General features: G+C 34.3%; 14 protein-coding genes, 2 long non-coding RNA genes and 1 pseudogene across 27 annotated transcripts in view; 6 read left to right on the top strand and 11 right to left on the bottom strand.

Annotated features, from left to right (window-relative positions):
• The window catches only part of LOC125216670 (uncharacterized), a 6,630-nt gene extending 5,021 nt beyond the window's left edge, over positions 1–1,609 (top strand). The window contains exons 10-16 of the mRNA XM_048118428.2: positions 7–112; positions 207–317; positions 436–507; positions 581–682; positions 777–823; positions 974–1,001; positions 1,195–1,609. Coding sequence (XP_047974385.1) covers positions 7–112; positions 207–317; positions 436–507; positions 581–682; positions 777–823; positions 974–1,001; positions 1,195–1,365 — 637 coding nt within the window. The 3' untranslated portion in view covers positions 1,366–1,609. The remainder of the gene's footprint in view (positions 1–6; positions 113–206; positions 318–435; positions 508–580; positions 683–776; positions 824–973; positions 1,002–1,194) is intronic.
• Positions 1,534–4,242, bottom strand: LOC125216669 (tricyclene synthase 0e23, chloroplastic-like). Its single transcript, XM_048118427.2, has 7 exons — positions 3,980–4,242; positions 3,540–3,816; positions 3,041–3,398; positions 2,733–2,954; positions 2,525–2,663; positions 2,197–2,430; positions 1,534–2,104 (listed from the first exon to the last, which is right to left on the bottom strand). The coding sequence occupies exons 1-7, from the start codon at positions 4,175–4,177 to the stop codon at positions 1,766–1,768; spliced, it is 1,767 nt and encodes a 588-aa protein (XP_047974384.1). The 5' UTR covers positions 4,178–4,242; the 3' UTR covers positions 1,534–1,765.
• Positions 4,243–7,291: 3,049 nt separating this feature from the next.
• Positions 7,292–9,839, bottom strand: LOC125217049 (tricyclene synthase 0e23, chloroplastic-like). The gene is made up of 7 exons (XM_048118877.2): positions 9,617–9,839; positions 9,162–9,438; positions 8,665–9,025; positions 8,371–8,592; positions 8,162–8,300; positions 7,852–8,085; positions 7,292–7,757 (listed from the first exon to the last, which is right to left on the bottom strand). Exons 1-7 carry the CDS (start codon positions 9,812–9,814, stop codon positions 7,467–7,469), a joined length of 1,722 nt encoding a protein of 573 aa, XP_047974834.2. The 5' UTR covers positions 9,815–9,839; the 3' UTR covers positions 7,292–7,466.
• Positions 9,840–26,180: 16,341 nt separating this feature from the next.
• On the bottom strand, positions 26,181–29,262 carry LOC125212871 (tricyclene synthase Oc15, chloroplastic-like). Of its 2 annotated transcripts, none has more exons than XM_048113153.2 (7): positions 29,006–29,262; positions 28,008–28,284; positions 27,495–27,852; positions 27,166–27,387; positions 26,931–27,069; positions 26,587–26,820; positions 26,181–26,498 (listed from the first exon to the last, which is right to left on the bottom strand). In XM_048113153.2, the coding sequence occupies exons 1-7, from the start codon at positions 29,204–29,206 to the stop codon at positions 26,208–26,210; spliced, it is 1,722 nt and encodes a 573-aa protein (XP_047969110.1). In that variant the 5' UTR covers positions 29,207–29,262; the 3' UTR covers positions 26,181–26,207. The 2 variants fall into 2 exon arrangements, with proteins under 2 accessions (XP_047969110.1, XP_047969112.1); XM_048113155.2 differs by having other exon boundaries at positions 26,181–26,437.
• A 12,076-nt stretch (positions 29,263–41,338) lies between these two features.
• On the bottom strand, positions 41,339–49,602 carry LOC125209432 (tricyclene synthase Oc15, chloroplastic-like; annotated as a pseudogene). The gene is made up of 7 exons (XR_016136220.1): positions 49,426–49,602; positions 46,847–47,115; positions 46,321–46,681; positions 46,025–46,248; positions 42,035–42,173; positions 41,726–41,959; positions 41,339–41,632 (listed from the first exon to the last, which is right to left on the bottom strand). The product of XR_016136220.1 is annotated as a tricyclene synthase Oc15, chloroplastic-like (transcript).
• A 25,981-nt stretch (positions 49,603–75,583) lies between these two features.
• LOC125209431 (uncharacterized) lies at positions 75,584–76,102 on the bottom strand. The gene has a single exon (XM_048109029.2). The coding sequence runs from the start codon at positions 76,100–76,102 to the stop codon at positions 75,602–75,604; it is 501 nt and encodes a 166-aa protein (XP_047964986.1). The 3' UTR covers positions 75,584–75,601.
• A 1,840-nt stretch (positions 76,103–77,942) lies between these two features.
• Positions 77,943–82,138, bottom strand: LOC125215239 (sulfite exporter TauE/SafE family protein 5-like). 2 transcript variants are annotated; one of them, XM_048116601.2, is made up of 4 exons: positions 81,262–82,130; positions 78,768–78,902; positions 78,549–78,698; positions 77,943–78,462 (listed from the first exon to the last, which is right to left on the bottom strand). In XM_048116601.2, the coding sequence occupies exons 1-4, from the start codon at positions 82,015–82,017 to the stop codon at positions 78,154–78,156; spliced, it is 1,350 nt and encodes a 449-aa protein (XP_047972558.1). In that variant the 5' UTR covers positions 82,018–82,130; the 3' UTR covers positions 77,943–78,153. The 2 variants fall into 2 exon arrangements, with proteins under 2 accessions (XP_047972558.1, XP_047972559.1); XM_048116602.2 differs by lacking the exon at positions 78,768–78,902 and having other exon boundaries at positions 81,262–82,138.
• A 2,359-nt stretch (positions 82,139–84,497) lies between these two features.
• LOC125216184 (protein NDR1-like) lies at positions 84,498–85,488 on the bottom strand. The gene has a single exon (XM_048117838.2). The coding sequence runs from the start codon at positions 85,340–85,342 to the stop codon at positions 84,710–84,712; it is 633 nt and encodes a 210-aa protein (XP_047973795.1). The 5' UTR covers positions 85,343–85,488; the 3' UTR covers positions 84,498–84,709.
• An 888-nt stretch (positions 85,489–86,376) lies between these two features.
• On the bottom strand, positions 86,377–90,437 carry LOC125212571 (gibberellin 2-beta-dioxygenase 8-like). Its single transcript, XM_048112776.2, has 5 exons — positions 90,323–90,437; positions 90,138–90,180; positions 88,572–89,017; positions 87,360–87,681; positions 86,377–86,935 (listed from the first exon to the last, which is right to left on the bottom strand). Exons 2-5 carry the CDS (start codon positions 90,174–90,176, stop codon positions 86,708–86,710), a joined length of 1,035 nt encoding a protein of 344 aa, XP_047968733.1. The 5' UTR covers positions 90,177–90,180; positions 90,323–90,437; the 3' UTR covers positions 86,377–86,707.
• A 3,597-nt stretch (positions 90,438–94,034) lies between these two features.
• Positions 94,035–96,307, bottom strand: LOC125212103 (uncharacterized). Its single transcript, XM_048112158.2, has 4 exons — positions 96,161–96,307; positions 95,924–96,041; positions 94,539–94,630; positions 94,035–94,437 (listed from the first exon to the last, which is right to left on the bottom strand). Exons 1-4 carry the CDS (start codon positions 96,174–96,176, stop codon positions 94,373–94,375), a joined length of 291 nt encoding a protein of 96 aa, XP_047968115.1. The 5' UTR covers positions 96,177–96,307; the 3' UTR covers positions 94,035–94,372.
• Positions 96,308–110,889: 14,582 nt separating this feature from the next.
• LOC125198927 (putative dolichyl-diphosphooligosaccharide--protein glycosyltransferase subunit 3B) lies at positions 110,890–113,884 on the top strand. 2 transcript variants are annotated; one of them, XM_089069230.1, is made up of 2 exons: positions 110,890–112,008; positions 113,723–113,884. In XM_089069230.1, the coding sequence occupies exon 1, from the start codon at positions 110,975–110,977 to the stop codon at positions 111,998–112,000; it is 1,026 nt and encodes a 341-aa protein (XP_088925356.1). In that variant the 5' UTR covers positions 110,890–110,974; the 3' UTR covers positions 112,001–112,008; positions 113,723–113,884. The 2 variants fall into 2 exon arrangements, with proteins under 2 accessions (XP_088925356.1, XP_088925355.1); XM_089069229.1 differs by lacking the exon at positions 113,723–113,884 and adding an exon at positions 112,588–113,038.
• Positions 111,883–113,884, top strand: NTL (NTF2-like protein). Of its 2 annotated transcripts, none has more exons than XM_048116657.2 (3): positions 111,883–112,008; positions 113,282–113,601; positions 113,723–113,884. In XM_048116657.2, the coding sequence occupies exons 1-3, from the start codon at positions 111,972–111,974 to the stop codon at positions 113,795–113,797; spliced, it is 432 nt and encodes a 143-aa protein (XP_047972614.2). In that variant the 5' UTR covers positions 111,883–111,971; the 3' UTR covers positions 113,798–113,884. The 2 variants fall into 2 exon arrangements, with proteins under 2 accessions (XP_047972614.2, XP_088925357.1); XM_089069231.1 differs by having other exon boundaries at positions 111,886–112,008; positions 113,219–113,621.
• Positions 113,885–114,846: 962 nt separating this feature from the next.
• LOC125208883 (CRIB domain-containing protein RIC5-like) lies at positions 114,847–116,689 on the top strand. Of its 3 annotated transcripts, none has more exons than XM_089069342.1 (5): positions 114,847–115,188; positions 115,344–115,482; positions 115,567–115,661; positions 115,775–115,874; positions 116,280–116,689. In XM_089069342.1, exons 2-5 carry the CDS (start codon positions 115,422–115,424, stop codon positions 116,486–116,488), a joined length of 465 nt encoding a protein of 154 aa, XP_088925468.1. In that variant the 5' UTR covers positions 114,847–115,188; positions 115,344–115,421; the 3' UTR covers positions 116,489–116,689. The 3 variants fall into 3 exon arrangements, with proteins under 3 accessions (XP_088925468.1, XP_047964344.1, XP_047964345.1); XM_048108387.2 differs by having other exon boundaries at positions 114,848–115,188; positions 115,347–115,482; positions 115,564–115,661; XM_048108388.2 differs by having other exon boundaries at positions 114,848–115,188; positions 115,564–115,661.
• A 546-nt stretch (positions 116,690–117,235) lies between these two features.
• On the top strand, positions 117,236–119,991 carry EMB1793 (LYR family of Fe/S cluster biogenesis protein). Of its 3 annotated transcripts, none has more exons than XM_048109350.2 (2): positions 117,236–117,929; positions 119,701–119,991. In XM_048109350.2, exon 1 carries the CDS (start codon positions 117,442–117,444, stop codon positions 117,916–117,918), a length of 477 nt encoding a protein of 158 aa, XP_047965307.1. In that variant the 5' UTR covers positions 117,236–117,441; the 3' UTR covers positions 117,919–117,929; positions 119,701–119,991. The 3 variants fall into 3 exon arrangements, with proteins under 3 accessions (XP_047965307.1, XP_047965306.1, XP_047965305.1); XM_048109349.2 differs by having other exon boundaries at positions 119,698–119,991; XM_048109348.2 differs by lacking the exon at positions 119,701–119,991 and adding an exon at positions 118,604–118,827.
• Positions 119,992–127,714: 7,723 nt separating this feature from the next.
• Positions 127,715–132,056, bottom strand: LOC125216291 (homeobox-leucine zipper protein MERISTEM L1-like). Of its 3 annotated transcripts, none has more exons than XM_048117965.2 (12): positions 131,868–132,056; positions 130,990–131,253; positions 130,788–130,905; positions 130,509–130,697; positions 129,764–130,204; positions 129,576–129,677; positions 129,284–129,484; positions 129,036–129,210; positions 128,676–128,947; positions 128,488–128,583; positions 128,039–128,410; positions 127,715–127,953 (listed from the first exon to the last, which is right to left on the bottom strand). In XM_048117965.2, the coding sequence occupies exons 2-11, from the start codon at positions 131,211–131,213 to the stop codon at positions 128,054–128,056; spliced, it is 2,175 nt and encodes a 724-aa protein (XP_047973922.1). In that variant the 5' UTR covers positions 131,214–131,253; positions 131,868–132,056; the 3' UTR covers positions 127,715–127,953; positions 128,039–128,053. The 3 variants fall into 3 exon arrangements, with proteins under 3 accessions (XP_047973922.1, XP_047973921.1, XP_088924667.1); XM_048117964.2 differs by having other exon boundaries at positions 131,560–132,055; XM_089068541.1 differs by lacking the exon at positions 131,868–132,056 and having other exon boundaries at positions 130,990–131,379.
• LOC148930308 (uncharacterized) lies at positions 127,788–130,289 on the top strand. Its single transcript, XR_016137147.1, has 3 exons — positions 127,788–127,926; positions 128,062–128,959; positions 129,051–130,289. It is a non-coding gene; the product is annotated as an uncharacterized LOC148930308 (long non-coding RNA).
• An 8,639-nt stretch (positions 132,057–140,695) lies between the features above and the next one.
• Positions 140,696–142,130, bottom strand: LOC148930307 (uncharacterized). The gene is made up of 2 exons (XR_016136183.1): positions 141,948–142,130; positions 140,696–141,436 (listed from the first exon to the last, which is right to left on the bottom strand). It is a non-coding gene; the product is annotated as an uncharacterized LOC148930307 (long non-coding RNA).
• Between the last annotated feature and the right edge of the window lie 1,686 nt (positions 142,131–143,816).

The following is a 143,816-nucleotide window of genomic DNA, read 5'->3' as shown; positions in this document are numbered from 1 at the left end:
TGGCAGCTATGCGATTGGCGGTCTTGCTGGAGGCGAAGATAAAGATTCATTTTGGCGTGTTGTAGCCCAATGTACAGCTGCATTGCCTGAGGATAAACCGCGCTATGTTATGGTACATCTTTGATAAAGTATAGAATCATTCTCAAGATTTATAATTTGTCGTCCAATTTCTGAGACTTAACGCTTCTTTGCTGATAATATTCCAGGGTGTTGGCTATCCTCTAGACATCGTAGTTTGCAGTGCATTAGGTGCTGACATGTATGATTGCGTCTACCCCACACGTACTGCTCGATTTGGGACAGCTCTTGTGCCCGAGGTATTTATTCTTGATTTTGCTCATCCATTTTGATTCATTATAACCAGAGACAGTGAAGCTGAATATCTGATATTAAACAAAAAACACATTTGATGGTGAATATTGTATCCTTTTGCAGGGGGTTTTAAAACTTAAACACCAAGCAATGGCTGATGACACTCAACCGATTGATCCAACATGTGAATGCATGGTATGGTTTACTTTTTTCCTAGATTATGATCTGAATGCTTATTACCTTAATCTATTTCTTGATACTGTGGCAGGTATGTAAAACTTACTCGAGAGCATACATTCACTGCCTTGTCACTAAAGATGCAATGGGATCTCAGCTTCTTTCGTACCACAATTTATTTTACATGTTGAAGGTCTGTTCTACATCATTATACTTTTGTCGTATGATTTGTTGCTTATATCTCTTCTGGCTAAGGAGTTAAACGAGTTTATATTATATATTCGCAGCTTAGCAGGGATTTGCACACATCAATTGTCAATGGCCAGTTTCCAGAGTATGCTTTTGTGCACCTCAGTAACTTTGCTTTTATCTTTTCTGGGGTGGTGGTTTTATACTTTTATATATGATTTCAAATGTGTTTAGCCTATGTTGTTTGCCTTTTGGATTAGTACACATTACTTACCATTTTTTTTTGTCTTACCAGGTTTGTTTGCAAATTCCTCCAGAAAATGGTATTTCTCTCAAATTATCTCACACATCCTATGTTCTTGGTGTAATATGGGAAATATGACTCCTGTTAATTTATTTCATTAACATTGTTTTAATGGCGTTCTTTTATTTCAACTGCTTTTACTCCTTCGAACTTTCCGTCATTTATATATCCTGTTCCTGATTGCTGATAAATTTGAACTGCTGAATTTGTAGTTTCCAAAAGGAGACGTTCCTCAGTGGGTTTGCAATGCTATGGAGGTAGCTGGTATTGACATAACATCCTGCTGTAGCCCCTTTCCATTGTCGCTGATCGACTCTCAAGTGGGAACTGTCAAGTATTCTAGGAAAAACTCAATTAAAGTGGTACATACCAATGATCAATGAGGAGGCAAAAAGATAGAGAGATATATACACAGCTCCATATAATTTGTAGTCAATATGGTGCAATTTTGTCTAGGGTTATTATTTATTAACATTTGAGGTCCAAGTGCATTGTTGTAAACTGTTTTAGATAAATTTTGATCATTAATCTCATTTTATGAAGCTAATATGTTCAACATATATACTTGTATGCTTTCTTTTTTTATATATGTTTGATCATGCTTTATACATAAAGCATGATTTACAATGGAGAGTCTGGTGTTACAGTTGTAGCAAAAGTGATGTGAATTATTTGAAGACTCAAGCAATTCGTTGATTACTATGCCCCTTTCTCGTCTCTTGGTGCCTTGATATCCACCGTAAGCAAGCCATATTGTAGACGTCATAGATAATGAGAAGTATACTAAACAGAGAACTCAAATGAGTTGATCTTATTTTGTCTGTCAGGCTCCAATGAAGCTGGACTTAGCAACATGAGATTTATGTATTCTGCAAGCACTGGAAGCTGTTGATTGTCATCATAGCTATACATGAGAGGCACCATTCTTGCAAGATTAAGAGCAGCTTCTTGAAAGGGCCCTGTTGAGTGATTGTTCAGATTGAAGCACTCCTTGTTGAGCCGTTTCCATTCTCTTTCTATCACATGTGCAACGTGCTCTCGTGTTTGCTGATATGATATGCCCGGTTGATCATTCATATAGCATTGTATATATGATCCATCAGCACCATTTTGATGCTCATCCTGTTCAGGAATGATATCCGCAAAATTAGCTATCCAGTGTGATCCCAAAGAATCTCTTTAAACGTAGTCGAAAAGATTCAAAAGTTCACTACCTGGGCAGTCCCCATGTCGTCCCAAAGGCGAAGAATTGCAGCAACGGATGAAATGAGATTGGATATGTCATCCAAATTGGTTGCATTGTGACCTAAAAGAAAGAATAAGTGGACTAGCACCACATGCACCCCTGAGCTCACCTTTCCATTGGCTAAATACTCATTTGCATTTGGCAATTTATCTGAGGCAAAATATTTTGCTTCCACTAGAAATGCATTACACAAACTTGCCCACTGCATTGAGAAATGGTATAAGCAATATGAAATAAAGTAAACTATCTTCTTGAATTTGAGAGTAAATGACATAACATAATTTCAAAAATCATACAGTTTGTTTCAGAGAGTTGATAGGATTATATCCATGCTTTTCACAAATAGTCCATCCAGTTTCGTTTGTGGTATCAAGTAATGACTTGTAACACAACTTCATGTAGTCCGGCAGCATATTCATCGCATCATAGTCCCATCTGTAAAAAACATTCATCAATAATTTTTCATAGGAAATTATATACTTATGTGTGTGTAAATTGTCTTACTTTTGAACAGCTTCTGTAAAGAGTGTCAATTCATCTAAGGTGCCATAAAGATCAAAAATATCATCAATCAAATAAATAAAAGCAATGGATTTGGAGAGGTGCAGCCTCTGTGAAGATAGGCTTATATCATCAATCAGCATTGCCATGGACCATGTGTACCATTTACTTGGCTCATCTCTTGCCAACTTTAGCTCTCTTATCAACCCCAAATCTTTCCACCACCTATAGCAACGACAACCTTAAATTATTAAACTATCCTTCAAAATTAAAATAACTGTCAAAATAGGTATATAGTTCCATTTGCTTACTTGGAGAGTTGGCGCAGTTCTTCTCTATGAACATATTTTCCCATGAGAAAATCCATTTCTGACAGCTCTGTTAACGTTGTTATCGATTTACCGATGCCTCTAACATCTCTTTGGAAGTTCAATCTTGCAATGCTTTTGTGGAAAGGGTGCTTGAATCTCATCTTCACAACATCAGAATTTGTGTTTTCAGCTAAGTACTTATGCAGTAGTTGGCTGCTAAAATGTTGTGCTTCGTTGAGTATGTTTTCTCCTTCGAAACTCAAATGTGTAGCTTCGTATAATTCCATTAATCCCCAAACATCTTGCTTTAGTTCATCCCTGAATTTCCCATCCTGGCCCTTGAAATTGTTGAACACATCTGTATATATATTATGGCTACATATATTATTATATTCACAACTAAAATAAATAAATATCTCGACCAGAATAAGTATTATAACTTGTAAATTTTCCTATAAATAATTGTGACATTTGCATAAACTTTGGAGAAGGAATTAACCTGCGGACACATGGTATCCTCTTTGTCTCAACATTCGAAATGAAAGGGAAACTTTAAGGAGAGATGATTGGTATCCACAAAAATCGACATCTCCTAATCTCAAATAATGCTTCTGCATAATTGTGTCAATCTCCTTCCGGTAATGACCGGCCATGCCTAGCCGTTGGATCGTGTCCACAAATATCAAGCTCTCAATTGGATCATCTTCTTCTCCCCTCGACTTCACTAAATCCCTAATCTTCTCCAATTTCTCTTCATACTCACTTGCAGAATAACCCTACCCAACAAAGTTGTAACAAAAAGTATAAATATATGCATGTGACTGTTATAGGTATCTAAGTTTTTTAACATATAAAGATGTAACAAACTTTACTATACATATTTTGCCATCACAAAAATATGACACTAGTGAAAGAATATTGATTGAGTTGAAAATTCACCTTGAAAATGTTGTTTTTGTTGGGATCTTCCAAGTGGTAGTTTTGAAGCGTAGAAGCTCCTCTCGGGTTAGCGAAAAATTTAGTGGTGCATTGCACGGGAGTTCTCCTCCGGGTAGTGGCGGCTGCCAACGGCCGCTGCATCGGAGATCTGCAAGAATAGTGTTTAGGAAGAGGTGTGTTCATCACTAAACTAGACATTTTGATAATCCTTATTAAGGACTATTATTCCCTCTTTCTTTCAATGCGTTATATTCTTATGGAATGTATACTATATACATAGTGTTGGAGCTTGGGTCCTGTCCTCTCACATATAGCACACTAACATACTAACAAATCATGAAATCAACCAACAGTGACAATCAACCACATTTTTAATAAATTAGTGAATTAATTATCATTCCAGTTAACCAAATTTGTGAGTTAATGAAAGTGAATTTCTTTTTAATAAAATAAAAAATTGTTGTAAGCAATTAAAATATTTTATAATTTTAAATATGAAATTATAGAGGTTAAATGGTTAATTAGTATGATAAATAACTCACTAATCTGGTTAAAATGCGATTGATATATAGTCAATTTTCGATGTAATTGTTAATTATGGACCAAAACATATTGACCATAAACTAACATAATTAATGTGTAGAGCCAAAATACTTTTTGAACAAAGTTAGAAGACTAATTCTAGACTTTAATCTTATTTTTAATAAAAATTCATTAAAGAAAAAATCATTTATTCATAAAGTTGATTAAATTCATAAAGGAGTATATTTTTATTTATTATGCCCCTAGGATTTTGATTCCATAATTTTTTTTTTAATATGAGAACTTGAAACCAATATGGATTATTGGATTAGAAAATAGATAAACTAGATCTATTTATAAGGATATTAGTTTGCTATTTTCGAATATATCAGTTTGAAGATAAGGTTGGAAAATTTGGTGGCAAATAACCTAACGACTTACTCTATTTTATTAATGTGAGTTGGTTAAGCGTTAGAAAGGTTAATGCCTAAACCCAAAGATCTCGGATTTGAGTTTTTCGTGGTTTGGCTTTTAATTTTTTTTTAAATTAGTCATCCATAAAAACTAGTATCTCTAAATTTTGAATTTCACATAATTCTCTTAGTTTAATTTATTTTTAATTATAAGTATTCTGACTAAAATAAAAAATAACATGACCGAAAAAATAAATTATACTCCTAAATACAGCTGATTTGAAGTCACTGTTGAAAATGCCCACCGCGAATTAACAGTAATATAACTCCTACCACGTGCTCTATTCTTTCAATTCATAATACTTTCAATTCTTCACTCATAAGACTGATCAGGAGACATGATTTTAACCAAACCCACCATGTGCACTACCCTACGCACTCAACATCAACATCACAATAATGAGTCATATCCGGACAATATACATTGAATCCATAGCTTAGATTTACTCCTTGTTTATCATGATTTTTTTTTCATTTCATCTTCCCCAATCATATAGCTCTTGCTATTATAAAAATTGAAGTGTTTAATTTTATAAATTTTTATACAACTATAATATCTTTATTATTTGATTATCATAAGAACAATTTAGTTAGTTAATGTATATATGAAGTCATTTTTATTAATAATACTGAAAGTAATAAAAATATTAACCTGAATAGATAAAGTCACTTTATTCATAATGAAATTAACTACATTAAAAAAAATTGAATTTAATAGAAATTTTAAAATTAGTTTTGTAAAATTAAACGAGTTCTAAACTTGACAGAATATATAGTTTTGTAAATTAAATAATATTCTCTTTGTTAAAAAATGAGATACTTTGATAAAGACACATGTTTTAATGTGAAATTGGTAAAGTAGGAAAAAAAATCTTGCTGAAAATAGAAGTGTAATAATTTTATGGGACAGACTAAAATGGAAAAATAAGACTATTGCTTGGGATGGAGGGAGTATATACTCAATCTATGTGTTGAGTAGATAATCGTGGTATATTTATTTTTCTAAACCGATTTCTGGTGAATAACGAAATACTCCCTCCGTCCGCCAGAAGGAGTCTCATTTCTTGGCGGTGCGAGTTTTAAGAAATGTTAAGAAAAGCGAGTTGAAAAAAGTTAGTGGAATAAAGGTCCCACTTGTATATATTAGTTTTAAATGAAATGTGAGTCGAATGAGTTAGTTGAAGTTGAGAGCCTATTACCATTTATGGTAAAAGTGAACCGGGACTTCTATTCGCGGACGGACTAAAATGGCAAAACGGAACTCCTATTTGCGGATGGAGGGAATATGGACTAAAGTTGGTCGTAATAATAGGTAGTTATGAGATTAATTAATGTGCTAATTAATCCATAGTGAAAAAAGAGCATTCATCAAACTTGTATTTAAGAGATTAAATTATTACGTGTAATAATTGGGGCTGGGGAAAAATATCGAAAAAATGATATATCGCTCGTATCGTATTGAAAAATATCGAAAAATTATCGAATTTTCGATACGATACGATATCGTATCGTAAGTTTTTGATACGACAACGATATGAATTTCCTTATATCGTGATATATCGTTTTATATCGAAAATACGATGTATATCGAAAATTTTCGATATATCGATATATATCGAAATTTTCAATATATATCGATATTTAACGATATATCGAATTTCGGTACGATATATCGAAATATCGATACGATAACGATATGAAATTTTTTATATCGAAAGTTCGATATATCGAATCTTTCGATACGATAACGATATGAAATTCTTTCATATCGATATTTTCGATACGATACACGATACAACGTTTTCGATACGATATATCGTATCGACCCACCCCTAGTAATAATTAATGTGAATTTTTTTTGTAAAGCCCACACAGGTGCACTGCCTGCTTGCCTTGCCGGGGTCCGATCCTTGGATCTAAATTATTGGTCGTTGGACTGGTCTTTGAGCTTGATGCTTAGGCTTATCCAAGACCAAATTAATCTTTATGGATCACTCAAATGGACTAATTAAAATAGTCCAATTTTACGTTGGACATGTAGCCCAACACAACGTGGCTAATAAACATATGTGGCGCGACACATAGCTATCCATGTTTGCTAATTGATCGGGTCATCTAGATACGTCACTCGAACGAACAACGACATGCGATATGTGAACACAATTGTATCCATATGGACTTTACGCTTATTATATTTTTATTTATTATTTATTTTATATTAGATCATGTTTTATATTAATTACCAAAACTAAAGCAAAATAATTATCAGACGTTGGTTGAATTATATGTATCATTCCTTGTAATCTAGATCTAACTGTGCTCTACAATGTAATCTAGATCTTGATGTGAATTATTTGAAGACTGAAGCTTTGTTCGATTACTATGCCCCTTCTTGTCTCTGGGTGCCTTATATATTCACTGCAAGCAATCCTTATTCTAGACATAATATATAATGAGAAGTACACTGAAGAGAGATCTCAAATGAGTTGATCTTATTTTGCTGGACTTAGCAACATGAGATTTATGTATTCTGCAAGCACCGGAAGCCGTTGATTGTCGTCATAACTATACATGAGAGGCACCATTCTTGCAAGATTAAGAGAAGCTTCTTGAATGGGCCGTATCGAGTGATTGTTCAGATTGAAGCACTCCTTGTTGAGCCGTTTCCATTCTCTTTCTATCATATCTGCAACGTGCTCTCGTGTCTGCTGATATGATACCTCCGGTCGATCATTCATATAGCATTGTATATATGATCCATCAGAACCATTTTGATGCTCATCCTGTTCATGAATGAAATCCGCAAAATTAGCTATCCAGTGTGATCCCATGAGTCACTTTAGAGTCAGTTGAACGAAAGATTCAAAAGTTCACTACCTCAGCAGTCCCTAAGTCATCCCAAAGACGAAGAATTGCAGCAACGGATGAAATGAGATTGGATATATCATCCAAATTGGTAGCATTGTGACCTAAAAGAAAGAACAAGTGGACAAGCACCACATGCGCTCCTGAGCTCACCTTTCCATTGGCTAAATACTCATTTGCATTTGGCAAATCTTCTGAGGCGAACCATTTTGCTTCCATTAGAAATGCATCGCACAAACTTGCCCACTACATTGAGATATTGTATAAGAAAACATGGAATAGAGCATGTTTCAAACTATCTTGTTGAGTTAGAGAAACGTACCGTTTGTTTTAGAGAGTTGATAGGATTGTATCCATGCTTTTCACAAATAGTCCATCCAATCTCGTTTGTAGTATCAAGCAGTGCCTTGTAGCACAACTTCATGTAGTCCGGCAGCGTATTCATTGCATCATAGTCCCATCTATATAAACATTCATCAATAATTTTTCATAGGAAATTATGTACTTTATTATGTGTGTAAATTGTCTTACTTTTGAACTGCTTTTGTAAAGACTGTCAATTCATCTATGGTCCCATAAAGATCAAAAATATCATCAATCAAATAAATAAAAGCAATGGATTTGGAGAGGTGCAGCCTCTGTGAAGATAGGCTGATATCATCAATCAGCATTGCCATGGACCATGTGTACCATTTACTTGGCTCATTTCTTGCCAGCTTTAGCTCTCTTGTCAACCCCAAATCTTTCCACCACCTGTAATTCATTTTAAAAATTATATATACAAATCCATTCTTACCATGGAGCATAATGAATCCATTTGCTTACATGGAAAGTTGTTGTAGTTCATCTCTATGGACATATTTTCCCCAGAGAAAATCCATTTCCGACAGCTGTGTTAACGTTGTTATCCATTTATCGTTGCCTATAACATCTCTTTGGAAGTTCAATCTTGCAATGCTTTTGTGGAAAGGGTGCCTAAATCTCATCTTCACAACATTAGAACTGGTGTAATTAGCAGCTAAGTATATATGCAGTAGTTGGCTGCTAAAATGTTGTGCTTCGTTGAGTATGTTTTCTCCTTCAAAACTCAAATGTGTAGTTTCGAACAATTCAAGCAATCCCCATACATCTTGCTTTAGTTCATCCCTGAATTTCCCATCTTGGCCCTTGAAATTGATGAAGACATCTGCATATATATTACCTTCACAAATCACAATGCATATCTTGATATAAATAGATATTTCGAGCAATATAAGTATTATAAGTTGTAAATTTTCCTATACATAATTGTGACATTCCTAAACTTTGGAGAGGGAATTAACCTGCCGACACATGGTATCCTCTTTGTCTCAACAGTCGAAATGAAAGAGAAACTTGATGGAGCGATGAATGGAATCCACAAAAATCAACATCTCCTAATTTCAAATAATGCTTCTGCATAATTGTTTCAATCTCCTTCTGGTAATGACCGGCCACGCCTAGCCGTTGGATCGTGTCCACAAATATCATGTTTTCCATTAAATCATCTTCATCTTCCTTAGACTTCACTAAATCCCTAATCTTCTCCAATTTCTCTTCGTACTCACTTGCAAAATAACCCTTCACATCAAAGTTGTAACAAAAAGTATAAATAGATGCATATGATTTTCTAACATATAAAGATGTAACAAACTTTAGTACACATATTTTGGTATCACAAAACATGACACTATTGGAGTAACTAGGATATATATATATAGGTTGTAGTGAAAGAATAGAGATTGAGTTGAAGCTTCACCTTGAAAATGTTGTCATTAATGGGATCATCGAAGTGGTAGTCTTGAAGTGTAGAAGCTCCTCTCGGGTCAGCGAAAAATTTGGTGGTGCATTGCACGGGGGTTCTCCTCCGGGTAGTGGTGGCTGCCAACGGCTGCTGCGTCAGAGATCTGCAAGAATAGTGTTTAGGAAGAGGTGTGTTCATCACTAAACTAGACATTTTGATCAACCTTATTATGGACTATTATTCCCTCTTTTTCTCAATGCGTTTCATTCTTATGGAGTGTATACTGTATATATAGTGTTGGGTCCTATTACAGTGTTGGTTAAAATGCGATTGATAGTCAAATTTTGATGTAATTGTTAGTCATAGACCAAAACATATTGTTTAAGATCAGAAACTAATAATATATTTAATGTGTAGAGCTAAAATACTTTTTGAACATAAGGTAGAAGACTAATTTTGGACTTTAATCTTATTTGTATTAAAAATTCATTAAGGAAAAAATCGTTTATTCATAAAATTGATTAAAATTCATAAAGGAGTATATTTTTATTTATCATGCCCTAGGATTGTGATTCCATAATAATTTTTTTTAATATGAGAACATAAAACCAACATATATCATTGGATTAGAAAATAGAGAACCTAGATCGATTCATAAGGAATGAGTTTGTTATTTAAAATTGCATGTATATCAGTTTGAAGGTAAAGTTGGAAAATTTGATGGCAATTAATGTAATGACCGTCTCTATTCTAGCGATGTGAGTTGGTCAAGCGATAGATATTAATGCTTAAATTATCCGAGTCCTCGTGGTGCAGCCTTTTAAATTTATTCATCCATAAAAGAAATATCTTTAAGTTTGAATTACACAATCCTCTTAGTTTAAATTACTTTTTACAAAAAATATTAAATTAAAATTAATTTCATAAGAAATCTAATGATTTTCTAATTGCATATGTTCTGATAAAAAAAATTGATAATGTTTTTTATATCGTATTTATTTAATTTTCAAAAGCAGTCAAATATCAACATATCTATTACTCTTTCCGTCTCTTAAAAATAGAACTTTTTCTTTTTGATTCGTCCCCTAAAAATAAAAACTTTCTATTTGAAAAAAATTCTTTCTTTTCTAACGTGGCTCTATTTTTATTAATTTTGTATTAAAACTCGTCATTTTAAAAATTTATATTTTAAGTGAACGAAAGAGTATTAATTTATTAGTACTAGAATTTAGACATGTATAATGGAGTATCAGTTACGAAACCCATAATATTAGTTTTTTTCACACGCAATATCAATATATATTTTCAAAGTTTTGTTCCACATCTAACTTAGCTCTAATTAATAATTGTACTAAGCTTTAAAAATTATACTCCTTTGAGGTCTGTACAAATTTTAATGCAAAATTGGTAAAATAAAGTATTGGTAGTGGAGAACAGGTCCCACCTTAGTAGAGAGAAAAAAGTTTCCAAAATTGAAAAGTGCATATTCTTGTGAAATGGACTAAAAAGAAAGAGTGTATATTCTTGTGGGACGGAAGGAGTAGTATTCACCGTCTCTATATCCATTTTCAATCTATATTCTCTTTATTCCACTATCATTTAATTTTTGACTTGACATTTTCTTCCTAAATTTCGGACTGAGATCCTTTGCTGTTGCTTAAAAAAAATAAAATAAAAATAAATATATAGTACATTATTTAATTGTTGTATTAGAAACAACGGCTCTTGTTTTGAATGATTTTCATATACATAATTTTCAATTGTTGCGTTCTTAATTTATGTAATTTTTATTTTAATAAATTCAGTCTGTGTTATTTTTTTTTTTGTAATTTGCAATTTCATTAGTATCATAATTTAAATTAAAAATAATAATATGAAAAATGATAAAAACAAATGAAATAAGTTAGACTATAATGAAACTGGTATAATTATAAGTATTCTGGCTAAAATAAAAAATAACATGACCAAAAAAATAAATTATACTCCTATATCTATATAGGCTGCTTTTGAAGCACTGTTGATACTGGATATTATAATGACCTTAAAAATAATAATGCCCACCTTCTTGTCAATTGTATCTAATTAGAGTCGTTAACAGAAATATATCTCCTGCCATGTTCACTATTCTTGCACCATTCATACTTGATACTAATAATGATTAATGAGTATTTGTTTTAAACGTGGGGTATATAAGTTAAATGGGTCTCAATAATGCGTTAGCAACCAAATCCTCCATGCACCCTTAATTCAGATTTACTCCTTGTTTATTTCGGAGGTGTTCGGTTTGCAAGATTGTATCCTGGATTAAATATATAATATGTTTGGTTTATGGGATTCCATCCCACAATTCAATTCTAGATGGATAATCATGGGATAATTAATCATAGCTAACCCTTATGACTAAAATAATCTAACAACTCAATCATAGATTGTACCTGTAAATACACAAGCTAAAATTTTTTGGTTTAATTGTTCCTGAACTTTAATTAGGCTTTATGTGATAATGATTGGGTCCTCGATCTCATATCCAATATATCTTTCCTGATTTTATTTGATTTAGCATATCTCTTACTTTAGTTAGTTATCTTTAGTTATTTTCCATATTTTTTGTAATTTTTTATTTTAATTATCTTGGTTAAGGATTTAATAGAATTCTATAATATTTTGATTCATTGAAAAAATAAAGTATAAACTTATTCTCATTGTTAGTAAAACATCAGTTGATGGACCCTTGATCAATCGGACTAGAGCATCAACGATTTGCAATAAGACAAAAAACAAGATAAACCCTAATTGAGATGCTAGAGGGCGATTGCCACCGGAACCAATAATTAGAATAAGTTTATACTTCCCAATAATGATTATGCTAAACAAGTGAGCAATCTAAAATGACTTAATAATATAAAACTAACAAGATACGAATAAGGATGTGTGATCCTAAATGATACACCAAATCATTGAATTTAGATGAGCAATAATTTGTGATTTGGCTGATGTGATACTGGGGCCGCTTCGTCACTTGTTGGGCTGGGCTGGGTTCTGATAGGGTGAGCTTGGTTAGATATACTCGAGCTGTTGGCTGGGTCCGAGTCCCTATCAGATAACTATCACCAAACTACACCCAATTAATTATTTTTCCGTGATTCTTATGATATGAACATAGTATGTCATCACATTTGTATTATATTGACACGTGAATAATAATGTATGGACTTTATGCTTTTCTTGCAAGTGTATTATATCGACACGTGAATATCAATGTATGGACTTTATGTTTTTTGTTTTGTTTTTTATTTATTTATTTTATTTTATTTTATTTTAGGTTTGATCATGTTTTATACACCAAATAAAGCAAAATACTTATCAGACGTTGGTTAAATCATAGGTACCATTCGTTGCAATCTAGATCTAACTATCTCTATGTAGCAAAATAATGTGAATTTATCATAACACTGAGGCTTTTGTTCGATTATTATGCCCGTTCTCGTCTCTGGATGTCTTGTATAATATCACTGTAAGCAAGCCTTATTCTAGACGTAATGTATAATGAGAAGTACACTAAAAAGAGAAATCGGATGAGATGATCTTATTTTGTGGCTCCATGATGATGGACTTAGCAACATAAGATTCATGTATTCTGCAAGTACGGGAAGCCGTTGATTGTCATCATAGCTACATGAGAGGCACCATTCTTGCAAGATTAAGAGAGGCTTCTTGAATTGGCCGTGTTGAGTGAATGGGCCCTAAAACAATAGGCATGTTTTTTATCATACACATTAAGTACGTCCTAAACAGTGACAATCAACGGCATTTTTAATAAGTTAGTGAATTAATTATCATTACAGTTAACCAAATTAGTGAGTTAATGAAAGTGAATTAATAAAATCAAGTTTTGTTATAAGTAATTAAAATATTTTAGTATAATTTTAAATATGAAATTATTTAGGTTAAATGGTTAATTAATATGATAATTAACTCACTAATTTGGTTAAAATGCGATTGATAGTCAATTTTTGATTTAATTATAAAACATGTACTGCTATTGTTTAAGACCATAAACTATGTGTAGAGCCAAAATACTTTTTGAATTAAGGCAGAAGACTAATTTTAAATACTTTTTGAACAAAGGCAGAGGACTAATTTTAGACTCTAATCTTATTTCTAATAAAAATTCATTAAAGGAAAAGATCGTGTATTCATAAAGTTGATTAAATTCATAAAGGAGTATATTTTTATTTATCATGCCCCTAGGATTTTGATTCCATAATAATTTTTTTAATATGAGAACTTAAAACCAATATGGATTATTGGATTAGAAAATAGATAACCTCTATTTATAAGGATATTAGTTTGCTATTTACGAATATATCGGTTTGAAGATAAAGTTGGAAAATTTGGTGGCAATTAGCGTAACTGACTTACTCTATTTTATTAATGTAAGTTTGTTAAGCGTTAGAGAGGTTAATGCCTGAACACAAAGATCTCGAATTTGAATTCCTTCCTAACGTGACTTTTAATTTTTTTAAAAAAATTAATCATCCATAAAAAATATCTCTAAATTTTGAATTTCACATAATTCTCTTAGTTTAAATTATTTTTAATTATAAGTATTCTGGCTAAAATAAAAAATAACATGACCGAAAAAATAAATTCTACTCCGAAATATAGGCTGATTTGAAGGCACTGTTGAAAATGCCCACCGGCCACTGCGTTAACAGTAATATATCTCCTGCCATGTGCTCTATTCTTTCAATTCATAACAATGTACTCCCTCCGTCCCAAATATGAAACATTTGGTTTTCGGCATAGGATTTTATGCAAGTGTTATTTTGTGAGTTAATAAAGAGAGAGTAAAGTAAGAGAGAGGGAAAAGTAGAGAGAGTGATGTTTCCATTTTAGGAAACGTTTCATTTTTAGTGGGACAGCCCAAAAAGGAAAACGTTGCATTTCTAATGGGACAGAGGGAGTAGTAATTAATGCATGATAAAACATGTTTTAAATAACCAAATCCACCATATGCACTAAAAACCGGGAGGAGATCATCTATTGTGCTGAAAAACACAGTAATTGATGTTGTGCATTAAACGCACCAACAAGACCATCCTCAGCTTATGAACAATATGATTGAAGAAGTTTGGAAGCGTAACCAATATTAAAAATTTGTAGTTTTTTTTCATACTGTAGTTTGAACTTTCAATGAAATAAAGTTGTTTTTTCCAATTTTTGTAGTGTTTTAAATATTCAAATAAATAAAATGCTTAGGGCGAACTATAGGGAGAACTTTAGGGCGCCCCACTACAGGTGGAAGGGTAGCAGGATAAAATGCTGACATGGCGAAGCATAGAGAGCCCTTAGGGCGCCCCATTGTGGATGCCCTGAATGACATTTACTAACACACACTGGTTCTAACTATCATATTATATGTTTTTGTTTAAATTTTTTTAATTTTATTTAAAAAAACATTATATTTGACTAGATAAAATATTACTCTTTCGTCCATAAAAAATAGTCTCGTTTATTGACAGCACGAGTTTTAATGAGAAATCTATACTCCCTCCGTCCCGCTTAAGATGACACGTTTTCCTTTTTACTTTGTCCCAATTAAGATGACACATTTCCTTTTTTGGTAACTCTCTCTCTCCAATTAATACACTCAACCACTTTTTCTCACTCCTATTAAAATATTCATCTTTCTTTATCTCTCTACTTTAATACTTACACACACATTCTCTCTCTCCAATTAAACATTTTAACCAATAACTCCTAAAATCTCGTGCCGGCTAAGCAATGTGTCATCTTAGCCGGGACGGAGGGAGTACTATTTAAAAGTGGCAGTCGGATGAAAAGACATTTTTACCTTTTCTTTAAGAGAAAGTGGAAAGCTGATTGTGTAATTCTTTTTTCTCTCTCTTTATTTGCATCTTCTAAAATAAAATTCAATATTGGACCAAATAAAAATTAATATTTTGAAGGGAATAAAATAGTATCAATTTATTAGTACTATTAGAATTTACACTTGTATAATGTAGTATCTTACGCAACCCATAATATTAGTTTTTTTATACGCAATATCAATATATGTATTCAAAGTTTTCTTCCACATCTAACTTGGCTCTAATTAATAATTGTACTAAGCAGTTAAAAATTATAGTATTCACCATTTCTGTATTCCAATTTCACTCTATATTCTCTTTATTGCAATCTCATTTAATTTGTGACTTGACATGTTCTTTCTAATTTCGGACTGGAATCCTATGCGGTTACTCACAAAAAAGTAAAAATAAAATAAAATAAAATAACAAATAAATATATATTATTTAATTGTTGTATTAAACACATTAGCTCCTGCAGTGCAAAATTGTACAGCACAGGATCCCATTCCGTATCATTTCATATGTAATTTCATTGTTGCGTTCTTAATTTATACTATAATTTTTATTTTAGTAAATTCAGTCTGTGTTATTTTTTTTGTTAATTTGCAATTACATTAGTTTCATAATTTAAAATAAAAATAATTATACAAAAAATGATAACAAAAAATGAAATAAGTTAGACTAAAATGAAACTGATTTGATTATAAATATTCTGGCTAAAGTAAAAAATAACATGACCGAAAAAATAAATTATATATACTCCTATATATATAGGCTGCTTTTGAAGGCACTATTGATACTACAGTAGTTGATAATGACCTTATAAATTAGAGTGAACATACATAAATGATACCTGATTTTTCACTTTCACATGTAAATGGTATATGATATTTATTTTATATCATTTTTGGTATTTATAAATTACATTTTTGGTACATGATGTAATTTTATTCCCAAAAAACCCTTTAAACAAATATATTTTTTTATTTCATTGAGTGAATTACATATTTAGGACCTATACTTATCACGAAGCACGTTTTCGGTTCCTATACTTGCAAAATATCATTTGCGGTCCCTATACTTGTATTTGTGCACGTTTTAAGATTCTTTTCTTTTTTTTGACATTTTATAGGACAAAAATACCCCAAATAAATGAAGGGCAAATTTATATACTACTCCCTATTTTCTCTCCTTTTTCTTTCTTCTTCATTTTTTCTCTTTCTTCTTTCTGTAAATGACTTGTATAATTACAAGAAAAATTGAGATGAGACATATTTGGAGAAGGAAATTAGACAAGTCAAATTTTCAGCTAAGAAGTTTATTTTACATTATTTTGTTAGAATTGCGAAGAGAAATTTCTGATGTGAGAACCCACATAAGTCGCGGGCGCCCACTTGCTAAATACACACAACCAAAATTACCATAATTTCATCCATTCCATTTATCGCTTGTTTTTCCTCACTTTACGATTGATTAGATTCAAATATTCACTTGTTGAAATTCGTCGTTCAAATTTTTAATCTTTTATTTACGGGCATTAATTATAATACTCCACATTTGAAGCATAATCACAAATACTCTAGTGTGATGAAGGAAAATGACGTGAAAATTGTAAAATTTATCATCATATGATTAAATTTATCAAAACATTTAATAGAACACAAGGAAATAAGATTAACAAACCCATAATTTTAGTTCTAATTTTATTATAGACAAAGGAAAAAGAAAAAAGGAGGATGAAAGAGAGAAAATAGTGCACAAATTTTTCCTTTGAGGGTATTTTCGTCCAAAAAAAGATAAAAAAGTGAAAAAACCTTAAAACGTGCATAAGTACAAGTATAAGGACCGCAAATGATATTTTGCAAGCATAGGGACCGCAAACGTGCGTCGTGATAAGTATAGGTCCTAAATATGTAATTCACTCTTTTCCATTTATGTCATAGAGGGTATTTTAAGCTTACATAAAATTAGTACCAGTATTATAATATCTTATCTCATTCTCCTCACTCTTTATACTATTATTAATAGTCAATATTAATATTATTATTTTGATGTTATAAATTAATAACTAATTTATTTTTAAATCATTCAGATTTACTTAAATATAATTATAGTTATAATTATATTTAATTATTATAATAATATTATTGTTATAATACTAAAAACTGATAGTAATTAATAAATAATTGTAGTATAATTATATAAATTATGAATCACAAAATATTATGTAATTATTATTATTATTATTATTATTATTATTATTATTATTATTATTATTATTATTATTATTATTATTATTATTATACTACATTAAATTAGTAACCAATCAATATAGCCTTAATAAAAATTTACATTGTTAATTGTATTCATAATGATATAAAAAGTTGAATATTTTTAGTTAGGTGTTTCAACCTTAAAATGAGTATAAAATAATTTAATAAAAAATATTCAATTAATTTAATAACTTTAAATAATTAATTTAATTAGGTATTTTGTTTTTTATTTATATTATGAATGCAATTAGATATTGTATAAAACTAAAAAGAAAGAAGAAAAAGAAGAGAAAAGAAAAAAGAAGGATGAAGAAACATAAACTAAGGAGAAAAAAAGAAAAAAGAAAGGGAGATAAATACTAAAAAAATGAAGAGAAAAGAAAGAAGAAGAAACTAAAGAAGAAAAAATAATCACATATTTGGTACTCCCTCCGTTCCATAGTAATAGAAGTGTTTTTCCATTTCCGTCTGTTCCATAGTAATAGAGTCATTTCCCTTTTTAGTAAAAGTCAACACATTTTTCCACACCTACTTTACTCTCTCTTACTTTTTTCTCTCTTCATCTCTCTACCTTTTTCATTTTCCACTTTATTCTCTCTTTACTTAACTCACCTAATACAATTTTTCTTAATCTCCGCGCTGAAAAGTTTTGCCTCCATTACTATGGAACAGAGGGAACACTATTTAATTGAAATTTCCAAAAATATCCTCCATTAAAAAAAATCACATGTTTGGTACTTAGGGTTATTTTTGTCACATGGTACCAAAAATGATATAAAATAAAGATCAGGTATCATTTTTGTGCAAAAGTGAAAGATCATGTACCATTTATGTAGTTCACTCTATAAATTAATAAGAGTGAACTACACAATTAATCCCTGATCTTGTCATAAAATATACCAATGGTCCCTGTAAAAATTTTATAGCATTTTTGGTCCCTAAAAATTACATTTTTGGTACCTGTCGGTCTATTATACCCCTCTGCATTTGAAAAATCTCCTAAATGCCATGGAGGGCATTTTCGGTACCTAGAAATTACAATTTTGGTTCCTCTTCAATCATGTAATTATTTTAGACATACATAAAAGCACCTTTTACAACAAAAATATTTTCTTTTAAATTAATTCACTTAAATTTTTTAAATAATTACTTGAATAATGTATAGATTAAGTTTTATAATGAAAAAATTACTATAGTTCATTTTTTTTAGTAAAAAAATGTTACTTGCAAGAGTTCGCTATACTATATTTTAACTAACGTAAATAAAATATTTATTATATAGTTCATTTTATTATATTTTTTTTACTAAATTTCAATTATTATATTTAACAAATATTCTTCACTATATTGTATTTTTTAATTAACGTAATTAAAATATTTATTTTTCACTTAAGTATAGTAACATTTAAATATTTAAGTAATATTTTTTAAATAAAAATTACTATTATGCACTATAATATTTTTTCTTCTCAAAGATTTTTCTATAATTTACTTTAATATTTATATTTAAAAATATTACTACTAAATATAATATTTTCTTCGCAAATATATAGATTAATTTGTATAAAAAAATAATATTTAATTTTAAAAATAAATAAAGCATAATTAAAACATATGGTTTCTTATTTAAAATTTTGAAATCATAAAGCATCAAATATTATTTAAATGAAAGTATAATTGAGTTTATAAAAGAAAATAGTGTTGGAAGAAAAAAAAAAAAGGATAAAGAGGTCCAAAATGCATTAGAACTTTAAATATTCACACTAGTGGTACCTAGGGTTAGTTTTGTCTTATCGTACCAAAAATGATATAAAATTCTTTTAGGGACCATTAATATATTTTTAGACAAGATCAGAGACTATTAGTGTAGTTCACTCAATTAATAATACCCATCTTCTTGTCAATTGCATCTAAATTAGGACACGTTAACAGAAATATATCTCCTGCCACGTGCACTATTCTTGCACCATTCACACTAGTAATGATTAACGAGTATTGTTTTAAATGTGGAGTATATTAGTTAAATGAGTCTCAAGCCATCTCCAACTATTTACAACACACTCAAATCCATTTTTGGGCGGGGATCATATTAAAAACTAATTTTACTCTAATTATTTATTTCAAACTCAAACTTAAAAGAATATTCCATATTTACATACTTTTTATACTTTTCCAATTATACCTACATATTTATTTAAATTACATATTAGTCCCGCAATATTTTATCAATAATTTATGTAAATTAAATAAATTTTCTTATTAATGCATTTATGTATTAAATATATTTTATATTAAAAAAATTACACTATTTTTAAAATTAAAATACACTAAACTTACTATAATAAAATTCAAATATAAATTGAAACACACTTAAATATATCGCAATTACATAAAACATATCACAGTAAACATAATTTATTATAATATGGTCAGCTTGCTAATTTCTATTTAATTAATTTTTAATGAAAAAATATATGCAAATTCCATAAAAAAATTGTGTAAACAGATTCCTAGACCCTAATCCAACGCTAACATATCTCTTCTCAATATGTGCATATTATGCCGGCTGCTTCAACTATCAAGTACTAGTACACAAATTACGGCCGGCTGATTCAACTAGCTCAAAATAACAATAAGGACTATTATGCAGTATTTAGAACTTCTTTGCAGTAGATACTCAAATTTGGTAATTAATTTAAATTTAGTGTTGTTTCATAAGACCATCTCCAACCATTTACACTAAACTCAAACCCATTTTTGGGCATGCATCACATCAAAAAGTAGTTTTACTCCAATAATTTACACCAAATTCAAAATTTACACCATCTTTTAGTTTTTGTCTCACAAATTTTTTGCAGTACCATCATATTGGTATTGTTTCACAAAAAATACTAAAAATGGATTTGAGTTTAGGGTATGGTCGAAGAATATTTCTGCCAAGACTCATTTATTAGACTAACCATTTTGCAACCGAGCACATAGGTGAATAAAGCTTGAGGACCTAGCTATTACAGCTGTTATCTTTAGTTAGTTACTTGGGTTTTCATATTGTACTCTTGTGGTAGGTACACCAAGGCACCTAAGAGCACCTGCAGCTGTGACGTCCGTCCGTGCCGCTGAGCACGAGCTCGTCTGTCCGCCGCTGTGAGCTGTCCGTCCGTGCCAGCGGCACGGCGCTGCTCTTAGCTAAGAGCACGTCCGTGCCGCTGAGCAGCCCTACGTAGCACGTCCTGATTGGCCAACGGCTTAGTCGTTGGCAAATTCAAATTTTCATTTTTTTTTAAAAAAAAATTATAAATAATTCGAAATAATATCAAAAATTAAAAAAAAAATAGAGCCGTTTTTGGACTTTTTTTTTGGATTTTTGTGATTTTTTTTTAATCCCAAAATCATCTATAAATACACACATTCATCATCCACTTTTCACATCAAATTATCTCTCATTCAAACTAAATCAAATACATCTTCCTTTCTCACTCAAACCCTCTCTAAAATATTCAAAAATGGATTTCACCAATCTCATTGCGGAAGCAGAGCGCGGAGAACAAGAATATTATGAACAATATCGTGCCGCCTACGAAGCCTATGTCGCCGCCAATACCCCCGCCCCTCAACCAACTAGATCAAAACGTCGCTACATCCCTCGTGATCGAGAGGGATCCCACGAAAGGCTCGTTGCCGACTATTTTTCCGACCAGCCGCGGTATCCAGAAGATTACTTTTGGCGCCGTTTTCGCATGTCAAAACGGTTGTTTATGCGTATTGTCAACACATTGTCCACCTGTGTCGAATACTTTGAATCAGGTGTAGACACAACCGGTCGGCAAAGTCTCTCGGCGTTGCAAAAGTGTACTTGTTGAAGGGGTTTTGGCAGCGGAAGCGCTCACATAAATCAATTACAAACAATTCAGATCTATTTAGCGGATTATTTAGACAAATTCTATTCGCGTAATTATCACATGTGTCATGCTCATAACTCAAATAATAACATGCTTTAAATCAATTGAAACCTAAAACATTCTTTTCTAAGGTTCGGCCATTATACCTTGATGATTCTCCAAAAAATCGATGATGGCTAGCGCCTTCTCCACGTGAAGATCTTTTAGTACAAAACCACGGATCTTCTGACTAGTTCCCGAACTGTGAAATGATATCAGGGTGGGCTGATCTCACCAGCGCACTAGGACTTAAATAGAGAAGACAGAAATCCTTTCCCACGGAGGAGAAGAATTCGACCACTCCTAGGAATAGGGGGGGCCGAAAATTTTGAGAGAAAAACAAGTGTATTTTCTGTCTCCTTTATTTTCCTATTTATAATAAGTCACATATTGGGCCCAGTCAGAGATCTATGGAAGGCTTTGGATATGGGCTCCTCCAATTAGCTTTTTACTAATTAAATTAAACCCAATTTAATATAAGCTTAAAATTGGAATATTACGAGCAGCCACTACAGAAGTAATACTGCACTCCCCATGCAAATCCGAAATTACAAGTACTTCGGGTTTCCAATACTTTATATTTATTTCCCGCGCTTAAGATAGAAACATCCATTAATTAATTATTGTCTGCTATGGACTTAATTAATTAATATCTTATTTATTCCAAGAGAGGACTCAGCAAGAAAATCTTATTTATTATTCATAGAGTAATTAAACTCCAACTAGCTAGGTTCCGAATGATAAAACCTTATTTCAAGCTTCTCTTGAGGATGTTATCAAACGAGACTCACCTCGCGCACGATTCAACATAATAGCAATCCTAGCACCGCTAGATATTAATCACAACTACCCAATATACCAGGCTTATTGGGTTGCGAAAAACCCGCACCATTTGGTAAGTCAAAGTAGTGCATAATCAATACCGTATGCTCAATGCTAACGTACATTGATTGAGAAATAATTTACGAGACCTCGTCTTTCAGTAGATAGCATAAAGACTGTCTCGCTGTTAGATCCATTCAGTGCTATACCACACCAACGTCATCTTATTTCAGTAAGGCTTAGAAATAATCGGACTGACATTGCAACCTTTCACGATAGGTAATCTAAGCCTATCTAGGTTGTGAGATTATTCTTTTTCTTTGTTTAGAACTGACCATGTTACCTTAAAGTGGACGACGCCCACAACCGGACTACTAAAACAAAGACTTAGACTTTGTTAAGTTACTTATACATTTAAATATGCAATAAACATCCATTAAATGTAAAACATAACAACATTATGACAAAAATAATCTGTTTATTCATTTGGAAAATAAAATAAGAGTTTTAACAGTATTCAATCACTCGAAAGGTGATTTCTAGTATACAAACTCTAACACTTGTGCCATCCGACAACTTGCTACTGGGCAAACGGCTGACCTCTTCGACGAGTATTTGCATGTCGGTGAGTCAACTGGAATCCTATGCCTCAAGAATTTTTGCGACGGCGTTCGTTCTGCTTTCGGCGCGGAATTCCTTCGGGCACCCACCATTGATGATTGCCAACGGTTGCTTTGTCTTCACGAAACAGTCCACGGTTTTCCCGGTATGCTAAGCAGCATTGACTGCATGCATTGGAAGTGGAAGAATTGCCCAACTGCTTGGAGGGGGCAATTCTTAAGCGGCCACAAAGGCGGCGGCCCAACGCTTATCCTTGAAGCGGTCGCCGACTACCGCCTATGGATTTGGCATGCATATTTCGGTGTTGCCGGATCCAACAATGACTTGAATGTGCTATATTCTTCACCACTCTTCGATGATGTTTTGAATGGTGTAGCACCGGCAATCGACTTCACCGTCAACGGAAATGCATACCACATGGGTTACTATCTCGCCGATGGTATCTACCCAAGGTGGTCGACTTTCGTGAAGTCGTTCAGCAATCCACAAGAGCCAAGACGGATTCTTTTTGCGCAGCGTCAAGAGTCTGCTTGGAAAGACGTCGAAAGAGCTTTTGGGGTCCTTCAAGCCGATTCAACATTGTGAAGTCTCCTTCTCGGCTTTGGTACGTTAAGAATATCGCCGACATCATGTACACGTGCATTATCTTGCACAACATGATTATAGCCGACGAAGGACCGGGGGTGGTTAACTTTTACGATGAGGATGAAGCCGGAAGCTCAACCGCGAGGTCTCCCCCACGCTGAGGTGTGCATACGACGGTGAACGAGAGGATCGAAAGAAGACACACAATGCGCGATACAAGAGCCCACACTGAGCTACAAAAAGATCTAATCAATCACATTTGGGCGAAATTCGGCAACAAGTAGTGGGTCTTTTTAATTTTATGGATTTTAATTATGTAATTTTTAATTTTTAGGATTTTAATTATGTAATTTTTAATTTTTTGTATTTTAATTATGTATTTTTTAATTTTTAGAATTTTAATTATGTAATTTTTAATTATTTTATAATTTGTAATATTATTCCAGGTATTTTTAATGCATTTTAATATTGTGGAAATGTTTTTATTTAAATTGAATAATAGAATGGTGGGACCCTTGAGCTTGTCCTTAGCTAAGAGCACGGATGTGGGTGTTGTGCTCTTAGCTAAGGACAAGGAGTAAAAGTGGGTCCGGGTCCACCTCCGTGCTCTTAGCTAAGAGCACGGATGGGGATGCTCTAACTATATAAAGGTGTGGGTATTTTTGTATGCACAATTAATCGTGGAATTACAGATCTCAATTTCTCTTTCAATCGATCTCACTCCTTCTCTGTATATCCATGGATCTCTATTCATAAATCTGTTATCATTTATGGAGTATGACTGGAGATGGTTAATAAAACTTAAAATGGGTTTGGGTATGGAGTATGGTTGGAGAACTTTTTTACACCAAAAATGAGATTTGGTGTATGATTGGAGGTGGTTCAATAATGCGTTAGCTACCAAATCCTCCATGCGCACTGTACCCTGATCACTCACCCGACATCCACAATAATGAATGTAGACTGCACTCGTAATTCAGATTTACTCCTTGTTTATTTCATGCATTGTTGACCCCATATAGTATAAGATCTCTCTTTGAATTCTTCATTTGTCGAAGTTCTATCCTCGCCTCATTCAGTTTGCCGGAGTTCAATTACCAGCAGTGCTACTACATATGAAACAAAGTTATTTTACTTTAGGAAAAGACACGTCAAATTCGAGAGCACTATCGTAACGTATCTTGTGTTACCGAAAGAAAATTTCCTCAAATCTGATAATGTATGGTTTAAAGTTTTGTTTCCGTATTTTCAATTAGTTTCAATTTTATTTGTGTACAATCTTCTTCCTCGATTACTTATTTTTTCCTTTTCAATTTTATTTGTGTACAATCTTCTTCCTCGATTACTTATTTTTTCCTTTGTTTGCAGTATTTCGCATTTATCTTTACTCAGTTTCGCACTTCATTTTTACTATAAATGGTAAGTAGGTCCTACATTCTACTAACTAATTTCACTCACATTTTATTATAAAACCAATATAAAAAAGTGGGTCTCATATTCCACTAACTTTTTCAACAAACTTTTCTTTACATTTCTTAAAATCCATGCCTGGTCACAGTGTTACTCCTAATGGGGGACGGAGGGAGTACTATAAGGGGGTGTTCGGTTGCCATGACTAATTATCACGAGACTATCCATCTAGGATTAAGTTGTGGGATTATTTTAGTTGGAGGAGGAAGCTATGACTAATTATCATGAGACTATCCATCTAGGATTAAGTTGTGAGGGTCAATCTTATGAACCAAACATGATACATATTTAATCATGAGATTTAGTCTTGCCAACCGAACACCTCCCTAAGCGTACCGTGTTTAAATTTTTAGTAATTATTTAATATTATAATGTTTTCATAAAAATCTAAACGGAACAACAGTTCCACTAGTGAGACTATATTAATTCCCAAACTCAAAAAATAAATACCGACAAAGAATTCTGAATCTCTCAATTATAGTGTGCTAATCTTGAGAATTAGTCCCAAAACCATTTAAGCTAAAATTAAAAATCTTATAAATTAGAACAAATAATTCAATGATGTTTGAAGTGTATGTGAATTAATTAGAATTTAATTACTCCCAGTTAATCAATTTTTCTTGATTCTTATGATGTGAACATAGTATGTCATGGTACGCATATTATATTGACATGTAAATATCAATGTACGGACTTTAAGCTTTTTTTTTTTTTAATTTTTTCAATTTTATGTTTGATCATGTTTTATATACCAAACAAAAGCAAAATACTTATTAGACGTTGGTTGAATATATGTACCATTTGTTGTAATCTAGATCTAACTATACATGCTCTACAATGGATTGGTGTTACAGTTGTAGCAAAATTGATGTGAATTATTTGAAGACGGAAGCTTTTGTTCGATTACTATGCCCTTTCTCGTCTCTGTGTGCCTTATATATCTACTATAAGCAAATCTTATTCTATAGACTATGATTATAGATAATGAGAAGTACACTAAAGAGAGAACTCAAAATAGTTGATCTTATTTTGCTGGACTTAGCAACATGAGATTCATGTATTCTGCAAGCACCGGAAGCCGTTGATTGTCATCATAACTATACATGAGCGGTACCATTCTTGCAAGATTAAGAGAAACTTCTTGAATGGGCCGTATTGAGTAATTGTTCAGATTGAAGCACTCCTTGTTGAGCCGTTTCCATTCTCTTTCTATCATATGTGAGACATGCTCTCGTGCTTGCTCATATGATACGCCTGGTTGATCATTCATGTAACATTGTATGTATGATCCATCAGTACCATTTTGATGCTCATCCTGTTCAGTTATCCAATTATGTGATTCTAGTGTTTTATTTAGAGTTAGTCAGACAAAGTTAAGATGTCTAGGATTAAAATTTCACTACCTCGGCAGTCCCTAAGTCGTCCCAAAGGCGAAGAATTGCAGCAACGGAGGAAATGAGATTGGATATATCATCCAAATTGGTAGCATTGTGACCTAAAAGAAAGAATAAGTGGACTAGCACAACATGCACCCCTGAGCTCACCTTTCCATTGGCTAAATACTCATTTGCATCTGGCAAATTCTCTGATGCAAACCATTTTGCTTCCACTAGAAATGCATTACACAAACTTGCCCACTGCATTAAGATACTATTGTATAAGCAACCATGGAATAGAGAATGTTCAAACCATCTTGTTGAATTTGAGAGTAATTAATTGGCATAACATAACAGCAAAACGTAAGTACCGTTTGGTTTAGAGAGTTGATAGGATTGTATCCATGATTTTTACAAATAGTCCATCCAATCTCGTTTGTGGTATCAAGCAATGACTTGTAACAAGGCTTCATATAGTCTGGCAACATATTCATTGCATCATAGTCCCATCTGTATAAAATTCATCAATATATTTTGTCATTTTAATCAAATCATATGAAATTCACATTTTTCCATATACTTAATTATGTGTGTAAATTGTCTTACTTTTGAACTGCTTCTGTAAAGAGAATCAATTCATCTATGGTCCCATAAAGATCAAAAATATCATCAATCAAATAAATAAAAGCAATGGATTTGGAGAGGTGCAGCCTCTGTGAAGATAGGCTGATATCATCAATCAGCATTGCCATGGACCATGTGTACCATTTACTTGGCTCATTTCTTGCTAGATTTAGCTCTCTTGTCAGTCCTAAATCTTTCCACCACCTGTAATAACGACAACCTCTTATCATTTTATTAAGAATTACTATATAGTAAAACCATGCTAAATTATTAAACTATCCTTCAAAAACTGTCAAAATCCATATGCTTACTTGGAAAGTTGGCGCAGTTCTTCTCTATGAACACATTTTCCCCGGAGAAAATCCATTTCCGACAGCTCTGTTAACGTTTTCGTCCATTTATCGATGCCTCTAACATCTCTTTGGAAGTTCAATCTTGCAATGCTTCTGTGGAAAGGGTGCTTAAATCTCATTTCCACAACGTTAGAATTGGTGTTTGCAGATATGTTCTTATCCAGTAGTTGGCTGCTAAAATGTTGTGCTTCGTTGAGTATGTTTTCTTGTTCAAAACTCAAATGTGTAGCTTCGAACAATTCAAGCAATCCCCATACATCTTGCTTTAGTTCATCTCTGAATTTCCCATCTCGTCCCTTGAAATTGTTGAACACATCTGTATATATATTATGGCTACATATATTATTATCTTCACAACTAAAATAAATATCTTGATATAGATTGAATTCTCGACCAGAATAAGTATTATAACTTGTAAATTTTCCTATAAATAATTGTGACATTTGCATAAACTTTGGAGAGGGAATTAACCTGCCGACACATGGTATCCTCTTTGTCTCAACATTCGAAATGAAAGGGAAACCTTAAGGAGAGATGATTGGTATCCACAAAAATCAACATCTCCTAATCTCAAATAATGCTTCTGCATAATTGTGTCAATCTCCTTCCGGTAATGACCGGCCATGCCTAGCCGTTGGATCGTGTCCACAAATATCAAGCTCTCAATTGGATCATCTTCTTCTCCCCTCGACTTCACTAAATCCCCAATCTTCTCCAATTTCTCTTCATATTCACTTGCAAAATAACCCTACACATAAAAGTTGTAACAAAAAGTATAAATAGATGCATGTGATTATTTAACATATAAAGATGTAACAAATTAACTTTAGTATACATATTTTGGCATCACAAAACATTACACTACTGGAGTAACTAGGCATATATACGTATTGGTTGTAGTCAGTGGCGTATCCAGGATTTTTAATCCGGGGGTGCAAAAATTAATTACTGACTTAAATTTCAAATTTTGACTAATTTTTTTGTTTTCTTTGTTATATTTTTTCAATTGTTCTATTTTTTTAACAATAAAATCTTTTTTTTTTTATTTTTATCTTTTTATCAAAAAACTTAATTTTAATTAAAAAACAAATAAATTTATAGTATCACATAAATTACACATTTGGAATGTATATTATATATTTGCAATACAAGTATTCATATTTTGTTAGTACCTAGCAATATATATACATGTGGGTGTGAATATAATGATTAAAGCAAAGTTGAATTGTAGTACTTAGTATAGATTAAAGCAAAGTCAAGTTTGGAGAAGAAAAAGTCAAAAGTAAAACTATCCCCAAGAGTATTCGAACAGGAGCGAATTTACCACTAGGCTACCGATGGATTTTATCAATATGTGACTACATATAGTATTAAACAACAAACTTTTGGGGGTACAGTTGTACCCCCTGTTCCAGTGTGCATACGCCACTGGTTGTAGTGAAAGAATATAGATTGAGTTGAAAATTCACCTTGAAAATGTTGTTATTGCTGGGATCGACATCAAGGTGGTAGTCTTGAAGTGTAGAAGCTACTCTCGGGTTAGCGAAAAATTTGGTGGTGCATTGCACGGGGTTTCTCCTCCAGGCGGTGGCGGCTTCCGACGGCCGCAGCATCAGAGGTCTGCAAGAATAGTGTTTAGGAAGAGGTGTGTTCATCACTAAACTAGACATTATGATCAACCTTATTAAGGACTAAATTCCCTCTTTCTCTCAATGCGTTTCATTCTTATTGAATGTATAATGTATATATAGTGTTGGATCCTACCCTCTCACATAGCACACTAATTTACTAACAATCACTCAACCAAACATATGGAAACATGTGTCCTAGAACAATAGGCATATTTTTAAAACTTGTGCATGATTTTGACATTAGGTAGGTCGTAAACGGTGCTACTTCCTCCGTCCCACTATACTTTTATTATAAAAGTAATGTATAAAAATATGATTCACATTTTACTAACTTTCAACACACTTTCTATTACTATTCCTGTCTCTCAAATTTTGACACACTTTGACCCAGCACGGGTTTTAAGAAATGTAATGAAAAGTGAGTTGAAAAAGTTGGTGGGATGTGCGTCCTACTTTTAAAGTATTAGTTTTATAATAAAATCTGAGTATGAATGAGTTAGTGGAATATGGGGTCCACTACAAAAAATGATAAAAAGTGAAGTGTGTCAAATATTCAGAGACGGACCGAAATAGTAAATTGTGTCAAAATTTGGGGGACGGAGGTAGTATATATTTTAACACCCATGCCGAATTAAAATGTGATATCTAATGGCTGATAGAGTATGGAATAAATAGAATATAGACTGAAAGTGAAATAAAGGAGTTAGTGGAATGCGGGTCCATACCGTAAAAGGTAAGCGTGACAAGTATAGGCGACGGACCAAATAGGAAACTAGTGAGATTTAATGACAGATGGAGGGAGAATATAATTCTCATTGTTGCATATTTAATTCTATGTAATTTTTATTTTAGTAAATTCAGTCTGTGTTAATTTTTTTCATAATTTGCAATTTCATTAGTATCATACTCCATCTGTCCCACAAAATGACACGTTTTCCTTTTTAGTTTGTCCTAAATAAGATGACACATTTATTTTTTTGATAATTTTTTAATATACCCAACTATTTTTTGTCACTCCTATTAACATATTCATCTTTCTTTCTTTCTCTATTTAAATATTTACACCCACCTTTTCTCTCTTCCATTAAACACATTAATCAATAACTCTCAAAATCCCGTGACGGCTAAGAAATGTATCATCTTTGCCGGACGGAGGGAGTAATTTGGAAATAAGAAGTAATAATATGAAAAATGATAAAAAAAAAATGAAATAAGTTTGACTAATAAAACGAAACTAGTTTATTTATAAATACTACCTCCGTCCACCAAAATTTGTCCATTTTTTCATTTCCGTCCGTCCCTTAAAATTTGTCCCATTTCACTTTTATCATTTTTGGTAGTGGACCACGTATGCCACCAACTCATCCCTACTAACATTTTATTATAAAACTAATGTATAAAAGTAGGACCCACAATCCACTAACTTTTTCAACTCACATATATTACATTTCTTAAAACTCGTACCGGATCAAAGTAGGACAAATTTTGGTGAACGGAGGTAGTATTATAAATTATACTCCTATATATATAAAGGCTGATTTTGAAGGCACTGTTGATAATGCCCACCTTCTTGTCAATTGCATATAAATTAGCCACGTTAGCAGAAATATATCTCCAGACGTGCACTATTTTTGCACCATTCATAAAGCATATTCTAGTAATGAGTATTGTTTTAAATATGGAGTATATTAGTTAAATGAATCTAAATAATACATTAGCAACCAAATCCTCCATGTGCACTGTATCCTCACTCACCAAACTTCCACAATAATGAATCATGTAAATTTTTTTAACTCTGTCCCTCTGAAACTAATTATAATATCCCTGCAGACTAAATGACTCATGTCCTTATAATATAGACTGCACCTGTAATTCAGATTTACTCCTAGTTTATCAAGATTTTTTTTAATGTCATGTATTGTTGATCCCATATAGTGTAGGATCTCTTTTTGCATTCTTCATATGTCGAAGCTTTAATTTGTTCTCATCTCATCCAGTTTGCCGGAGTTCAGTTGTCAACGTTACCGCTACATATGAAACAAAGCAGGGACAGATCCATATTAGACTCACTAAGGGGCAAATGTTCCACCTCAAAAATATTATTTATACTATTTTGATTATAAATTTAAAATTTTTAAAAATATCTCATATATATGCCCCTTCTCTAATCCCTATATATGCCCCTTCTCTAATCTTTAAAATATCTTCATGTGTATTTTTGCTTCATCTATATAGAATTTCTGGCTCCGTCCCTGAAACAAAGCTATTTTTATCTTTGGAAAAGGACACGTCAAATTCGAGAGCACTACTGTGACTTATCTTGTCTTGCCAAAAGGAAATTTCCTCAAATCCTATAACGTATGGTTTAGAGTTTTTTTTTTATTATTATTTTCAATTAGTTTCAGATTAATTATTTCTGTACAATTTTTTCCTTGATTACTTTTATTTCCATTGTTTGTAGTATTACGTATTTATCTTGTACCTAGTTTCATAACATATAGTACTACAAGTTGTTCGATTTGCAAGATTGTATCTTATATTAAATACGTAGTGTGTTTGATTCATAAGAATGAATCTCATAACTCAATCCAAGATGGATACTCGTGAGATAATTAGTTATGGCCAACCTCCCCCAACTAAAATATTTCTCAAAACTTGATCCTAGATTATATTTTAGTATTATTTTATTTAGCAAACCGAACCCCACTTAAGCCTAATATCTTTAAATTTATAGTAACTATTCAATATTATAATGTTTTCACAAAAGTTTAAACGGGACAACGTTCCACTAGTGAGACTATATTCCAGAACTAAAAAAATATATATATATCGACAAAGAATTAGTCCGAATCTCTCAATTATAGTGTGCTAATCTTGAGAATTAGTCCCACAACCATTTTTACTAAAAATTCTAAATCTTATAAATTAGAACAAATAATTCAACGATGTAAAGAATTAATCCATACTAGACATATAAATATATAGAAATGTGTTGGGATCAGTGGCACATATCCGAACTCCACATTAATATGATATTGTCCGCTCTGAGTAAAGAGCTCGTGGTTTTGCTCTTGGGATACTCCCCAAAAAGCCTCATACTAATGGAGTTGGGGTAGTCCATTTATATGCTTGCAACTCTTGTTCATTCTCCTATGTGGGATATTGCTTGCCCTCACATAATGTAATCAAATACAAACTCTAAATATTGTACAATCTCCAAACTATGATCTGACAGTTAAAAAATGTCAACAGATTATAAAATAACAACAACATAAAATATCAACACAGTGTCAACAGTTGACACCGTATTGACATTGTGTTGACATCAAAATCTTGATAATTTACACTGTGTTGACATTGTGTTGACGTTGTATTGACACTGTGTTTAAAAATTTAAAGTTTGTACAATATATATGAGAGCTAGGCATAATGGGTATAATTAATTTATTATCCTTCAGCAAGAGACTGGCCCTTCACCGAGAGGTCCCTCTCTCCCATACGGAGGACCTTTTGGTGGTCCCTCATCATCACTAAGAGGTCCGCTTCTGGAGATGGACCGGAGCAGTATTGGGTAAATATCCTATAGGGTAATACCCTACAAAGTACCCTCTAGATACGTATTCTATAGGGTATTTACCGGTAAATACACAAGCTAAAATTATTTGGTTTTATTCCTGAACTATAATTAGGCTTTATTTGATAACTACCACCAAACATACACTATTGGATCCAAAGATATAATGGGGTCTCTAATAGTGTCATGTGTTAATTAATTCTCCGCCCGTCTGCAAAATATTGTCCAAGCTTGATTAGACACAAGTTTTAAGAAATGTGTAGAAAAGTGAGTTGAAAAAATTAGTAGAATTAGAGCCCCACATTTATATATTAGTTTTATAATAAAAATGTGAGTGTAAAGAGTTAGTGAAAAGTGCAGACCATTTACTAAAAATAAAAAATAAGCAAAGTGGTGAACTTTTCACGGAAGGACCAAAATGGTAAAATTGGACAATATTTCACCGCAGGAGTAGGAGGGAGTAGAATTTAACTACTCCCAGTTAATCAATTTTCTTGATTCTTATGATGGTATGTCAACACAATTGTGTTGACATTGTACATATATTATATTGACATGTAAATATCAATGTATGGACTTTCTGTTATTTATTTATTAATTTTTTTATTTTATGTTTGATCATGTTTTATATACCAAACTAAAACAAAATACTTATCAGACGTTGGTTGAATGATATGTACCATTTGTTGTAATCTAGATCTAACTATATTTGCTCTACAATGGAAGTCTGGTGTTACAGTTGTAGCAAAATTGAGTACACTAATATGATGAGTTGATCTTATTTTGTGGCTCCAATGATGCTGGACTTAGCAACATAAGATGGGTTAATTCTTCTTTTGTTCTAGCTTGGTAATAGCATTTCATTTTAATGAAGAAGAATAAATTTGTTCCCAGTTAGGGAGTGACGCATAAAGGTTATGCGTCTTTATAAGTAAAACGCATATCTGTTATGCGTCTTTACTTAATGGCGCATAAGGGTTATGCGTCGTCAAGTAAAAACGCACATAAAATTAGCGTTTTGGAGTGACGCACAACAGTTATGCGTCTTTATTTAGTGACGCATAAGCATTATGCGTCTTTCATTAGTGACGCATAACCGTTATGCGTCTTTCATTAGTGACGCATAAGGGTTATGCGTCTTCCAGTCGCGATTTAAACCCAGCAGAACAGAGGCAGAAACACATTTCGACAGAGACAGCGAGCAGACAGCGAGGAAAGTCGCGATTTTCCATCTTCTCCGGCGCAATTGTCCATGTTTTCCGACGAATTTCAAACATATTCGGTATTTGTTCTTCAATTTGGCTACATTTATCATTATTCGTGTTTATTTTGCTCTACTTTGTTAGTTTTACCCAATTTATTAAAAATTAGGGCTTATAGAAAAAATGTCCCTCATTGTTGTTTTTGGAAAATGTTTGTGATGCAGAAATCATGCAAGTATTTGTGAGTTTGTATTGGGGTGGTAGAGTAGTTCAACTACCACATATGGGTATTGGTTATGATCCACCTCGTGCGAGGAGCTCCATCGTATTAAATTCGTGTGTTTTCTATTCTGAATTGGTAGCAATGATATGTGATGCGATGAGAGTAGATGTGAACCAACACACTATAGAATTATTGTGGAGACAATGTATAGTGTTTGCTTCCGGGATGAGTTATACATGTTCTGTGATTTGCAATGATGAAAGTGTAATGTTTATGTTCAACAATGCTCAAAATTCAAGTGGGTGTATTGAATTATTTGTTGAGTATTCACCTGTTAGAAGTTCAGAAATCCCACGAGTTGTTGATTTTGGTAGTGGATCATCTGCGAGGGTTGAACTTTTGAGCTCTGAATGTGGTATTGGATCATCTGCGAAGGGTGAACATATGAACTTTGATCATAGTATGAATGAGCAGAGAGATGATGTAGATGCTGTTGATGTTAGTGGTGGATTGAATGATGAGGTAGATGTAGCAGATGTTCTTAATGAGCCAACAACACTATCTGATACTGAGCCAGAACCCGATCTCTGTGATGGTGATGGTTCTTCTGATGATGGTGATGGTTCTTCTGATGATGAGCTAATACCATGTAAACCTGTTGTACAAGGTGAACAACCACTTCCGGAATACAACACTAGAGGGTTGAAATTCTTTCACGAATTACCAAGTCGTCCTTCTGGAGTATCTGATGATGGTGTTGATAATGAACACAACAATTTGTATTGGGATGAGAATGAGCCGCATCGGATTGTGTTGGGAACAAAATTTGATTCGAAGCTACATGTGAAGACTGCTATAACTATGTGGAGTTTGTGGCAGGAAAAACAGTTTAAGGTCGTCGAGAGCAAATTAAGAAGGTGGCATGCCGTATGCAAATTTCCTGCAGGAACGACAGCAACAGGTATTGGCATCATCAGCACCACCGACGCTGAAAAAGCAAGGGAATGTAAGTGGGAGGTTTCAGTTACTCAAAGGGCGCATGACGATATGTGGGAAGTTAGAAAGTGGGTGGGGCGACATGACGATATGTGTAGGCCATCGTGCTAACAGAGATCATGCTAACTTCTCATCGACAATGATTGCTCTGTGTATTCGACATCATGTGCGACAATGTGCCGATTTCAAGGTCTTCTCAATAATAGCTGATGTTCAAGACATATTTGGTGTGTCAATCAGTTATAAGAAGGCATGGTATGCAAAGAGAAAGGCTATAGAGTTTGTATATGGTGGATGGGAGGAATCATTTAGGCAGTTGTCAAGCTACATGTTTGAACTCCAGTCACAGAATCCGGGCACAATTGTTGAGTGGAAGCACAATGAGCTATTGAGTCAGAGACGTACAAATGTGTTCAACTATGTTTTTTGGGCATTTGAGCCTGCAATACATGCTTTCCAGAAGGCTGCACCGGTGTTAACAATAGACGGGACTCACCTCCGAGGAAGATTTAAAGGTAAGTTGCTTGTTGCTTGTGGTTTTGATGCTAACAAGACATGCTTGCCTATTGCATATGTTGTGGTGGATGAAGAAATCAATGACAGTTGGTCGTGGTTTTTGGATCATGTAAGAACTCATGTGGTGAAATACGAGAGGAATGTGTGCATTATATCAGATAGGCATAAAGGAATCTTCAAAGCAATGGAGTCTGTAATCATGACAAGAGCCCCGCAGATACACCACAAATTTTGTTTGGTCCATGTGAGGGCAAATGTGTTGAAGAAGCACAAGGGCCCCAGTTTGAAGGCCATGATCTGGAAGTTGGGGGTCAGTACTCAGGTACGTAAATTTGACAGAAGAAGTCGAGCACTATCTGATGTCAGCAGTGGTGCGATGCGAATGCTTGATAGGATTACAAAAGAATGTTGGTCACTATGCTACGATGACACACTTCGATGGGGGGTGGCCACAACAAACATGTCGGAGTGCTACAACTAGGGCTGGCAAAATATACCGTCATACCGAAATACCGCACTTACCGTACCGAAAAAAATACCGAAATACCGAATTTTCGGTATACCGTACTTTTCGGTACGGTATGATACCGTACCGACAAATTAAGGTACGACAAAGGTATGGATTTTGCATATACCGAGGTATACCGCACCATACCGCATCATACCGCAGTTACGGTATATACCGCAAAATTACGGTATATACCGTAATTTTGCGGTATAAACCGTTAATAATTATATATATTTAATATATTTATTATTTATAAAATTATACTAATATTTATATTATCAAAATTACACCAGCCATCGACCATCAATGATTCAATATTCATTATCCCTAATTCTAAATCACAATTCTCCAATCCGCCGCCGCACCACTCCGTCACCACCACTCCGCCGCACCACTCCGTCACCACCACTCACCCGCACCACTCCACCACCGCAGTCCGCCGCAACTAATTCACTCCACCACCGCCGTTCACCGCAGCTGATTCACTCCACCACCGTCGTCCGCCGCAGCACTCCACCACCGCCGTCTGCTGCCGCAGATTCACAGAATCTCTCTCTTTCTTGTATAATATTGGTAAGTATTATAGATAATTGGTTGTGAATTTAATTTTTATCTCTTTTCCCAATTTTGTCTAATTCATTGGGTATTTGGGTTGTTTGTTCGGATTTAGGAATGAATTAATGGGTGTGAAGTGGGTATGTGTTGTTGGCTGTTGTTGCTATAATATTGTGCAAAATTTCTCCTTTTGTACTTGATTTAATGATTCTTCAGTTTGTAGACAAGGTTTATTGAATGGAAGAGCAAAAAAACTTTATTTTTTGTGTGATATTCCAACATGGTCTAAGACCGTGCTTACATACATCTTCCAAACCAAAAAATGTACAGTAAGAAATTAAAAAGTAAAGGTTATTTTCAATATTTTATACATCAAACCGGTATCATTTGCGGTATACCGCGGTATATCGCAACACGGTACGGTATACCGAAATGTCGGTAAGGTAAAGGTTTTCAAAGATTGATATACCGAATTTTCGGTATACCGCATTGCGGTATACCGAAGAATTTGGTAAGGTATAGGTATGACATTTTCTCATACCGCAGTTTGCGGTACGGTATGCGGTATGAGATTTTCGGTGCGGTATACCGTACCGTGACAACCCTAGCTACAACAACGTGTTGCGGGGTGTTAGAGAGTTGCCAATTAGAGCTTTGGTTGATTTGACATTTTGGAGTACGGTGAAATGGTGGGTGCAGAAGAAGACAACAATTGAACACACTGAAGGTGAGTTAACCCCGTGGGCGAGGGACATGCTTGCTAGGAATGACTCAAAGGGGCGAAAACATTACATTACTGTAGTTGACCGAGATACAGGGAAGTATCATGTCCGAACTCGAGGAAGAATAGAAAATGGATTGTCAAAGGGCAACAATGTACAAAAAGTCAGGTATCTGGAGTCGACGTATAGTTGTGGTAAGTGGCAGACGTGGAGAATTCCTTGTTCACATGGTTGTGCAGTTGCTAGAGACAGAGGTCACGTCATGATTGACCTTATAGATAAGTCCTACTACCTAAGTACATGGAGATCACAGTACTATGGTGAAAATTCATTTGATGCACCAAGACACGAAGATTATTGGGTTGAACCTCCATGGAAATTGCGCATCACCCCCCAGCAGTTGATTCCTAGAAGGCATGGCCGAATTAGAAGAAGGAGGATACGTAATCAAATGGATGTCTGCGAGGAAGATGAACCGAGGGCTCCCCGCCGTTGCAGAAATTGCGGGAAAGAGGGGCATGACCGAAGAAATTGCACAGACGGTGCTGTTCAGTAATTTCGTGGTATATATTTCCTTGTTTTTGGCATTGATTGAGTTGTGCATTTGAGAGCTATTAGTTTTTTTATTGACTATTTTTGTTGATTTGCAGGAACAGCTGACAAGAGAAGGCATGGCTTCGAAGCTGAATATCGTTGATGTTTGTTTTTTGCTGCAGAAACTGATGGTGGATCTTATTGGACAGTTACTATGTTTATTTATCAAAATTTTGTGGTAGATGTTGTTGACACTTATTATATTGACTTTTGTTGACAGTTATTATGTCAGATGAATATTGTTGTCATTTTTTTTTATCCAGGTGGAATGATTATTTGACAATCGATACTTTGTATTGTCAATTTTGTAAAAAATTTCCAAGAATTTACCTGAAAATTGCAAGAATTAAAACATATAAGTTCACACTAAAGATACAAATGAAGCCCCTATCAAACACCTATTTCCCCGAAGGCGTGAATTTTGTTGGAGCTTTCCCTTTGTTCTTCCTTGTTGAAAACCCCCTCAATACATTATGCATAGCCTTCCCAATCTTACTTGATGAACTCTTCACTGTTGGTCGTGACGATCCCTCGGTGGGTGGTCGAGATATTACTACTACATCATCTTCCTCACTCCCTGATTCCCCACCCTCTTCTTCCTCGCCCTCACCCTCTTCGTCCTCGCCTTCTTCTTCCCCAACCGAATCCACGAATTGATAATTCTGGAAGTATGGATCACGTCCTGCTAGCGCTGCATTCCAATCAGACCCACCGCCAAAGAATGAGTCACATGATGATCGTGATCCCTATTGCGAGTGCTCGTGGCTTGCGACTGTGACCCTTGGTAGACAGTCCAACCTGGGGGATCGTATTCTGGATGCAGTGGCGATGGTACCGTATACTCGGGCTGCGACTGCGACAACCTATGCTGTCGTGTCCACCCGTGTCCACTCGTCCGAACACCCGGCAATCCATGACGAAGAGAAGTTGGTGGGCGTGGCGGCATGGCCACATTTCGCCGTTGCGAAGCTGGATACTCCATCACATCAGTGTGGTTCGTCGCACGAAGGGCCTCAGTAGCAATTTCTCGGATCTGCCGTAACCGAGGGTCGTTGTCGTGTTCAGAGGTCAAATGTCATATCCCCTAAAGGGCCTCAACCTAGATAATACAAATATAGAATCATTATTATCAATCTATACAATCAATCTATACAAACATCAAACTAAATACATTTTTATATACAAAAACATAACATACTGTCAACTTCAACGAAGAGGCTGACTCGTTCATCCCAACTGTTGACTGCGTCCCAGGTTGAACTAGGTACGACACTGTGATCCTATTGTACCAAGCCATATAGCCCGGATGACAGGAACCTTCCATGGACGCCGTTGCATGGTGAAAAGTTGATTGGGACCTGTCGTGTCTCAAATCCCATTCATCTATGTAGAATTTATGTATCTTTGCCCAATCAGCACCCTTCCTCCCACGGCGGTGACTTTTAGACAAATGTCCCGCATCACCTAGCATCCTATCACGATACTCAGGAATACCTTGGTAGCGGTTAAATTGTCGGCAACTCGTCCAGCCTCGTGTGCCTCGACAAATGACCAACACACCAAGTAAGTGTCGCACAAGAAGGATGCAGTCGAATCAATGCAGTAATCAGGCAGGATACAATCTGTATACGGTGTCCACACAAACTACAAAAAAATAATATAAATATCAAAATTAATTTCATAGTTCAGAAAATAGTAAATTCATTAACTAACCCAACAAAAATAAATTTCACCTGACCGGGACGAATCAGTGATAACTGATCACGATAATGAGCTACTGAATATCGGGGAGCATTTCCAATTTCAGTAACTCCGTGCCACCTATACAAAACATTTATGTCAAAAGTTAACAGAGAAACATAGTTAAGTGAGTTAATGTAAAAAATACATTACTTGGCTCCAGATGGGGTATACGGCGTGTGCATAGGCGATATCAAAAAGGATGACCTCAATGTGGGCATTCTTTCCCACGCCCATAGCTACAAAAGAACCATAGGTCCACCCACATCTCTTTTCTGTCTGCCTATAGATGCCTCGCATAAATAATGATACAGAAACGCTAAGGCAGCGCTACCCCAACTGATACTAAACACGTCAAAGGCATCGTCAAAGGCATTCAACCACATAAAGGGGACCTTGCACCCTGTGGTGTCCGGTATAATAAGACCCCCTAACAAGATCAGCGCATGAATACGTGCCATTTGCATGTATACATAATCATACAGCCCATCTTCCAAAGGTATCGTCGTTTGGTGGATAAGAGATGTCATTAACAAACCGCCCTGCTTCGTTTCATTTTCTACGTCAGGTATCCATCCTAACATATCTCGACACTTGCTGGGCCAATCGTCATATCCGATAGGGTAGTCACGGTCAGTGAAAACACGACCGTCGGCTCTCAAGCCCCACAAGCTTTGCACATCCTGTAAGGTTACAGTAACCTCTCCAGCTGGTAGGTGGAAACAGTGTGTCTCAGGCCTCCAGCGCTCGATCAAGGCAGTGATAAGCTCGTTGTCTATCCTCAGCGGCCTTCCACATTCCAACAAGCCTTTGAAACCCCATACATCAAGCCAATGTTTCACAGTTGGATGTATTTGCACTGTCCAGACCTTACTTTCCGTCCGACGAACTCTAAACACATTTGATGTGCCATTCGCCAACAAGGAGGCTGAAATGTGTTCGGTTTGATGAAAGAGTAATGATGGATCCTCAGGTCCATAACATAACTGTTCTTCAGAACTTGAAGATGCCATCTGCTTCAAAATAATAGCCCAAATTGAATCAACATTCCAACATAATCATAAACTCTAAACTCAAATTGAATCAACATTCCAACATTCTTAAGTTCAAAATAATCACCCAACTTAATCAACATTCAATTTTAATCACAACAATCCAACTTAAATTGCAACTACAACTGAAAAACACACTTCAATTCAATTTAATCATAAACTTCAACTTCAACAATCCAACTTCATCAAAAATTGAATCACTTCCTAATTATATACATGTGAAACACACAAATAGGCAACAAAACAACAAAAATCTTCCGAAATTTCATCAATTTCATCCTAAACCCTAACTTTGTTAAATTAGGGAAAACATACAGAAATTAAGCAATAAGGGATAAATGTAGCCAAATTGAAGAACAAATACCGAATATGTTTGAAATTCGTCGGAAAAGATGGACAATTGCGCCGGAGAAGATGGAAAATCGCGACTTTGCCGCTGCCTGCTCGCTGCCTCTGTCGAAATGTGTTTCTGCCTCTGTTTTGTCGGGTTTAAATCGCGACTGGAAGACGCAACATAAGATTCATGTATCCTGCAAGCACCGGAAGCCGTTGATTGTCATCATAACTATACATGAGAGGCACCACTCTTGCAAGATTAAGAGAAGCTTCTTGAAGGGGTCGTGTTGAGTGATTGTTCAGATTGAAGCACCCCTTGTTGAGCTGTTTCCATTCTCTTTCTATCATATCTGAGACATGCTCTAGTGCTTGGTCATATGATATGCCCGGTTGATCATTCATGTAGCATTGTATATATGATCCATCAGCACCATTTTGATGCTCATCCTGTTCACGAATGATATCCGCAAAATTAGCTATCATGTGTGATCCCAAAGAATCTCTTTAAACGCAGTCGAAAAAAATTCAAAAGTTCACTACCTGGGCAGTCCCCATGTCGTCCCAAAGGCGAAGAATTGCAGCAACGGATGAAATTAGATTGGATATATCATCCAAATTGGTAGCATTGTGACCTAAAAGAAGGAATAAGTGGACTAACACCACATGCACCCCTGAGCTCACCTTTCCATCGGCTAAATACTCATTTGCATTTGGAAAATTATCTGAGGCAAACCATTTTGCTTCCACTAGAAATGCATCACACAAACTTGCCCACTACATTGAGAAATTGTATAAGAAAACATAGAATAAAGCATGTTCACACCATCTCGTTGAGTTAGAGAAACGTACCGTTTGTTTAAGAGAGTTTATAGGATTGTATCCATGCTCTTCACAAATGGTGCATCCAATCTGGTTTTTGGTATCAAGCAGTGCCTTGTAACACAGCTTCATGTAGCCCGGCAGCATATTCATCGCATCATAGTCCCATCTGCATAAATTTGAATTAAATCATAGGGAAATTTACATTTTCCAATTTACTTATGTGTATAAATTGTTGTCTTACATATTAATAAGAAAGCAGGGGATACATGAATAAAGCACAAAGAGAAGCTAAGCTTAGAATATCAATATTTGATTTCATTGAATTGACTGATCATTCGTGAAGTTACAGGTGCAATACACCTCAATCCTACATATATAGTGAAGCTTAGAACATACTAGAATATGGACACATATGCCCGACAATGTTCTGCAAGCAACAAACAAGAGAGAGAACAAAGATCTGAGCAGCTGATGAGCTGTCTCTTGAGTTAGCTCTTATCCAAATTGGTTCTTTCTTTCATCAGAATATCTTTCCATTTGGGAATGATTTTGCCACGTTTCATACTAGAATCAGACGTGGCTTCCACATGGTTTGCATCCTCCTCAGCAAGATTATCATTTAGCATACACAGGTTAACACCTCCCCTCAATTCAAGGGAGGCTAGGGAACAAACGCGGAGCTTGTTGCGGAGCCTCGCGAAGAATTGGTGACTCAGAGGTTTTGTTAGAATATCTGCAACTTGGTCGAGGGATGGAACATGTCGAAGGTCTAGTTGATTAGCTGCAACCTTATCTCGAACAAAATGAAGATCAAGTTCAATGTGTTTGGTCCGAGAATGAAGGACTGGATTTGATGCCAATGCTATGGTGCTTAAATTATCAATCCAAACAACAGGGGAAGCCTTAGGATGTCGACCCAATTCGGATAGCAATGACTGAATCCAAGTGATTTCAGAAACAAGAAGAGCCAAGCTGCGATATTCCGCCTCGGTGCTGGACCTCGATACTACTTTCTGCTTTTTAGCACACCAAGAAATTAGGTTGTCACCATAGTACACACAGTAACCTGAGGTTGAGCGGCGATCATCAACGTCGGAGGCCCAATCAGAATCAGAAAAACCAGAAAGAGTGGATGAAGAAGCAGTTATATGAATCCCTAAATCAGTTGAGCCAACTAGATAGCGAAGGATCCGCTTGACAGCTTTCCAATGGTGGTCCAAAGGACAAGACATGAACTGACTAACTTTGTTGACGGAGTAACTCAATTCTGGCCTCGTAATGGTAGCGTATTGAAGAGCCCCAACAACACTACGATATAGTTTTCCATCAACTGTTGGTTCACCTTCAAATTTGCTCAGCTTAAGATCAGAAACCATAGGAGTAGGGGAAGTATTGGCAGCCTCCATCTTCACCTTCTTTAGAATCTCCTTGATATAGGAAGCTTGAGATAAGTGAAGGCCCTGAGAGGCTTTAGATACTTCAATACCCAGAAAATGTTTAACCTCTCCAAGATCTTTGAGAGCAAATTGGTTATGAAGTTGGTTGATCGCACGCTGAATGCCAGAGGGGGAATTTCCAGTAATAAGCATATCGTCCACATACAACAACAAATAGATAGTTTCAGATTTTGAGTTGTGGAAGAACAATGAGTTATCTGCCTTGGACTGAATAAAACCAAGATTCAAGAGTGCTGAACGAATGGTGATAAACCAAGCTCGCGATGCCTGCTTGAGACCATATATGGCTTTAGAAAGTTTGCAAACCATACCTGGAGCACCCTGCTCAAATCCAGGAGGCTGATGCATATATATTTCCTCTTTCAGATCCCTATTCAAGAATGCGTTGTTAACATCAAGATGGCGTATAGACCAGCCAGATGAAACAGCCATGCTCAACATGATTCGTATAGTGATAGGCTTCACTACAGGGCTAAAAGTTTCAGTAAAATCAAAGCCAGCTTCTTGAGAAAATCCTTGGGCAACCAACCTAGCTTTGTGCCTAGCCACTGATCCGTCAGCATGTTTCTTAATCCGAAAAATCCATGTACAGCTAATGAGATTCTTTCCGGGAGGAAGAAAAGTGAGTGTCCAAGTCTTATTTCTCAATAAAGCAAGAAACTCATCAGTCATAGCACATCTCTACACGGGAATAGCAATTGCAAACTTAGGTGAATGAGGGATGATTAGATGGAGCTCATCAGGCTTGATGGAGGAATGAGAATGGGTTTTGGCAGTGAGTGCTTTAGGTTTGTAGATGTCTCGCTGAGCCCTGGTTACCATATGGTGTTGTCTGACTGGGGCAGGAGGGGGGGAATGAGTAGGTGAATGAGAGAGAATAGGAATGGCAGGAGAAGATGAAGTATCAACAGGAGAGGATGAAGTATCAGCAGAGGAAGCAGGTTCTGTGATCAAAGGTAAAATGGGAGTGTTGATGATTAGAGTGGAATTGGTAGAATTTTGATTATTGTAAGCATCATCAGTGGAAATAGGAAGAGAAGAGGGATAAGAAACTGATTGAGGAATGCTAGGAGCATGATCAGTGGGTGTAGGAGTGGAAGTGAGAGGAACTTGGTGGATATGTGAAAAGACCTGAGATTGAAAGGCAGGGATAGATTTATGAGGAAAAATGGATTCATCAAAAACTAAATCCCTTGTAATTATGACTTTTCCATTACCTAAAAGTGCTTTGTAACCTTTATGAGATGAGCTATAACCTATGAAGGTGGCAGAAGCAGACCTAAACTCAAGTTTGGACTTGTTGAGAGGTCTAAGGTGTGGATAACATAAACAGCCAAATGTTTTCAGATCATGATAGTTAGGCAATGATTTGTAGAGCTTTTCATATGGTGAGGAGTCATTGATGATGGGAGAGGGAAGCCTATTGATGAGATAAACAGCAGTTGCAAAAGAATCATCCCAGAAATAGGAAGGAAGACCAGACTGATCGAGGAGAGCAAAACCCATCTCAACAATGTGTCTGTGCTTCCTTTCAGCCATGCCGTTCTGTTGCGGTGTGTAGGGACAAGAAACACGATGATGAATACCTTCTTGAGTGAGAAATGAAGTAAGGCCCCTATATTCTCCACCCCAATCACTTTGAAGTGATTTTATTTTTGAACCAAACTGAGTTTCAACAAATGATTTGAAATGTTTGAATACAGCAGTAAGCTCGTCCTTAGTTTTGAGGAGATAGAACCAAGTGAAACGACTAAATTGATCAACAAAATTGACATAATATCTAAAGCCATAATATCAAAATTGACAAAATTGATCTTGCCTGCACCAAGCGAGGAGATAGGCTGGATTCGGTCTGGACGAGCCTCCTGCTCCTTCAATCATTTTAGGAGGTATGACTTGATCCTCCATAAGATATGACTCAAGCTCATAACCCCTAATGGTGGTCATGATTTATTGTTTCCAGACAAGAAAATTGGTGCCATTGAGCTTAATAGCTATAGGATGGCTTTGAGATAAGAAAGGGAAAGTGGTGTAGGCTGAATCAGCACCACTTCCATTAGTGTTTGAAGAGTTCTCTGCTTCAGCCATTTTTGTAGAAAGAAACGATCAAAGAAAAGAAAAGCAAGAGGCTACAGAGAACCTAGGATTAACCTAGGCTCTGATACCATAATAGGAAAGCAGGGGATACATGAATAAAGTACAAAGAGAAGCTAAGCTTAGAATATCAATATTTGATTTCATTGAATTGACTGATTATTTATGAAGTTACAGGTGCAATACACCTCAATCATACATATATAGTGAAGCTTAGAACATACTAGAATATGGACACATATGCCCGACAATGTTCTGCAAGCAACAAACAAGAGAGAACAAAGATCTGAGCAGCTGATGAGCTGTCTCTTGAGTTAGCTCTTATCCAAATTGGTTCTTTCTTTCATCAGAATGTCTTTCCAGCTGGGAATGATTTTGCCACGTTTCATACTAGAATCAGACGTGGCTTCCACATGGTTTGCATCCTCCTCAGCAAGATTATCATTTAGCATACACAGGTTAACACATATGAACTGCTTCTGTAAAGAGAATCAATTCATCTAAGGTGCCATAAAGATCAAAAAAATATCATCAATCAAATAAATAAAAGCAATGGATTTGGAGAGGTGCAGCCTCTGTGAAGATAGGCTGATATCATCAATCAGCATTGCCATGGACCATGTGTACCATTTACTTGGCTCATTTCTTGCCAGCTTTAGCTCTCTTGTCAACCCCAAATCTTTCCACCACCTGTAATTCATTTTAAAAATTATATATACAAATCCATTCTTACCATGGAGCATAATGAATCCATTTGCTTACATGGAAAGTTGTTGTAGTTCATCTCTATGGACATATTTTCCCCAGAGAAAATCCATTTCCGACAGCTGTGTTAACGTTGTTATCCATTTATCGTTGCCTATAACATCTCTTTGGAAGTTCAATCTTGCAATGCTTTTGTGGAAAGGGTGCCTAAATCTCATCTTCACAACATTAGAACTGGTGTAATTAGCAGCTAAGTATATATGCAGTAGTTGGCTGCTAAAATGTTGTGCTTCGTTGAGTATGTTTTCTCCTTCAAAACTCAAATGTGTAGCTTCGCATAATTCATGCAATCCCCAAACATCTTGCTTTAGTTCATCTCTGAACTTCCCATCCTGACCCTTGAAATTGTTGAACACATCTGTAAAAAAATGTTGAATGTAATGAAGTACAATTATTGGTTTTTAATGAGGTGGTGGGCATGTTTGTTTGTTCTGTTGGTTTTCTATAGCTTTCGGTGGTTGCGTTTGTTAGGTGTTTGTCTGTATCAAATAAAAATAGCATCAACATTGGAGAGGGAATAAACCTGCAGATACATGGTGTCCTCTTTGTCTCAACAGTCGAAATGAAAGAGAAACTTGATGAAGCGATGAATGAAATCCACAAAAATTAACATCTCCTAATTTCAAATAATGCTTCTGCACAATTGCATCAATCTCCTTCCGGTAATGACCGGCCACGCCTAGCCTTTGGATCGTGTATCATGTTCTCCGTCGGATCATCTCCGTCGCCCTTAAGCTTTACTAAATCTCTCATCTTCTCCAATTTCTCTTCGTATTCACCTACAAAATAGCCCTACACAATAAAGTTGTAATACTACATGTCCACATGTTGAGACCAAATGGGCTTAAAGAAAGTAAGAAACAAATTTGTGTTAGTTAACAACAGTATAACAGATGCATGTGATTAATCAATCACTAATGTTAGATGTATCTTAAATTTTTTAACATATAAAAATGTAACAAACTTTATTATACATCTTTTGACATCACATAAACATGTCATTAATTACTCGAGTTACTAGCTAGTCAAAGGGGTGGGAGGATCGGTCGGCCGATCCCATCGTGAATCCAATAGTTTCATCAGAATCGAGATTCAGAGCTGCTGTCGAACCCACGGAAGTTCCGCTCAGATCTCATAGGCCACGAGGCTGGGAGACGTGAGATGGGTAGAGATACTCGATCATATTTGCAATTTTTTCAGATTTGAATTGCAGCGAAATGAAGTAAATATGAAGTTTTAGGATGGGGAGTTAGCTAGACAATAATAGGATCAAAATGCAAAAGTCTATTATTTGACTCATTAGCCCATTTATTAAGCCTCTATTATTAATTCCATCTTTCTCTTAATGATGTGACATTTTAGTCCCTCACTTTCTATTATAGGAAATATTTTTATTTCTAAAGAGGTGAATCTAATTTTTCACTTACAATATTTTAATAAAAAAATATTCTCTCCGTCCCACATAATTTGATCCAGTATTTCATTTTGGGTCATCCCACATAATTTGACACACTTCACTTTTACTATTTTTGGTATTGGATCACATATTCCACTAACTCATTCATACTCACATTTTATTATAAATTATAAAACTAATAGTAATTTAAAAGTTGGACCACATCCCACCAACTTTTTCAACTCACTTTCCATTAAATTTCTTAAAATCTGTGTCGGGTCAAAGTGTCTCAAATTATGTGGGACGGAGGGAGTACTAATTTTTCACTAACAATATTTCAATAAAAAAATACTATTTTTCACTGACAATATTACAATAACCTCTTTTTTATTTCTCTTATTTTATCGATTGTACATTAAAATTTATTTTTCTATAAAAATTTATATTTATAAAGATAAAGGGTAATGCCTATAGACATTCAATATTGAAGTTTTATAATAAAAAACATATTCGCTCCGTCCTGCTTAAGATACACATTTTCCTTTTTAGTTTGTCCCAACTAAGATGACATATTTCTTTTTTTATAAATTTTCTCTCTCCAATTAATACATCCAACCACTTTTTCTCACTCTTATTAAAATATTCATCTTTCTTTCTCTCTCTATTTTAATACTTACACCCACCTTTTCTCACTCTAATTAAACACTTTAACCAACAACTCCTAAAACCCCGTGCCGGCCAAGAAATGTGTCATCTTAACCGGGACGGAGGGAGTAGTATTTAATAATAATAATAATAATAATAATAATAATAATAATAATAATAATAATGATAATAATGATAATAATAATAATAATAATAATAATAATAATAATAATAATAATAATATTAATAATATTTATACATCGACATATAAAACCATATAGTTAAACCATAACTTGAACAATAAAAATGATAAAAACCAAAAATCACGCTCTACTAACTTTTTTTTACCCATTTTCCATTTTCATTATATTTCTTAAAACTCGTGCCAAGTCAACTTATAATACTTAATCTTGAACAAGAGGAGTATTAAATTATTTGTATGATCTGTTTCTTAATATTTAAAGATATGGATATTCGTAGAAATGAACTATTGTGCATAATAAAAGAAAAAGGTTGAGAGATGGAGATAGAATAAAGTAAAAGAAGGTAAGTAAGAGAGAAGAAATTTTTGTAACAAAAGAAAACGATCAACTATAGTGAGATAACCCAAAAATGAGTACGACTCAGCTACATGGGGACGGAGGGAGTATCATTTTTTTCAAAACAAGTGCTCAAAATGAAACACACCTACCACAGTGGGACGAGTGAAAGTATAAATTATATATACAGTATATTTTATACAAGTAATAATAATTTAATTATTATACTCTCTATGTCCCCTAAAAATAGAAACTCTTTCCTTTTTGGTCCGTCTCCTAAAAATAGAAACTTACTACTCTAGAAAATTTCTCTCTCTAATGAGGTCGGATCCATTTTTGACTAATACACTTTTTTTACTATATCTCTATTACTTTGTTAATTTTGCATTAAAGCTCGCGTCGTTTCAAAAAATGTTATTTTTCACACACGGAGAAAGTATATTGTGAACTCATCGTTAAGATGTGTCAATGGCTAGACATATTGGCTATAGTGAAAGAATAGAGATGGAGTAGAATCATCACCTTGAAAATGTCGTCGTTGTTGGGATCATCAAAGTGGTAAGTAGAAGCTCCTCTTGGGGTAAACCTGCATTGCATGGAGGATCTCCTCCTAATAGTGGCGGATGCCGACTGCCGCTGCGTCGGAGATCTGCGAAATTGGTATTCAGAGAATGGTGTTTTCATCAACAAACTACACATTTTAATAAACCTAATTAAGGACTTGCGTTACATTCTTATTGAATGTGTTTGTTGTTAGTTCTTGGTCATATATATCCTCTCAACATACTATTTAAATTTTGTGTCCTAATATGTTAGGCAATATGCATGTTTTTACCTAATGGACCCGATTATATTTTATTTCTGTTAAAATTAAATTTTACTGTTAAGGTGAAAATTGATTAATCAAAAAAAATGATTGAAAGTACTACTCCCCCTTCCCATAAAGTTATATTCCAAACTTTTGAAATGGATGATTTTTTTTAAAAATTGGTAAAATAAGAGATATGGAAATAAAAATAGTAAAGTAAGAGAAAAATAGTGAAATTAGTGTTAGTGGATTAGGGGGTCTATTTTCTAATATGGAGAGTTTTTATTTTTAGAAAATGGACTAAAAAAGAAAATAATTTCTACTTTTAGGAAGGGGGAGTACACTCTTTTCATTTTTATCCGTCTGATAAAAATAGTCCATTTCTACTTTTGGCAATTTCTTTCTCTCTAACGAGGCAGACCACATTTTCCACTACTCACTTTAATAATTTTATTTTCTTTTTATCTTTGATTTATTTTATCAATTATGCATTAAAACTTATATTATTTCAAACTTCAAACTTTTTTATTTTCATGAAATGGAGAAAATATATTTTTATTCATCATGAACTAGGATCGTGACTCGTTAAAAACTCCTTCAATATAAGAATATATAGAACTAATTTGGACTATCGGACTAGAAAATAGATGATCTAGCAGTATTGTTTTTACGTATATTATGGTTATTGGATTAGAAAATAGATAGCTAGAACATTTAAAGTTAGAAAATTTAGGTGGAAATTTCGGTAATATTTTAGAAAATATTATTTCTATGTATATCATGGTCTTTAATATTATATATATTCAATATATATATATATATATATATATATATATATAGGATCATGATCAATTGAGATTATTTAGGCTAATTGAGAAATGAGATGCAATATCAGCCACTCATTTTTATTAAATGAGTGGTCCAGATTTTGCCACACAATAAATATTATTAGATTAGTTTAATATGAAAGGGTATAATGGTCTTTTCGCGTTTTAATTTAGGGTTCTTCATCATATTCATGTTGCATCGGCGATTCTGCTGAGAATTTAACAATTCAATACTATCACTGATTGAATCTATTCTAAGGATTTATGATTCTATTGATTCACGAAATTAGACTCAGACGATTTCAACGATTTCAACGATATCTGATTTGTGCTTCAATTTTCGAAAAACAGACGAACAGTTCGACGGATTTTCGACGGATTTCTCTGTTGATTTTGACGTTTTTCGGTCGATTATACCCACTTTTATTCTGTTTTTATCCTTTATTTGTTGATGCCCAGTTAAATTTGTTCCTAATTAGTTTTTTTTTTTTTCTCATCTTCAGGTCCGATTTCAGTTCATAATCAACAGCTAAGTGTTATTTGATGGATTCTTCATCTTATTCTGAGTCTACGTCGACGAATGGTGGAGGTAGTTTTGTTTGATTTTCATTAACATGAATTTTTTGTGTTATGTTGGTGATTTATGCTCTGTTGACATGATTTGAAAATCTGTTGACATGATTTATGTTACTTGTTAAATATTCTGTGTTGTTGCTATGCTCTTTGTTCACTTTCTGTTTCATTAACATTATTTTGTTGTGTTATGTTGGTGATTTATGCTCTGTTGACATGATTTATGTGTATTTGTTAATTATTCTGTTGACATCGTGTGTTTCCATCAGTGTATTCTAATTAAACTGTACATTTTGATCCTTGTAATTTGAAACTTGTTCTGATATTTTGGCTTACATAACTTATAACAATTGTCTAAGAATTTATAATAGTGCAGCCACCTCTTTAGAGATAACTATAGGGGTAATTTACGTAAGTCTTTTGATTTGCATTGATGTAACTTGAAAATCTGATGACATGATTTATGAATGGTGAAGGTAGTTTGGTTTGATTTTCATTAAGATGATTTTTTTGTGTTATGTTGCTGATTTATGCTCTGTTGATATGACTTGAAAATCTGTTGACATGATTTATGTTCCTTGGTAAATATTCTGTGTTGTTGTCATGCTCTTTGTTCACTTTCTGTTTCATTAATCTGGACATTTTGATCCTTGTAATCTGAAGTCTATTCTGATATTTTGGCTTACATAACTTGTAATAATTGTCTAAGAATTTTACAAGAGTGCAGCCACCTCTTTAGAGATAACTAAAGCTGTTATGTTGTTGATTTATTCTCTGTTGACATGACTTGAAAATCTGTTGACATGATTTATGTTCTTGGGTAAATATTCTATGTTGTAGGGTCTGTTATTCCAATTTGCAAGCCTGAGTTGAGGCCTTTTGAAGGTCAAAATTTTTCTTCTCTTGAGGAAGGAATTTCATTTTATGAAATGTATGCTCAGGAGTGTCGTTTTGATTGTCGAAGATTTGGGAATAGGTCTAGTGGTGGTGTTATTATTTTTCAGTATATTGTTTGCAATAGATAAGGATTTCATACGGTAGATTCATTGGATGTTGATGTTAATGTATCTGAGGATGGTAATGTGTCTGATGATGAAGAAGTATCTTCAAAGAAGAGACGTAGACGTGGAACGAAAAGATGTGGATGTGGAGCGAGAATTAGTTTTAGGTTTTTTTCTGATTTTGGTGATAAGTATTACCTAGTGCATCAGTTTGTTGAGGAACATAATCATACTATGGTTGATAAAGATCATAAGAGATTTTTGAAAGGTAATCGGAGTTTGAATGATGTTCATCACAAGTTTGTTGAAGATTGCACCAAAGCTAACATCGGTCCTACCTCTACTTTTAACTTATTAAAAGAGTTTTTCGGTGGTTATGATGTTGTTGGGTGTACGTTGACTGATGTTAGGAATTGTTCACGTGATATTAAAGAGAAATTAAAAGAAGTGGATGTGCAAATGATTCTAAATCAGATGCAAGAGAAGAAGAGAATTTGTGAAGGCTTTTTTTACAAATATCAATTATCATCTGAAGATAATAAGTTAGTGAGCTTATTCTGGTCTGATGCTGAGTCTCGGAAGCATTACCACATGTTTGGAGATGTTGTAGCATTTGATACAACATATTCAACAAACAGGTAGTTTATTTATTATACTTATTAGTTGACATAGATGGTAGTTGACATGGTAGTTGACATATGATACATTTGTACTTTGCATCATTTCTGATTTAATAGTTGACATAGCATATATCTATAATTGACATTATTGATGTTTTGTGTTGATGTATTTGTTCAATAGGTATCGTATGGTGTTTGGTCCATTTACTGGGAAAGACAATCATGGGTGTCCTATTGCGTTTGGAGCTGGTTTTGTATCCGGTGAGAATTGTGATGCATTTTCATGGCTTTTCACTGTATTTGTTGAATGCATGGGTGTTGCTCCAAGAATCATAATTACTGACCAAGATTGGGGAATGAGGCTTGCTATTGAGAAAGTATTACCTGGTACAAGGCATCGTTTGTGTATGTGGCATATTATGAGCAAGTTATTTGAGAAGATACCTAAATCAATTTCTGATAGAGAAAAGTTTAGTAAGGAGTTTAAGTCTTGTGTTTGGTCAGAGTTGTTAGATCCAGATGAGTTTGATATATTATGGACTAGTATTGTTGAAAAATATAGTGTAGAAGATCATAAGTGGTTTAAGGATATGTTTTTGATCAGACAGATGTGGATCCCAGCCTTCTTTAGAGATGTTCCTATGGGTTCTTTAATGAGAACAACATCTCTTTCAGAATCTGAAAACAGTTTTTTTAAGAGGTACTCGAAACCGTTGTTCAATTTTGCTGATTTCACTCTTCAGTATAACAATGCCATTGATGCTCAAAGGAATCAAACTGAAAGGCTTGACTATTATGATTCTGTAATCACTCCAAAATATGTCACTGATTTAGCATTTGAGAAGCAATTGGGATCTGTTTACACAGATAGGATGTTTAGAGTGGTACAAGATTTGATTGTTGAGGCTGATAAGAGTTGTCGGATGATTAGCATGTCCACATTGGAGAACATCGAGGTCTTCAAAGTTTCTGATGCTAGAAAGAAGATCTTTACAGTTAGACATGAGATAGAGACTGAGTCATATGAATGTGAGTGTAAACTATTTTTAAGGTGTGGTTATCTATGCAGCCACCTTTTTTTCATCCTCAGAAACAAAGATGTCAACAATATTCCAGAGAAATATGTTGGCAACCGTTGGCTTAAAAGTGAATTACTAAAGGCAGTTCATGGTCTCACAATTGATGAAAGTGCGTCTGACAGAGGTATGCAAACTGTTTTCTATAGATATTTCAGTTTAAGTTTTAGCATGTGTTGTTTAAGCTGTTGACATCTTATATATGCTGTTGACATTTTATATGTGCGCAGGTTCTAACAAAGATGACAAACTACAGATTGCTAACAGGTGTCATGGTCGTTACTTTGGTCTATATCAGCGTGCTTTTAGAAATAAAGATCATTTGATTGCTTTGGATAATTTGCTTGCGGGTATTGGTCCTCAAATCTTTAAAGATGACTGTGCTGGATCGTCTTCTCTTGATAAAAATGATTCAATCATGAACATATATGGTATTGCTGTTCCTGAAGAAATAACTGCCCATGCTCCAGATGTGGTTAGTACAAAAGGAGGTGCAAGTGACAAGAAAAGCAGGATTAAGTCAAGCATAGAGAAAGCAATTGAAAAGGCAAATAAACCTCATAGGCGTTGTGGAAAGTGTCACAAAGTTACTGATCATAATGCTAGAAGTTGTGGCAGAAAGGAGACATGATTGTTTTTTTTTTTAATAGTAAGGGTTTTTTTTTTTATTTGTTGACATAGACTACAAATTATTGACATTTTCTCATTTGTTGTTTATATCTGATTTTCATCTCTATTGAAATCTATTTATGATTCTGTTTTTTTAATTTTAAGATTTGTTTTCTGAGTTGTACACCTTTATACAAAGTGTTGACATTTGGTTATAAGTTGTTGACATTTCAATACAAGTTGGACATGCCTTGCTTTCATGCTCCTTCATGTTTTTAATGTGCACATGTCAACCACTTAAAAATTGAGTCAACTATATATACTGGCCATGTCAACAAGTAATATAATTATGTCAACTATCATGCACATCGTGTCAACGGCACATACCAGTCATGTCAACTACGCTACATATCGTGTCAACTACACGTACAAGTTATGTCAATTATGTTACAAACCATGTTAACTATACGTAGTAGCCATGTCAACAACTAATATAATTATGTCAACTATGGTGAACTTCGTGTCAACGGCATATACTAGTCATGTCAACTATGTTTAAGCCATATCAACTACACGTACAATCCATGTCAACTATATTAGTTTTACAATTATATCAAATTTTGTGCATATCGTTTCAACGGTACATAAAATTCATGTCAACTACACGTTAGAGCCGTGTCAACTACACATACAAGCATGTCTACTATATTACATAGTATTTTAACTACAAATTGAATCATGTCAACAAAAATTATAAGTCATGTCAACTACGTATAGACCCATTTCAATTACGTTACATACTATGTCAATTACTCATAGAATCATTTTAACAACAATTATAAGTCATGTCAACTATGCACAGAACTGTGTCAACAATAAGTATAAGCCATGTCTACACCAATTATAAGTCATGTCAATAACAATTATATCAACTATGGTGCATATAGTGTCAACGAGATATAAATGTCATGTCAATTACACGTTAAAGCCGTGTCAACTATATTATTTACTATTTTAAGTATCTACAGAATCATGTCAACAACAATTATGAGTCATGTCAATAACAATTATAAGCCATATCAACAATAATAATAAGTCATGTGAATCATAACCAAAATTAACAGAAAATATACATTTTAATAAGTTCAAAAGTTAGAAACCACAATAGTAGCTGTTTTGAAATTCATCCCAAAACAAGAAAGTTAACAACATTAAACGTTAAATACATCCCAAATTCTGTTTCACTTCTTTCTATTAACAAACCACTTTCTGTATTTGTTGTTCAAACTCTTCAATATGTTCTTGTTTTCTTCCATCCATGCATTTGCTACTTCTAAAATGGGCACTCTCTGGTTGTTGTAACTTGATGCAATCAAGTTGTAGCAATATCTTCCACGCAGTACTTGGAGTAACTTTATGCTGCGTGCAGACAAACCAACATTCCATTCACTATCTTTTTTTTCAACATAAGTTTCCATGTGTCTCATTAAATAGACACCACAGTCCTTTATGTTGGTGTTTGTGGCCCACTTCAAGGAAAGAACATCGATGGAAGACTTGTTAATATTTTCCAATATCTCTAACAAGTTCTTCTTTTTGTAGTATGCCTCCAACATATCTTTCTGCAAATATATTAATAAATAAATAAAAGTATACATAAAAAACATTTTAACATTGTGCATAAATTATATCAAAAAAATGTACAGACTGTTTCAATAAGATAAAAAAAACATACCAGTAAACCAATTTCATGTCCATACTCCTCTAATTCATCCATTCCCTTAAATGTTTTTCTATTGTCTATGATCTCAATCTTACTTTGTTTCAGCCAGAATACTACCAGGTAGTAATGTCGGTTTTCACAGATTGGAAAGAAGACCTATATCACATGGAAGATAAAATTACATTCAAAGAACACATCCTAATATTTTCTCAAAAATTTAATTGTTAGATCTAATTACCAAATCAATGTTTCTCCAATCAAATTCTAGTCTTTTTTTAATCTCATTCTCTATTTCATCGATGAATTTGTTCGTTGCCATCGTAGTATTCCAACTTTCTGGCCGATTTGTAACATTGAAATTCTGCAATTAACATATTCGGTTAAGGAGGACTGTAATTCAAATATTTTATATAAATTTTTAAATTACTTACTGTTGGATTTGTTGTCATGAAAAACCGTGCAGGTGATGTTTTTGGCTTTTGTTTTTCAATGTTGTTCAAATGTGAAGCCCATGAGTCAATAACACCTGATTTGATTTCTTCATGGGGCTTCAGTGAGTTGAACAATTCCTTGGTTGCCCAAGTAAAATCATCATCATACACACATGCATTCCTGAAATGAAGTTATTAAAATAACATATGAACAACAATCATAAATCGTGTCAACTGTTTAGAAAACTATTTTTTTTTTATATTGTGAATATTATTAAAATATACATACACATCTGTTGTTCCTGTTTCCACTATGTAATAGTAGAGATCTCTTTCATGAACTTCCAGGTATGGCAGTATATCAACATCATTTACTTCTGCTGTGTTGAGTTCAGTTTTGTTTCTATCTTCTGGAAGTGCAATCTCAGAAATTGAAGCAATATTCTGTTTTCAGTTGACATAAAATTCATGTCAGCTACAAATTCTTTCTATGTCAACTACGGTTCATATCTTGTCATAAAAGTAATGTCAACTACGGTACATAATATGTCAACTACTCATAGAGGCCATGTCAACTACTCATAGAGGCCATGTCAACTACACGTAGAAGCCATGTCAACTACACTTAGAAGCCATGTCACTAATTATTATAACTCATATCAACTACACTATCAAGTCATGTCAACGACACTTCACTCCTTTTATAAAACTAATATACTGTTTAATCTCAGTTTTAGTTACCTCATCAATATTATCTTCTTTATCCAGAGGTTTTTCTCTCTCCGTTTCAACATTTGTGTCATCTTGATTCTGCTTATCTTTCTATTATTTCAATTGAAACACATTATGTTATGTTAAATATATTTTTTTCTATAATATGCAGAATATCTTTATAGTTTAAGATAGTTATTGTAAATTGTACATGTTCAAGATCTTTCTGATTTTCTGCCACATGTGTTGTCCTCTTTTGATCCTTCTTGTTCTTCTTCTCCTTCACTTTGTTGTTCTTCTTGTCCTTCAGTTTGCTGTTCTTCTTTTCCTTCTTCTTCAGCAGTCTATTGAAAGGGTTATTTATAATTAATATCAAATTAATTTCAACTTAGACAAAATGTATGTAAACAAAATGATGTACTTACTTTGTTATAGCAATCTCTCCATTTGAAACTTGGAAATTTAGTCAAATCTTCAAGCGCTTCCCTTTTCTTTTCGACAGTAACTAGTGCTTCACAGATTGTTTTACAGTTGTCAAATGCCTCATTTTTGTCTTGAAGAAATGACTCTGCCAATTTTACACACTTGTCTTCCACAGATTGAACAGAAGTTGTTGGGCTTCCAATTGCAGATCTAGCAATATCACAAACTAATCCAAATAGATGATTAGTTTTGACGTGTGTAGGAACTTCTTCAAGTGTTTTTACTAGATTGGTCTTCCCATAGTTCATGATTTGAATGTATTTCAATACATTCTGCATGATATCTTTTGGGACAACGCTTTTGGAAGACCCAACCTCGCTGTCAACTACGTTGGGAATCTGTTGTTGAGGCTCCTGCTCGTGCTCCTGCTCCTGCTCCGGTTCACGGATATATCTATTGAAGATAAGTCCATTACCAAATATTCCCACATCTATCTCCCGATCTTCCCTAGCCTGGAGATATGTGCTTGTCCAGCCTTTCATTAATGGGAATGTGCGAGGAATTGAACGTTTGGCTTGTAAAACTCTATCCATGTAGCAGAGCTGCATATAAAATACATATCAATAACAATTATAAGCTATATCAACTACACATATAACCTAATGTAATTATGTTCACTATTAATAATCTTTAATGTGAAACGTAAAACATACCATGAGCAAAGGAAGTGGTCCTGCAAAAGCATTCTTCTTTTTCTTTGACCAATTTTCCTTTGCAAACTTCAGAACAGACAATGTGTACGAACACCAGTTGACATTTCTAATATTATCCAGATCATCAACTATTTCCCCAATCTTAGACTTTATTGTTCCACATGTTGATGGCTCAATCAATGCTGATTCTAATAGTAACAAGAACAATCTTTTGAACCATGACCCTCCTTCACTATCTTCTAACATAAGCTCTTCCACAGCTTTATGGCTAACATTTCCTCCTTGTTTTATTTCACAATGTGTGGCTATATCTCTCATGAAAGACGCATTACTTTTACAGTTAGCTCTGGAGTAATTTATCCTACCTCTCGGAAATCCATATACCAGCTCCACATCTTCCTCTGTTATACTAACACTTCTCTTATTATTTAGCTTTATCTTGCAGTCTTTGTCATCAAAACATTTCACCAATTCAAATGCCAAATAGCTAGGAATGTAATCGACCTTGAAATGAAAATCATTCCCAAAACCCAAGTCTTTGACAGCATTAATCTGGGCCTCATTCAATTTACTTAGTGTTTCAATAAAATACAACGTCTTCCTTTTGACTAGAAGCCTTTTAGAAAAGAAATCACTTTTCTTTTTCTGTTCCTTAGCCTCCCTATACTTATCATTCTGTTTTTTGCTTCTAATCTCAAAAGCAATTAATGGTCTCTTGTCATTTCTTCTTTTACTTCTAATCTCAGATGTAATCAACTCATCCCCATCAATTGATGTACTTCTTTTTCTTTTTGTTGTGTTCTTTTTTTCTGGTTTTAAATCAAGTACAATAAAAATGTCAACAATTCAGTAATATAATGTCACCCATATAACTATCTTGACAACCATTCAGATAAGTTCACATTATGTCAATAATTTTTGTATAAAATGTCAATATCACTATTTCAACAAAATGTCAACAATACAATATTATCATTTCAAAATTTATAGCAACTACTATCATACATATGACAATTGCCATCATACCCTGTTGACGTACTTTGTTATCCTTTGACACTTCACATATGAATTCATTTTTGTGTGTACAGAACATATCTATTTTATAGGAACCATATGACTATGTCAACAACAATTCAAACAAGCATACATTATGCTAACATTTATTTTATAAAATGTCAATACTACTATGTCAACAGACATCTTTTAATGTCAATAATCATAAAAATTTAAATACATAATACTTGACCTCAGAAAAAATTCTGCTGCTGTTTTAAAAAAGCAAAAGTCGAACTCATCAGATAATTAAATAATGAAACCTAAAAATAAAATCTTTTGAATAATCAAACTGTGTTTTTCAAAAGTGAAATTGAAGTCATACAATTCATAAACGAAAGAAATCTTTAACCTGAATTAGTCGTTTCAGTACTTTTTGTTGATTTGCTGTTGACCTCCATTTCTGGCTTCATTTTTTCGAGAATGGTTGACGATCCAACTGAATCAGTGTTTCTTTCTCCGGTTGACATTCCTAATCGATTTAGAAACCTAGAAAAGAGATGAAGCCGGGTAGACGAAGGGTTTGAATATGAGAGAGTAGCAGAAATTGTTTTGAGCGGTAATCTAGTATTTGTGATAGAGTAGGTGGTTGAGAAATATTTAATATTATGCTTTTTTGTGACTTGGCGGAATACTTTGTAGAGTAGATTATTTTAAATTAAATATTTTTTCATCCATTTTATTAGAAAAAAAGGCAGTTGACATTGTTAATATTTGAAAAAAAGGCAGTTGACATGACAATTATTTAGTTATTGTCATTACATACAGTTTATTTATATTTTCTTTTTTTTTCACATTTAATTTTCTTTATACTGAAATATATTGTATGACCATAATTCATGAATATGTTCAAAATATTGAGTTATCTGAAAATTTATATGAAGCCTATTGACAAGCTGTTCACATTTGTTGAGTTTTTATATGGAAACTATTAACATGTTTTTTATGATAATAATGCCAGTACATATTTAAAATTAAAAAATGAAGAAAAATAGTTGTACATTTTTTTAGTTAAAACAATTGTTTTTGAGCTGTTGACATAAAATTCAAGTTGTTGACATTAGAAAAAAAGGCAGCTGACATTGTTAATATTTTTGAAAAAGGCAGTTGACATGACAATTATTTAGTTATTGGCATTACATACAGTTTATTTATATTTTCCTTTTTGTTTTTCCCATTTAATTTGCTTTATACTGAAATATATTGTATGACCATAATTCATGAATATGTTCAAAATATTCAGTTATCTGAAAATTTATATGAAGCCTATTAACAAGCTGTTCACATTTGTTGAGTTTTTATATGAAAACTATTAACATGTTTTTTATAATAATAATGCCAGTACATATTTAAAATTAAAAAATGAAGAAAAATAGTTGTATATTTTTTTAGTTAAAACAATTGTTTTTGAGCTGTTGACATAAAATTCAAGTTGTTGACATTACTACTGAAGTTGCTTTACTGATTTCATAGTTGATATAATATTACATGCTGCGTAGTTCAAATCGATATATAATAATTGTTTTACACATCCATCTGAAAAACATGATACCATCAAATATTCAAACGAGTCTTTGTTCAAATCAAAATAAAACAGTTGTTTACTTATTGGTTCTACAGCTGAACCATTCCTTGTACTTGTTCTGTAACGCAGATAATCTTTGCCTGTTTGCATTCATCCAGATGTTAGCATGACATATCATATCCATAGACTTCTTGTTGCTCTCTGATGTAAGCATTGCTTCGCAATATCTTCCTCTGAGTACCTGTACAATCTTCAAGCCGCGTGGAGTAAAGCCAATATCCCAATCCCTTCCCTTCTTGCCAAAGTATGTCTCCATATGTCTCATTGCATAAACACCACTGTCTTCTTTATTGGTGCTTGTGGCCCAATCTAAAGGAATAACCTTGTAAGGAGACTTCTTTATATTTTGTGATAGATCTGTCATGTTATTCTCTATAAAGTATGCCTCAAACATATCTTTCTGCAAATATATAAACAACTAAATTAAAATTTGCATACAAAGCATTTTAGCAAGATACATAAATTATGTCAACAAAAATCTAAACATAATGTTAGCTATATTTAAAAAAGCATACCAGTATTGCAACATCAAAGCTATACTTTTCCAAGGGATTCTTGTCTCTAGGTGGTTTGGCACTATCAATTATCTCAATTTTGTTCATCCTCATCCAGAATACCACAACATAGTAAGATCTACTTTTAAAAACAGGGAAGAATACCTGTATTGTATGTCAGATAAAATTAGAGAAAAGAATTTGACAAATCCTGTCAAAAACTATGTAGATGAAACTGTGAGATCTTTGCACAAAAATAAATTTGTTACCAAATCAATCTTTCTCCAATCGAAATCTTCTATTGTTCCAATCTCCTGTTGAATTCGTGACACAAAGTTGTTCTGGGATTGTAATGGATCCCAATGAGGCTGCCGATTTGTTATATTCAAATACTGCATTTAACATTTTTTTGTTAGTGAAATTTGTCATCCAAATAGTTTACACAGAAATTTAGATTACTCACGCATAGGGATGTTGTCAGAAACAGGCGCAGCGGTGACGATTTTGCCCTTTCTCTTTCCTTGTAGTTCAGGTGCGCTGCCCATACATCAATTACACCTGTACTGATTTCTGAATGGGGTTTCAGAGATGAAAACACTCCTTTGCTTGCCCAAACAAAGCCATTAGTGTAGACACATAAATCACTGAAATGAAAGCGTGCAGACAACATTTAAATATCATTCATAAATTATGTCAACTGCATCTAAATATAAAAGGATTGTAGAGATTATTCAAACAATTAAATTATGCATACTCATTTTTTCCTTCAGTTTCTACTATGTAATAGTACATATCTCTTTCGTCTGGGTTCAGGGTTGTTTTCATATGCACGGCTCGTATTTCAAATGGTGAGCGTAGCACTGGACTAGGACGCATTTCAGCACGAGTCTGTTTCTCTCTAGCTTCAGCCAGTGGAATCTCAGAGATCGGAACTGGGTTCAGATGCTGTTGTAAGTGAATTTAATGTTAGTTGCAATTACAAATCATGTCAACTATATTACACTAACTGTTTCAATAACTAATATTATTATGTCAACTACACTACATATCATGTCAACTGCACTACATATCGTGTCAATAACCGTGTCAATTACATTTTAACAACTATTACAAGCAATGTAAACAATAATTCATTCATTTTTTTACCTTGTAAACAATCATTCTTCTTTCCGTGTTTTCAGGAGTTTTTTCTTTTTCCTCATGCATCTTCTCTTTCCCTTTATGTTCTTGTATTTTTATGTTGGATTCAGGAGGAGTGTCATCCAATGTTTCAATACCCTCTCTCATCATATACTCAACAATTGAGCATGCAGCTGCATCCTCCCTGTCTTCCTGAAACTCCATGCTATACCATGTCAATTATATTTTTATCTATGTCAACTATGATATCCACAATGTTAATAACTAATATAAAATCATATAAAAATATTCAAGAGTTTAATATAATCATTATAAACTGTACCTGTTCATTTATGATATCAACAATAACATTTGTTGCCTTGATTGTTTCTTCATTGTTGGTGATTTCAAAGTCAGTACATGCTTTTGATAATAGATGCAAGGCATTTTGTGTTCTTAAGTCTATATCAGCTTCATCTTCTTCTTGAATTTCAAACTCACTTTTCCTGTTCTCAAATCCTATAATTGATGCTTCAATATTGACATGTGCAGGAGATTCATTTGTTGGTGATGTCCTATTAGCTTCATCTTCTGCTTGAATTTCCAACTCACTACTCCTGTTTTCAAATTCTATAAGTGATGATTGATTATTGACTTGTCCAGAAGATTCAGTTGTTGGTGATGCCCTATCAGCTTCAACTCCTTCTTGCATTTCCAACTCAGATTCCATAATTGATTCTTGAGTATTGACATGTCCAACATATTCAGTAGTTGGTAATGCCCTATCAGCTTGAACTTGTACTTGAATTTCCATCTCACTTCCTCTGTTCTCAGATCCTAAAACTGATGCTTGATTGTTGACATGCTCTGAAGCATTGGCTTCTTGTTGTTGTAGAGATGGGGATGCTGTGTGTGGAGATCCTAGTACGGCTGTCAAGATAGGAGAGTTTGATTCATTATCACCATCACACATCATGTTCTCCTTGCTTCGTTCATCTTCTTCAACAGTTTGTCTGACCTCTTCAGGATTATCAACTGGTGATGTAGGTAAATTTTCTCTATTTGTTTCTTCTACAGCCTGTTCAAAAATTAGTTCAACAATGTATCAACAAAATGACGTATTAATCTAAATATAGGTTGATTATGTGCTTACTTTATCGAAGAAATCTTCCAATCTGAAAGTTGGAAATTCATTCAAATCTTCAAGTGTTTCGTTTTCTTTTTCAGCATTCCGTATTGAGGCAAACACCGCTTTCCAGTTATCAACATCAACATTGTCGTCTATATTAAATGACTGGGACAAATGCAGGAAAGTGTCACTCACAGATACAACCGGAGATTTTTGGCTTCCAATTGCGCTTCTAGCAATGTCACACACAAATCCGAATAAATCATTATTCTTGATCTGTGAAGAAGCTTCTTTGAGGACTCTAACAAGATTGGTCCTGCCATCATTTATCTGATTTATGTATTTTAAAACATTTTTCACCATATCTGATGGGAGTATGTTCTGAGAAGTAGACCCCACTCCACTGTCATCTACATCAACACTTTGTTCTACATTCTCTTGCTGCTGCTCTTCATTTCGAATGTATCTCTTCTTTACATTTCCTAAACCAAAAACTCCTGCACTAATCTCTCTATCTTCTCTAGCCTGAAGATGCTCACTTTTCCATCCTTTCATTAATGGAAATGTCCGAGGAACAGGACGCTTGTCTTGTATAACTCTGTCTAAGTAGCAGAGCTGCATATGTTAAAATATGCATGTCAATTACTATTGTGTTGTGTCAACTCAATACACAAGCCACTTAAAATAACTAATACAGCTTATTTCAACTATAGTACGAGCTATATCAACTACACACACAACCTAATGTAATAATGTTAATAATCAACAATGCAAAATGTAAAACATACCATAAGGAAGGGAAGTGGTCCAGCAAATGCATTCTTCTCTGTGATTGACCAATTTTGTTTTGCAAATTTGAGAACAGATATTACATACGAACACCAATTTACATTTCTCACGTTATCCAGATCATCAACTATCTCTCCAATCTTAGATTTTACCATTCCACATGTTGATTGCTCAATCAATGTTGATTCTAGCAATAACAAAAACATTGTTTTAAACTGCCTTCCTCCTTTAAGATCATTCAACATAACCTTTAAAACATCGTTATGGTTCACACTTTCTTTTTTCGTACCACATTTCTTTGCTATCTTCCTCATGAAAGCTGCATTACTTTTACACTTATCTCTAGAATAAGTAATGTCACCTCTTGGGAATCCATATACAAGCTCCACATCCTCTTCAGTGATATGAATTTTTTTACCATTGTTAAGCTTTATCTTGCACTTATTCTCTTCAAAATTTTTTAATAATACTAATGCTAATCTGCTAGGAATGTAATCAATCTTGAAATGTAGGACACTCTCGAAACCCAACTCCTTCACATAATTAATCTGTTCCTCATTCAGTCTGCTTATTGCATCAACAAAATACATCGGCTTCCTTTTCACTAGAAGTCTTTGAGATAGATTTTCAGCAATAACAATCTGTTTTCCATCCTCTACACTTTTCTTTTGCTTTTTGTTAACAGTAATTAACTCTTTCTGAGATACTGAGGTACTCCTTTTTCGCTTGGATGTTCTTCTGTTTTCTGGTTTAAAATCAAACATAATAAATCTATATCAATTATACAAAGTATCATGACAATAACAAGTGTACTCTGTTGACATCAAGTGTGTGTATATTACTAAAATTATTTAATTAGATATACCAAGCACAATTAACAGAATTTCAGGCATTAAGTATGCTCTGTCATTAAAAGGTATTTTCTATATATAGTTAGAACAATTATATTATTACTATTATGTCAACAGTTAAAGTTGACATAACCTGTTGATTATCTTATAAAGTTTATGGCAAGTATACTCTGTTTATATAAATATTACTATGTCAACTATTATTTAAACAAGCTTAGAATATGTCAATAGCTATTGACATACTTCTATAACCATACATATGTTTTCTACAGCCATCCTAATAGCCATTGAAACAAGCATACTCTATGTCTATAGTTGTTGACATACTACTACAGCCATACATTTGTATGTTTTCTACAGTTGCTCTAACAAGCATACAATATGTCAATACTTATTCAAACAAGCATATACTACTGTCAACAGTATATTATTATAGTTATGTCAATAGCTAGTATATAGAATGTCAATAATCTTAAAAATTTAAACAAATACTTAACTGGAAGGTGAAGCTTCTTCTATTCCTTTTTCTACAGCAGCATTTCTCGTTGCCATCTTTTCCGATTCTACAATCGCAAATCAACAAAAAAATTCAGTAAGTATCGAATTCATAAAAAACGAAATCGAGATGTTTATTAAAATACCAAAATCAAAGCAATATACTTAAAATTTGAATCAATTTCTTAACCTGAAGAATTGGCTTCATGCAACGCCGATTTTGACTTCTGTTTCTTAGCTTCAATTGATTTTTGAACCGATTCTTTCCGATTTTCCTCTTCATTCGTCATTTATAGCAGCGAGATTTTGAATATCAGCGAGATTTTGCAGAATTTGAAGGGATTCGAATTGTATGAAGATGAGCGAGATTTGAGATTTTTGAAGAGAGATTTTAGAGAAATTTCAAAAGCTGTTTTGAAAACAATTTGGATGTTTCACGCTTTTTTTAATTATGAAATTAAAATTTTACCCCCTTGTTGACATAATGTTGTATTTGTTGACATTTTGTTTAGCTTGTGGATTAGTGGCCCATATTGCATCTCATTTCTCAATTTAGCTAAATAATCTCAACCTAACAAGACCCTATATATATATATAAACTCTTCTTCTGTCCCTTAAAAATAAAAACTTTTGAAATGACACGGATGTTAATGCAATATTGGCAAAATAAGAAAGAGATAGATAGAAAAGTTTGTTAATAGAAAGTGGGTTCAACCTCATTAGAGAGAAAGAAATTTCTTAAAATAGAAAGTTTCTATTTCTAGGGGATGAACCAAAAAGAAAACAGTTTCTATTTTTACGGGACGGAGAGAGTATGTAATACCTCATACCCGATCAGTGACTGATCGAGTATGAGATGTCACAAATAACTGTATAGTATAGTCAAATCTGAAACAAAATGAAAATCAACTATGTAAAAGGGCAGGCCCGACTGAATATATTATCACCAAACATCAACCCGTAAAAAATATTACTCCCTTCGTCCGTGAAATATTGTCCAGTTTTGTCATTTTGGTCCGTCCGTGAAAAGTTATCCACTTTGCTTTTTTTTAATTTTTGATAAATGGACTCCACTTTCCACCAACTCTTTACACTCATATTCTATTATAAAACAATATGAACGTGAGTGAATATAACAATATTAAAACTCTTCACAATTCTTAAAACTCGTGTCAAGTTAAACTTGGACAATATTTCATGGGCGAAGGGAATATAACAATATTAAAAACCTCAAATGAAGAAGCTATGAAACACATATTTTAATCTTAATAACAACTATTAAGTCTAAGCAAAAGTATACAAAATCGTATCATATATCTACTAATCATATCCTAAAGCATTTAGATCATATTGTACGCGCAATTCATTCTTTATAGCCCAAATATAACCATGTAGGGCGGGCATCTCATGCCTACCATACAGCCCATATAATGATTAATGGGCGTCGTAAAACCTATATAGAGTGGACATCTCATGTTAATCACATAGCCCGTATAGGGCGGACATCCTATGGTGACTGTAGAATCTCTATAATGGCATCGCAAGCCCATATAGAGCAAAAGCCACGTCATACTGTACAGTCCTCATAGAACGAACATCATCTAATCGTTATACAAACGGTAGTATCCTTATTTATTTGAATATAAGAATAATTTAGTTATATATTACTCTCTCCGTCCACAAAAAATAGAGACATCCACACAACAAATAGAGCACATTCATTTATGGAAAGTTTTCAATAAATAATAACCCTACACATCTATCCAATAACACTACTTCTCTAATTACTTTTTCTCCTACTCTTTACTTTTTACCCTTTTCTCTTACTTTACCAATTCTACATTAAAACCCGTGACGTACACAAATTGCTCTATTTTTTGTGGACGGGGGGAGTATTGTAAATAAATAACTAAAATATTATACTAAATGTATAAAATCACTAAATTCATGATAAAATTGTCTGCATTCCGAAAAATTAAAATTAAATTTAAAAATTGCCCTCATAGGATTTGAACTAGGGGTGGATATTCGATCGGTTCGGTTAACCAACCCCAAAATTTCATGAAAAAATTAACCAGAACCGACCCGATCTTCGGTTCAGTTACTTAATTAATCGGTTAAAACCGAACTAACCGAATTGGTGTATATATATGCATGTGTATTTTTAAAATAATGTTTAGACACTTACTTTGAGATATTTGATAGTACACAAATTAAAATAGACTTTTTTGACATTGCAAATTTGCAATATGAGACTTTAACAAAATTTAAAAGTAAATTACAATTTCTTCTATTATTAATTAAAAATATGATAAAAATTAAAATTGTTTATGGTTTTAACTGATAACTTGTTATCTACTTTTATTATTATTATTATTATTATTATTATTATTATTATTATTATTATTATTATTATTATTATTATTATTATACTTCTATTTACAAGCAATACATATATTGTTTAGGCTCTTTAATAGACTTAAACTTTAAATGATTATAAAATTTGAAAATCTTTCTCTAATAATAATAAGTGAAAGGTTATCTTATTTTTAAATTAGTAGTATTGCTTAAGCACTTGTTAACTTTGAGAGATCTTATTTTAAAAATATATTTATAAACTTTATTGAATTTGAGATATGATGAGTATAATAACTGATAGTACACAAATTAAAATAGACTTTTTTGACATTGCAGATTTGCAATATGAGACTTTAACAAAATTTGGAAGTAAATTACAATTTCTTTTATTATTAACTAAGAATATAATTGAAATTAAATTTGTTTATGGTTTTAACTTTGAACTTTTCATCTACTTTTTATTATTATTATTATTATTATTATTATTATTATTATTATTATTATTATTATTATTATTATTATTATTATACTCCTATTTACAAGTAACGCATAAATTGTTCTTAAACTTTATATGATATATAATTTAAAAACTTTTCTCCAATAATAAGTGAAGAGTTATTCTATATTTAATTAACATAGTAATGCTTAAGCACTTTATTGACTTTGAGATATAGATTTATAAGTATAATACTATAATTGATAGTGACACAAATTAAAATGGACGTTTTTGACATTGCAATACGAGACTTTGACAAAATTTAGATATAAATTACAATTTCTTCCATTGTGATAAAGTAGTAAATTATAATTTATTCTAGTATTAAATAAACATATAATTGAAATTAAAATTTATTTTTATTCAGTTATCGGTTATAACCGACGGTTATCGATTATAACCGACCGGTTATAACCGATAACCGACTTAGAGCAAAAACGTATAACCGGTACCAACTGAAAACCGTAAATGTCGGTTATCGGTTAACCGATAACCGACCAGTCCTGGTTCGGTTCTCGGTTAACCGATTAACCGAAAACCGTTTACTCACCCCTAATTTGAACCATATTGCTACAAGTCTACTGTTCATTATAGACTTATACTCCCTCCGTCCCGCTTAAGATGACACGTTTTCCCTTTTAATTTGTCCCAACTAAAATGACATATTTCTTTTTTTGGTAACTATATCTCTCCAATTAATACATTCAACCACTTTTTCTCACTCTTATTCAAATATCAATCTTTCTTTATCTCTCTACTTTAATACTTACACCCACCTTCTCTCTCTCCAATTAAACACTTTAACCAATAACTCCTAAAATCTCGTGCCGGCTAAACAATGTGTCATCTTAGCCGGGACGGAGGGAGTAATATATTATTAGACAATGTCCCATTACCATTTTAGCCAAAATTCTAAATCATACTCTCGTCTACTGTTCATTATAGACTTATAGTGTAAGGAGGTGTTCGCTTTCTTCTTTAGGTTAAGGCCAAGAATTAATTCTTGATCAGAATTAGACGGTAGGTCCCACCAATAGAGAATTCAATTTGTGTGTTCGCTGAACAAGTTTTGGCCTCATGTTTTAGAAAAGAACAGTTCTTTATTTGAGTGTGCTGACAAAAAAGCCCTCGCTCTTCCATCCCAGTCTCCTGTGTGTCTGAGCGTTCTTCTCTCTCCAAGTTCCATTTTTCCTCACTCTTTTCTCACACCCAAAACGGTTTTTCCTTTAGTTCAAATTTCTCTACAGGTCGCTGGCCGTCCTCCTCCAGCAAGTTCGAATCTATCTCTCGGCCGCTGGAGAGTCCCCTTGATTGATGTGGAAGGCGGCGCTAATGTTGAGACCAGGAACTTGATTTGAGCCTGGATCAAGCATGGACATCCTTTCCTCTCAGTATAACTTTCACAGTGATATATGGGTTTCCTTCTTCTCACTTTTTATTAATCAAATCAAGATCTTGAGCAATAAATTGGAGCATAAAAGAGAGGGGGGGGGGGGGGGGGGAAGAAAAATAAAGACCTCCGAATCTTATTTTTTTCTTTTGTTTTCTGGGATTGAATTTTGTGGAAAATTGTGAAAAGGCAAAGAAAGAGATGAGTGGGAAAAGAGTGATGAGAGCTCTGTGTTTTTGAAAATGGAGATGGTGCAAAAGAAAGAGAAGGGAAAACGCAGGGGAAAGGGATAAAGGTGGATCGGCGGAGGAGAGAGAAAATTGTAATGAATCACCAAAATTGAGGGTAAAATTGTAATCTTACATCTATTTCTGGATGCACATTCCAAAGCAAGATATAAAAATCACCAAAATCGCAATATTTGAATTCGGCCATTTCAGAAATGAATAGTGCAGGCCTAGCTATATTCTAGGGCCGTCAATAATTTAGTCCGTCACACTGAACATATGAAATTGCCCAGATTTAGGGCCATTTCTTGACATAACCGGGAAAGCGAACACGCCCTAATACTCCATTGACAATGTCCCATAACCGTTTTAGCCAAAATTCTATATCATACTCCTACGTACATTTTTGGATGACACGAGTTTAAATGCACAGTTAATAAAGTATGAGTGAAATATTTTTTTGTGGATAATGAGGCTTATAAATTAGAGAAATTTTTTTACCAAAAATAAAAATGTACTCCTTCCGTTCTGGCTAAGATGACACATTCCTTAGCCGCACGGAATTTTAGGGGTTATTAGTTAAAATGTTTAATTGGAGAAAGAATAGGTGGGTATAAGTATTAAAATAGAAAGAGAAAGAAAGATGAATATTTTAATAGAAGTGAGAAAAGGTGGTTATGTATTAATTGGAGAGAGAAAGTTTCCAAAAAAAGGAAATGTGTCATCTTAGTTGTGACAAACTAAAAAGGAAAAAAGTGTCATCTTAAGCGGGACGGAGGGAGTATATTTTTATGAGATGAATTAAAAATAACAAAAAATAGGCTATTTTTATGGAACAAAGTGTTGGGGTTTGGAGCCCCTTGCACAGTGGAAGACTTGTACAAAACAAATAAATCAGACATGGATCTATTTGACCGATTATGCGATTAATCAATTCACATGTTAAACCGATAATTGCATGCTAGAACGCAAATAATTTATGCTCATAGAAAGTAAATCCTAAACATGATTTCTACGGTTAGAGTTATCGATTTGATTCTCCAAAGAATCGTCGATTGCTCGCGCCTTCTCCACGTGATGATCTTCGATACTAGACCACAGATCTTCTCTCTGGTTCCCGAACTGTATCTCGATATCAGGGTGGGCTGATCTTATCAAAATACTAGGACTCGAATAAAGAAGACAGAAAATTCCTCACGGAGGAGAAAATAAGAAAAATTCGTCTCCTTCAAAGAAGAGAGAAGGAAGAAAATTTCATAGAGAAAATAATGAATGATTTTGTCTCCTTTATTCTCCTATTTATATTAAGTTCCTTTTGGGCCCAGACAGAGATCTATGGAAGGTTTTGGATATGGGCTCCCCCAATTAGCTTTTTACTAATTAAATTGAACCCACAATTTAATACAAGCTTTAATTGGAATATTACGAGCAGCCACTACAGAAGTAATATTGAACTCTCCCCATCCAAATCCGAAATTACAAGTAATTCGGGTTTCCGTTATTTATTATTTATTTCTCGCGCTTAAGATATAAATGTCCATTAATTAATTAATGTCTGTTATAGACTTAATTAATTAACATCTTATTAATTCCAAGAGTGGACTTAGCAAGAAACATTTATTTATTATTCATAGAGCGATAAAACTCCAACTGGCCAGTTTTCCGAATAATAAAACCTTGTTCGAGCTCCTCTTGAGGACATTATCAAACGAGACTCACCTCGCGCACGTTTCAACATAGTAGCAATCCTAGCACCGCTAGATATTAATCACCACTACCCAATATATCAGGATTATTGGGTTGCGAAAAACCCGCACCATTTGATAAGTCAAAGTAGTGCATAATCAATACCGTATGCTCAATGCTAACATATGTATATTAAGAAATAGTATTTTATCAAGACCTAGTCTTTCAGTAGATAGCATAAAGACACGTCTTGCTGTTAGATCCGTTCAGTGCTATACCACACCAATGTCATCTTATTTCAGTAAGGCTTAGAAATATGCGGACTGACATTGCAACCTTTCACGATAGGTAGCCAAAGCCTATCTAGGTTGTGAAATTCTTCTTTTTCTTTTGCAAAGCATTGCATAGATTTGACCGTGTTACCTTAAAGTGGACGACGCCCACAACCGGTCTACTAAGCAAAAGACTTAGACTTTGTTTATTTCTTATGCATTTAAATGTTTGTAAAACATCTTATAAATGCACAAGCAAACACAATGTAATAATAATAGTGATTCTATTCGTGCGAGACTGCTCGAATAATACTGAGTCGGGTTAAAAGTGGATTGTAGAGTTTTACGTATACAAGCAAGATTCTATTCGCGCGAAACTTGCTCGAAACATGCTTTTCAGTATACCAAACCTAACACAAAGTAGTTCTATAAATTATGAGAAATAATTCAATGGTTATGTGATGCCCCACATTGTATACTAGTAAGTACTTCCTCCATCCCACAATAGGAGTCACTCTTATTGTGGGCACTAGTTTTAAGAAATATAAAGAATAGTAGGTTGGAAAAGTTAGTGGAACATGTGACCTACTTTTTTATATTGGTTTCATAATAAAATGTGAGTGAAGTTGGTTAGTGGAATGCAGGACCTACTTACCATTTATGGTAAAAATGAACTGTGACCCTTATTGTGGAACGGACCAAAATGACAAAGTGTAACTTATATTGTGGGACGGATGGACCGACGGCAAGAGCACGAGTAGCCGACGTGGCATGCTCTGATTGGCCGTTGGTTTATCATAATTTTTTTTTAATTCGAAAAAATTCTGAAAAATTCAGATTTAATAAAAAAATATTTTGGGACTTCCCAATAATCCATTTTTTTTCAAACTTTTAATTTATTTTTTCATTATTTTTATCCCAAAATTTGGACTTTCATCTATAAATACCTTCATTTCAACACAAAAAATCACACTATACCAAACAACTCTCTCAACCTCAATTTTTAGAATTTTAATTATGTAATTTTTAATTTTTTAGTAATTTGTAATAGTATTTTGGGTATTTTTAATGCATTTTAATATTGTGGAATTGTTTTTAGTAATTGAAGTATTTAAATTGAATAATATAATGGTGGGACCCTTGAGCATGCTTTTACAGAAGAATATGAATGTGGGTGTTGTGCTTTTGCAGAAGAGCAGAGAGTAAAAAATGAATAAATGTGACTTCGGACCTACATCTATGCTTTTTGGAAAGAGCATGAGCGTGGATGCTTTTAAGACAAGTGGATCCTAGTTCTTTTCACATTTTACTTAATCAAATATAAAAGTATTCAAAACGGCAAAGGATATGAATTTTCTCCATTGATCTCAACAAAGAGATATGTTATTGAAATTCTATTGGATGGAATGTCAAAAATTAATTACTTGGGTTACATGAAAGGAACTAAGACTAAGGTTACAAGTTCAACTATTTTTATAATCATCTAAGCTCAAGAATATAAGGTCAATATTGGATTTTATTTCTTCAAGCCCATTTTCTTGTTTGTCCTGGAAGCCCAATAGCCTTCACAAGGCCATTTTCTCTCAAACATTTTTCACAACCCCCATCCGAGAGAACTAGAGAGTATGCTTTCTCCTTGTTTAATCGAAGTATTTTTGTTTTGGGCTACTAGATTAATTATTAAGGATCGGGCCAGAATAATTCATGTTGGGGCTGGAGTTTCAAATTTGGGCCAACAGATTTAAATGGGAAAGGATTTAAGGATGGGCGATTAAATTATTTTGTTTGGGCCAATTAATTGGTTCGCGGATTAACTAATTAATTTCTCGGATCTTATTAACTCAAAGGAGTTCGAGAATATTTTAACGAAGATTACAATGGACGTGAGAGCATGCATTATTTTTAAAGCTGATGTAACATGTTACTATATTCTTTCAAAAATGATGATTTTTGCATGCTAATGTAAGACCAGAATGGAAAATCGAGTTGAGGAAGTAAGCAAATGAGGTGGGCTTTTTAAAAATAATACTATATCATTGTGGGCTTTCTTTTCAAATAAGGACTATGCCTTAAGTATGTTTTAACGTGAGAACTGATGTCGAGTATGTATGTCATGCCATGTTTAATGTTTTGATGGAGCCAATCTGAAATGGTTTTGTCATATATGTTTAATCGAATTCGAATTCCAGTAAGGTCGCAAACCTTACTCAAACTAGTGTACACCTATGGTAGATTAGGCGCTATCTTTCAAGTTGACTGATCTAGTGACTTGGAATATGGCTATATTCTCTCTCATGTATGTTCATAAGAAATGTGGCCTCTCCTAAGCAATGTGTCAAGGGAAATGATAGGATGATGATGAATGTTGATGGATGATGGACTGTTCAACCATGTTTTACTATGTAATGTTTTAGTGACAAACTTTTTTTTATAAAAATATATTTTTAAGTATAATAAGTACTCAGCCCTACATATGGTTTTAAAAATGTGAAGGTTGAGCGGTGATAGATGTGGTGAGTGTTTAGCAAGGTCAATGAACATGTAAGTCTAGTTGAGTTTTCTGAATGTATCATGTATTCATACATGACATTATTCCATGTCTATAATGCTTTTGATGAGAATCTAATTCTTTTGAATTGTTTACTACTGAGATTTTATTTCGTTGAGTTGGGAGATGATACTATGATTTTCTTTCAAGCTATTCCTAATTTTTCAAGTTATGATCAAGTGAGTGATGTTCTCATTTCTTCCTCGCTTATTCAATCCTTCTCTAATCACGATCAATCGAGCTTTTAATCTTTAGAAAATGCGACCATGACAGGTTTAAAGTGTAACTGTACGTTTGGAATAAAACCAAGTTCAATAATTTAACTTATATGATCATCTCCCACACAATACACTAATATTCCAATAATTTAACTACACACAGAATTGATACTGTTTCATTGTAACCTTCTACAATTTCTGCTAAGCACTGCTCTGTTTCTTGAAACGTGTATTGAATAATGGAAAGTTTAGGTTAAATGAGACATTAATAAATTTGAAAATGCGCTTGCACTTTAATGTAATATTAGCCTATAAAATTTTATACGAATAGATGAATTAGGCGTATTCGTTTGGTAATGAAGTCATTGCGTAAAATTCAAATTCATACTACTACTCCTTTTTTTTCCAGAATAATTCGTTTACAACTTTATTATTAATAAGGAAAGCTAGACAAAATGGGTGGAAGTAAATTATTAGTCTTCAGCCGGAGACGGGCCTTCCCCGGGAGGTCCCTCGTCCCCATCTGAAGAATCTTCTGGTGGTCCCTCATCACCACTAGAAGGTCCCTCTGCGCCATCCGAAGGACTTTCTGGTGGTCCCTCATCACCACCTGGAGGTCCCTCGCCGCCACTAGGAGGACCTTCCGGTGGTCTCTTATCACCACCAGGAGGTCCACCTCCAGCAACGGGTCCCTCATCACCACCTGGAGGCCCCTTGTTGCCACCCGGAGAACCTTTTGGTGGTCCCTCACCACCAGGAGGGCCTTTGCCACCGGGAGTGCTGCCTCCTCCACCGCCGCTTCCGCCACCTCCGCTATTACAATCCTTGCTGCAAACGCATTTAAAGAATTTGCAACGTCCACTAACGAAACCTTCAGTCTCACAAACAGTTCCACAATTGTTACTGCTAAAGCAAACACCTCTGAATGTTGTGCTCCGCCCTTCACACAGTGCTGCTTCGCTCAGCATTCCCATCATTTCCTCTGCATTTCATAATATCATATAATAATCAACAAATGTGACTCACTCAAAAACTAAGTTAAAATAATTTTTGGAGACATACAAACAATAACCTAAGGAATTATTATGATAGAATGATTAAAACACAAGATTAAGTGATTGAAAGATAAGATGGTCAAAACAAAGTTAAAATAATCATTTCATTAAATTAAAAAGTGGATTAATTAGCTTGTAAACGCCCTCTACAACACTTACGTAAGACCAAGAGATGGAGAATCAGAAGCTGGAATTTTCTGAGACTAACACCCATATTGGAAGTGAAGTTTCAAACCGTAATATCAAAATGAACAATTTGGAGGAATCTTTATAGTGAAAGAAATGTTCATATGCTACATGCTTTCTCCCTATCAAGTTAATTGCATTCATATTATTTTCCCATGAGTTCTATTTTATGATATAATTCTCCCTTTCACAAAAGTGCAAATCTTAGTAGTACTTTCTCCGTCCCGCAATAGGAGTCCTATTTGGTTATGACACGAGTTTTAAAAAATATAAAGAAAAATTAGTGAAATATCAGTCTCACTTGTATATATTAGTTTTATAATAAAATGTGAGTATAATAAGTTGGTGGAATGAGAAGCCTACTCACCATTTATGGTAAAAATGAAATAGAACTTTTATTGTGGGATTGACTAAAATGACAAAATATGATTCTTATTGTTGGACAGAGGGAGTAATAATTTTTGGATACATATTTTCCCGGTAAATGCACATATTGAACATAATATAGTTTTCCCCCAAACTTTATTTATTCAAACTACACCAACTCTAGTTTACATTTTTTTCTAAATCGGTGTATTTGTTTCGCTTTTTATGGACAAACTCTTTTAGTAGTAATTAATTACAAATTTACAATGGACTATGCCCTATATATAAAATGAGATATTATAGACTAAGATATTTATAATTTTTTGTTTCTCAAATCATATTCAGCACTCAGCAGTTCCTTACATTTCTTTTATGTAGGAGTACTAATTTGTTTTGTTTATTTTTCATCAGGTCCTTGTACATTAATTTCTTTTAGATTAATTTTGTCTCCCAAGTCCCAAGTCCTTGTTAGATATAATTAACATATTTAAATTAATTTACATTTACGTTCTTTTTCTCCCATTTTCATAATAAATTAAGTGCTTGTTTGCAATGGCTGTATAGTGATATAAGTACTGTCTATTATTCGGTCCACACAAACTGACATATTTTTGAAAACGGAAACAACAGCCACCCTCTACTTATGGTATGAATTCAGATTCCTAGTTTGATGGGATTGAATATAACTGGCTTAGTGAAATAAATCTACTCTCTCACATGTTTAGCAATTTCTAATTTATGTTATTATTTAATTCTATATCATATTTGTGTGTTTTATATTTATGTATATATTGTATATTTTGAAATATATGGTTATGTACGGAGTACTAAATTTTGAGATCCAATTAAATAAAAATCATATCATTAAGAGAAAATGATTCAATAAATATAAATCAATACACATACTCAAGTTTCAAATAAAGTGTTGGATATTCAATAATTTTAGAGAAAATCCACATTTTATGAAAAATTAGAAAATATAAAAATTCGGAATATTTTTTGAAAGGTCTCAAAGTTCAGGGGTAAAAACATAATATGATCTACAAAGTTTGTTTATTGATGGCATTATTTAGATGCGAGGCATCATATTATAATATCCCTTTAAAGATGCCCATCTAATTAGTTATTTGGTTTACGATGTCCACCAATCATATTTCTATAAATATAAATTGAGCTTAATCGCCCTGTCACCCATGACAAAGATCACTGAAGCCAAACCACCATTTATTACTCCATATATTCAGTACAGTCATTAAACATCTTACAAGACATAAAGTCTTGATTCCATCTCAAAAATTCCTCAAGCAAGGCAGTGAGAAAACATGTAAATTTTTGTGTCATGGACTCATGGTAAACATGATTCATAACTTTCAAATTATATCTTTAGTTAACAACTTAGATTCTCAAGCCATCAATAGCTAGCAAGGTTTCTTGAACCCCATGCTCTCCCCACTTGTGTAATCATTCCACACTTCAACAGCTCCAAAACCGGTGATCAAAACAGTACTCAAGGCCATCACCACACCTACCGCGAACACTATCAGAGACGCCCTCCCATGCTTCATGACCGCCCTTCGTGCTATGGTCAGCCCAACAAGGGAGGCGATGAAACAAATCGCAGCATAGCCGAGGGCGCCATCAACATGCTCCATGCCTAACAACAGGTATTGCATTGCCGACATGATCGAGGAGAAGAACACCATGAAGGAACATGTAGCCGCGGTTGCCTAATGAAACACAATAATATGCATACACGTTAATGTCTCATCTTCATGTTTATAATTGAAATTTATAGTAATTAATTCAAACTTACTTGAGGCTCAATTCCTATTTGGAGAAGAAGTGGACTTATAAGCATACCACCTCCTATACCGAAGACTCCTCCTAGAACCCCGGCTAATAGGGCCATCAATGGGAAAAAGAGCTTCCTAGACGACGAACATCTCCTTCCGACTCCATTTTCCTAATGTTACAACCCAAGGTGAGATCCATAAAGTGATATGCATTTTTAGTTAATTGAAATTTTATGCACCTCTTGTGTTTCTGCAGTAATTTTTGCATTCTTTCCAAAATGAAGAATCCATGTGGTGAAGATAAGAGCAAGTGGGATTTGAATAGAAGAGATTAGCCAATACCCCTTTCCACATGACTCAATATTGATGATACCCTACAAGCATTGAAACTTAAATTAGAATTACAATCTAACTTAATTTGCACTTGTACAAAGTATATATAATTATTTTTTTTATTGGATTGTATAGAATGGTTACTTTATGCTCTTTCTTCTTTTGTCACACATACATATCCGTATCTCTCTTTAAGAATATGCCCATGTGATATATGAATATTTTTTCTATCTTTTAATGATATGAAATGCCCTTAAGATTCTGTGGTCAAGCAACTTGAAAGTAACCCATCACTTGATGAATCACCATGCATGCAACTTGGTATCATGTTTTTACTAGAATATTTTATCCTCTATTACGATTAATAATATCATGTGATGTATATTCATGATGCAAGAGTATATTATATAGTAACATTATTCATGCAATCTTTTACTTGTGTCATTTAGTGAGTGAAGGCATATAAAAGTATTACTTTAAACTAGTTGCAATAGACGAGACAAATAGTAAACTGTAGTTCTTGTATAATGCTTTTTTAATCTAAGTTTATGATGACTTAGATAAGGACATCAAATGGATGATATTTCTTAAATATAATCACTGCCACCCACTATAGAACAAAATATTTTACAAAAGAATTAAGACATCTAACTGATATACTATAATATCAAAATATCCATGTATAGTCAGCCGACATTACCAAGTGCAGGTGGATTTTATCCAAAGAAAAACATTATCTGTTAGATCAACAATTGTAACTAAAATAATGTGTAACTACAATATGTCTATATCCATTGAAACCATAAAGTTCGTGGCAAATTAAGTCAATTTATGGAGGAAATATCCGACGCCCTTTAATATAGTGCTATTTATTAACAAAAGGTGATATGTATGCTGGAGAGCATTATCTTATAATATTTCATCAACTTTCAATGATTGTCCATTTATGATTGTTATCTACCTTGAGAGCAAAAACAATACTTAATCTACAACAAGTAGGTATCTCTCATCTCTTTTATATTTATAGCTATTTTTAACTAGTTATATTTGAATGATGTGTCCATTTATGATTAGTATCTACCTTGAGGGCAAAACAATACTTTAAGCAAAGAAAAATAAATAAATAGAATAACTATTCCCTCCGTACACCATTAAATGTCTTACATATCTTTTTTCATCCGTCCACTATTAAATATCACATTTCACATTTATACTCCCTATATTTCATAAGCGGATCCTACATTTTACTAATTCATTTATGTACCACCCCCTTTTGTTCCGCCTCATATCCGACGAGATCAATTGTTAGAAGAATGTTGGCCGAGAATTGTTGGGGAAGAAACCCATCTTCATCTAATTATCTCTCTGATCTCCTAGTATTATTTTAATATATATGGACTAAAATTTGGCCACATGGTATACAAATGTCATACCATTGTTTCGACATCAAATTCAAGAAAATGTTAGTTAAATATATATGTCCTTATCCAATAAGCATATTTTTGTTACTATAAAGTAGTAATTGATTAATGAAAATTATTGATATAATTTATGTACATTTCTATTATTTGGCATATTTCTATAAACACATATAGCATCTCATTTTATTGTTTTAAACGTACTTTTGGAATGTTATAATTTCACTCATATTTTATTATAAAATTAATATATAAAAATAAGACTCGCATTCCACTAACTTTTCTTATTCATATTCTTTTATAAAATCAAACAATTTCTTAAAACCTGCGCCGGTCAAATATGAGACATATAATCATGGACGGAGGGAGTATCTTTTATTTTCATTATTATATTTATAGCTATTTTTAACTTAGATATTGGTCTTAAAATCGTAAACATTGGGTAAATTCTAGTATTTTCCATAAACTTTGAAAATAACATAAACTTTAATAATGGTTCAAATTTCTTAACACGACCCAAATATAAAATTTTCATGATATTTGGATCCTACGTAACTTGCCGTGAAGTCTATTTAGCTTAGTATATGGATTACACATGAAACAACATTATTTCGACGCTCTAATTCTTGAATTTGACATTGAATAATATATGCATAATAAGAAAAACATGTGACTTAGATTTTTCAAATTTGAAGAATGACTAACCGTCAATCTTCAAAGTTCGTTGAAAATATGAGAATTCACCCAAAGTTTATATGACCCATATCTCTTTTAACTATATGAAAATGATTATTTCAATACTAAGTAAACTCTAACTGTGTACTTATATATGTACATGTGGATAGTAGCATGACATTTATGATGTGCCAAACTAAAAGCGACAAAACTCGTGACAAGGACCGCAAACATGCAACTACAACTAATGTAAATGAGTCATTCAAACACATTAATCAATTAAAGTAAATCAAAGAAAAAATCTTACTTGTCCACTGCTGTTTCCTCGAAGCAAATACAACACAAAGAAGGAAAACCAGATGAGAATGAGCATCCCAACTTTCCCCCACGGAATCCCAACCAGGTGAGAATCACCACCACTCTCCTCCTCTCTCAGCAGCAACGCCACTTTCCGATCCCCGCCCTCCTCCTCATCCTCCTCGCTCCTCCTCCTCGACTCCACGCTCCAGAACGAGACCCCGGCCGCGCACGTTTTAAACGTGCAGAAGGCGAGGAAGACGGCGAAGGAGGCGGTGATGAGCCACTCGGGGAGGACGACGTTGAGGATGACGCCGGCGCTGACACCGAGCAGCATGCAGGGCTCGGAGAGAAGGGCGATGTCGTAGTCGATGAGGGGGGGGCGGCGGGAGAGGAGGTGGCAGCCCACGTTGGCGAGGGAGCCGCCGCTGACCATGAAGGCGGAGAAGCTGGAGGCCGTCTTGAGGTCCACCCCGGCGGCGATGGTGAGGATGGGGATGAAGAGGCCGCCGCCGCCGATGCCGCCGGCGCTGGAGACGGCGGCGGCGAGGAACGAGAGGGTGGCGGCGAGGAGGGATTGGGAGGAGGGTTTGAAATTGAATTGGAGCCATGATTTGGTTGAATTGAGGGTTTGGTGGAATTGGAAGGAGATGGGGAATATTTGGGGAGGTTTTGGTTTTGGTTTTGCATGGGAAGTATCGAAAGTGGTGGTGAAGATGATGAGGAGGAGGAGGAGGAAAACGAGTGTTGGGAATTTGTGATTCATTGTTGTGTTTTGATTTTTTTCCTTCTTCTATGGATAGATATGTTGTGGGCTTGTGAGTTGTGACTATTGATAAAGGGTTTCACTCAGTGTGTCAGAGTTGATTAGGAGTTTTAATATTGTGTCACAATTTCGTTTGCTTGTGTTATAAAAAATGAAGTTGCTTTTTGTTTTAATTGAGATGATATGTTTATACTTTTGTCCCCTGAGAACATGACTCTTCATACTACACTCATATATAAACAACACTGAAGTAGGAGCTTTTATCCATTCACAATAAAAATAAAGTGTTAGTTGAACTATCACGATCCCACTAAATATGAAATACTTTGTTTTCCAACATGTAATTTTACATAGTGCTATTTTATGAATTAAGTGAAAAGAGATTAAAATAAAAAAGAAAAAAATAGATATGGTGCTATTTTTAATTTTAGGAATCGTGTCATTTTTATCTGAACAATTCAAAAAAGAAAAATATTTCATTTTTAATGGGACAAAGAGAGTATTAAATTTTCAAATGCATGATTTGATAGTCATGTCCATTGTAATTAAATGTCTTATTTCATTTTTATTATTTTTAGGTGAAATGAATATTATATTCTACTCCCTTCGTCCCATTCAGGATGGACACATTCTTGAATTGGCATAGAATTTTAGGAATTGTTGTTAAGTAGTTGAATATTTCAATGAGGAGATGAGATTATCATATAAAAAAAGGAAAAGATTATCATATTGAATGAAACAGAGGGAGTACTAATTAATGATTATGTAGATATTGTATTAAAAATTTAATATAAAAAATAAATTTTATGTTATATTAACTTATATTAATTCATAAAAGATAGGAGTACTACTTAAGTGTGATATTTAATCTCGAGAGAAGTATCAAATTTGACCACTTAAACATTGAATACTTTTTTTAAGAAAAAAAAAGGTTAGCACACTTTGTCTGAAATTTTCGGCGCCTGAGGGGCATCCACGGTAGAAGACAAAAAATCCGGCTTAAAAGCATACCCCATTTTCTTTTGCCACGTCAATATTTTAAATTTCAGGCTCAATATCTGCAATGACGCCCAAAATTCATCCCAAAATTCGCCACAACTTATTTAACTATTTTTATTTGATATAAAAATTATTTTATTATCAATATTTTATAAAAAAGTATCAATTCAATATTAACAAGCTACTAATTGGGTTGACAATTTTTGGAGAAAACTAGGCAGTACTTAGCAATTAATTTTGGGAAGACAATTTTATGAGAAAATTAGCCATTAATTTTGGAAAGACAGTTCTTTATAGAAAATTAGCCAAAAAATCTTAATATACGTATATTAATTAGCCATTAATTATCAATGTTCTCAAAGTCTTCTTTCTCTCCCTCATATCTCCTTTTCACCTTCTTCCTCCCAACACTTTGAAGAAAGAATCGTGAAGATGGAAAATTCCAACATCTTCTTTCTCTCTCTCATCTCTCCTATTCATCTTCTTCATCCTCACTTCATCTACTCTCCTTGTTTTGTAAATTGAAAAAAAAAAAAATTATTTCCAGCGGCAGTTTCGGCGGCGAAACCTGCCACAATAGCGCCCCCGCCGCCCACCTCGCCCAACCCTCTGCAATAGTGGATTTCTACCTATTTATGAATAGTAGTTTGATTATTTTACAGTTTTAATTATTATTAATGCATTTTGATTACTAACGTAAAATCCACTATCTGTAGATAATTAGAAAACTTTAAGAACTCAGAAGAAAATATAAATTAATTAAAAAATTAAATACAAGGAAATCAAGTTATTTTGACACAGTCGAAGTTTTTGGTGTTTTCAACACAATAAGACTGGAGATAAAGTAAATATGTCATTAATAAATCAACATATTCAATTGCCATTGTAAAAATAAAAAAATAGCCACTAACATAAAAGGATAGCTAATATTTTGAAATTAATTCACAAGAAGTTTGTAATGATAAATTGTAAGCAAAAATAGCCAATTCAAAAGAAAAAAAAAATAGCTTCGTGATTGAGAATTTTTTGTTAAGGAGTTTTGTCTGTAAGTTCCTAAATTTTAATCAAATTTTGAGTTTACATATTAGTTTTAAAGTTCGGTAAATTATCAAGCTATGATTTATTTTAATTTTGTAATAAATCAAGATTATCGAACACAACGTCACATTGCATGCATCGTAACATAGTCGCATTACTAAATTAAATAATTTCACTCACTGTGCCCTCTTCCATCTTGTTTCTTATTTTTTTCTCCCCCGGACTCAATCTTTTTTCTAATATAAACCCTATTTCAACAAATAAAATTATCTAATGTGGATTACTTATACTATGTCTTCTTAGTTAACATGTCAGCACTAAAAATATTGATTGATTGCAAAATCAGAACAATATGATAATTTGGTTGCAAAATCAGAAGACATCAATAATTCAGTAAATAATTCACTAAAATATAGGAGTATAAAACTGTTACGATGAAAGAATTTACAATCAAATTACCCTTTTATTAATAAAATGTCAAAGTGTCTATTTTTATTTTCATCATAACAAAATGATTTACTTGAACATGTGCCTACTAATAATACATAAGAATTGACCCCACAAACTTCAAACAAACCAAAGCAAACCAAATACAAACCACAATTCAAAATCCTATGGAGAAAGGTAACATGAACATTAATTAAACAAGTCCTAGCTAGTTAAAGTAAACCGGACATCTGGTATGCACATTGATCGGCAAGAGCGAACCGTCCGGTCTAACCCGAACCGGACAATTCGCGTGCATCCTATGTCGCTTGCTATCCCAACTCGAGATCTTGAACCGGATCACCGACGTCACCTCAACCCGGAAAACCACCTCCCCTCTAGCCCGGTCCGCCGCAATCTGGTCCCACTGCTGCCCCGTCGCCGTTACACTGCCGGCGACCACCTTACTATTCTTGGGCTCTTGGTAGAACGCCCCCAGCACCGTCCCGCCGCCCAGCCGCTGGTCGTCCTGGTAGAAAACCGCCACCTCCACCGAGTCATAGTAGATGCCGATGTTCTGGTTCGAGTTGCGGGCGGTGACGCTGTAGGAGACGGAGGAGCTCGCGGCGGAGAAGGCCTCGATGAAGAAGCGGGGGCGGTGGGGGCGGAGGCTGAGCCAGAGGATGAAGGAGATGATGCCGATCAGGAAGAGGAGGCCTAGCACGATGGCGCATATGAGCTTCGAGACGCGGGTGGTGAGGCTTTCTTTGACGCGGTGGGCGTAGTAGCGGGCCGTGTGGTGGCGTTTCATGGGCCGGTCGTCGGACGGGGGTTGGGTCGGGATTCGAGCGTCGGTCCACATTTTTTGAGAGGTGGGAATGAAGTGAAGGGATGTGGTGGGATTTGTATTGGGATAAAGGGGATTTTTGAGGGAATGTTTGTGTTGATTGGTTTTGAATGTGGAAAGAAAGGAATCTAGGGATTTTTTTTGTTGTTGGTTTGATCACTTTGATGTGTTTGATGAGATGAATGGAAGGTTGCTTGGGAGGTAAGGTTGAAGTTGCATGTGACACTACTTAAAAATGAAATGGTTTGAGGTGGAGATTGGAGAAGGTATATGATTCCTATGAGTTGTAATATGATAAAGCATGCATGGTTTATAGTAGTACTAAAATAAGAATGGTGGTTTTTAATTTCTCACTTTTTAGCCTTGAATTGTCATGGAAGATCTACTTTAGCTTTTAACGTGGTTGTATTAGATCATAATTTATTGAATTGGCTAAATGGGCTTTTGAAATTTATTATCTTGGATGGTGTTCTCACGTTGTTGGACTAATGAGATTTTACTGTATGATTAACCGAACCACAACAAAACAAGAACTCAATTTTCCTTAGCATAATTTGTGATCCTACAAAGATTTGCCCAAAAACTGTTGTTCTATTGAGATGCTACACAGATTTGCTCAAAACTGTTTGTTCTAGGAATTGTGATCACTTCCCCCCAAACGGGAATTATGATCACCAAATAAATTCAAACTCAAAAAATTCAATTTTAAATAGTTGGGCCCATTTTAATAAACTAAAGAGCTTAATTTTTATAGAGGGCCCAAAGGTAACAACAAAACTGGAAGGCCCAGATTCTAAATCATAGCCCAATATTACTTCATGCCTAATAGGCTAATAGTACCCCTCTCAATTCCCCCTAATAATAGTACATTCCAATTGTGTTATGGAAACAAATTTTAATCGGTCAGTCTTATAAATTATTACCGAAATATGAAGCATGTACAAGAATAGTAATTATTAAAATTTGATTTATTTTAAGGGGAGCCTCTCTCCACCCGAGAAATATTGCGTTGAGCAGAATGACATTATAATAAGAAGTAACCCAATACATTCTTCAATAACATATATAGATCTAAAATCTAGTTTCCGAGGCAAAGAATAGCTGTATTATTATCTTACAAAATTTGTTAAATACGATCTACTAGCAATATCCAACAACCTGCATTAAATTTCTACACTGTTACAAACATTTTGAGAAACTACCACCACCTAACAACTTGTCCTACGTATATGATACTATCATTTCTAAAAACTGACATCCTCAGATGCAAACATCTCTTTCCAACATTGATCGACAAGTATATATATATATTACTAATATATATAGATGAAAAAGAATAATCTAATTATACCAAAAACTCAATTGGCCGGTGGAGCCTAATTAATGAGTTTGTAGAAGAAACCTTGTGAGTCCAATTTTATGGCCAAAAATCTTGACATCTTCTTGGACTTGTTTCCTGTACTCTCCAAAGCTAAAGCTTCTATAAACACCACTCTCTATAACGGTGTCGTATGATGGACAGAAGAAGTATGCCGTTGAGAACCTTTCATGTAGAGGGTTTGCCACAACCCTATGCTCCACACTCTTATACACATTATTACTCCATGCCTGCACCCATTTCATTTTTATATCATTGAAAATTGAATATACATAGTACTGATAAAATGCAAACTATGATCGGGATTGTGTGAAAATATCAACAGATGACAAAATAGTATCAACAGAAAATATCAACACCGTTGACACTATATTGACATTTTCAATTGTTTTTATTTTGTCATCTGTTAACATTTTCTATCGGTCTAGATACAGAGTTGTGATCAGTTGATAACTATTTTAAAATGAGAACTTGAGAGCCAATCAGTTCGCTAATTCATTAATGTAAGTTGGAATCACGAAATATATCAGCGGTTGCTGACTTTCAATATCACAAAACTCTACTGATGTCAAGTGATATTAGTGAATTAGCGAACCGATGGTTCTCGATTCTCATTTTAATAGCGGTTTTAGAGGAATGGGACCTTAAATATACCTGAAATAAATCCCCAATGTTGATAACAAGGGCTTGGGGATTGGGTTTGACAGCAAACCAGCTGCCATCTTTGACAAGCTGGAGGCCACCGATTTGGTCTTGGTGTAGGACAGTGATGAAGTCACTGTCTGTGTGTGGCATGATTCCAAACATCTCTGGGAAAATAGGGCAAGCTGGGTATCTGTTCAACCGAAGGTAGCATGTGCTTGCCACACATTTCTCTTTGAAGAATTCTGATTTCTGCCCCAGCTCTGATGCCAATATGTCCACCAATTTCTGAGATAATTCAGACACCATCGTCGCATATTGCTCCATTATTGAGCTGAAATTGTACGAACTAATTAAATTATTTCATCCACAGACATAGCATGCATGCACGGACGACACGTTGCAAACACTTTTCAGTAATAAGTCTATTGCAACTACAGTCACAAAATGAAGTTTAATTGAGTTTGTCTTAATCCAAAAGGAGCATATTTGTTATAATTGAATTTCTCTATAATTATAGAAATAAACTAGATGATTGAAAGTAAAGAAATTGTCAATTTCAAAAGAATTTTGGAGATGTCAGATCAATCAGTCGATTAGATTGGCCGCGTGCTCATCCAAAAGAGCCTTATTTATCACATTTTGTGAATCTAGTCATTCTCAATCCATTTCCCCCATATCTTAATCCAAACTCTCCAAATTGTCTATTCATAAGAGCAGCGCCGTTGAAACACAAAATATCTAAAAAAACAAAAACTCCTCCCCCTGGTCCACTTAATTATCTCCAAAAATTACACGTTATCACAAAATTGAGTGATTTGACTTATTAATCTTTAACATCACATGACTAGTTAAAAAATACATTGCCGAATAAATGATGTTCAAATTATGGTGAATCTCATAGTTTTTTTAAAAATAAATTATGAATTAGTATAAATTTTGCGAATTTTTGCAATTAACCACCTATCACATTTACGGCAAAATATACGATAATAAGACCGTTGTTTTAATCACGTCACTCACCTCATAAACATTTATCATCATAAAGAGGAAGTTAGCATCCTAATGCAGTCATAATATTTTAACGTGTTTAAAACTTGCTATCAGATAATATTTCACAGAAAATGAGACAGATGAAACAATTGCGAAAATTGTAAACTTCATGATTTTTTTTTTAAATATGAGACGGACTAGAATTTGATCAAGAAAATAAAAATAAATTACCTGAGGTTGTTGTGGACATCACGTGAGCCAAGTACGTCGCTCAACGACACATGAAATGCCTCCGACCACGACAGCTGCCTGAGGCACGTCGCCAACGGCGTCCCCCACCGGTAACTCCCGGCTGAGAAGTTCGAATCCTTGTTGGCCGCCTTGTCGGAAAACGGCTTCGCGAAAAGCTTCACTTGCTCCTCCCTCATCTTCTCCAACACCTCTCTACAAATCCCATGATTTATCACTTGGAAAAAACCCCATTCCTTTGAAGCTAAAGCGATCTTCTTCATGCATGCCCGCCTCGAAAACTCGCCGAGATTCAGCTCATTCAAGTCGATCATCGGCAGCTCGCATTCCGCCACCGCCGAGACCTCCGGCGCCGCCGTCACGTCATCGAATAGCCTCTTGTATGTCGCCTCGAATGGTGGATCGGGCGAGTCTTCCATTCTCACCGCCTGAAAAAGGAAATTATTACTCACTCAGTCCATCATTTAAAGAGTCATTTTGACTCGGCACAGATTTTAAGAAATGGTCTGACTTTATGAAGAAAAGTAAATAGAGAAAGTGAGCAGAATTTATATTTAATTGTGAGTATAAAAAGTTAGTGGAATGTGGGGAGTGAATACTAAAAGTGCAATAAAGTGAATAGTTCTATAAATTATAGACAATCCAAAGTGACAAAAAATAGTTCTTTAAATGATGGATAGAGTGAGTATTATTAATTTATTGGAGAAACAGGAAAAAATATTGTCTTAAAGTTAATGTTGTCACGCCACCGAGAATTTAGATTGACGAAAATGACAAGAAGAGAGGAGATAGAAACACTAAATTTTTCTTGGGAAAAAAAGGAAAACTACAATTTACCAAACTTTCTTGTTTTGTCATCGAAGAAAACGTTGCAATAGTATTTCCATTTGCACGCCATTGATGAGTTTGAATATCCTGTCCTTTACTATGGGTGGTGATGGGGTATAAGAGATGTCACGTTTTGAATAATATTTGTGATGTAAAACTCGAAGCTTCCGATAAATAAATAATTCTCTATAATATTCCTTTACAGCAGGACCCCATCACTCTATGCAACTTAGTTTCACAACATACCAATGTAAAAAGAATAATGGTGAGTAAACAAAAAGATATGATGAAAAGTGCATATATATTTGGCTTGAGGGGTTTTAATTAATTAACATTGACTAATTAGACTTGATTTATTTGAATTGGGATCATGGGCTCCATCGAGAATAATGTATATTCGGACATAGACATGTATGAATTAATATATGATTATATGACAATCTTTGACTATGTTATGTTCTTGTCCCCCACATTAAGCCTAATTTGGGTTTAATTTGTACTCGAAAGAGATAAAGGGAAAGAACAAAAATACAGAGTGCACATGTAACATGTCTACTACACTAGAGAGAAAGAAAGAAAAAACAATATTTAGTGGTATGCTTCTTGCAATTTTGCAATTTCTACGACACCACATGTTTCTAGTTATAGACACCACGTTTATGCTCGTGATTTAAATAAATAAACACTTTTTTTTATATATTGAGAAGATAGTTTGCTTACTTGGTTCATATGGTTCGAGTCATTCTCCGAGGCCACCATTTTGCTGCATTTTAAGCATCAAATTGAATGAATTATTTCGATTGCATGCAATATTTGACATATTAAGGTGACATGCATGATTAATTAAGAAACTATATATGCATGGTGGTTGAATTGAAGATTAATTAAACAATGGAGAAACTTACCTTTCTTGGATTTGGGAGGGGAATTGAGACGTGTGGTGGTCAAATCTGGATTTTTGGAAGCAAAATTGTAAAGAGATGAAGAAGAGAGGTTGAAAAGGAATATGATGCGTGTGAAATTGGTGTCCAGGATGATTGGAGTAGATAGATATTTATAGAGGGGAAAAGGGGGCCTTCAATAATTATCAGTGTTGAATTTTTATTTTTTTTTCTTTAATTTTCAACTTGGGAGAGAGAGAAGAGTGAAATGGGAGTCTATGTTGAAAGAGATGAACACGCGGCTTACATTGCAATCACTTATCTGAAATTGGATGCTCTATTTCAAATTGATAGTACCTTATCGATGTATATATTAAAAATTAGCCTTTAATAGTTATATTATATATTGGATTATGAGTTCAATTTTTATCATATCACTTAAAGGCCATATGGATGTCACTTTATGATTTCCACTTTTCCAAATAGTACTATGTTTTAAACATTATCCAATGTATTGTTTCATGTTATGGACTAAAAAAAATCCTAACAAATTACGCCAAAAAAAGTCAAAGATTCGGAATGACTTGATATTCGTACGGGCTTGCAAAACATCAAGAAGAATAAAAGTTATCACTATGCCATGGTGTATGAGGGAATTTGGTCATTTGACATCATTTAAGGAGTGATATCATTTTCGGGGCATATTTTATTATAAGGTCAGTCGTCTTAACATTGGAGTACGATAGGTTTTGTGTTGTATATATATAGAAAATGGTCAATTAGCTGAACGTGTTCATTATCCTATAGTAACGTAATAATTAATAATAAATATAATGACAAATGGAAGCATAATTGTGGGGTAAATGTTGATAGATAATTCAATAATAAGACCTTAATTGTGACATGAGTTTACAAAGTGACGTGAGAATCTAACTCAATATTAATCTTATCCCCGCCTAGAATCTATATTGCATTAGCATTTCTATATCATTATTACATGACAAATAATCTAAGGAAATGATGTGATAGATATATGCATATTGTAAACGAGAAAATATATCAAAAAATTATTTTCAATAGAAAATATATCTGTAGTTGGTTGAGATATAGACAGCATTAATCTAGAACTAGTCTAGATTAGGATGAACCCGAAAACCAATTATGTAAATTTCATTGGAAAAATTAGTCAATACTAATTAAAATTGGTATTAGATATATATGGTGATTGAGAAAAAGAGATGCATATCACAAACATAGTCGAATAATTTATTGATTTGCACTTGAGAAAATACTATATATAGATGTTATCAAGAGGTATTGATTTGCGAGTAGTTCAACTGTCCCATATTATTGCAGGGAAAAAAATGTCCATTGTACATATTAAAATTTATTTATTTCAAAAACAAGAAAATAACCAGACATTTATCCTCAATCTTGTTAAAATATAGAATACCTAAACTAAATGAATGAGCATATATATATAAATTGATCAATTATATGATGAAACATTCAAAACGAATCTACAAATAATAAAATGTAAACAATGATTGGAGTGCAAAACTAGATATATCTTTAGTCATGTCACATATAAAAGTCCTAGTACACAAATAAATAATTTGGTCATAACTAGAGGAGAAAGGAAAAGGCAAAGATTGTTAGGTGTAGATTGCACCAAGTCTACCACAATATCCCCACTTTCCACATTCATTTGGCCATCCTCGTTCCAAGTCTTGCCCTCCTCACTCTCATTCTCCCATTGAAACTTTTCCATGTTCATGAACCCACATATTCAATATACATTGCTCCAAGATATAGATTTTCACCAATATCAAAATTAAGAATTGGCTAGTAACGAGAGAACTGAAACCACAGACGGTGTAACGAGAGAACTGAAACCACTGTATAAGTCTGATGGGTCATTATTAGACTCTAAAAACAGTGCACATGAGATGATAAAAAAATAAAGAGTGGGCCCAACTGTAATAACGGCAAAGGAGCAATGGCCATGTCGGCATTCCCCTACGTGGATAGCTACACCAATAAACCCACTCTCTTTCACATGCGTTAGTCCCATTCCCACGTCGAGAGTATTTAAGGGACTCCATGTGCTTTGCCCACAACGAAAACGACATTTCCCATTCCATCTACTCTTTATTTACCAACAGAAAATATTTTCCCATTTCTTTTAATTCCTCATTTTTACTTTTATACTACTAGTGATGAATTTAATTAGGTATGACTTAATTAGGAGGCTACACGCTTCTCACACGGTATATTCTCAACAATAATCATAATTTGTGCAATCAATATTCGTGCTTCAATGATATGGGTTGATGACTAGATTGGGGCGACAGTTAGTCGGCAACCGAGTTTATGGACTAGTCAGGGCGACAGTTAAGTCGGCAACTTAGTTTTGTGGATATATATATAACTCACTTAGATATTATTTACATGTGACATCAACATGGGGAGTTGTCTTTAGGGATGTGGATCAGTGGATGTAATGATATGGGTACAAACAAATAAAAGTTGACGGCATAACACAATATAAAAAAACCGAAAATTGGAATTGCAAAATTGACATTATAAATAAACTACTAATAAACTAAAACTATAAAACAGTAAATGTGCCGAGTCGAGAAATATCTCTTTCCGCAAGATGAGATATCCCAGTAGTGCTCTTGGTTCAGGCGTGTTGTTTGCAAAGATGAAACGGCTTTATCTCGTTCGTATCAGCATCGTCGTAGTCTGCACAAGCTTTAACGAATTTGAAGAGACGAGGACAAAGCTTTGACAATGAAGGATGCATAAAACTTTTTTGTACGTTGTGTTACGCAAAAAAGTGTGGTGTGTTGATGTAGAGGGGATGACTAGCCTATTTATAGGTCAGACCTACTGCAGTAAATCCTGGTGGAGTCTATGTTAGATTAATGTTATCATTCGTGTAGATAAAATGTTGTTAGAGTTATTGGTTTGAATGGTCAGCCTATTCATGTTGGATCATTAAGGCGAGTGTAACTGCATGGAGTTATGTACCATCGGTCCATTGGTTTCAACTGGCATTTGGTCAGGCACAATTCCAACAGTAGATTGGGACGACCTATATACTTGGTTCTCTGCGTTAGCTCATTCGATTACAGCTATTTTATATAATTATATTTTGGCTGATCAAACTAGAGTTTTTCAGCTCTAATAGTGCACAATAGATTTTCGGGCCATCCCATCGATCTAATTAATTTATGAAAAGAAAGTATCGTGTGTGGTTTTTTTTACTATATTCTTGGAAGAAAAAACAAGGTATGTTTCATCAATCAACACACTTGACCTCATATTTATAATTAAAGTAATGAAGTTTGACAAACAAAGTAATAAACAAATCTTCGGTTAATCAGGTAAATCCATTCAATTTTTGGATTGGCCCCATCAAGCTCGGGCTGTTTTAGATTTGCCCTATCAAGTTGGACTCTTTTCGAGCTATAGATTTAATTTTAAGCTCGATCTAGTTCTCATTTTCCAATTACAATTACAATTACAATTACAATTACAATTACAATTACAATTACAATTACAATTACAATTACAATTACCAAAAAAAAACAGGTTAATTATAAATTTAAAGGCCGTCATAGTGGACTCGAACCCTATAGACTTGCAATATAATTGTAATATCAGAGATATTTTTATTAAACTTGATACGCATTGAAATACATACTCTGCATTACACATTAAATACATCTCGACAAAATATTATTCTAGAATATCATTGAACAGAAAGATACTGGAGTACCTTTTAGCAACAAATAATATATTGATGTACTAACCAATTGATCTCTACTAACCATACCCATCAATTTTTACATCTTGGTGACAAACTACAGATTTTATATAAATTGAACTGGATGCAATAATGTACAACAAGCAGCACAAATTCTTGAAAGATTTAAGTACTAGCAGAAGTGCATTCAAGTCAACATGAGAATATCCAAACATTAGTATAACATCGACTGATCTCATGACAAGAAGCAGAAGATAACAACAAATTGGGGTCTTCGGGTTAACCTGGCTACAAATACATCAAACATTACTCTGCTTGTAGAGCTTGGTGTCGAGCACTTGTTTTCCGCACATCGCACACACTCCTACATTACCAAACGAAGAACAAATTCAAACTCCTTGCATGCAATTCTTTGATCAAAATTTAGTTAACACATCATTGAACAAATGGAAGAAACTGCTATACCTTTACTGTAAGCGCATGTGTGGCAGTACTTGCCATTCTGATGAACTTGCTGCTTGCATATGGTACACTTTGACTGTCCATAAGGCGCCCATCTGCAAGCAACCAATTTCACGTAACTCAAGGGGAGTGGACAAAAAATACACACTAAAATTACCAAGACATGTCATTTGAAGAACGACTTTCCTCCACAGAACAATATCAACAAGGATAAACTACTTTAGAATCAAACAAGCAGACAGATGTATGTAATATCCCAAATTGATAGGTCATGGAAACATTTATCGGTGGAAACTTGATGTTGTAATTAGTATGATTCGTGTATCAAAATATTTTTCATCTTAAACAAAATGTCTCAGGGAAAATAACACTGGATGTAATAACAGTGTGCAGTGATGGTTACAGAGGCAGAAAATTTCACAAGCATGCATTCATACACACACACACCCAACTTTGGTGCACTGAACAGGTAGAAGTTAAGGAGGCAGCAGGAGTGGGGACTGGGGAGATGCCATGAAGGCTGGGAAGTAGTTACAAAACGTTAATTGAGCAGTCGGCAATGGTTACAAAACGTTACTTGAGTAGTGGACATGTAACTTGGAGGTTTGAAGAGCTAGAAATATTATTCTGAGTATACGGCCAGTGTTAGCCGAGGCTTTTCTTGTAGGAAAGACTAAAGAGGGCTTCACTTGTTGGAGATAGTTTTGTTTTCGATTTACTTTCTTATTCTTATCCTAATTGTTTTCAGCCAAGTTATCATGGCGGAAGTGCCAGAGCTTTACGTTCTACTTATGCCGAGAATATACGGTCCAAGCGCCTTCCGCTCCTTATCATGTGTTGACTACTTAGGATTGATAATATACATGATTAAGCATTTCTATCTTAAGCCTAAACACCCCTATAATTTGAATACAAGTAGAACAGGTTTTTATTAGCAGCAATATTTAATCAGTTATATTAACTTACTGTAGTACAAAAGTACAACCATGCAAAGTGATCTCAAAATTCAAACATCCTCAATCGAGAACGTGGAAGCAAAGTGATTTCAAACATCCCGATCCGGAAATTCTCAGAGTTCAGCAAGCAATGTAAACAGAGCAAAGAAATCAATAAACTAAACCTACAAACAAAGTTGCAAATTGAACAAGCATTCTAATCCAGTTTGAATACATAAATTATTCACAATACAGGAAATCAGATCAAACTCTGTTACCAAAGTAAGCTGTGCACAGATTGAGTCAACTCAAAGCTCAGAAGCAATTTTTCCACTACCTCCATTTAAAAAACGAGGGCAATTTTCGATCTATCGATTAATTTCGCATATCAATTCAATAAGGTTGACTTAATGAACTTGCGTATTTAAGGAAAGAGCTTGGAGAAAGGGATACCTATTTTTCTTAGAGAGGAGCTTGTTCTCATTGATCTTACGGCCACCGCCTTCGGTGGTGTTGTGGGCCCCGTCCTTCCATTTATCCGGCACGATCACCTTCCCTAGCTTCTTCTCGCCTGCATATAGATACATACATACACGTAAAAATCCCCAATTCGGAGAAAACCCTAACCAAATTTCATATTTTCAAAACGATTGCAATTGTAGCAAAAATTAGGGTGGAGAAGAAACTCACACTTGTCGCAGACCATAGCGCGGTTGAATCGTTTTCAGATGGAATCAACCAAAATTGAATTCGGGTTTCTTTTCGGAAACGAAGAGAGGAATAAGTTTATGACCAATTAACCGATATAACATTCACTAGTTTATAAAGTTGAGCGATATCAACATGCGATTACTATAAAAAAAAAAAACGAGTTTTTTATTTTTGACCTTTTTTAGGATACTATTTCTATAATTGTTTGGGTGTCTGATTTGTGATTAATATTTCTATTAGTTATTGTATTTCATTTAAGTTTCTATTGTCATATTTAAATTTACTTATTTTATTTTATTTTATTTTCTCAAAGTGCATCAGACATTATAAACTTAATTCTTCTCTAATAAATCTAATTATTTTAGAAATTTCAATTTATTGTATAATTTACATATTTATAAGGGACCACTGATTATTTCATAATAGTGGTATTATACTATTAAACGTAAATAATACTCCCTCTATCCACCATTATTTAGTCACCGGTTTCTTTTTAGTCGGTCCACCAATACTTGTCACAATTACTTTTTAATCCTTTCATCCACAACAAGCAAGATGGTTTAATTTTTGCCCTCATTCTAAAAAGATGATACTATAAATAATTAAATTAGAGAGAATATAAAGTAAGAGACAAAATAATATAAGGAAGATTCTTTTCTACATTATTATCTTACTTATATTACATTCTCTTTACTTTTAGTACTTATTTTATACTCCATTTGTTTCTAAAAATAGAAACTCCTCTCTTTTTGGGTCATTTCATAAAAATAGGAATACTCTATTTTAGGAAAGTTCTTTCTCTTTATTAGGTGAGAACCATTTTCCACTAACACACTTTTTTCTTTCTAATATCTTTCAATTTACCATTTTGCATTAAAATTCATGTCATTCTAAAAAGTCTTATTTTTTTAGGAAATAGAGGAAGTATATTGTTTCGAACCAAGCGAAAAAAAAAAGTCTCAAGTTGGGCTTAGTCATATTGTGATGAGACAGATGTAAGTATATTTTGCATTAAAATTCATGTCATTCTAAAAAAAAAAGTCACACTTGTAATGAGACAGATATAGTATATTTTTTCGAAACAAAGTGAAAAAAAAAGGTCTCACTCCGTAGATCGAGAACGAGATTGAAGCGAAGTTAGGACCAAGTTCAAATTAAAATAAGATGAGTTTTTAATGTGCAATGGGTTATAGACTTAGAGTAATATGAAATTGTCACCAATTTTATATCGGGCTTAGTCATATTGGTTTTTTTTTTTTTTTTTTGCCTTAGTCATATTGATTTGCACACCAGGCGTGCATGAAAATTCATCAAAGATTATCTCCATGACCAAAGAGAATAAAGTCGATTAAATTCGTTTACATTGGTGTTTTCTACTCTGATTATTATTACTAGTATTAACCCACGTGCGATGCACGACGGAATATTTTTGTCATGCGATTTTACATTGTTAATCGATTAATTAAAATAAAAAACAATATAACTATATAAGATTTAAAATAAAAAATATACTACTGTATAATAAAATTCAATAAATATATTCTCCTCAATTCATTTTACACCTAAAGACATTAAATTAAACATATTTAAAATAGAACTAAGACAAACACAATTATTTGGACAATGATAAAGAGACTATATTAAGTGTTGACATTTTTGAAAAATATGTTTAAAACAATCCTTCATATTTCTCTACTAAAAATAATATACGTGTAAAGTCGAAGATAAATACTATGTATGTTTGAGTTAAGGATGTTACAATTCTCCCTCTCTAAGAACTGTAAGAAATATTGGGATAAAATTCTGGAACCATATACACGCGGTACTCTAACTCTTGTAATCAAAGAAAAAAACAACAATAAATAAAATGGAAATTACAATGAAAATTAGTCAAGAAAAACCCTCTTTCCGCAAGACAAATTACATCACGGTTAGTGCTCTCGGATTGGCGTATTTTCCCAAAAGATGAAACGACTTCCTCCTGACGTACATAACATCTCAAACCTGCTAGACACCTATAAACTTGATGGGGCACCAAAATCGAGCAAAACAACGTTCCTAAAATGAAGAATATTTTGTTAGTGTGTATTTCATCCACAACTCTATGCCTTTTATAGATACAATATTAGTACATGAGAGATCATGGAATTAAAACATCATAAATTATAAAATCAAATCAATATAGGTTACAAAATTTGTTAAATGATCATTATTCTATTTAAATATTTGTAACCACCAATGAGTAATGCTTTAAAAATTAGTAAAGTGCTCATTAAAATATCTAAATAAATATTCATGGGAGTTACTTAAAATATTCAAATTGGTCCATAACATATAAATATTTCAGAATAAGGACAAAATATATAAATAATAGTGTAACACCCGTGCTATGTACATATATTTAATTTTTTTTTTAATATTCATTTAAAATTTTGAAAAATTAAGCAATATCTACATTTAATTTCTCATATTTGATTTCTCTAATACCCATTTATTGAAGAAATACATTTTCAAATTTTAAAATATTATGCAACATCTAAATTTATTTCTCTAAAACTATATTACATACATATTCAAGTTAATGAAATATAAAATAATATGAACAGTTTGATACATTAAACAATACTACTACATATAAAAATCATGTAATCATAATTATTAGTTGTAATAAAAATATTTGCTGATAAATAAATTTTTACATAATATTAAAATACGCTACAAAGAAATCTCTTATAATTTCAATTGTTTATTGCTATAATGAGTTTATGAAAATAGTAAAATTCCAATATTTACAAATCTTTATCACCGTAATTATCATGTAATGTCATTATGCATTTATTTAAATATTACAAATTTAAGTTTTCATACATAACTAACATGAAAATTGTCAAAAAATCATTCTTTTTCTATTAATTTTTATTTGAACTTAAAGAACATTATTTAGAATAGAAATAGAAAATAAAAGAAAGAGTTAAATTCATGAGATAAGAAATCCTTTCAACTTTCTAAATTTATTAGTGGAGTATCATTTTTGTTATTTTCTTCGAAACACTTTCTTGTACATATGTCTAATAACACTGTTGATTAAATAACTAAAAGAAGAAACGACACCAATAAATTAAGAATATATAATAGAGATTAAAAAAAATCATTTAGAGTAGAGATTAAAAAAATCATATTGGTTTTTAACTCAACCATGTTAAACGATAAAAGATAAATAGTAGTACTATACAACCCAATAAATATTATACTCATACAACTCAAATTTACTTCCCTTAATTTTCACCGCCACATTTTTATCTTCTCCTTTCAGGCAGCTTCGCAGTCTCATTCTCTAATTCCCTACGGTACTCAACCCCTTTTCTTCTTCACTATCGGTCATCCACCCATCACTCGTCATCTTCTTCTTCTTGGCAGCGTGGAGTCACCCAGTTAGACCGCTGTTTCGCTCGGTCTGACTCTCACGTCTCTCGCTTGTCGGTGAGAAATCTCAATTCCTGGATAAAGTTCTTTTATGTGTAGAGCTTTGCTTTTCCATCATCTTCACAAAGCAATGCGATATATATAGAAGATTGTAAGTTGAAACTGTACAGATGACAATTTAATGCATTCCACAAACTTTGATATAAAATTATTTCAATTTCAATTTTTAGCATATGAACAACCTTCATCCGTTTCACATACCCCAATTAAAACTTTTGATGCTTCTGTAACTGTTTATATTGATTGAAATTCTTCAATATATATACGTTACTCCTACTAACTCATGTAAAACGCCTAAATAGTTGCAGTTACGAAATTTGATGACCAAATAATTAGATTTATTGCAAATTTGGGCTAAAATTTATAAATATTCAAATTCATGCCCATAACTCACAAATATTCAAAATAAGGCCAAAACTCGCCTTTTATATATGTATAGATTTGGCATTTACATAACTTGTTGACAATTAGGACAGTTTGGCCAAGTGGTCTTAAGCGCCAGATTTAGGCTCTCGTCCGAAAGGGCAAGGTGTGGGCTCAAATCCCACTTGTCAAATGTTTAGTTTATTAATAATTTCGGTATTGTCATTATAAATTTTAATAACAGAACCTCCGTCTATTAAAAAATAGACTTTTTTTACTATTTTGTATCACTCAAATTCAGAATAAGTATTTTATAATACGGAATCTATAATCCACTAATACTATTTTCACCACATATTTTTTTTCATCATTCTTATTTTATCAATTACACATTAAACTCGTGTCATTTACAACTTTGTTTATTTTTGTGAATGTAAGTAGTTTTATTTTTAGAGCGAATAACTTTTTTTTTAAACATTTCTTGTATTACAATTATATTTTTTAATACCCCCTCCGTCCTTGAAAAATAGTCAACTTTAAAATGACACGAGTTTTAATGTACAATTGATAAATTAAGAGAGAGAGATAAAAAAAAAGTGATTGAAGTATTGTTAGTGTAGAATGTGACCCACCTATTATAAGAGCATCTCCAATGGCTTTAGGTCAGCCACATGCTAGCCACTCTCTCTTTACGGAAATAAATTTACGAGACATATACGAGAAAATTCATTAATTTCATTTAAATAAAAAAAAGGTACGTTGATTAAAAAAATTACATAATAAAAAAAACGAGCTTCCACACACGAGCCCCGCCTCTCTCTACTCCTCGTCGTCGCCGCCGTCGCCGCCACCGCCACCTGGGACCTCCACATCTGAGACCACGTCTGAGCCCCCCAACTGTGCCCTCGCGGCATCCAAATCAACCCGCATGCTCTCGAGCATCGAGTGAAGAAATCTCTTCTCCATGGGGTCAGTTGCAGCCTTCCAATCTTGGAAAACCGTGTACATCTGCTCCCGCGTTTTTTGACGCGAGAAGAAGGTGAGCGTGGGTGGGGGGTTGCCGACTGGACCTCCTGGGGTGATAGGGGGGAGGATCCACTCGCTGCCCATTGCGTCCGCTTTTGGCCAACCGGGCGAGTGCGGCGAGCAAATGAGGGAGGGGACGGAAACTCCTCAGCATCCGGAGGGAGGTCGTGGGAACCGTCGCTGCTGCCGCTGTAATCGCTGAATAGTTCAGCTTCTGCGAAGGCCACCCAGCTTCAACCCCCGCCCGGAACTTCTCGGAGTCCTTCAACACCAGATAGCAGTTCCAGTAGGTCAATTCCTTATAAACCCCCGACTTGGGGAACAGCCTCTCCGCTATCCTCCGGCAGTCCTCCTAAGTCTGCCCACTAGTCCGCATGCGGAGGGCGTTGGCGTACAAGCCCGAAAATTGGCCAACCGCGGCCCTGATGCGTTCCCACGCCTTCCGGCACTCCTCCCCGATGAAGTCCTTTCCATGCGGGCAATTCCTCTTGTAGGTTGCTCTAATCTTAGCCCACATATTGACGATCCTCTGGTTGTTCGCAACCAGAGGATCATCGCAAACCGACACCCACGCCTTGGACAGGGCGACGTTCTCATCGTCCGTCCACTTCCTCCGTGCGGTAGTGTCGTCAACAGCCGGCTGCGACGACTCGCCGACCACCTTGCTCTTCCCCTTGTTCTTCTTCTTCTTCGGCGCTGCCCGACCCCGCTCTGCTTCCCCCGTTGGAACGGGAGTGTCCGCCTCCTCGACATCGATCCCCAACTCCTGTAATGAGAAACGGTCATCCCCAGTGAACTGCGTCTCCACCGGGGTTGATGTGTGAGACGAAGCCGTCAAAAAGTCAAGAATGGGACGATAGACCGTGTCACCCCCGGTGACCCCTGCATCTCGGGCTGCACCCCCCCTGCCATACCGGCATCATCCCCATCATCTGTTGTATCATCTGCGGCGTCATCTACGGCGTACCTCCCCACCCCGGCATCGCCTGCCCGCCCGCCATCACTCCCATCAACTGTTGCCAAGGGTACATGATGTACTGCCCGCCCATCTGCGCTCATCCAGACCCCGCGGGCACCGTGGGAGTCTGAGACCCGCTCGTCGCCATAGTAGACTGGTTGTTGTTGTCCATCTCTCGATGTTGCTCTTGTACAGAAATTTAGATAGAGAGAAAACTCGTTAAAACAAGTGGTGCAAATGAAAATGACGTGAAAATCGCGAATATATAGTGTTTCAAAAATTAAAAAATAATAATAATAATAATAATAATAATAATAATAATAATAATAATAATAATAATAATAATAAATTGCGCTGGCCGATCGCTCGCTGATCGCCAGCCTGCAATGGCGGCCAGCGCATCGGCCATCGTCTCCAAATCAGTGTGCGCTTGCCGATGGCAGTAGTTCGGCTAGCCGACCGGCTAGCACCGCGAATCGGCTAGCCGGTGGGCTAGCCGCTATTGGAGATGCTCTAAAGAAAAAGAAATCCTTAAACAGAATTGGTCTATTTGTAATGGACATCCCAAACTGGTAAATGTGATTATTTTTAAGGGGACGGGAGTTCTTTTGGGCATAAGATTTAAAAAATTGATTTTAAGGTTAAAATAGAGAAAATGAATTAAGAGAGATGAAGAGAGAGTATAGTAACAAAATGATTAAAGTTTTTACCAGAAAATGAAATGACTCAACTATTTTGAAGCTGAGGGAGTATTATTTTTTTTTAGTGAACATCTTTTTTAACCTTCAACTACATAGAATGATAGTATCAAATTAGATACTAAAACTTTAAAACGAGAGATAATTCAACTTTAACTTAATATTGTTGGAAGTACTTTTACACTTTTTAGATACTACTCCATTTGTCACATAAGAGCAACTCCAAGTGAGAGGGTAAATGAGAAGGTAAAGCATCATAACTACTAAATTTACCTCTTTTTGATGGAAAAACATTCTCCAAGGGAGAAGGTAAATGGGAAGATATTATATCTTTTCCCATTTTGAGGAGGTATCTTTACCTCTCCATGGAAGAGAAGGTAAAATAGAAATAACTGCTTTTCAGATTGGCGGGAGAGAGAGTGGCAAAATCTCAAGCAAAATCTCAACAATAAAATGCTGGCGGGAGATAGAAGCAGCAAAATCTCAACAATAAAATTAAGCATGTATTGAATTCTCTGAAATTTGTTGCTAGTTTCATGAAATTAATTCCACCAACAAGAAACAATACCATTAAATTCTAACCCAAATTTTTGAAATAAAAAGACATCAAGAATAGACTTTCACCTCATTCGCTTCTACTCCCAAAGCCAAGCAATCCCTTTTCAATATCAGTCAAAAGAAAATCAAATGTTCAAATCTAGAAAAGAAGATAGGAGAAAGAGATTTGTGTTTGAGAGATTGGGATAGTGTTTCGGTTCTTCGCCGGAAAAATTGCGCCTTCTGTGAAACAGACGACATTCTTTTGTTAAATGGAGTATATATATTGGGTTTATGCAGAGGCGTCACCGCCTTTATACCTGATTAGTTTAGGGATTTCTTATATTTCAAATATTTATATCATTTGATAAATAGATTGTTTAATATTTAATATTCTAGTTTATTTTGATGCATAATATGATAGTATTTAAAATATTGTCGTTGCATTATTGTAGAATGAAGTCTTGAAACTAACATTTTAGAAAATAATCTTTTACCTTTTCATATACCTTTTATCCTTGGAGTTGATTACCTTTTGGGAAGGTATATTGCACTTTTTAGGAAGGTATAAACATGATATACCCTTTTTATTTACCCTCTTCCCTTGGAGTTGCTCTAATAGATGTCACACTTTCCTTTTTAGATTGTCCCACAAAAGCTGTCACATTTCATTTTTTGGAAAAACCTGTCTCTCACATTAATATAAATATATTATTTTCTCTTTCCACTTAACACACAAAACAAAATCTTCTAAAATATCATGCCAATCCCCAAGTGTTACACCTACTATGGGATGGATGGAGTATTTATTTTTTTTTGGCTTAAAAATACCCTCAAGACTCTTAAAGTTGTTTCAAGTATCTTTCACTTTTTACTCATAATTTCAAAATAAGTAAGGAGACAATTCATTAATATTATTTTCCAATATGTAGAGGAAGTTCACGTATATTGTGTTGAGCTAACAAAGAATAAGGTCATGGTAAAGGCTAAGCAAGATCAAGACAAATGAGTTTTACAAAATGAAGTCAAAAGAAGTTTTTCTTGAAGAAAAAAAGGAGTTGGATGTCAGTAGCCAAAACCAAAACCAAATCTAGAAATAGGGTAATACAAATAGTATGATAGGGTGTATGAATTCAAAGAATACACGAAAAATAGCTTAGAGAAACAACGTAGAATATAGAGGACCGAGAAATTAATAATGTGACAAAAGATATGGGGGCAAGTTTTAAGGAAACTAGATCGTCTGCATCAGAAGATGTTAAATCAAATCCTTCTTTGGACCAATATGAAGAAGAAATCATTTTCGTTGAAGAGGTTTATACCTTTTAGATATTTGATGTTATATTTATGAATTGTTTGCAGTTATTTCGAAATTATGTGCAAAAAGTAGCCAAGTACTTGAATGAAATGCTCTTCAAGGGCTTGGGGAATTTTCAGCAAAAAATTGCCCAAAAGGTGAAAAAGTATCTTGAATAATAGTATTAAGAGCATCCCCATCCGTGCTCTTAGCTAAGAGCACGGAAGTGGGTCCGGACTCACTTTTACTCTTTGTCCTTAGCTAAGAGCACAACACCCACACCCGTGCTCTTAGCTAAGGACAAGCTCAAGGGTCCCACAATTCTATTATTCAATTTAAATAAAAACATTTCCACAATATTAAAATGCATTAAAAATACCCGAAATACTATTACAAATTACAAAATAATTAAACATTACACAATTAAAATCCTAAAAATTAAAAATTACACAATTAAAATCCATAAAATTAAAAAGTCCCACTACTCGTTGCCGAATTTCGCCCAAATGTGATTGATTAGATCTTTTTGTAGCTCAGTGTGGGCTCTTGTATCGCGCATTGTGTGTCTTCTTTCGATCCTCTCGTTCACCGTCGTATGCACACCTCGGCGTGGGGGAGACCTCGCGGTTGAGTTTTCGGCTTCATCCTCGTCGTAACAGTTAGCCGCCCTCGGTCCTTCGTCAGCTATAATCATGTTTTTCAAGATAATACACGTGTACATGATGTCGGCGATATTCTTAACGTACCAAAGCCGAGAAGGGGACTTCACAATGTTGAATCGGCCTTGAAGGACACCAAAAGCTCTTTCGACGTCTTTCCGAGCAGATTCTTGACACTGCGCAAAAAGAATCCTGTCTTTGCTCTTGTGGATTGCTGAACGACTTCACGAAAGTCGACCACCTTGGGTAGATACCATCGGCGAGATAGTAACGCATATGGTATGCATTTCCGTTGACGGTGAAGTCGATCGCCGGTGCTACACCATTCAAAACATCATCGAAGAGTGGTGAAGAATATAGCACGTTCAAGTCGTTGTTGGATCCGGAAACACCGAAATATGCATGCCAAATCCATAGGCGGTAGTCGACGACCGCTTCAAGGATAAGTGTTGGGCCGCCGCCTTTGTGGCCGCTTAAGTATTGCCCTCTCCAAGCAGTCGGGCAATTCTTCCACTTCCAACGCATGCAGTCAATGCTGCCTAGCATACCGGGAAAACCGTGGACTGTTTCGTGAAGACGAAGCAACCGTTGACAATCGTCGGTGGTGGGTGCCGGAAGGAATTCCTCGCCGAAAGCAGAACGAACACCGTCGCAAAAACTCTTGAGGCATAGGATTCCAGTTGACTCACCGACATGCAAATACTCATCGAAGAGGTCAGCCGTTTGCCCAGTAGCAAGTTGTCGGATGGCACAAGTACACTTTTGCAACGCCGAGAGACTTTGCTGACCGGTTGCGTCTGCACCTTCTTGAAAGTATTCAACACGGGTGGACAATGTGTTGACAATACGCATAAAAAACCGTCTTGACATGTGAAAACGGCGGCGAAAGTAATCTTCTGGATACCGCGGCATGTCGGAAAAATAGTTGGCAATGAGCCTTTTGTGGGCTCCTCTCGATCACGAGGGATGTAGTGACGTTTTGCTCTAGTTGGTTGAGGAGGAGGGGCGGGGGTATTGGCGGCGATATAGGCTTCATAGGCGGCACGATATTGTTCATAATATTCTTGTTCTTCGCGCTCCGCTTCCGCAATGAGATAGGTGAAATCCATTTTTGAATTTTTTAGAGAGGGTTTGGGTGAGAGAGGAAGATGTAGATGATTTAGTATGAAAAAGTATGAATGGTAGATAATTTGATGTAAAAAGTGGATGATGAATATGTGTATTTATAGATGATTTTGGGATAAAAAAAACCACAAAATTCCAATAAAAACGTCCATAAACGGCTCTATTTTTTGGGAATCCAAAAATATATTTTTTTAAATTTTTGGTATCATTTCGAATTATTTATGAATTTAAAAAAAAATCGAATTTGCCAACGGCTAAGCCGTTGGCCAATCAGGACGTGCCACGTAGGTAGAGATGTCAATGTAGCCCGCAACCCGTGGGCTGGCCCGAATAGCCCGCTAAATTTATAGGGTTAGGGTCGAAAATTCTAGCCCGATAAAAATAAAACCCGATAAGCCCGCACTCGATTAACCCTCAACCCGTTAGGGTCAGACCCGAAAACCCGATGGGCTGGCCCGATAACCTGGTAAAATTTATATTTTTCAATATTTTACTCCTAATTCGACACTTTGTTGACTAATTTTATGACATAGATAACTAAAAAAAGATAACTTTCAATTTTATGGTAAATATATAAATTATATATTAAATTTTTATTAATATAATAATTGTTAAATAAATTAATCTCACTAAAAGAATATTTAAAATTTTAACATGCATTAAAATTTCACGAAATATCACAAATATTAGTATTTTATGATTGAGTTTAAACATATATATCAAATTTATCATAATTAAATATTTATATTTTATAAATATAATTAATTTTCATCATGATTTATTGGATTGTTCGAGCCTTAACCTTATCGGTAGCAACCCGATTAACCCGTCGGGCTAGCCCGAAACCCGAGCTTTTAGGGTTAGGGCTGAACTTTTACAACCCGAAAGAAATCACAACCCGGCAAGCCCGCACCCGATTGACCCGCAACCCGATGGGCTGGCCCGATTGACATCCCTACACGTAGGGCTGCTCAGCGGCACGGACGTGCTCTTAGCTAAGAGCAGCGCCGTGCCGCTGGCGCGGACGGATGAGCTCTAGCGGCGGACGGACGCGCTCTGCTCAGCGGCACGGACGGACGGCGGCATTTCAACCGCTGCCGGATGCTCTAAATCAAAGTTGATTGACCTCTAGTGCTATTTTTAAAGTTTTAGCTCATAATTTGATACTAATTCATAGTTGAAGGAAAAAAAATGTTTGCCTGTTCAAATCTCATAGCTGCCAAATTATTAGTTTTTTTATATTTTTGTTGATTTAAATTTTTTATGGTCGTGAACTTTGCTAAGTTTCTCCATTCATCCACCAATAAATATTCTATTTTACTATTTTCGTCCATCTACCGATAAATGTCTCATTTACGTTTTTATTATTTTGGATAATGGACCCCACATTCCATTAAATTTATTTCACTCAAATTTCACTATAAAAATAATACTCCATATAAAAGTAGGAACCACCTTCTATTAATATTTTCCACTCACTCCCTCCGTTCCATTCAAGATGACCACTTTTTTTTTTGGTCCCAATCAAGATGACCACTTACCAATTTTGGAAATAACATCCTCTCTCATCTCTCCTCATTAAAATATTCAACTATCTTTTTTCTCTCTATTTTATTCCAACTAACAACTCTTCCTAAAATCCCGTGTCACTCAAGAATGTGGCCATCTTGAGTGGGACGGAGGAAGTACTATATACTCCTTGCATCCCAAGATAAAAGAGTCATATTTCTTTTTGGAATGTCCCACTATAAGTGAACCATTTACCTTTTTAGCAAAAAATCATTTCTTTTACTTTATTCAACACCAGTGGCGGACGCAGGATTTTTTCGTTGGGGGGTCCAATCTCCTGTTAACACGTAGGGTACTTTTTTATGTCGATGTAACCGAAAGTTGTGACATTATTAAGATACGAGAGAGGTGAGTAATGAAATAATTAAGTTGAATAATGATGTATATATAAGCTGAATTCTTTTTTTGCATAATAATAGTAGTAGAAAAATAAAAAATCATCATAGAAAATAGCTAAAATAAATTTGAAATTGTCAATTATTCCAATAAAAGAATTTTTTGTGGGTAATGGCAGTAAGAAATATAAAAAATATCGTAAAAATACATTTTAAAATATATAAATGCCAACCAAGCTTGAAGAGAATTGAACCCTGGTTTTTATGATACTAGACTTCAATGCTTACCACTTGTGCTAGCAAGTGGATACATAAACATTATGCATAGTAAAATATATATTATTGTAATTGTTGGGGATTCCATGGGTCCCCCAAACCCCTTCTTATGTCCGCCACTATTCAACACATACTTTATTCTCTTTTCACTTCTCTATTTCCCTCTCTCTCATACTTATTCTCTCCATTTTAACTCTTTAAATATCAATTTCTTAAATCCAGCGCTCAAAAGAAGTGATTCGCTTATCTTGGGAAAGAGAGAGTATTTCTTAGAGCATCTCCAATGGTAGGCTAGCGACCGGCTAGCCGATTGACGTGGCTAGCCGGTCGGCTAGCCGAACCATTGGAGCAGGCTAGCCGAATTTCGGCAAAAAACCGGCCAAGGCTAGCCGATTGCGTGTGGCTGGCCGATGCGCTGGCCGCCATTGTGGCGGCCCGATCGGCCAGCGATCGGCCAACGACGATTTTTAGTTTTTTTTTTAAAAAAACCTATATAAACGCGATGAGTAACGCGGGTGGTAGCAGTGGTGGTAGTGGTGGGGATGCTGAGGAGTACGAACGGAGGATGAACGAGGCTATGAATGCCTACATGAACCGCGAGATGGAGCGGTACATGCGTAGGGTGGAACAGCAGGCGATACCTCGCCCTCCACGGGTTATCCACCGCCGAGCAGTGATTGATCGGGATCACGCCGCTGCACATCAGCGGCTGTACGACGACTACTTTTCGGAGAACCCGCGGTTTCCCGCAAACATGTTCCGGCGGCGTTTTAGAATGCGCAGGGAGTTGTTTATGCGTATCGTTGGCGCATTAGAGCGTCGATATCTGTGTTTCCGCTTCAGGCACGATGCGGTTGGCAGACCCGACCACACCCCTATTCAAAAGTGCACGGCGGCAATCAGGCAGTTGGCCTACGGAGGCGCGGCAGACATGTGGGATGAGTACCTCCACATCGGTGAGTCGACAGCCCTGGAATGTCTGAAGTATTTCTGTGAGGGCGTGATGAACGTTTTCGGTGAGCAGTACCTTCAAAGCCCTACTCCCGAAGATTGTCAGAATTTGATGCAGATGCACGGGGAGAAGCATGGGTTCCCCGGGATGTTAGGCGGCATAGACTGTATGTATTGGGAGTGGAAGAACTGTCCGACTGCCTGGAAGGGGGCTTACACGACCGGCTACAAGTCAAAGAATCCCACGATAATCGTCGAGGCCGTAGCTGATTACCGGCTGTGGATCTGGCACGCGTATTTTGGGGTAGCCGGGTCGAACAACGACCTCAACGTCCTGAACTCGTCTCCCCTCTTCAACGAGAAGTGCCAGGGCGTCGGTCCAGCCGTCTCGTTTGTGGACAACGGCAACCGGCATTATATGGGCTACTACTTGGCGGATGGGATATACCCTAGGTGGCCTGTCTTTGTGAAGACGATCAGGCACGCAAGTGATGAAAGGAAGGCCTGCTTTGCGGAACGACAGGAGTCGGCGCGCAAGGACGTGGAGCGCGCATTTGGTGTGCTCTAGTCTCGATGGGCGGCGATTAAGGGTCCAACGCGTTTGTTGGATGTCACATGCGTTTCCCAAATAATGTACGTCTGCATTATCCTGCACAACATGATCGTCGAAGACGAAGGCGTACAACTGACTAGTTGGGCCAATGACGATGAAGCCGGTCCAAGCCACGGAACGGCCACCCCTAGCATACGACGTGGGGTACCTCTCGATGAAGCCGGCCGCCTCAAAGAATTTGCCGACATGCGCCAAGTGGATGCTCATATTCAACTCCAAAAGGATATAATTGAATAGTTGTGGGCACGGAGAACTGCACGACGATAGTTTTTTTTTTTATTATGTACCTTTTTTAATGTAATTTTTTTAATCTATGTACCTTTTTAAATGCAATTAATGAATTTTCCCGTATATGTCTCGTAAATTTAATTCCGTAATTTAATCGTAATTTTAATTCCGTAAATGTAGTATATTTTGAATTATTTTTTTGCGGCTGGCCTAAATCTGATGTGGCATGTGATTTTTAGTGCTGCTGACGTGGCAGGGTGAGAGAGTGGCTGGCCTATGACTGGCATAGTAGCATTGGAGATGCTCTTATAATCCATGCTTGATCAAAATTAATCTTGTATTGATGAACGGAGGAATATCATTTTTAATCTATAATATTTCAAAATTACAGACATTACACTTTTCCTTTTAAACTATCTTACAAAACATATTCTATCATATTTTATTTTATAAAAAGAGTTATTTCTAATATTAATATAAACATACTATTTTTCTTTTCAATTATGACATGAAACAACATATTCTAAAATTTGAAATAGTAAGATTTAATGAAGTGGCACGACACCATTGGCTCCACCACCTCTACGAAATCCTAGTCGGCTTTCTTCCCAATTACAGTCCACCAAACTCCAGAGTCTCCGCTTGATTCAAACAGACCTCACTCCCTCCGTCGCAATGGCGATCTCTCCCACCACATTCGCCGTCGCCGCTCTCCTCCTCATTACCCACCTCACATCCCCCGCCGCATCCATCTCCTCCGACCCCGTCGTCACCGAGCTCTCTGTCCTCCAATCCCAGTCCCCCACCGGCGTCATCCGCCTCTCCGACTCCCTCCTCCGCCGCATCCTCTCCCTCCCCACGCCCCGCCCCTTCCACGCCCTAATCTTCTTCGATGCACACCACCTCCACTCCAAGCCCGAGCTCTCTCTCCCCACACTCAAATCCGAATTCGCCCTAGTTTCCGCCTCTTTCCAATCCAACAACCCTAATCACAAATCCAAACTCTTCTTCTTCGAAGTCGAATTCCAGGAATCTCAATCCTCATTCGCCCAATTCGGCGTCAACTCCCTCCCTCACATCCGCCTCATCCCGCCGACCGCCTCCGATGTCAAAACGCAATCGATTCAAATGGACGGCGCCGATTACTCGAGGCTGGCCGATTCCATGGCCGAATTCATCGAATCCAGAGCTCAATTGACCGTCGGCCAGATCAATCGCCCCCCTGTGGTTTCGAGGAAACAAATCGCATTCATAATCGCTGTAATCCTGCTCATGACCCCCTTCTTCCTGAAGAAATTGATCGCTGGCAACACCATTTTCCACGATAAGAACGTATGGATGGCGGGGGCGGTTTTCGTCTACTTCTTCAGCGTTTCGGGGGCGATGTTCAACATAATTAGGAAAATGCCGTTGGTAATTGCGGACAGGCAGGATCCGTCGAAGCTGGTGTTCTTCTACCAAGGATCAGGGATGCAGCTGGGGGCGGAGGGGTTCTCGATCGGCTTCTTGTACACGATCGTGGGGCTGCTGCTGGCTTTTGTGGCTCATGTATTGGTGAGGGTGAAGAACAAGACTTTTCAGAGGGCTGTGATGCTGTTTGCGCTTTTCGTGTCGTTCTGGGCCGTGAAGAAGGTGATTAACTTGGATAATTGGAAGACCGGGTATAGCATTCATGCCTACTTACCTTCGAGCTGGCAGTGATGGCTTTGGTAAGAAATTGATGTTGGTTGAATTTGTAGTTGTAGTTCTTACAGTCACAGACATACTTGAGGCTTTCTTCTTTTGATTGGATATGCAATACTGAATATTTTTGCTAGATGGTTTGTTCCCTTGCTGATGGCTTTTCAGTTACTAGTAATTACAATTTGAACTTTCCACTCTTGAATGCATCTATTTTTGTGTCTGTTTTTGTTTGATGTGCTTTCTTTCAGTGTTTCTATGTTGAATGAAGTATGTTGTGAAATGAAGGAAACCAAAGTATAACCTGAAAATTGGTGCTGTCATATCCCGAAACGAATGAGTTTTGGCCTTAAAAGTAGACTGCTGAGGTTGCTGTCCATCTTATGCTCATTCTATCAATAGGATTCACAACAATGTTTACTGTCCATTTATGCTCCTTCCATCAATAGGATTCACAACAAAGATTGTAGAATGTTCTCATACGCATACACCATCAGTAGGGCTCGTAACCAAGTTTCCAGAAATACAGTATTGTTGTCTTCTATTTATTCGTCTTTGGTTAGCCAGGATTGGTTATGCAACTTATGTTTGACTTTGTTAATTTGCAGTGCTAGTACTAGTGATACTCACCTGTTTGAGAGTGAAATTACTTGCATAGATTTTGAGTTATCTGAGTTCATTCAAGTGCCATTTTGATAGCAATGGAGAGTCGATGGCTCCAAATACACTGAACTCGTAGATTTGTACCTATGAAGGGAGTATTCTGAGTTCACGTGGTTCTTTCTCTAGTGGCATGAACGCTTATACATCCTGTGACAATGGCACAGATTTCATATTCGGAGGAACTAAATTCTCTTTCTCAATTCGAGGTTATAGGTCTAGTAACTCGTATTCTTCTTTGTCTTCTTTTTGCACTCTTCCTTCTGTTGTGACTGAAGTTTGAAAATATCACATAAGTATGCCGTGAATGTTGCTGGAGTAGTGTATGAATGCTCTGCTGAGTGATGATCTATTCATTGGTAGTATCTCTCAGTTTCTAAACAGTGCTTTCTTTCCTTTCTTTTTTGCATTCAACCCAAGGCTATTCATAGGGAGAATATATTCCTTGAGTCCAAATCAAACTTGGACCCTCACAATCTCACTTAAAAGGTAGACATAAATAAGGATTCAACAAAAAGTCTCATAGCAGGGCCGGCAAGAAAGCATGCATATCTAAAAATTCTTTGCTTAAGCATGCAGCAGCAGCAAGATTCCCTATAGATATAAATCACAATTACCCCTTCCTAATTCTGGCACACTTAGTTGCAAATTGTTGGGATATGGAAGAACAAGCCGAACTTGTCGGATTAGCCTTCGTGGAGCACTACTACCACCTGTTCGACCACGACCGGGCCACCCTCATCTCGCTCTACAATCCGACGTCTATGCTCACGTTTGAGGGGCAGAGGATACAAGGGGCTGATCACATCTCGGCCAAGATCAACCAGCTGCCGTTTGATCAATGCCGCCATGCAATCAGCACCGTTGATTGCCAGCCGTCAGCCGTTGCCGGTGGTGTCGTCGTCTCTGTCAGTGGCAGTCTTCATCTGCAGGGGGAGGAGCATTCCTTGAGGTTTAGCCAGGTGCCAAGTATATCCTAATAGTAGGCAACATTATTGATAAAACGAGTTCATTTTAGAATTGAAACTAATATTTATCCATGAAAATAAGGATTTCTTAAAAATTTCTTGTAATGAACTGCAGATGTTTCACTTGATTCCGACGGGAGAAGGTGGCTATTTCGTGCAGAACGATATGTTTCGACTAAACTATGGTTGATTTCTACACTTTGGAGTTGTTATGAACTTACATTTTATTTCACATTTATTCGATGCTGGGTTGGTTGTCATGTTGTGGTTATGCATATATGCAATGTGCCATTTCGATATATATTTATCTTTTGGACTATAGATGAAAAGATATATCTCTCATAATTAGACACGTTAATAGGCTTTTCTCTGTAAATTCTCAATTGTATTTGACTTAAAACAACCAATTAGTTATCCCGCCGTACGGGTGGAAAATGCATTCAATGTTTCGTATAAGAGATGTTATTCACATTTTTAAAACAACCAATTACTTTATTAAATGTACTATAAATCAAGACATGATAAAGTTTATTCAAAAAAACAAACAAAAAGTTTATATATCATGGAAAAAGAACACCCTAAAAATTTACTGAAAATTAAATTAAAATTGGAAAGAGAAGACTAAAAACTTTAATGTTAGAAGGCTAAAATTGTCGAAGGAGGCTCCATTCGTGATTCTAACACTTAAAATGATTAAACCACATATCACAATACATTATAGTGGTAAGTGGTAAGTGGTAACTGGAATCGATCGACGTTGGTGGACGAGATTACAATTATTATGTAAGTCGAGTTCGACAACTTAAGTCAAGTGCATCTCAAGCATTTGATTAGAGATGCATTATGCGGTGTGAATGATATATACAAATTATTTGCTTTCTCAATTTCACGTGTTTGGACTACTAGTAATTCCTATCATCATTTAATGATACATATCGAAAAACACAGACATGAAACTATATCTAGAGGCATAATTGTATGTTGAAAAATGAAAAAAAAAACCCAGAAAATACTACTTATGAACGTTTTTACATTCAAAATATTCGGATATTGACCAGTGTCTCTAAAATAGAAAAATATATTAACAACTCTCCGGTCTTGTATTATTTTGCAACATTAGTGAATTAATTAAATTTGAATATCCTAATTAATTTAGTCCATGTTTATTTTTGATCAATTATTTTCTTCCTAGAAATTGACCCCCCACAAGGCCACAAACCCCCACCAATTTTTTGGGAGAATTTAGCGGTTTTCCCTCATCTCTCCTTCCTTCTCTCTGCCCTTCCATCTCCTCTCTTCCAAAATATTCCCACACCCACCAACACACAATTCGCGTTGGATTACTTCTCCGACAACGCCACCGACACCACCCTTATATTTCCTCTAAATCATTTCTTCGTTCCATGCCAACCTTAATTCTTCCACCAATCACCTCATCAATCACCTCCAATCATTGAAGAAATAATCCCCTTTTATCCAATTCATAATTTCGTCGCATGCATATATATTAATATAGGCCTATTGTGGCATGTTTACACCAACATTATTTGTAGATATATATACGCCTCTTTTATATCTCATGTAAGGTTTCATTTCACTCCTTTTCCTTTATTGCGTGATGCTTGATTAGAACTTTTAGTATTATTATGAAAATACTTGACTGCAAATGGAGAGATGCCTATAACAATTTAATTGTGATTATCAATTAATACTTTATGGCACTATTGCTTTGGAAGTAGGCAAAGGAGGAATCCTTTTTGACATATTGGTGGTGCTTTGTCCTACATTGTGATTCATATCCTACGATTTCTGATATGGGAACAAAAATGAAGGGGATATATAAAGGAGTCAAATACGGCATCACCAATATGTTTGGTAATTAATTTTTCCTATTTCTCTAAAATTAATCTAGTGTTTGGGGGCTTATTTAATTAGCAGTATTGTCTGGTCTTGCAGCAGTGAAGGAACCAGAAATGGAAATTGGGGGTCCCACTGATGTCAAACATGTAGCACATATAGGGATGGATGGCTCCTCCGGAAATGCACCCTCTTGGGTAAATAATAGTAGTATTCATTTTCATACTAATTTATAATAGAATTGGTGTTGTGATATAGGTATATAGTTTAGATGTCAAAGAATTGGTCTGTACTATTGTTACAAATGCAGATGAATGAATACAAGACCGGGAATGATTTTGCAACGACATCAATTGGTAATTCTGCCTCTGGTTCTGGATCCACCGGCATGTCTCCGTGGTCATCTCGAGGTCACCCTCTTATCATCTCTATCATTTTTTGGTTGGAATTCTCATTAATATTCGCTAAAAAACTGCTAAGGAATTTTTTTTATTCAAATAAGGGCGTTAATTTGTGTTTTAAATGCACCATCTACGCTTCAATTTAACCATGCTTTTCTGTTGAATAAATTTTTAGTCATTTTTTAATATTTTCCAATGTAATTGAATCTATTTTTTATTATTATAAGATGAGTTTGTTGTAATGTATATTACACGTGACATATGTTTATAAATATACATGCAAAGAAAATTGAGTATCTAGGGTTTGTAATACTATAAAATTTCACATGGTTCTCTTTAAAACTCAGTCTTAATGTTTTTCTTTTGATATCTTGATAAGTGAATAGTGATCAGAGGTTGGTTTATCATGAACAGAATTTGGCGATTCCGTAAGGCACGATGAGAACTCAACGGAGGCTGCTCCTGTGAAGAAGAAGGAGAGGAGGAAGAAGCCAAGATCGAATAACGTTAGCTCACCAAAATCATCGAACGGCTCTTGTTCATCAAGGCCTTCAAGGCAAGGAAAGCAAAAGACAAAATTCATGGAAAACAATGCAAAAGCAACAAACATCCAAGTTGTGTAGAATTAAAAGTTGTGAATTTCTTCCATTTTCTCCACCTCTTCAATAAGGGGACTTCTTGTTTTGTTCCTACACTGGAGAGTTAATTAATATCCAATTGATGTTGTAGGAAATCTGTGGCATTTAGTGAAAATGAGCCAAAAGATCAAACACTATATATAATGATTGATATGAGAAACTAAATTTCTTTTTTCTTCTTTTAAACTTAGTTTCTTCCTCGGAGTTGAGACGATGAGGACTTTGTACATATTTGGTTACTTGTTACTTTTGTTGACAAATAATTGTGCCGATTTGAATACTATTATTATTTGATCTTAACAAGCAATACAAGTGTATTATATTTTTCATTTTGTAGTGTCATTTTTCCGAGCCTAGTTTCTTGAATTGGTATCTTTTAAATAAGTGGAGGTTTTTTTTTTTTTACAATTGTCTACAACTTTAATCATAGTCCAAAAGTTTTCATCCCACTTAAATAATGGTTGGTTAGTCATGTATAAGCTTCTGACTAGAATGTCTTTAATTTGTGTTGTTATTTTCAATTTAAGAATTTTAATAAAGTATTTATATGTTTTTGAGTTAGTTATTATAAGTGGATAGTAATTAAAAAATAAAATTATCTTGTGGTATAATTTGAGCCTTGATATTTGGTTTGGGGTCCATCATTCATATTGGGCCTAAATACATATAGCAGCCCATATAAGTAGTTCTCAAAATTAAAAAGAATAGAAAAATGAGGCCCAAATAAATGTTTGAAACACAGACGACTTAACCGTCACACCGCCGATACCTTCGTCCCTTCTCTCTGTCTCTGAAATTCTACATCTCCATTTCACCGCCGATTAAACGCAAAAACGGTCGATTGCATCCAGTCTTTTGATCGTCTCGGTGTTGGATGCTGTTTTGGAAACTCTGATTGAGTATTGTTCAATTAGGGGAAAGGGTAAATAAACAGAAAAATGATTGCGGATTTCCACCTATTGCGGACAATCAGCGCCGCGATGCGCCACCGCCAAATCGGGGAAGGCCTCTCCAATATCCATCGCCGCTTGTTACACCTCGGTCCAGACACCGTTGAAGAGTTATTCGAAAGGCATGTAGTGAAGGACGATAACAAGCACCTCGATGATGACGAAAAGGAACTTTTGACTCGGCAGCGACTCACCAGCACTCGCCGCGAGGCTCTAAGCCTGTACCGTGATATCATCCGAGCGACTCGCTTCTTCATGTGGCCTGACTCGCGAGGCGTCCTTTGGCGCGATGTTTTGAGGGAAAATGCGCGCAAGGAATTCGAGGCTGCGCGCTTTGAGAAGGACCCGGAGGTAGTGACTCGGCTGCTTATCGGAGGACGGGACGCAGTGCAGGCGGCGATCGATAAGCTCGTGGAGAAGCAGAAGGAGCAAATCGAGAAGGAAAGCAATGAGTCGCGCCGCTGATGATGTTAATGGTAATTACATCAGATTTGGAATTGAATATGCCGTTCTTAATTGAATCTGGAATCGCTCCTATGCCATATTTCCAAGTTAAATTACTCAAGGGTAGCAATTTCTGCCCCTTTTTTTCTGGAGCTGTTTATCGCAGTTATCTATTTTTTGGGGGAAATTGGGGATTAAATGGGATTTGTATGCTATAGGTCTCCGGTGTCTAGCCTGTACATGCTTATGTTGTTCATATAACATAGAATAAAGGTTTTGAATTTGTGGTTTATTTGTATGTTGGAGAAACATGATTGGTGGAGCATGTGAGTTAGTCTAATGTGAAGCTAGAAGCTTAACCCTAAAATGGATGAGGAACAGATGAAATTGAAGCTCTTTGGGTATTGCTGTTTAAAAACTTATCTGAATCTTCGACAAGTAATTGTCTTTAGTGGCCATATGAATATGGATGGCAGATCAAGGTTTTCTTCAACCTTTTTGGTCCCTCTTAGAATAAGTCAACTTAGTTAGCAACTCCATCTTTTTACACAAGTCAGGGTTATAGAGAACGGAGTAAAAAACAGACAGGAAATGCCACAGTCATCTCTATGGATGATTCATTACCTTAATGGTTTATGCATATGCCGGTGTGTAGGGGAAGTTTATCACATCTAATGCATTTTTTGGTTTGTATATTTACTTGTAGATGATCGAGAGCTTTGCCCAATCACATAACTTATATTGGTTGCTTCAGTACACACTTATAGTGAATAAAGCTTGTGGTTCTGTTCTACTTCCAAACCTTGCTAGTTGATGAAAATCAAGTCTGCTATTTTATCTTTCCTAGCTAAGTGCGCCAACTCAATTTGTATCCAGGATTGTCACCATATCTTTTACTGTTAATATTAGAAGAAAGAGTTGTTGATGCTAGTTTATCTTGTCTAAAAAAGGTTTAATCAAGAGAGATGCGTAACTATTATAGTGTTCTTAATGATTACATGTAATCATGAGCCCCAATCCAATTGAGATCCAATAACTGAAAAGGGTGTATCTATTCCAACCTTTTTAAACTTGCATTCATTAATTTTACTCCCTCATGTTCTCGTCAAGCTTGACTAGTAAGCTCAGACGTGAAATTTGTAAATTTGAGCTGTAGATGATGCTTGGTTTTATCTGAGTGGTGAGAAGCAAGTTGATGAAAATTTTATATGATATGACAACCTAAATGTATTACTACCTGTAGATATCCACGTTTCTGGCTGTAGATTGGATTCAAATCAAATAGCCTCAGATCGTTCTTGGTAATGGCTACTTTTTTAATATGCAACCATGAACCTGGAGAACGATAGAGTATGCATATTAGCTAGAAAAGTTGTCTGATATAATCTTCAGGATCATAATATTACTAAGCAAGACCAATGTTATGGCTCAGTAACAGATATGCCTCCTTGAGTGCTACAAATGTATCTGTTATCTTTCTTCAGCAATACTTCTTGGAGAGAGGGTCGGTGTAGGAATCAGGTTTTAGTTTGTTTATATTCTATTTTCATGCAAATGAATTAATGGAGTATACATGCTAAGGAAAGGAAGGAGGAGAGTAATTTGGATATATGAACACTCAAATGCTCTAAATCTAATGCCTTATGAATTATTCATACAATGCTGGAGTGAATTCCTCAGCTTATGTATTTTTTCTTCTCTCTACTTTCCAGTTTAAAATTTCTATGAATTTGCAATCAGGTTTTATTCTTAGGAATAAAGAGGCCCATATAATTGATAATCTCATTTTTTCGGATGTAGAAGCCTTCCGAGTGTTCACCGTTTTCTTCAACATTAAAAGCGTGCGACCAACATAACATGGGTTAATTGGACAACTGCGTATGGGTTTCATGTGAAGTCGTAAGATTTTCCAGCATTGTTATTGTATAAGGAAAAGTTGTAAACTAGGCAATTTAAATGGATTCATACTTGTTTTTGAACTCTTTTTTTCCCTTGGAGAAGGGAAGTTTGTAAAACAGGCAGTTCATTAGATTTACTACTTCTTTAGTGGGAAAAATCACAAGAGTTAATATATCAAAATATTCATTTTGCTTTTGCAAAGGTACACAATGGCCATTTTTGACTTAAATACTCCCTCCATCCCTTAAATATGAGGATATTTTTCATTTTTAGATGTCCCATAAAAATATCTCCTTCCATTTTTGGTAACTTCCATCTCTTTAATAAGTTGAGGCTCTTTCTCCACTAACAATATTGTAACTTTACCAATTGTGCATTAATTCTCGTGTCGTTCCAAATGTCCATATTTTTATGGGACGGATGGAGTACTAATTTTCCCTTCATTCACAACTATGAACTTTATGGTCGTGAACAGTAGGCAAAATATGTTTAATTCACAACCAAGAAGGTCAGTGTGTTAGGTAAAATAGACTAAGATGCATTTTTGTTGCGAATTATAATCAACAAATGGTCATTTAACTATGATTGTCAATTGTAGGCCAAATAAGGCAATTTGGGAATAATGAGCTTCTTCATTGCGAATTACTATCATTATATTAACTGCTCTTTTTGGGATATCCCAAGGAATTTGGTAATTTCTTGAGCTAATTTTGCTTGTTTTGAGATTGGAGAAATCTTAGCTTTGAGTTTAATCGCATATCATATACTCCTGTCGTCCCATATAATTTGTCTCATTTCACTTTTACTATTTTTGGTAGTGGACCACATATTCCACTAACTCATTACTACTCACATTTTATTACTCTCTCCGTCCCGGATAATTCGTCCCAGTTTTCCATTTCAGTCCGTCCCACATAATTTGTCCCATTTCACTTTTACCATTTTTGGTAGTGGACCTCATATTCCACTTACTCATTCCTACTCACATTTTATTATAAAACTAATATATAAAGGTAGGACTCACATTCCACTAACTTTTTCAACCCACTTTTCATTACAATTCTTAAAACCCGTGCCCGGTCAAAATGACCGAATTATTCGGGACGGAGGGAGTATAAAATTAATACTTTAGAAGTAGGACTCACATTCCACCAACTTTTCCAACCCACTTTCCATTAAATTTCTTAAAACCCGTGCCGGGTCAAAATGTCTCAAATTATCTGGGACGGTGGGAGTAATTATAAATCATGTAAAATGACTATTTTTCATCTTTACAGTAGCAAAAAGTGGTCTTTTATTAGTTCATCAAACTACGAATGCAATTCTTCTTTTTCAAGTGCTCGGCTCTTGTACTTCTTAAATTCTTTTATCGTGAGCTCTTGAATAACTAGTCGACTCGTTTAATGGCCTCCGCTTCTTTTCTTCTTTTTTTCTTTTTTACTTTATGCACAACGGAATGCCATCTGAAATGGAAAATTCTAACCGGCGTTTTAAAGCAATATTGCAAAACTAAAACAGAATTGCAGAAAATCATCACCGTTTTAAAATGTCAATGACATTTTTTTAAAATTTATTAGAATCAAATTAAATGTATAAAATAAAACAAACAATGTTAAACGTGTATTAAACGGATGTGGTGTTCAGATCATAATTTGAAGTTTGTACAATATTTATCTCATGACTTTGAATAATCGATAAAAAAAAAATTGTTACTGTTCAATCATACCACATTACAACTCTCATTCTCTCCACATTCAAAATTAAATACTTTCAGAAGCTCTGAGAATTCCTGGTGGATCAAAGTAAATACTATGGCCTAGGGTGTTCTATGCGAAAGCAACACTATAACTATATAGCAGAGGAGAATTTATACCAATAATTCAGCATATAGTACTGTCAAAATTTGAAATGCAGTAGTAAAAAATCCGTATAAGATTCTTGAGTAGGACAACTAAAGTCAAGTCATGTCAAGTCCACGAGGACTGTTTAAATATCATCAAATTTTGATATTACTTACTACCATTTCGGTCCGTCTCTGAAAGTTTGACACACTTCACTTTAAATCATTTTTAACAGTGGACCTCATATTCCACTAACTCATTCCTACTCACATTTATTATAAAACTAATACTCCCCCCGTCCCTCAAAATTCGTCACCATTTGACCCGGCACGGGTTTTAAGAAATGTAATAGAAGTGAGTTGAAAAAGTTGGTGGCATGTGGGTCTTACTTTTATATATTAGTTTTAAAGTAAAATATGAGTGAGAATGAGTTAGTGGAATGTGGGGTCCATTACCAAAAATAGTAAAAGTGAAAGGTGACAAATTTTTAGGGACGAACGAAAAAAGAAAATAGGTCACAAATTTTCAGGGACGAAGAGTACTTTAAAAGTAGGACCCACATCCCACAACTTTTTCAACTCACTTTTCATTACATTTCTTAAAACCTGTGGTGAGTTAAAGTGTGCCAATATTTAGGGGACGGAGGTAGTATTTATTTTTAATTTGTCTTACTCCCTCCGTCCCAAGGTATTAGACCAACTTTCCTTTTTGGGATGTCCCAACATATTAGACTCATTTCCTTTTTAGCAAAAAGCATATATCTTATTTTATTCCTCACCTACTTTTTTCTCTCTTCTCTCTCCTACTTTTTCCCTCTCTCATACTTTACTCTCTCCACTTTAACTATTTAAATATCAATTCCTTAAATCATGTGCCCAAAAAAAGTGAGTCTAATACTCCGAGAGGGATGGAGTACTATATATACACACGCATGGAAACGAGTCAGTGAAAATGATAAATATTGATATAAATGAATATGTCATTTGATCAAGAAGATGAGCGGCGGATGATTTCTTTTTCTTTATTTTTATTGATATCTAATATTTCAAATATTATTATTGCTTAACTTTATGTAATTGAAAAGGGCGATGACTGCAATATGTCATTTGATGAGTATCAAGAAAATACATATACAATGAGATTCCAAAAAATTTTAGATATTTTTGGAATTGTGTTATAGAATATCTAAATACTTTTAGTAGAATTGTTAATTATAGTATTATCTAATAAAAAATTTAGGTTCTAAATAGGGAAAAATTTTAATATATAGAATACAAATGAATAAAGGAGAGAATTTTAGAATATGTGAGTACTGATATATATGGGTGTGTTGTATTATTTTGAAGTTGAAGTTGAAAAGTAAATGTTTCTTAGTTTGCCCAAAACACCACGTGTCTAAGTGCTTTTCTGTTCACTCGATCTGTCGTAGTCTTAAATATTTCATCCATACAACTTAACAAGATGATGATGTTGTAATCCAAAAACTCATGCCTATTTTATTCACGAATTCGTGGTTCCTTTGTTTTGATTTGGATAAAAGCTGCTTCACAAGCAACTCGCCTATGTTATAACAATTCGTGGTTCCTTTGTTTTGATTTGGATAAAAGTTGCTTCACAAGCAACTCGCCTATGTTATAACTCCATCACTCCACTCCATATATATGCACTCAAAACAAGTGATTCATGCAAATTTCAAATATTTATATTTTTAGTTTTGAGAGTTGTGTTGAAACGCTAACTATACTTGTTGATCTTAAACTGATATCAAATGTACATATATCATACTGCAAAGTTTACTGACCATATTTAGGAGCACAAAAATATTTCAATTCAAGTTATTTTATATATGTGACATCCATGACCCAAAACATGCATTATTTTGCATATGAAAATATTTTTATTTATTATTGCATATTTTTTTATATAATGTTATTTGCATAATAAATATTATATCAATAAATATTACCTTAAGTATTAAATAGTTAATTAATTTAAGTGTATACATATATAAAATAATGTGAATGTGTGCATGTCTTGTCCTTGGAAATATATAATATACGTACACGTTCTTGTATGCATACAAATACAAAGTGAATATGATGAGTATTTTATTCACTAAGAAAGTTTTATTAATATTTTTATACTTAGAATATTAAATTGTTTATTTTGTAAGTTATCTTTATCTCACAATTATATATGTAAGGGACGTGTAGTACCATGTGTTTAACTAAAGACATGCCACTTGAATATATAACCATCCTTGTAATATGTATAAGTCGGTAAGTTGCCGACGTGAAGGTCTATATATACAAATACACATAATTATGAAAAAAAAGGAGGAGGATAGGGGAAGGAAGAAAATAAAAAGGGGAAGAGAGAGCCTTCGGTAATTAGGGAAGAAGTTTACCATAACACAGGCTTTGATTTTTAAATTGATTGAGAGTTATAAATTAAAGAGTTCGAATCAGGAGAGTCAGAATCAGGAGTTTAGTAAGTTTATCTATCGTGATCAGGTGTGTATAAATCACACTTTTAGTTTTATATATTTTATGTGATTAATTGTTATGTGTTAAATTGGAGTGAATATTTGAATTATATGATGTGATACTGATATGATATGTGTTTAATTATGATGATGGGGATATATGCTTGCTGCAATAAATTGTATATTAAATTGGAATTATTGAGTGGAATATGATATGGATATGTGTTTGGTGCAATAGATATGTTTTGCATATGGTATTGGAATTAATTGAATCATTTGATTAAAGAGGATCTGTGATAGTCATGTCTTGGATCTGAAATCATAGTGGACATATTGGGACCTTCGGGTCAATCATATTGGGATCTTCGGGTCAAATCATATTGGGACCTACGGGTCAATTCACAGTGGGACCTACGGGTCAAATCATAGTGGGACCTTCGGGTCAAATCATAGTGGCATATTGGAAATCTCGGGCAAATACCATGCTTGAACTATCACAGAATAATAAACTGAACATAGTGGCATATGCATATTTATATGGAAATATTTTAATATTTGTTGATAATTGTTATATATATTGGTTAAAGAATATATTGATATATGGGATGTGGAATTAAAGGTAAGGCTTATATACACTGAGTTGTGGCTCATATAAACTACTAATTTTTTTCAGGAATAAGATATCAATGATGTCTGGGTTGATGTGAGTTACAGTTATTATAAGGGTCGGCGACTGACACGTTTTAGCAACCTTCTCCTCCTCATCGTTCTTGCATGTAAATAAATGTACAGTATATAGAGTGGTGAGAGGGTCTCACTACTGTTTAGAATATTTTGAAATATGTACCTGATAAATGTTGGATTTTGAAATTTGAAATTATATAATGTGTGTTTTATTCTCTCTTGACACGTGGATTATTTATTCTAAATAGATTTCATATCATACAGATATGTTTATAAATAATAATGTTATTTAGGATAGATAAAACATGAAGTATGTTACCATATCCCTTCCTAACAATGTTCCTAATGTTAAATAGCACATCTATTGAGATCGAGATCAACGTTACAAATACGTATATGGCTTGAATTATAACGAAAGAAATAAAAGAAGCGGAAATAGAAGTGAAAATAAATAAAATAAAACGGACTAATACTCTCTCCGCCCACTATTAATCGCACTAAATTTTCTTTTTAGTCCGTCCTTAATTAATTGGCCATACTTTTTTACAAAAGATAGAACCCACATTCCACTAATTCATTCTACTTACATTTTATATATAAAATTGATATATAAAAGTAGGATCCACGTTACACTAATTTTATTTTACTCACTTTTACTATAGTTTTTAAAATCAGTATCCATTAATTAGGGACGAGAGCCTAGTAAATTGAGTCAATAAAAGTTTTCTTTTTACAAGATAAATGTTCACCTAACATATAAAACCACTTCAAACTTGCCAGCTAGAGATTAACTGAGCAAACAATGATCCTAATGTTAAATGCAAGAAAAAATAAAAAAGAAGATTGTTTGAAAACTTGGAAAAAATTTTTTACATTTATTTATATAGAGAAAAATCCTAATTTTATATACACAAAATGCAAGAAAAATTAAAAAAGAAGAATTGTTTAAAAACTTGGAAAATAAATTTTACATTTATTTATATAGAGAAAAATCCTAATTTTATATATACAAAATGCAAGAAAAATTAAAAAAGAAGAATTGTTTAAAAACTTGGAAAAATTTGTGTATGCGTGTTCTCTAAATTTTACATTTAGTTACATTTAGTTATATAGAGAAAACTTCAATATGTACTTAATTTTCAATTCAAGACGCCCTACAAAATGAATCGAAAATTAACAGAAGAAGAAAGACCAAAGGCCTTCGCTTTATTTACAACAATCACTATCTGAAAAATTTGATATTAATTTAAGATGACTATGCTTCCAATATACATAGAGTGATCAAGAGAAGTAATATATCACAAATAGTGATAGAACTATGATTTTGACGCCGGACCCAAATAAAATGTTGAAAATAAAATTAAACATAAATAATACTACTCCATATATTAAATTTTAACGTTCAAAATACAATCACTATCATACCTCTTCTATTCTGATTTTATGAGACCTATTTGCTGACCTGTTCGATGGAATAATACATATTATTAATAATAAATAACAACAGAACTTTTATATTAATTATAAATACTAAAATTGGTAAAAAAAAAATTTTATTTTTTCACACATTATGAAGGGCATATCACCTATGGGCCTCCATATCGTTACGTGGCATTGCCCGTGAATTAGAAATAAATATGTGAGCAGGCTGCAATGTGTATTTAATATGTTTACAACAAATAGCAGAGTGAGTAATTGTGTAAAGAGCATCTTGAGCTCCAGCAAAGTTGTGCACACCATTTAATGACTAGCTGCAAATTGTTTCAAAATAAATACTAGGAGTACTATATTTTGGTCCAACTCAAGAGGAGGAAATGATACTCGAAATTATTTTGGTAGGCAGACTTACCTCTCAAAATTAAATGAAATAATGAGCACAGGTACTCATTTCTGCACTTCCCCTTGCTAATTCATTATAATTAAAATTCCATCCACTAAGTTTAACTTTTAGCATTTTAATTTAGTTTACAATTTGTACTAAATTTAGTTTACGATGTGATGATATAATATTAATTGGTATGATATCTGGTGTGATGACATTGTCTAACAAATGTGATGACATTATATAACTGATATGATGATCTTGTAGGAGTGGAATAATGACAGTATATAACATGTGTAATCTAAACTAGGAGTTAAGTTAAATTTAAAATTTGTGATACTTTTTAGTAAAGAGAAAGTGATTATCTTTATCTTGCAACATTAACCACGTATTGTTGTCGAGATAATATTACCCGTTTGACATTGAATGAGTCCGAGATCTATGTCTACGAATTGAAAGGTTATAATGATAAACTCGGCAATCAGTTGCTAGAACCAATAGGTCCTCAAATTATTAATTTGAAAAAACGGAAATCCTTCTTATTAGATGATCATGATACTTCCCGAAATTGGAAATTCTTGATCAATGGAGGAACGCCCTTTTTCTTCAATAAGATACCAAAGTGGATGATTGACTCATTCCGTACTAGATATGAGGTTATGCACGGTGTATTAAACATTTGTCATCCAAAATTAGATTCCTCTATCTTATACGTGCTACTACTTATTCTCTTTTCTCTCTTATCTTCAATTTTAAAATAACAACAATTTAGGACGCAAAAGAAAGCGTTCCAAAATTAAGAACAAATTACCTTAATCTTTTGCTTTTTAGGACACTTTCATTTACATCCTCTAATTATAGTCGTGACACTCAAATCAATGCCTCTAATTATAGTCGTGACACTCAAATCAATGCAAATTGTGTTTGATATCTGAGTTGGGTATCGGGTATCTGGTATTATGGTGAAACTGACCGTTCAGTTACCCGCGGGGTCCGTTTGAATTTTTTTGGTAAATAAGATTAACCAAAACGTTATCGAAGATACATCTTCATATGCTTCTACTAAAGGAGTTCATAAAGAAAAACTAAATGAAAAGTGAAAACTAAACTCCGAAGGTGCTAACTAACAAAATGTTTAGATCATAGAGTTAAGACTAAAACAATATGAAAATGAGTCGTTGTTTGCTCGATTTCTTGTTGATTGTTGGAGTCAATACCCGAACCAATCCCCCTTGCAGATGAATGAAAAATCCTGCAAATTTCGCCGTCTTCATTAATCAGCAAGGATTCAATATGCGGTGCGTTCTTGACTTCTTCCCTTATCTCTGTAAAATGGTAAAAGTTTGTTAGAAATTTTCAAGATGCAGATTAACTGTTCGATGAAATGCTTGAAAAAAATGACAACTTTACCAGCAACGTTTTTGGTCACGCAGCGTCATTTAGGAGAGCCGATTTGATCCTTTCAACCGTGCATTTGATGAGGCTGTTGACGGTGGCGACGGAGCCCAGAGAGAGCTTCGCGGTGGGGACGGAATCGACCAATATCTGGAAGGCGACGGTTAGCAACGAGCCGACTTCAGTGATTCCCCCGGTTTGGTGATCGCCACCGTCAGGTAGTATGGCAAACCCCGAAGGCAGGAGGGCGACGTAGTCGGGATCTCCGCCGCTCAACACGAGGTTCATCGCTATGATGTCCACGGGAGCGTAGATCACGTAGGATCCCGTGGCGTCGCTGCAGCTCTCCTGCAGTATCAGCATGTTGCTCTGGCTCGAGTTGGCGCTCTGCATTCGTATTTTCAATGGTTAACGCTTTGAGCAACGTGGAAACGAGAAAAACAAGCAACGTTGATAAATCTTACGTTGACGCGAAGGAGAGAGACGGAGTTTCCTGGATCACGGCCGTTAGCAATGTGAGCCATTTCTTGAACAAGGCCACCATTTGAGAGAATATCCCACTTTTCAAGCAAGGAGAAGGCAATGTGTTTTAGGTGATTGGATATTTCAACAGTTTTATCTTTGATGAGAAGTTGAAGAAGTGATATCATACCTCATTTCTTGAATTCTCGTTGCGTAGGAACTCGAAGACTCGTTTTGGGGGCACAGGGAGCCAGAACGAGGTTGCAGCGCTGAGGACAATACCTGGAGGTCTCCCCGGGTCGTCCATGCTCTTCCTAGTCATCACTCTCACATCATCCGCTCCACTCCCTGAGAGCGTTGTCCACGTGTGTGCAGTCGAGGCACCCACACCGGTGCAGAAGCTCATCACCATCCTCTCAGCAAGCTTCAACATGCTCTTTCTCCCCTTTGGAGAAGATATCACTGCATCACATGGTAACACAATTAGTTTATATAATTTTAAATGTAGAATAGAAAAATGGAAATTTTGATATAGGGACTCATTACATACCTCCTACATCTCCAGATGAAATGTTACTTGCCATCACACTAGCCAGTCGCTCGCATTGCCGGTCTAGTATTGCCACCCATCTTCGGGCTCCAAAGGCAAGGCCGGAATTCACTAACAGTTTGTAGATATTATGCACTGCTCGATCGTCAACCTCTACATGTTCAACCCATGTCACCTTGAAAAGAGTAGGAAAGCAAGCTTGTTAGGCTCAAATCGATATCGGGTAAAATGGAAGGAATCGCACGTACCTTTGAGTAGCCATTGGGCAATTCTTGGATCAAACAACCAGACGGCCTTCGCCTGCATTTTGATATGGTTGCAGGTCTTAAGTTATCCAAAGAGACATCCACCACTGCCCAAATTCCATCACCGTGTTGCTTGCAATATCTCACGAAGTAAGTCTCTCGAGTTGGGACCAACGGAGATGGCACTTGGAACTCCGCAGTCATCTGAAATCAGAACAAAAAGATAAGATTTCTTGAAACATTTTCATGTCATTTTATTCAGTAATATTTTGCCTCAAGTCCTGTATTATCATACCACTTGCAAAGCTCCATTGTAGTTCCCTGCAACCCCAGTGGACAATATCTCCAGAGTCACTGCTCTAGAAACAATATTCGAAAACACACTCGACCATTGGTTCTGCAAACATAATATCAGACTTAGATCATAAAAACATTATGCAATCATCTATCTGGTTTAGATTTCAAAAAAATCATATTACTTACTGTATCCATGAGGATCTCAACCAAGTTGATGTGGTTCATGATTACCACAGCCGACTCTCTCGAGGCTTCAGACTTCAATCCCAACGGCTTCGGCCCAATGCCTCGTGGGAACATCCTCACGTACTCGTCTTCATTCAACACATGTCCCATGCCATCGCTGTTCGGAATCCATAAAGGCTCCCCAGTTTGGGCCATTCTGAGGAGTTCCTCCATGGCTGCAACAGCTAGCTCGATGATCATCGGCTTGTCAGCCTCGGACGGTCCAGACACCGACCTGATCAGGAGATCAGAAGCTCCGAATATCTCCCCAGAAAAGCCCGTCGTTGCACCAAAACTGCTCACGCCAAGATCAACCGAACGAGATGCTCCTGATGAAATCTGAGGGTATGATTGCATTGGCTTTCCTACATACTTTGCAGCTAGCCCAGAAATCCTATCAATCTGTGAAGAGATTCATACATAAAACACATTATTATCATCAAATTAATGCCAAATCCACCAACTCCTGTTGATGATTGACATTTAATTCAAGTAATTAAGTATTCATTTACACATTACAAGCTCTAACATTAATGTGTGGACCATTCAACATTAATTCCTTGAGCGAACACATTCAATTCTCACCATGAACTTAAACCGCGGACATTGTACAAAAGCTTTATTTCAACATTAATTTCTTTAACAAACACAAATGACAATTCACTGCAAAATCCAACGAGAAATGTACAAATTTCAATCAACTCACCTCCTCCCTCAAGCGCACATTCTCGATCCTCAAGTGCTGCTCGTCGAACGACATCTCTCCAACGGAGGCAGGCCCCCCACAGCTCGGGCATGCTGCATTGCGAAGAGCCTCCTTGTACCTAATGTTTTCCGCTCGCAGCTTCTCGTTCTCGTTCCTCAGATGCGTGTTCTCGTGCCTCTCGTGTTGTGACTGTGTTTAGTTAATAACTCCACACCATTTCAGCCACACAAAAACATACATAGAGATAGAGAGAAAGAGAGAAATGATAAAGATCATTACCTTCATTTGAGTTCGCTTATTTTGAAACCAAAACTTAACTTGCAATGGCTCTAACCCTAGCCGACGGCCGAGCTCCTTCCGCTGCTTATCATCTGGATGAGGGAACTCCTTGAAAAACCTAGCAACATATCACATACACACAATCACAAGAATTAGACACATAAAAAAAAATTATAACCTAATTTTTGTAAGAGATACATACGATTCCATTTCCTGGATCTGAAGCTGGGTGTGGCGGTGATAGCGCTTCTTCTTGTTGGGGTGCTCGTTGGGATCTTCGTCGTCACCAGAGGCCGCCTCCATGTTGTCGGTGCCGGACTTGCTCTCGTAGCCGTCGTCTCGGATAAGGTCCAGCTCATTTTCCGGGGTTCCATTCCCCATTTCAAGTAAATGGTGGTGGCTCTCAAACATATTTGGCTGAAACATCTTTTGCTATATCAACCAAGCTTACTGAAACCCTTGCCAACTGTGGAAATAATTGAAATTAAAAAGGATGGAATTTTGATTGAAAGATTGATGGAGAAATGAGCTAAGCTGTTAATAATGGCAGATCTTGGTATATTTTTTACAGAGGATAAATTTGCACGCTTGCAATTATAATCATATACAACTAGGAAAATAAATGGTTGACCTCTTGAGAGTTTTAAATGGTGATGATTTGACAGGGGAATTAATTCGAATTATGGATGCATAAATAAATACTACTCCATTACTTCGGAAAGTGATCTTTTTGAACAATGTGAGAAGATGAAGAGAGAGTTAATTTACCAACCTTAACAACAAATGAGAGATGTGTTGGTTAATCTTCAACCATGTTCTTCAAAGCTTTAGCAAGGAAAAAAACCCTATAGAGCTTTGTTCCTATCTCTCCCCTCTCTAGATATATAGTGAGATAAGGTCAAAAGGGGTTTTGCATTTTGTTAGTAGGATTTTATCTGTCAGTTTCCAGATAACAAAGTGACGGTTGGTTAATTATGTTTGGGCAATTGAGATAACATTGACTTTCGTCACTACTCGTTTTTTGGGGTTTCTAACATAACAAAAATTTAGAAAATGGGAAAATTAAGGAGATTGACTTACTGTTTTAGAAGATGTTGATTTTGATAGCAAGAAGTGGTATAGCTAGGGTTAAAGGGTGGAAAGAAAATGAGATGGTTTAAAGGTTTTTGATTGATGGTGGCACCTTTCTTGTGAATGGAATTTAAGAAGAATAGTTGGGAGAGAGAGAGAGGTGAAGAAGAAAGGGGACCAAGTGGAGAAGAAATGGCAGCCCAAAGTTATTGCAGAGCGTGTAGAGAGGGTGCCAAGGCATTAATGGCGGGTTGAGAGATAGATAGAGATATTGAGAGACAATTTAATTTTTATTGCTGAGGAGAGAGATGTGAACCGACTTCTTATCCCACTATCTTTAATTCTCTCTTCTCCTACTCAATAAGTTTTTTTTTTCTTACAAAATGTGAACAAGATATTTCATTCTTTTTTCTTGAATTTTTGCCACTAGGGTTTCATACAATAGTATATGTGTACATCTATGCTTTGATAAACCAGGTTTATTAAGTTTTTTCAGTTCTCATTCACAGATTTTCTCTGATTTTAGAGCAACATCACAAGAATTAGTACTAATAATTTGTACTGAAATTGTATGTAAATGATACATATATGTATGTATTAATGACCAGGTATCACTTAATGGTAACAGGTTTTGTAAATGTTCATAACATGGGGAAATTAAAGTTTGGTTACCACCACGTGGGAATACATTAAACCGAAAATTGTAATTCACACACAATATATACATTATAAACTCTAGAATGTTAGTATAGAGATTTCAGTCTGGTCATGTTGTGGCTATTAAAAATATAGGAACTGGCCATTTGAGTGATTCTCATCTGTACATAAATACATGACGAATTATTAATGGTTTTTTAAGGTAATATATCAGTTTACTAATTTAGGCAGAAAAGAGGCTTCCCAGAGAATGTGATGATCTAATTAAGCACATACAAGTATGTTGAATACCATGGAATATTTTTAATACTTATGCATTACTTTGAAAATTAAGAATGTAATTAATTTTATTTTAAAAATTGATAGCATTTACGTATGAATGATGCAATGAACCGAATATAGTATAGGGCTGGACGTTTTAGTAAGACTTGGCGTCTACAAATCATAGTCGTAGATACCCAAATAGGTTTTAATATTTAGGTGAACATACTTACATTGTTACATACCAGTAATTGCAACAAATAAGATAGAATATCCATCTACAAATATTAAAATCAAGTACTTAAAAATTGAAATGCAATTGAGAGGTGAACATAGGAGTTTGGGTTGATACAATCTATAAATACAGTATGACTAATTCGAGTCCTTTTTTTTCTACAAGTAGTTTTCAGTCAAAGTTCCTTAATAAATTCTTTATAATAAATACTAATGTATATCTAAAATAACAATCGGAACACATAATTCTCCAAGTCTAATTATCTTAATTACAGTTTTGTATCTCACACTGATAGTTTTCATATTTAAGGTCCTGGTAAAAAATAAATGATAAAACTTCTAACTAAATTTCATACTATATTAAACTCAAATTAATTAAAGGTCAAGATTTTACTAGGCAAGATTAATGAGACGGTTAAGACATTTTTAGAAACGAAATCTTGACGTTCAAGAGGGTCGATCATTCTTTGCATAGAACATTTTTTATCTATCCTCATTAATTATTTGATACTACTATTTTTTTAAAAACACTTGTAGTGGTATTATATGTAACATGTTTATACATAGGTGAGAAACTGAGAATACGAAGTGAAGGAGTAATATAAGACTATAATATATCTTATCCTCCACCTTCTTTTACATCTATTTTTTAAGTGAATTATTTAAAATATTGTTTGATTTTTTGGTGCTAGATTTTCAGTCTTGAGTAAGGTATCTTTAACAAATGTTAAAAAATGTTGGTTGATGTAATTTCTTCAATCTCAACAACAAACTAAAGATTGTTTCAGATGATGTAGTCATGTACCGTCAATTCCAATCATATAGTGTTAGTTTTGGTTCATCAAATGTGTATATGTTATATAAAATTGGAATCTTGAAGAGTAAATGAAATGCGGTGTGACAACTGAGACCATGCATTCATTACATACCTAAAATGCTTAATTGGTTGGTGTTGACTTTCCCTTCCCTTCAAGGAAGAAATATTATTTTTGTTTTAAACAGTAGTATATCATTAAATATAGAACATTATTTGTTTAATCATATATAGTCACAATGTATGAAGTAAGACCAACGGTAAAATTTGGAACACATATTTATAATATCTGCAAATTAAAAAATTGTTAACTGTGTGGTGTTTATTCGTTTGTACTGTGCAGAGCTTGTCGAATCATACAATGATATGAATGGAATGACTGATGGTACAAAGAATAAGAGCTAAAAAGATTCTTTCTAAGTCCAACAATAAAAAAAACTACTGTATTTTTTCTACACGAATTGAAATTAAAAGATACTCCCTCGGATTCGATCCATGACTTTTTCCTTTTTCAAACCACGTTGCATAAAATCCCGTGCCATCTAAAGAATGAAGGGAGTATTCTCCAAGTCCAATAATAAAAGTTTTACTTTTTTTAATATAGATTTTAAGAAAGATAAAGAAATATGATTTGCAAAATTAGTGAAATTAATATGCGTCTCATTTTTATATAATAGTATTAATTTTTTAATAAAATGTGAATAGAATGAATTGAAGAAACTAGTAGCTTATTTAGTACTAGTATTAGCCCACGCGCTATGCGCGTCACATAATATTTTTAGTTAATTAATTAGACATTATAAATATACTAAATAAAATAAAAAATAGTAAATCATTACATAATTAAAAAATAAAAAATATAGTACTATATACGACGATATGTTAAATAATTATAGATAAAAAATTAAATAAATTACAACACTTTTAGGTCTATGTTTGTAAAAAAAAGGATTATTATAGACTCGACGGAAAAATTAGAACAAAACTAACAAAAAAATAAAACAAACTAACATTAAGAAAAAACATAAATATGAACTAACATCACTGAAACAATATAATCTCAAATAAATGTACAACTATAGATAAAGAGTGATACCCATAGAAAAATTCTTCTTTTTGCAGAGAATTCGCGACGCAATGGGATAAGACAATGAAGAATAAATTACAAGTTAGCAAATGATACATATTTATAGACAGAATGTTGAAAGTATTCTAAAAATTTCTTGAAACCATGCTTTGAATCCTTGTTCCCGGCATGGAAAAATAAAAATGAATGATTTTAGTTTTAGATAAATTTCTAAAAAAATAGTACTAATAAGCTAAGCAATGACACACATACCATCTGATCGTTGAACACATATTTCAAGGAGGTTACATTGATTTGTCCATGTTTAATGAATTCATAAACATGCAAGCACCGCACTTGAATTACTGATGAAGCATTATTAGGCTGTAGATCGTTAAGAAATGTGAATTCCCTTATGTGAACAAAATTTTATTTTTGCCAAAAATTTGTGATAGAGAACGAAGACAATGAAGAAATGGAATGGAATCTAGCAAATGGTACATATTTATAAATATAAAGTATTGAAAAGGAATCATTTAGGCGGTTACATAATATTCCCTCCGTCCCAGAGAAGTTGGCATACTTTGAAAATGACACGAGATTTTAGGAGGTTTTGTTTTGTGTGTTAAATGGAGAGAGAAAATATAATTTTTATATTCATGTGAGAGAGAACTTTTTCCAAAAAGGGAAATGTGACATCTTTTGTGGGACAAACTAAAAAGGAAAGTGTGTCAACTTCTTTGGGACGGAGGGAGTACCTTTTAATAAGGCATAATTAATAATTTTTTAATATAAAAAATGTTGTATATAAGATGAAACGGTAGTATATGATTTTAAAATTGTATTTACAATGAATCTTTATTCTTAGCTCCAAAATTTTCAATTAAGCTCTTATATGTAATATTATCAATCAATATTCCATATGACATTTATTTATTTACCTTCAATAGGCAAAATAACTGTCATTTAAATTATTTTCTCTCTTTGACACATAAACGACTAAACGCCTAAACCCACTAATGTTGTAGTCAGTTCATATGGCCAAACTACACGTATAAATCACCCCAAACGCCTATATCAAAATCCCATGTTAATGCAAATTATTTATTAATTTCAATGAATAAGTTAGTCAATAAATATTCAAATTGATCACATAACTTATAGATACTCCAAAATGAGGACAAAATTTACAAATATTTCAAAAGAAGGTCAAAACTCGCCTTATATATGTATAGATTAGTATAATACACTTAAATAAAAATTATATTAGCGGCAAAAATGACAAAACAGTACTTTAATTAACGGATGGCACGAGTACTTAATTTTTTTGTTAATTAAAACATAAAATATAAGCTTTTATATATGGTAGATGCTTATACAATTTTTAACAGTTATATCTAATTAGTGGTCTTTAGACTATCTTTTAGTATTGTGACTAGAACTCTGTTAAAATTTGAATTGTTTAGTCTTCCAATAGGCACGGATTAAGTAATATTCAGTGTTGTGAGATGGTACATAATTGTTTATGTTGTGAGATGGTACATAATTGTTTTATGATTATTTGCAATATTTGTATCGAACATTAAAGTATCATTATAATTTTTTTTTATTTCATATGAGTCAAGTTCTTTACAATGTTGGTAAATGGTTTATTGCAATCCTAAAAGAATACAAATTCGATTGCCAAAATTATGATTAGAAAAGAATGATGAATGCGGTTCTCGTTACTGAAAACTTAATGTCTATTTTTACTAAATATGCTCCTCCAATTCTCGGGGATAAATAACCCTTTTGATGTTGATCAATAAGTAATTTTCAAGTTGTGTATTGATAAGGATTAATGTTGATAAGTGTCTCATTTTGGCTTCTTTAAATGAGACATTTCATCAGCTTAGTAGTCTTTGGACTAGCGGTCGATATTGCTAAAATTTTATCAGCACAACATCAATCGGTTGACAATGTTGACGTTGGGTTAACATTTTCTATTGACGTTGTATGTCATCTGTTGACATCAATTCTTTAAATCTAACGGCTCAGTCATAGTCTGGAGTTTATACAATATACAGAATTTGCATTCGATTACATCCACATATACATATACATATACATATACATATAAATAAAAGCATAACCACATTTTATTTTTTATTTGCATATTATAATTGTTTATTATATTATGTGTATGTATAAATAGTTGACTTCCTGGTGACCAACATGTGTGGTCTTGATCAAGATCTTGGTATCATGTGTGTGGTCTTGCAAACAACATAAGGTATTTTTTTCTAATTCCATAGTATGAGGCCTTCAATCCTAGTGCGAGGATATATTGTAAAATTTTGAGTTAATTTTAATTCTGAATAATGCCCAACTACTTACCAAAATTACTTGTTTAAGTCCCACATTTAATTTGATTTTGTTTCTTGTTATATTGTTCTTCACTCTAGCTACAAGATTCTCATCTGATGTAGGATTTACAATGCATATATAGTGGTTGCTCGAGGCAAAAGAATTTTATGAAAACTTGACAGTGTTAGGTTTGATGGTGGTTGGTTGTCTTCAATAAGATTTTCAGGATTTTAAATGAGCCTCTGATTAATCTCATTGAATGAGCAAAATCCTGGAATTTCCAGATTGATTCAGAGAGGGTTTAATTACTTAGTTCCCACATGAAATACATGCAACAATATAAATGTGAACTGAATTCTCAGCTCCATTAGAATTTAATTTTATAATACATCGGTATCATTATTAATAAATATATAGGAGACGAAGGAAGAAAAAAGTATAACATGGGAATCACAAGTTCATATTGTTAAAGATCGTCGATTATACATGTTTGTTCAATATTATCTATATGGATTTGTATTTTGGATCATTTTCAAAAAGTCTCAATGACTCAAAAAAATTTCAAATTCATAGAGGATTTAGATATAGTATAAGTTTGCACCCAATTCATATTTTAAAAGTTATGCAAAATCGGTATCATTATTAATAAATATATAGGAGACGAAGGGAGAAAAAAGTATAACATGGGAATCACAAGTTCATATTATTAAAGATCGTCGACTATACATGTTTGTTCAATATTATCTACATGGATTTGTCTTTTGGATCATTTTCAAAAAGTCTCAATGACTCAAAAAAGTTTCAAATTCATAGAAGATTTAGATATAGTATAAGTTTGCACCCAATTCGTATTTTTAAAAGTTATGCAAAATCGGTATCATGATTAATAAATATATAGGAGAAGAAGGGAGAAAAAAGTATAACATGGGAATCACAAGTTCATATTGTTAAAGATCGTCGATTATACATATTTGTTCAATATTATCTACATGGATTTGTCTTTTGGATCATTTTCAAAAAGTCTCAATGACTCAAAAAAATTTCAAATTCATAGAAGATTTAGATATAGTATAAGTTTGCACCTAATTCGTATTTTTAAAAGTTATGCAAAATCGATATCATGCTTAATAAATATATAGGAGACGAAGGGAGAAAAAAGTATAACATGGGAATCATAAGTTCATATTGTTAAAGATCGTCGACTATACATGTTTGTTCAATATTATCTACATGGATTTGTGTTTTGGATCATTTTCAAAAGGTCTCATGACTAAAAAAAAGTTTCAAATTCATAAAGGATTTAGATATAGTATAAGTTTGCCCCCAATTCGTATTTTAAAAGTTATGCAAAATCTCTTGGATTTCATTGCATGTGAAACTTTGACGTGATAGAAACTAATTAATTACATCATCTAATGGCCTAAATATAAACAATATATGCAGTGTTTAATTAAAACTCTCTTAAACACCACTCCCTCCGACCTTCAATAATGTCTCAAAAAATTGGTACACACAAATTAATCAATGATTGTTTAGGCCATAAAGTAGTGGTATCACGCTTATTTAAACTCAAATACGTAAAGGAAATACAGTACATGGGAAAGAAGAAAAAAAAAAAGGCTTTTACCAATAAATAACTCGCAGATCCATCTATGTACGATTATTACTCTAGTTTTGATCTTTTCAGAGAGTGTTTTTTATTGAAGTCGTTATCGTAATGATAGATCTTTTACGATTAATAAAATATATTTTTTACGATAAGTAGCGAGGTATAAAGTTTGCACAACACGACACAATGTGAAACGAACTTATTAGTAATTCTACTTGGTTAAATCTAGTAAGCTAAAAATCCATCCATCTTATAAGAATATAAATATTTGAGACAACATGAATTTTAATATACAATTGACAAATAATTAAAGAAGATATGGAAAGAAAAAAGTTATTACAATATTATTAGTAGCGTACAGGAAAAAGTTATTACAATATTATTAGTAGCGTTCAGGGCTCATCTTATTAGAGAAAAATAAGTTATCAAAAATATAAATAATTAATTTTATGAGATAGTCCAAAAATGAAAAAAAATATATATATTTTTATGAAACAAAGCAGTATAATAATTATTACTGAGATATTTTTATGTTTTAACTTGGCCAAATTATTTCACTGCCTTATTTAATCGTCAATAAATCAATAAGTTCACCATGTTCATAAAAAAATAATATAAAAATAATTAGAATTGCCATTTTAATAATTTCTAATTACTCCTATACAGTATACTAGTACTACTACTATTTATGATCTTTTAAGACAAAGTAAAAAAAATCTATTGTACATTATTCTCTCCCACTTTACATTCTTTTCCCGTTAATTATTTATAAATTTCATTTTTTACAAAATATGTGCGGAAAAAATGAGTCACTTAGAATAGGACAGAGTGAGTAGTAGTTATATGTAATGGGAAAAGTATGAAAATGTCCTTTGGGTAAAAAAATACTCTGTCCCATTCAAAATATCCATATTCTTGAGTGACATGAGATTCTATGAAGAATAATTAGATGGAATAAGTAGAGAGAAAAAATGTAATTGAATATTTTAATGAGAAAATGAGAAGAGAGATTTATTTATTTTTAAATATAGAAATTAGACATCTTCAATGCGACAAACTAAAAAGAAGGTGGACATTTTGAATGGGACAGGCAAAGGAAGTACCAAAGAACAATGTTTAGGGACCAAAAAAATTCTCACGAAGAAATAACGCTGCGCACAAAGAATTTCAGTATTTCACTAACCATACGATTAGACTAAATTTCAGTTTTTACTACTCCCTCCGTCCCGCTTAAGATGACACGTTTTCCTTTTTAGTTTGTCCCAACTAAGATGACACATTTCCGTAACTTTCTCTCTCTAATTAATACACTCAACCACTTTTTCTCACTCCTATTAAAATATTCATCTTTCTTTATCCCTCTACTTTAATACTTACACTCACCTTCTCTCTCCAATTAAACACTTTAACCAATAACTCCTAAAACCCCGTGCCGACTAAGCAATGTGTCATCTTAGCCGGGACGGAGGGAGTACGAACACAAATTTGGTTGAGAAAATATGCACACTAATCCAAATTTCAGAATTTACCCTACTCTAACTCCACTAGTAAATTTTATGGCATTATTATCATCTTATCTTTAGGTAATGATTATTCCCAATTTCATGACGCATCAATCATAAACAATGACCTATTCAATGCTAATTCATATCTCCGTGACTCCATTTCACATTAATATTTTACCCTCGGAAGAATCCATTCCCACTTTCCAACTTCATAGGAATTCACAACTATGTAAAACAAATTTCTTCAAGTAACCAAAAATGGTGGCTTTGTTGAATCTGAAAGATTAGATAACCCAAATTTTGAACGTTGCCAATCAAGATACGAATATGAGAAGCCAATCAATCTACAAGAAGGCTATATCTTTCCCTCTGAAAAGTTCATATGAATAATGAAGTTTACCATTGGAATCTATTGTCATCATTTCAATGAAATGTAACTAGTTCCTACTGAGATCAAATAGATGCAATAACTACATAAGTTTGATATGGTAATTGAGAAAACCAATTTAAGCACTATTTATATTCTCACCTCAAACCAGCAAGCATGTTCCAGCAGTGGTAATGCTGCCATAAACAGGTTGTAAGAAGACACAAGATCAACTGTTAGCTCCTCAGCAACGTCCATTTCATTTCTCCCTCGAATATTGTTCTGTTTATTGAGAGAATCATATAATTCAAATACCAATGGATGTACTTGATCAACAGCAACCACGTCTGATTCAAAGGAATACGTTAATGTAAAAAATTTGGTGCGCACTTCAGCAGCTGGAGTAGCCACAGCTTCTCGGTGCTCCATGACTGCTGCACTAATCCCCAATGCAACAAGACGGTTCAGGGCAGCCGTGCAGTTTAGCAGTTATGCATCAGTAAAATGCTCAAAACTCAGCAACATGTCTTCTGACTTGGTGATAGAGTTTGGAAATGTGCAATCAGATTATCGAATCTAGATTCATACTCTTTTGGCTCAGAAAAGTTGTGATTTCTCTGTTCTGTAGCTTAGCCTCCATATAACAAATTGAATGTTGAAAATAAACCGGATTGGAGAAGTGAATGGGACACGCGCGAATCGCACCAAAAACCTATTTACTGCAATAAAACCATAACATAGAGCCTCAGATACAGAAACTTATACACAATTTCACCATTTACAAGTCTACAACAAAGAACATACTAAATCAGAAAAAGGGAATATCAACAAATTCCTTGAAAGAGAATCCCCAAACAGTAACAATCCTGATTGTTAAAGCTGAAAATAAGTATCACTATGTGTTTATATTGAACAAATCTGCAACATAACCATGATCCAGAGTTTCTCAGATACAGAAAGCAATATATACACATTTTCATCATTAAGAAGTCTACATAAATGGTCATACACTAAATTTGAACAAGAAAGAAGGACAAAATCACGCTGTTGCATAGTTATTTATAGATGAAATCTAAATCAGCAAATTCCTTAACAAAAATCCCCCAAATTCAAGCACAGAGAAAGGACAACGCAACAATCGGTAACCTAATTGAATAATTTTAACATTCGCAGATAATGACAGTGTGCATTTGCTTACAAACATAATTGCAGATGAAGATATGAACGTACCATCGTTTATGAAATTGCAACACAAACAACGGAACTAACAATGAGCAATTGATTATGAGATTTAGAATAGTGCAAAGAGAGACACGAAACATGAAGAGAGAAGGTTGAAAATTGAAATAGTGGGAAGAGTGTTGCAGAGGGCGAGGAGGAGGAGAGCAGGTTTGTACGCAGTCTGAGCTTGCGTGTGCGTCTTCACATTTTTATGTTTTTTTTAGTACTTTCCCCTTTTTTATTATTAGTATTTTAGTGACATTCAATTCGGTCGCAAAAAACTCTTGAAAGTAACCCAACTGTTGAAATGTGCATATTAATAAGATATGATCAATTTCTTCTTTTAAAAAATGACCAATTTTGTCCAATAATGTGTTTAAATTAATTATTTCCATGACTGCAGACTACATTAAAACTTAAGGATCTAAATTCATGCAAGAAATCCAATTTTTTGGGTGGTAGAACTGTTTGTCATATGGTAGAATAAACTTTTACTATATTTTCTATTTTGGTGTTGTAGTTGAACAATGTTGAGTTTCAAATTTTGTCATATTTTTAATGCAGAAAGTACATTGGTACAATATCTACTATCCTTTCATAGTAACAAAATTGATGAATTGTAAGATTACAAATTAAAGATATTTTATTTCTATGTTATTTGCACATATGTCTTCAAATTTTAAAAATCCATACCTATCTAATTTTTGACGTACTACCGTTAAAAAGAACTTTTGCAATTTAGACTTTTTAATTAAGAGCGAAATCCATAAATAGTACCTGATCTTTATTTTATATCGTTTTTGGTACCTATAAATCACATTTTTTGTACCTGATACAATTTTCACCCCGAAATACCCTCTAAACAAATACATTTTTCCATTTGTGTCAATGAGGATAATTTGGGAATCCGCAAAACTAGTAGCAAAAGTGATATTATAATATGTTTTCTCATTCTCCTCACTCTTTATACTATTATTATTAATCAATATTAATATTATTATTTTGATATTATAAATTAATAATTTATTTATTTATTAATATAATTGATAGTTATAATTATATTTAATTTTATATAATATTATTGTTATATACTAAAAACTAATAGTAATTAATAAATCATTACAGTATAATTATTTAAATTATGAATCATAGTATATTATTATTATTATTATTATTATTATTTTATATTAAAGTAATAAGTAATCAATATAGTCTAAATAAAAATTTAAAACTGTGAATTGTATTCATAATGATATAAATTGTTGAATGTTTTTAGCTAGGTGTTTCAACCCAAAAATGAGTATAAAACAATTTGATAAAAAATATTCAAATGATTTAATTACTTAAATAATTAATTTAAATTAGGTGTTTTGTTCTTGATTTATATTATGAATGCAAATAGATGTATGTATAAAACACTAAAAAGAAAGAAGACAAAGAAGAAAATAGAAAAAAAAAAAAGGAAACATAAATTAACGAGAAAAAAGAAAGAAGAAAGGAAGATAAAATACTAAAAAGAAAGAAGAAAATGAAGAAAAAAAGAAATAAAAAAGGAAGAAAAATAATCGCATGTTTGGCACCTAGGGTTATTTTTTTCACAGAGTACCAAAAACGATATAAAATAAAGATCATGTACCATTTATGTGCAAAAGTGAAAAATCATGTACCATTTATTTAGTTCACTCTTTAATCAAAATGCCCTTCAACTATGAAACACTATTTTAGTAAATTTTCTTCATGTCCCTTTTCTCTCCTCTTTTAACTTTTTTTACTTATTGTTGTTTTCTCTTTCTTGATTTCCCTTTTTCCTTTAGTCCATCTGTTTTTTTAGTTCAGGGGAGTATAGGTTTCCAAATTGTTTTTTTCTCTCTGTAGTAG

Source organism: Salvia hispanica, chromosome 3 (assembly GCF_029641045.1).
Source record: "Salvia hispanica isolate PSC_SH4W2 chromosome 3, Shi_PSC_v1, whole genome shotgun sequence".
Classification (NCBI taxonomy): Eukaryota; Viridiplantae; Streptophyta; class Magnoliopsida; order Lamiales; family Lamiaceae; genus Salvia; species Salvia hispanica.
The sequence above is the reverse complement of the archived record's forward strand: the minus strand, read 5'-3'. Positions and strand labels throughout refer to the sequence as shown.

Bases quoted from the DNA above. Each gene is read 5' to 3' on its own strand.
- LOC125217049 (XM_048118877.2), bottom strand. From the start codon at position 9,814: ATGTCTAGTTTAGTGATGAACACACCTCTTCCTAAACACTATTCTTGC. The intron at 8,593-8,664 runs GTAAGCAAATGG...AATGAATTACAG, and splicing joins GAACTACAACAACTTTCCAT to GTGGTGGAAAGATTTGGGGT. The intron at 8,086-8,161 runs GTACGTTTCTCT...ATCTCAATGTAG, and splicing joins TCAACTCTCTAAAACAAACG to TGGGCAAGTTTGTGCGATGC.
- LOC125212871 (XM_048113153.2), bottom strand. From the start codon at position 29,206: ATGTCTAGTTTAGTGATGAACACACCTCTTCCTAAACACTATTCTTGC. The intron at 27,388-27,494 runs GTAAGCATATGG...TCGTTATTACAG, and splicing joins GAACTGCGCCAACTTTCCAA to GTGGTGGAAAGATTTAGGAC. The intron at 27,070-27,165 runs GTAAGACAATTT...AATTTTATACAG, and splicing joins TTTACAGAAGCAGTTCAAAA to ATGGGACTATGATGCAATGA.
- LOC125216291 (XM_048117965.2), bottom strand. From the start codon at position 131,213: ATGTTTCAGCCAAATATGTTTGAGAGCCACCACCATTTACTTGAAATG. The intron at 130,205-130,508 runs GTGAGTTGATTG...ATCTCTTCACAG, and splicing joins ATGTGCGCTTGAGGGAGGAG to ATTGATAGGATTTCTGGGCT. The intron at 129,485-129,575 runs GTATGATAATAC...TTCTGATTTCAG, and splicing joins ACAATGGAGCTTTGCAAGTG to ATGACTGCGGAGTTCCAAGT.
- EMB1793 (XM_048109350.2), top strand. From the start codon at position 117,442: ATGATTGCGGATTTCCACCTATTGCGGACAATCAGCGCCGCGATGCGC.
- LOC125215239 (XM_048116601.2), bottom strand. From the start codon at position 82,017: ATGAATCACAAATTCCCAACACTCGTTTTCCTCCTCCTCCTCCTCATC. The intron at 78,903-81,261 runs GTAAGATTTTTT...CAATGCTTGTAG, and splicing joins GAGGAAACAGCAGTGGACAA to GGTATCATCAATATTGAGTC. The intron at 78,463-78,548 runs GTAAGTTTGAAT...GTGTTTCATTAG, and splicing joins AAATAGGAATTGAGCCTCAA to GCAACCGCGGCTACATGTTC.
- LOC125216184 (XM_048117838.2), bottom strand. From the start codon at position 85,342: ATGTGGACCGACGCTCGAATCCCGACCCAACCCCCGTCCGACGACCGG.
- LOC125198927 (XM_089069230.1), top strand. From the start codon at position 110,975: ATGGCGATCTCTCCCACCACATTCGCCGTCGCCGCTCTCCTCCTCATT.
- LOC125209431 (XM_048109029.2), bottom strand. From the start codon at position 76,102: ATGGGAATGCTGAGCGAAGCAGCACTGTGTGAAGGGCGGAGCACAACA.
- LOC125212571 (XM_048112776.2), bottom strand. From the start codon at position 90,176: ATGGTGGCCTCGGAGAATGACTCGAACCATATGAACCAA. The intron at 89,018-90,137 runs GTAAGCAAACTA...TTCCTTTTTCAG, and splicing joins ACTCGAACCATATGAACCAA to GCGGTGAGAATGGAAGACTC. The intron at 86,936-87,359 runs GTATATTTAAGG...AAATGGGTGCAG, and splicing joins ACATTGGGGATTTATTTCAG to GCATGGAGTAATAATGTGTA.
- NTL (XM_089069231.1), top strand. From the start codon at position 111,972: ATGCCTACTTACCTTCGAGCTGGCAGTGATGGCTTTG. The intron at 112,009-113,218 runs GTAAGAAATTGA...TTAAGCATGCAG, and splicing joins AGCTGGCAGTGATGGCTTTG to CAGCAGCAAGATTCCCTATA.
- LOC125208883 (XM_048108387.2), top strand. From the start codon at position 115,422: ATGGGAACAAAAATGAAGGGGATATATAAAGGAGTCAAATACGGCATC. The intron at 115,483-115,563 runs GTAATTAATTTT...CTGGTCTTGCAG, and splicing joins CGGCATCACCAATATGTTTG to CAGTGAAGGAACCAGAAATG. The intron at 115,662-115,774 runs GTAAATAATAGT...TTACAAATGCAG, and splicing joins CCGGAAATGCACCCTCTTGG to ATGAATGAATACAAGACCGG.
- LOC125216669 (XM_048118427.2), bottom strand. From the start codon at position 4,177: ATGTCTAGTTTAGTGATGAACACACCTCTTCCTAAACACTATTCTTGC. The intron at 3,817-3,979 runs GTGAATTTTCAA...TTTGTTGGGTAG, and splicing joins ACAAAAACAACATTTTCAAG to GGTTATTCTGCAAGTGAGTA. The intron at 2,105-2,196 runs GTAGTGAACTTT...ATTCCTGAACAG, and splicing joins ACGACATGGGGACTGCCCAG to GATGAGCATCAAAATGGTGC.
- LOC125212103 (XM_048112158.2), bottom strand. The intron at 94,631-95,923 runs GTATCCCTTTCT...GGTTGCTTGCAG, and splicing joins CTCCTCTCTAAGAAAAATAG to ATGGGCGCCTTATGGACAGT. The intron at 94,438-94,538 runs GTATAGCAGTTT...TTGGTAATGTAG, and splicing joins CACATGCGCTTACAGTAAAG to GAGTGTGTGCGATGTGCGGA.